Source organism: Vanellus vanellus, assembly GCF_965231255.1.
Source record: "Vanellus vanellus genome assembly, chromosome: Z".
NCBI lineage: Eukaryota > Metazoa > Chordata > Aves > Charadriiformes > Charadriidae > Vanellus > Vanellus vanellus.
The window spans coordinates 42,025,177-42,169,355 of NC_138908.1; the positions used below are offsets into that span (position 1 = coordinate 42,025,177).

The following is a 144,179-nucleotide window of genomic DNA, read 5'->3' on the forward strand; positions in this document are numbered from 1 at the left end:
CAGTTTTCACAAATGGAGGCAGACACTGGAACCTGTGACAGGATCCCAGTCCACCACTACCTCCAGAAACCAACTCCATTAGCAAAGGGCAGCTATCATTCCACACCAAACACCCAAACAGCTTTTCCAATAGAAACAGACTTTCTTTATCCCCACCAGCATAAAACTGGTCTCTTCACATCTACACCAAGGCTACTTTGAGGTGACACCATTCATGACCATTCCTTAAGCTAAAGCTGGGAAATCTTCAGGATCATCAGGATTTGGAGCAACAAGCTGCACCTATAAAGTAAGAAAAGAAGCTTTATAAAGATGAATGTATTTTGAAAGCATCTGACAGCTATGTATATGTATTTTACCCTGAAAAGGGTTCATTCTTCTATTAAAGTTAAATGCTTTGTATCCATCCCTATCACAGAAGTCCTAAGCATTTATCTCAGAAGTTGTAACTACTATAACTTCTTCAATGTGAACATATTTATAATGCTGATCTACTGCCTGGGAAGGACCAGAAGATCACAAGTTCTGCAGTACTGAAGTGAAGAAAGAAAAAGTAAAGCAATCTCACCCAAAATGCTGTCTGTTTTTAGAAGCAGCATTATTATCTTTTTACATTCTAAGGCTACTGCACATATTGGATTTTAGTTTTAAACTCTATGCTCTGTTATTACACAGAGCTTTTTTCATTCAGATGAAACTAATGCATCAGATCACTTCCATATCATTCTGTAACTTCCCAACCTTAAAGTATTTCACTCATACTAGACAGAAGTAAATCAAGACCTTCAGTTATTATGAAAAATAAAGATGTACCTTTTCAGTGTGCAAATGCTTTTTTTTTTTTAAAGAGAAAAAGTTCAGTGGAAGTTGGATTTTTTTGATGGTTATATTGAACTCTTTCCTAATTCTGTAGGATGCTGTATGATTCTGTCTTTATCTGTAGGATCTCAGATTTGCTGGCCTCACTCTCAGTAGTCAAAGTACTATTATTGTACTACCCTGATTTTTTTTGCAAGGGATGCAAGCCTTTACTCATTACTTCCCAATTTATACCAAAACTCACTGCAGAAACCAGTCTTCATTGCATCCTTTCCTCTAATTACCATTACAGCAACTATTAATCAGACCTTTTGAAGTTTAGCTGTTAAGAGTTGTGAGCCTGAACTGGTATTCAATTTTAAGTAATGTGATGTGGGCCAGGAACTCAAAATAACCAAGCCAACATACTAGGAGGCAGGAATTAGAAACAGTCTGCCACTACAGAAATCATTAATACCACACAGAAGGGGGCGGGACACAGACACACCAATAACTGAAAAAAAAATCTCAAAGCAAACAATAACAAAAACCACAGAAACCATTACCACTACTTCTGGTCGAGGTCCTGTCTCCTCAACTTGTTTGCCACGACCACGACCACCTCGTGCTCCTCTTGATCCACCACCAGGCCGAGGAAGGCTCCCAAAATTAATATCCAGCTGAGATGTTATGTCATTCACTGGTCTTCGACAGACATGAGAATCATCTTCAAATTCTTCTTTTTGCAACTAAAAAGAAGATCTGGTTAAAGCCTATAGGTTCCATGTACAACCTTCTCCCCTCCCCGATGCATACACACGCACTTCTATTTTAGACTAAGGAGCAGATAAATCAAGATGACATTCAGAATAGAAGACAGGCCTTAACTTGCACAAGGTTTTAACAGAGGCAAGGCAATTGTAGCTTCCCAGGTGGCTAGGATAGTTCTTTGTTGGCTCGGAAAGTCCTGGCGACAAAATCTTCTGTACCAGCTCCGTAACACCGAAGAGGTTTTTGGGAAATAGCATCTACGATGTTTTCTAAGGGACTAGAGAATCACGCTTAAGCTACTTACTCCAACAATTATCTTCAAGTAATGGTTAAAAGGCCATAGTAAAGCACAGCATCTGGCTACTAACCAATCTATTAGTCTATTTGTCTGCAGCTATGACGTAACTGTTGTTTTAACTCTGTGTATTCCTAGTAGCTAATGGATGTAAGACTATTTCCCACCATAATTTTAATGTGCACTGTAGTAATGATAACATATATGTAAACTCATCCCATATAGTGATGAATCACTTATTTTATTCAGTGTCTAATACAGAGCTTTGACTTGTCCATACTATAAAGTTCCTGTACCTCCTATTTTATGTTCATTTTGACAAGGTCCCTTGATACTGTCAGCGAAGAAACTTCATGGGCAAAAAGAACAGAAACTTGCATGCACTATTCACACACTTGTATACTCTCCTCAGAGCCTGTGGAAGATTTTCTCCCCACCCCTACCACCATCTCCCTCAGAGAAGGAAGAGGGGATAATGGCAACTGTGACCGCCAAAAGCCATGCTATAAAGGGCACTTCAAGTATTAGTGTCTGTCCCTGAAAAGGCTCAATAACCTAAAGTGATTGAGGCTTAAAAAGCTGGAAGTTTTGATGTTAATAACTAGGCAAAGGATAATATGCATATTCATACGTGCATGCAGACCTTAACGATCAAAATTCCATCATGCTATGCTACGCGTATATGCACGTACTTCTGTGACCCACAAAATCTGAAATGTAAGTAGGCAAGAATCTGTGAAAGAAAGAAGCCTCTGCTCTCTCCCAAATCATATCAATAACCCAGAAGTTCTCCCTGAAATGCCAATCCCAATAATATGGTGGAACAAAAGTTAGAGAAAAGGGGGAGGAAAAAGCACATTACTATAGAACAAGCTCTCCAGAGTTACTTCTAAGAAGCAGGACCCTAAAACTGGAAAAAAAAAAATTATATACTTCAAGTGCACAACGAAAGCTGGGATCCAGCACAGATGAGAAATAGGACACTTAGCATCCAGACTAACAGATGCTAAAATCCAAATTTAATATATACATGCAAGTGTATACTGGCAAGTAAGCTAGACAGGATTCAAAGTGAGGATAAGAAGCATTTAATAAACCAATTTTCTCTAGCAGCATTACCAGAGATCTAGATAGGTGGCAGCAGCAAGGACACAGGTTTTATATTACTAAGACTGAGCCATAATGTAGAACAACTTGATATTATATTATGTATTTGCATACAAAATAGGGGTGATGATCTGAGAGAAGAAAATGAACAGACCATAAATTTAAAGCAAGTTTTGGGACACATACGTGATTACAGTAACAAAGCTTAAAGACTGATTTCTAGTCTGTTCAGATTATACTAAAACTAGTAGAAAAAAGAATAGAGACAGTTTCCTAACCCTGGGCACAAAGCAGAGTTTACGGAATTCCTGAGGCAATGCTTACATCATCGCTATATTTTGACTTGTGAATCACCACTGCTTTGGAAGGAACAGTGGATTCTGGCTTCCGGATGTTGAATTCAGGCTTTGGTCGTTTCTGTTGCTGAAGATTTTTCCACTCATCTAACGTCATTTCTTGAACTACTTCTTCCATTGGCTCTCCTTCAGCAACTCTAAAGGTTTATAGTTGTAAAGTAAAAACCATTAGCTTGCAACACGCCAGGATGAACAAGAACACTAATCTCTAAAGTAAGGATACTAAACAAAACATTTGGAATGTTTCTCACCAAATTTCTACCCTCAATTTATCTTACTTCACGCAGCAACTTGATGTGCGAGTTTTACATTTATGTAAGTTGGAAAATATACTTAGGGCCTGTTGGAAATTAGTCATATGAACAAATGCTGTCTCCATGCTCCTGTAGTAAGTTCTGGTATTTATCCAGTCTCATTGTAAGCTCAAGCACTTCAGATTCCAGACAAAACCAGTCTGTCTTTTGATCTGGCATATATGCAAGCCTACTTTTTAATACTGAATCTACTCCTAGCAAATATAGCCAGAGTAAAAAGAAGCATACCAAGCAGTTTTAAGACACCCCAATTGCATTGACTCGTACTGCAGGATGACAATGAGATGGACTCATTCTTCAGTGCATCTTTCAGTTATCAAAAACACACAACGATTACACCACGGGATCTAGGTAGCTATTAACATTTGCTTTGTTAATTTTACAAGATGCTTCTTTGATTTTGTCAGACATAGTAGCACACAAGGAAAGAGTATCACCTGGCAAAACCAGATTAACCCTAGTCCATCTTTAATTTGTCACAAAGTGCAATAACGATGATATGTTCAAGGAAGACATATGGAGTATGTCAGAGTCTGCCTTGCATATTTTCGAACTGTAAAGAGAGAAGTCCAAGGCTTTATGTCTGTATTTGTAAGCCAAGATACATAAGACAAAACTAAAGATTCTCCTCCACTCATCACTGCTTAACTAATCTTCTCTCACTTTTCTGATGCTGACCAAGACTGACTTGCCCAGGACCAGCAGCTATTACAGTACACAACAGGTATATTTTTAATGATATTTGCAGAAAGCTGTTCCCTAATAAGCAGCATCACGTGCAGGGAGCACAACTCATTTCATCACCATATTAGTTTGTTGCAGAAACAAGTCAAATACCATGAACTAATAAAAAGGGGCTTTACTAAATTGGTTTAATTTCTTCCTAAGCCACTACCTCAGGACAGAATCAGTAAATTGCATATCTGAACTTCAGGAAGTCTTTCGTTCTCCTCTCCCAGTAAGTTTTCACCACATTAGGGAGACACTGTTTCAGTCCTTGGCAAGAGCTACAGAAGGATACAGAACTGGTTGCAATAAGTACTTGAGAAGTAGCTATTAATCTCTCAATTTGCAAAAGAAAAACAAGCATTTGAGTGGAGCTTTAAGGCCAGCTGTGTGCAGTTATCTGCAGTGTAATAGAGCAATAATCCTTTCAGATCTAAATTCCTATGATCATAAGACAACACAAGGACATTTTACTACACAGCAACTTGACCTCTCAAAAAAGCTTTGAAAAGTACATGTCTATCAAAAACAACTACTTGCCAGTTCTAAAGGAAATACTGGTGGATTTACACTGCAAACATTCGTTTTTTCAACTCCAATCTACGATTTCATTTTTACTCCAAAGGATGGTTTCAGCTGCTAGGTTATTAGCAGTACAAGTTTGTTTTAGGATGCCAAGTCTCCCAAGGGGAAACACCTCCCATTAGTGAAGCACAGCAACAGGAACCTACATATCACATTTTGGACAGAGACCCGATTGTAGCAGGTTGTTCTGGGCACCAAGCCTGCATGGAAGTGCATTCTGTGCATTACTTTCTACTTTCTAACCTTACACATTTTTAATAACTGCTTGGTGTGCATTTTCATTAATCAAGTTAATAAGCTCCTTGGCACACAACAATCGTGCTCACAAAACACTGCCAGGCACCTAGCAATGCGAGTACATACCAAAACACCAAATGGGAGCCTTCGGTAACAGTTCCTACTGTTTCAGTGTTTTCAATGGATGACCATAACTCTCTAGTTACACCTTGTTTACTATGCATGCCTTGCACGCAGGAACTGCTCTACATGAAGCCATTAATATGCAGAAGAAATGCAAATGGAAAAGAATGGCATTCAGCTCAGTTCTTTGACTGATTAGTTTCATATCATTAAAAATAATGATAGTGGGGTTTTTTCAGATCAGTTTTTGCATTATTCAGCTGCGTATTAAACATCACTTACAGGAGCATTACCACCAGTTAGAGCAAAGTTCAAAGTTAAACACAGTAAGAGCAAGTGACAACTGTACAAGTTAACTATAGAAGAAAAAACACTGAACCAAATACTTATGAAGATTTGGCCTGGTCTATGGATAGCTTTATGTCACTAAAAAAAAAACCAACCAACCAACCAAGAAAACAAATAAGAAAGGTAAATAGCTCAGCCAATTTGAAGACAAATATTGAAGTCTTCCTATTAAATGACCAGAAGAATACATAGCTCCACCAAAAAAAGAAGAAAGTCCTGGATGAAAAAATGGAAGAAAATCCCACAGAATAAATACTAACTCTGCAAATACCTTTGATAGGAATTGACTATGTGTCTTACTGATTAAAAAGAAAAATCTATTCATTTGAATTGCCAGTCAACAGAAGTGTATTACATTGTTTAGGCTGTGAAGACAAGTTCAACAGAAAGCAGCCATCAGGAAAGCTTATACTGCTCTACTATTTATATATTTGATACTTACTACTTGCAGCAAATACCCACAACTATTAGCACACAGTTTGGGATGCTATAAACAGAGGTAGATGTTGTTGATACACTCAAGAAAATTTGAAGATATGGAAGGAAACAAATCGATTTACATTACAGAAGTATTAAAGAAACTCCTGTCCTGCAATACTTCGCAAATTGAAGCTCAAGTACAGCAATGTGGAAGGCGAGACCCCATAAAATACAGAAGGCCATAAGAAGTCTTTCCAGAGTTCCACTGAAATTATTAGCTAGTACCACACCAAGAAGCTATACAGTATCTCGACGCAGACAGATTATTCCCAATTTACAGGAATACTTTTTTTTTTTTCTTTCTTTCTTTTAAACAGAAACAGTTACAACAGGAAAGAGAATGAGAGAAGAAACAAATCAAAGTTTTTCATGTCTTTTTCAATACAAGCACAAAACTGCAATAAAGCAGTAGAAAAGAAATGGATTCCTTGGAGTCGCTGCATTTAAAAGTCAAAATGAGAACAATCCTAGCAGTAGTTTAGAGCAAACACACACCCCTACATCCTCAATATCGAGGCTGTAACGAAAGCAGAAGGCAGCCTAGCTAGGATCTTTTGCTGGTGTTATACTACCTGACAGAAGATAGCAACTCTGGAGAGCAGGGGCAACCAAAGCATACGAGACCTTAAAATACATCCTGAAGCCTGAAAACCATACCCCACCAGCTTCTAAATATTAAAAGAACAACAAAAATAATTCCATTTGTCAAGGTGCATGCCATACAACCATCCCTAATTACCTAGGCACAATTCGACAATGTCTCCTCTTCTATACAGAGTCACCAAGCTGACACTGCCCCCAAAGGTAAGTGCAATGGGGTATACGTAATTTGTATTTTGTATATGGATATGTGAGTCTTCAGGACAATATTTACCACACTGGAAAGAGTACACAATGCAGAATTCTGTACTTGTAGGTTACTTTCATTTTTGAATTTTATGGATTTCAGTGGACTACTCCTAAATGAAGAAAAACAAATGGAGAGGAGTAAAATCTCCAGAAAGTCTTACAGTCTGACTGAACACCTAGTGATCTCTGAGAAAGGGAAGAGAATTAAAGACAACTGGCAGATTCTGTCAGACACCTTTGCCTTTACGTACACTTCTCATGCCTTACGCTCTACAAGGAACCAGTGTCGGGACACATCTACAAAGAGCTTGAATTAGAGGAGAAACAAATACAAATCTGAAACAAGTAAGGGTACCAGTATTTGACAAAAAAAAAGCTGAATAACAGTTCTCATATTTAGCTAATACAGTGCATTTTTGACATTTTATCTACACTACCCATCTGACTTAACTTAGTCTAGAAACAGTTTTCTGAAAATCCATAGTCATTCAATTTCAGAAACAGATTTCCCCATGTATTAACACCTCTAACTATATACTAAAAGCTAGTTTAAAATTAAAAGAATCAAAGCTATATGAACTCAACTTCTTCCAGGGTTATACAGCCTGAACATATAAAACAGGTTTTGTAGTCTAGTCAGCTTCATAACTAAGAAATGAACCAAGGCCACTAATAACTGGAGCTACACCATTCAGTAAAAAAGGCTTCGTAGGAAGTTAATTTCTCTTCATAGCAGAAGAAAAGGCTGACCCATATTGCACTGACCCTCTTTTACTCACTAGGAGATATTCACCACATGCTATTTGATTATCCTTTAAAGTCTCTTACTTGGGACAAGATTGTCCAGTTACTTTTTCTTAAGCCAGTGTTTATTTGCTGTGAAGTAAATTCTCACTGACAGCGACAAGAATGAAAGCCAGAAGATGAGGGGCAGATTTTTCTCTTAATTTCCCTACTTCTAAGGCTCACTGCAAGACCATTTCCAGCAAGTTTTTCAAGTTCTACAGAGGCCCTTCATGAATAGAGGACAACAGCATGGTACTAGTCATTGATGAATACTGACTTAGAGAATTTTATCTTAGCGTATTTTAGTTGTGTTTGTATGATTGCATAGGCACCTTGAATACCTTTTTGTCATAGAGAACTTCACAATGCAGGTTAGTTTTTACAAATAAGCCAAGTTAAAAAGATAACAGACAATACATAGGTCCTCCTTAAATTATCACCAAATCTTAGGATCATAACCATTACTGGGCAATTAAATGCAATCTACAGCTGTATAAACCAAGCTGTAGCCAGAATTAGGGATGCACTTTCTTGACTAACAAATATAGACAAAGCTTTTCTGTTTTTAAACATGTACACTAACAAAACTTCACAGTTCACATTTCAAGTGTGCCTCCCAATACAAGTGTATAACTGACAGTCAATTGTGTTCTTTTCATGTAGAATGAAAATATTTCAGTCAGACTATACTTGTTCAGAGGGTCTCCTTCAGAAGCCCCTGGCTGCTCAGCTGTTTCTGCAGTCTCTTCCATAGGAGTAGTCTGTTCCATCCCACTAAAACAGTAAACAAAAAAACCACAAAGTCTTCATTAGTCACATTGGAAAAAAAAAAAAAACACTTGCAGATCAATGCATTACTTTTTTCCAGAATTCCTTGGGAAGTGAAAAAATAGAGGAGAAAAACTCTAGGATCTTAAGGAGAAAGTAGATCTACTAAGTGGCTAGCTGAGTGACTAACAAAATGAGAAGTATTAGGAAAAATCCAACTTCCTTGTACTTTTAATTAAAAAAAAAAAGCATGCATGAAGACAAAATAATTTATTTTGGAATATTAGTATCAATACTTGACTACAGTACATCACTGATGTTTGGGTCTGCCTTTTTGTTTTTTTTACTATTAAAATGGTAAAATTCATATTCTAAGTTTGTACTTTCTGTAACACAGACATTAGTTCACTGTCAAATGGGAACATCAGTATACTTAATTTCATTCCACTGGTAGGCATACATATTTAAAATTAACACCTTCTGCCTTTGATGCATCATTGAGCACAATTCAAGCACAGACATACTTTTAGAATTGTTTAGAAAACTCCAATTTAATGTCACTTCCACCACATGCACCACATCCCAAGAAAGCATTGACATCTCATGTTTATATCGTAAGTTCTGATGCTACTGAACTAAAAAAAAAAAAAAATATATATAATTGGGGAGATAAATATAAGGGATCTTAAATTTCTTGTACTTTATGAAGTTCACACAACTTTCCCCGACATTCTGCAGAAGCTAGTTTTGTGCTATCAGCTCAGAACTATGTTAACCTAGCTGATCCTATGTTTTGAAATGTCAGAGTACTTAACCAATCTTTTACTTTTAGTATGAAATAATATAGAAGAGATAGAAGCCAGTACAGCCTTTCAGAAGAAGCTGGAATATCAAGACCCAAAATTATTACCCATCAAGGCTGTATTTTGCAACCATTTAGCCAGATTGCCTGAATCCACAATTAAAGTTTTAAAAATAAAATTTTCTCTCTAAGACAATTTTGTGAATGAATGTGTATGTGGCCAAAGATTTTTGCTGTAAGTTCAAAGCACTGCCTTTTCTCTGTCCTTTATCAGCCTTCAATTAAAGACTTCTAAATGCATATGAGAACAAAAGCTACCAGAAGAGAGTAGCATATTGCTAGGTCCAAAGAATGGACAAAAGTTGACATTTCCAGTGAACTTTTTGCAAATCTGAACAGAAACTAGTAAGAGAAAGACAGAATTGAATTGAAAAATCCCAATTTTTTTTTAATCTAACTTACCATTAGCAAGATGTCACATTCTGTTACTGATCCTCCTGTGCACCTCAAAATGTATTTCAGTGGTAGAGTGAGAGCTAAATATTACCTCTAGAACCACACTGAAGTGCATTACAACTTTGCAATTTATACATAAAACTTGAGAAAAAGAGAATGGACTTTAAGATCACTAACAGAGTTTGAATCTTTTAATCGGCATTTTGTACCAATGCCATTAAATACCAGAGTTTCACTTACATGACTATTGAGAAAATTCATAGCTTCTACTAGTTAAAAGCCAACTTGGCCCCAGGCAGATTTTGGCAGTCCTAAATGAAGAAACACCACTATGCCTTTGCTACAATTTAATCTCACCAACATGAAGGAGATGAGTTCAGAAAACTGTAAAACTACGTTTATCACAACAATTAATAGAAAGCAAAGCTTATAAATCTCAAAATGGACATGAAACTGATGAATAGAAAATTATGATCTAAGGTGGGCCACGAAAAATGATGATCTACGGTGGCCATGAGTCTATGTTGTACCTTGTATCATCTTTATTTAGTCCCCAGTTGTGAGCTCCACCACCACCCTTTTTTGTTATCTGCTTTCATCCCTCCAGGGACAGAAACATTGTTATGTGAATTCAAGAGCATTTTTTTTCATTATTTCATTTTCATTCACTGCTGACTATTGTTTACTTGTACACCAAGTAAGAAGCAGCAAACAGAACACTTACATTTTATCATTCCCACTTTGTCTTTCAAATTCCCGTTTTCCACTTTGGTCAAAGCCATTGAAACTTCTGTTGATTCCACCACCTCTTCCTCTGCCTCGCATTCCACCTCTTCCTCCGCCACGACCTCTTACTGGCTTTGCACAGTCTAGTCTTTCAATTGGTCTAAAAAGAAAACTTCTAGTCAGATTTTTGTTCCTACAGAACAGTTAAAAAGGACTGAAAAAATCATATGGTTGTATTTGTGCAGCTGTGAGACATCAGAATGGAGAGCTACTGTACAATTTTTAGAGTGCATCTTTACACAGCACACAGTACAGTTGTATTAGTTTTGTCATTACAATGGACATAAACCGAACTCGGGGGAATTATTACAGATAAAAGGAATTGAAAGTTCAGCTGTTTATTGATAACACTGAAAACATCAGAGAAGTTAAGTAAAACACTATAAAACTGTCAAATCTTCAGCAACTTTATCAGAAAATAGCTCCACTGTCTAAACCCAGATTTATATGCAACTGCTAAAAATTTCAGGGAACTCGTTAAATACTAACTATCCTGATGTAAAGTAAGAACAGCCGTGCTCTCAAGCATTAAAGATTTAGGTGGAATTTTCTAGTGCTTATAAAGAAAGCAAAATTGATATACATCCACTGTCCATGCAGTAAATAGTACGACAAAGGTTTCTTCTTGGTTTGAACAGTAACCTGCACCACATGTTCTACAAAGCTTGGTGTGTGAGCTCAGAAATGAACATTTACGTTGCAGACTAGGGGCTATATTTTCAGATCTCTGCACTTTTCAGTTTTGCCTTATATTTCTAACATTCAACAAAACGGCTCCAAATCAATCTGTGAGGAAGCTGATTGATTGACTTCAATTAGCCAGCCAATGTTCATGCCAGCTTCATGACAGCTTCATGCCAGCTCTGACACATGTGAACTACATTGTCTTGCAACAAATCTACACACTAACAATGCAACCATGCCTTCAAGTCACATCTGGCTACCAGATCTTTTTTTAAAGTTAAGTCTTTCCCTTTCCACCCATGTGCAGACCCTCCGTGAGACACCTTACCTCTCCCAGTACGATACATACCTTTCCACTGTGAATTCTGCTTGTCCTCTTACTTCGTAGGAACGATGTTCCCTGAAAGATGGTCTCCACTCAGTTTTGTCTTGTTTCACCTCTGTTCCTCTGTTATTGAATCCTTGCTGTTCTCCCCGCTTAGGTGCTCGCTTCTGGCCTATACACACACATATAGATTACTAACAGTTTAATAACTGACTTGCAGTCACCAACCTACTGACTGAAATTAGTTGATCACACCTTGCAGTCTTCTGCTTTACCCTTTCCAATACCAAGCCCACCAAAATATTAAAAGCACTTACAGTTAATGTTGCCAGATATTGTCTGTTCCAAAGACATCTACTTACTTTCCCTTCTGTATTGATGAACCTTCCTTCAGGCGCTCAAACATTTCCAGAAGATACAGGGAAAAGAAAAATCTCACTTTGCTCACGCTAAGTCACAGAAATGGAGAACAAAAACTGTTTCTCTCATGTTCTCTCAAAAACCTTGCTAATGTGCTAAAGGACAAGGCAGAGAAGCTTCAATGGAAGACATAAATTGCAAGATGGCTGCAGGAGCAGTGGAGGTGGGGGAAAGAGGAGGACCGTTAGAGACGGGTGTTAGTGGTTGACCATGAGACAACACACCTCCTGCCAGACGAGCTGACTTTAGAAGTCTGAGCCTGCACCTCTACTTGAAGCTCACAGCTATGGCACCCAACAATCAGAAGAGGGTCACCTCCTTCTGTTACTGTTCTGTGGAAGAGAGGACCATTCACCAACACTACAAGTCACTGCGATTAAGTAGCAGAAACCCAAGCAGTAAGTACAAAGGCTCCAACACCACTAACTGATTCTAGAACGTCAACATATTCCAAGACAAAACATACTTAAGCTTTTGGGGGTTTTGTTCAGCCATTGTTGGGGTTAAGGAGGAGCAGGTTGGGCAGGGTGAATGCAGAGAAATTGTGTATTATAAGAGAAAATAAACTGAGGTTATCCATTCAACCCATATACATCTAGCATAAGATTAAAATTCATTACGTGCTTCCTTCCTCATGTTCCCAAATTCTGTGCTCTATTTAGGACAAAGCTCTCCAGAAGCAAGCAAGCCTTTTGTCTGCTAGACCCCTATACTTACACTATTGGCTGAAAAAGGTGTTGATTTAAGTCAATCAAGCAAGGAACTATAGAAACACTGCTCTCAGATCAAGGAAACTGAGCTACTCTTTCCACGAGAAGCACCTGTGTAATGCTGAGCAAGTTACTAAACTTCGGTTAGATAAGTGACAGTCCTGGCTGCCACGTTCCTCTTGCTAGCACATAAAGAGAAAAAAAGCTTATTCTATGTCACAGTATTAAGAAACAAATTAATTCATAGGTCCACAGAAATGCCCATATAAGAAGATCTCTGATCAAAGCTTAGGCAGCAAGCATGAAGTCTGTAACATCTTTAAAAAGAAAACTTCAAAGAACTATCCACTCATTGAATAAAGTAGAAGAATGGTAAATAAAGCTTTTTGTATGCAGTAAGGACAGTTGTATCTGTACACAGAAGATAGTTTTATTTTTGCTGCAGAACCAACCCTAACTTTGGTTTTCTTTAAACTACAAAACACTTGACGTAATATAATTCCAGTAATTGTTTCTTCTCAAGATTTGGAGTTGCTCGATCCTTAGAGCTGCAAGTGTATTTGCATCCCAAAAATTACAATGTAATCTATGGATAAAGGATAAGTTTTGAAATCAGTTTCCAAGTAACCTTTTCAAACCAGGATTCTTTAATAAAAAGGAAAGTGCATGCTGTTGGGAAACATGTCTGCTCTCTGCACATCTCAGCTACACCACCAACTATACAAGTGTTAATTCCAAATTGGAATCTCGCTGTGGAAAAAGTGACTACTCAGTTCTGACCTAATTTTTACTTATTTTGTTTGGATCTGAATGCACAACTGCAATACAAGAGTGCATTTTTATTTTTGAGCCTCTCACTGGCTATCAGAAACATCAGTTATTCTAAACAGAGTAACTTGGCAAGAATGCAGAAGTCAGAGACCTTGCATACTTTGTATTAACTTCAATTTCAAATTTAGATTCAAAGAGCTCCTCCGAACTAGTAAAGAAATATGAAAAAATATGAAGATGCAAAAGTAATTTTAAAAAGATGGTCTCTGGTTCTGTTACCTCGTACCACTTAAAAGTACTTCAAAACATCTCTTCTTGCCAGATATGCCAGTGTATTACATGTCACTAGCATTGACCATGCTAGACAAAGCAGTCAGCTCTACTGATTTCAGTGCAAGGTTATTTCACTCTGAATCTAACAGGTGGCTATAATTACTGCAGATGGATTTTAAATACTAGAAAGATTACTTGTGGCACTTATCACCTGTACAAAAACATTTTTAGCTGGTTTGACAGACATGCAGTAGTGGATTAGAACAGTATGCAGCAACTACATCTCTCCAATAAGCAGAGGCACCCTCGGGGCAGGAGCTTGTGACTGCTTGTGAATCAGTTCAAATACCAGCACAATTTTCAGCGCTGCATATAAGGGAAAACTAAACCAGAGCTTGGCATCAGTGATAACAGAAGTTATCCAGTTTTAATCCTTTGCCATGTGTGTCCCATTGGAGTCTTTCTTATATAAGGAGCTGAAGGGCCACCTACACTTTGGGGAAAAAAATCCCCAAACAAACAAAACGTGAGAAATCTTGCATAGTGCTGCCATTAACAGCTTTCACTTAAAAATAACTGGGCTACGCTTTGAATACTCATTAACTACTTCTTCAAGTACACTCCATTTTTGTCTGCTTGTTTGCATATGCAGGTCTTCTTCACAACCACAAAAAGACCTCTGGAGTTCTGTGGAACTCTACCTGAGGTCTAATAAACATTGTGCTGAAAACTGAAGATCGCCCTTTCCCATTTGTCAAGTTTAGCCTGTCTTTAAGGTGGTATTCCTGTATCTTACATCTGTAATTTGTATTCAGCTGAAGGTGTTGCCCACTGTTCCCCACTTCACCACTGCTTGCACAGGAGGTTACTGCAGCAGCTCAGTCTGTCAGATGAGTTACCTGTCCCTTTACTTTCTAAACCGAGGAATCAGAAAAGAAACCTGATGCTTAAACTGTTTCAACAGATCCAGTTTTTTTTTTCCAGAAGCAGCAGCTGAGCTATTAGTAGAGAGAAAGACACCTGTAAATATTAAAATTACTGGGTACTAGAACTAGACATTGCTAAAGAAAAAAGGCCAGTTTTACAAGCTGTTTTAAAACTCTAAATCATACAGAGCTAACGTGCCTAGGATGTTTCCACTTTCCCCATAATACTACTTTACTAGCAGTATTAGTTTTGCTTATACTGCAGCATTTAGACAGGAATACTTTCTAAAAAAGTGTTTTTAATAAGTACGTATCACAGAACTCGCAACTGGGAAAGCAGAAATTGTATTTTTAAGACCTGCATTGCCTGGTTTCCCAGATAGTGGATCTCTATGTATTAACAGACAGATCTAAAAAAACACAGCAAAATCTAGCTGCCTTTACTGTGCTGCTGTCTCCCTCTCACCAAGTTTTCTCATCTGTATCATTTGTCCTTAAACAAGTGGGACTTTTGTTTGGGGAGAAATAATTTTTTAGGTTTTGTGGGCTTTTCACCAGCCCCCACGGAGACAGCATGCTCTCAACTTTTTTTTAATTTTTAGTTTTAAGAGAAAAAAAAGGGATTTTGTGCAGCAAACCTTGACTGGTCTAAAAGACAAATACGACAAGAAGCCCACCTTGCAACTGCTATCAGTGATTACAAGTTAGAGCAGAAATTTTGCTCAACTTCTCTCCTTTCCTTATGTAAGGAGCATGGCAGGTGATGGTGGCAGCTGACATGCAATTCACAGGCTGAGGGAGGTTACTGCTGCAAAGAGCATCAAAACCTTTTATTCTGACCTAAAAATCCATCTGACAACACTGCATCATAGTGTTTTATGATTTTTTTTTTTTTTTTTTTTTTTTTTTTTTTACAAGCCTGAGACCAAATCGTCCCACCAAAATAGGTGACACTCAAACCTAGTGAGACAATTCCATCAATACTCCATTTCCACAAATGCAACCTGGGATGAAGAAGTGCCAAACAAAGAGTTATTTGTATTTTGCTCAAGTAGCACACACGGGAGCAGAACAAAGGCAACGTGAGCGTAGTTTTCATTCAGTTAGGATGAACATTAGAGCAACCATAGTAGCCAGATGAAAGACTTGTATATCTTATACCATGTATTTGAAGAAAGAAAAAAGCAATGACAAAATACTTTCCATCTGGCAATCTACCCTTAGAGGTTTTCTGAATCAAAGACTATGAGCACTGATTTAGGGAGGACAGATCCACAGATGGGCTGCCATGTTTCTATGCAAACTGCTGTCTGAATAGGTACATGCTTTGATATATCAACCTTACCCTACCGCAAGAAGTGTCACAGGTCACTTATAGTCTCTGTAGAAAAAGCATTCTTTCTCCTTATTTCACAAAATTTGTCTGAAATTATATCCCTTTATTTCTGTAAAATAAGAAACAATAAATATTCTTTGCCTTCTCCAAGTCTCACCTGCAGTTCTATATACACTGCTTTTGTATCCTCAGACACCTTCTCTCAAAACAAAAACCTTAAATTTCTCCCATTACATAAATCATTCTGTAAGTTTCCTCATGCATGTCACTCTAGTGTGCTGCTTCTAGTTTTAACATCTTTGAGATGACCAACAGCGCAGACACACTTTAAGACGTAGGAAGGTGAGATTCCTTCAAAAGCATAACAACTCCATTTCTATTTTCCTTGCTACTGCTACCTCAGTAATTCCCAACACTGTTTCTCTCCTAGATGGCAACTCGAAATAGACCTGCTGTTCTACTCTTCCCAGTGACTCCAGGCTCTCTTTACTAAACTACAATAGTCTGAATTAGAAAAATTTTTCACTTTGCAGAATAGCTTGCAATGCTGCTCCCCACCTTGATCCATCTTCTCCCATACGTATTACTTTACACTTACTGATAGTGAATTTCCTCTGTGATTTTCTAGCTCATTTACAGTATGCAATTTGTCTCATTGCCCTGCAACTCTTCTTCTACTGGGCTAAATAACCCTGTAACAGCATACTTCAGTTATTTATCTCTTTCACAGGTCTTTTAGCACAGACATGCCACCCACATACATACACACAAAATAGAAATTTTAAACTGTGCTTAAATTTTTTCTTTTCAGACAAGTTTCAACTGCCTTGTAGATGTTAAAACAAAGCCAACAGCAGCACAATCACTGGTCCTAAATTCAAATCTCTCTTTCCACTTATTCCAAGAGGCCCTTCTTTCCTCTGCTTTCAGCTTAACAGCTCATTTTTAAATTAAAAAAAAAAAAAAAAAAGTGAGCCTCAAGAAACAATTTAATGAGGAGTTCAGAGGAGATGAAGTAAGCACAAAAACCTAACAGGAATAACGCTCCGGTTGGTCTGGAATGAGGGCAAGTGGAAAAATTGTGCTATAATTCAAGGATCTCTGTCATTAATGATGGCTGCATGCAAAGACACTACTTCATTACCGCCTTAGTAACACAGTAACACCTATACATGGACAACTGACCTTTCTTTACAATAAAGCTGCATAACTGGAAATAGTAAAAGACAGTTCACACTCTCAGGGACTTATTTTGTTATATTTCAGAGTATAGGAGATTTAAGACTGCACAATTTTACTTCCTCCCCTTTCCATGTGTGTGTCCATATGATTTTAATTCCAAACTTGAAGCAATTAGTTTTGTGAACCAAACCATAGCTAATTACATGACTTGCAGAATAATACCACAGTATCCCAAAATACAAAAAAAGGCTTCAGCTGCTGCATGCAACACACCAAAGACAGACACATGGACTTAGACTCTATTCTATGGGATTTTGTTTTCATGTGTGCCAGTACTCAATTACAGAATTGCCTACTGCAGCTTTCCTCTGGACAATCCTTATGACTATGTAGCTGAAAGAATGATATCGGAATAAATTATTTTTAAATAAGAAAACTGCAGTCAGTATAACATAAAATTTCCCAGAAACATGCTGTGCCATATTAACTTAAAAACATAGCTAGAAACTCAAACACGTAGTATTCGGGAGCTACATCTAAATGTTACACGAGTCATCAAATGTACATGAAAGAAGAAAAACTTTTAGAGGTATTAGCAACAAAGGTTTAGAGATTTCAACAGAACAGAGCTTATTACTGCATGATCAACAAATTTAATTTGCCTGGACCAGTAAAGAATGCAAGCTCTGCAACTGGGCCTTTTGAACAAAGAGCTGGCAAATGCAGTTTGGCCACTGTGCTAAGAATGAACTGAGTTAACATTAAGTGGTGCAATTATAAGAGCTGCAATACCTACAAACAGCCTTTACCCAAATCCTCAGCAGACAGGCTAAAAATCACAAAACACCACAATCAGTAAAAAAGAGAAAAATTACACCATTAAGGTCAAAAGTGTAGGTTTTGGTAGGCTATGAAACAGGAATCAATTTTCTTCTTAAAGATTAAAAAACAGTCACCTTACAGTTGTGTCAATTCATAATAAATAGTTTGGATCCTAAAGGTCAAAGTACTGGATTATCTGGCAAAGTCCTGTTACAAGGTTTGTTTCAAATTGAAAACATCTCCAGAAATTAAGTAAAAACTCCTCTGGAAAGACAGTGAAGAACTAAATTAAAAAAAAAAAAAGTCAAATTGCAGAACTTTGTGAGTAAGCCTTCAAATCTAAAATCAAAACATAACACTGAAAGAAGTCTCTCAAACTACTGTAAAACTTTTTACATATCGCAAGATCAAAGACAAGGCACGCTTCAACTCTTTCTAAACATAAAGACTATTTTGTTCAGATTTAATATGCTCAAGAAATAATACAACAATAAAACAAAAATTGTGAATTGTTTAACTAGGCTTTTTGTAACCCAAATAAGCAAAAAACCCCAGTAATTAGATACAACAGTCCAAACGGGAGCAGAGGGAAGGGGGTCCAAAGGAGGCCCATGAAGGTGATCAAAGGGCTGGAGAGCCTGCACTATGAGGAAAGCCTGAAGAAGACAGGTGTCTTCTCCCTGGAGAAGGCTCGGCAGGGGCTACATCACAGTATTCCAGTACTTGAAAGGCAGCTACAAAGAGGATGGAGGCTCTCTCTTCACAAGGACCCACATGAAGAAGACATGGGGCAACAGGTACAAGTTACATGAGAAAAGGTTTCATCTCAGTATGAGAAAGAAATTGATAACGATCATTGACTGGAACAACCTCCCCGGGGATGTGATGGAGTCCCTGTCACTGGAGGTGTTCAAGATGTGATTGGACAGGGTGCTAGATGATCTCTTCTATGGTGCATTTCCCAGGAAAGGTTGGACCAGACAAACCTTTGAGGTTCCTTCCAACCTGGGCTGTTCTCTGATGATTCTATATGAACACTAATACAATACAGACTGAATGTTGTTGTTTCAATCATAATACTAGCATCCGATTCAGCTGTTCAGATGGGTCTAGATGCTTTTTTATGGTGTTTAACTCCTAATCAGTGAAATGAAATTAGAGGGAGTTATGCCTGAAATATGAAAAAAAAAAAAAAAAAAAAAATCACTATGAAAGACTGGAAACAAAAATCTTGTAAGTTTGGATTATTTTGGTGTTTTCCTTTTTTTCTTTAAATACAAGTTTAGTCATTAGTGTCACAATTGAGTAATTTTAATCAATATTATTCACTTCCCCACACAGAAGTACACTCTTCCAGCAATGCATCCATCGTTAGAAGCTTTACGCCAAATTCAGCTGGTACAAGGACCTTCCCAAACAGTTACTCATTCTCAACCGTTAAGCTCATAGTCCCCTGAATCTTTTACTGTATCCAGAAGTTTTCTGGTCGAATCCACCACCTCCTTGAGCTTCTCCGTTTGGTCTCAACTGGAGTCATCAGGCATTGGAATGCATTACCCAGGGCAGTGGTTGAGTCCCCATCCCTGGAGGTATTTAATGGTCGTGTAGATATAGTGCTTAGGGACATGGTTTAGTGGTGGGCTCGTCAGTGTTAGGTTGATGATTGGACTAGATGATCTTACAGGTCTTTTCCAATCTAGGAGATTCTGTGAATCCTGTATTACAAATCAACTTTGTACGGCCTGAATAAAAAGTTGCCCCACTCTTAAAAAAAAAAAAAAAAAGCGCACACACAAAACAAACAACAACTAGATTTCTTCCCCCAACCCACCACTTGCTTTATATTTGTCAGCTATGCCATCACGGTATTTGACCTAAGTCAGAGGGTGATCTCTGTCCTTCAGAGCAGGCTTGCTAAGACAGCACATCCAAAGGAGGAGCACACAGACAGGACCAAGTCTCAACTCTCTGCCCTGGTTTAGCAGCCTGATTACTAGGCATTTACAGTCCTTACTTCACAACAAGTCTGAGACATAAATATGCTGCGCACACAAAACCCAGGATAGCCACTTTCTTTAAAGAACAAAGCGCAGCATTTTTTGGAGCAAATAACTCTTAAGATACATGTTCATTCACTTTCACAAAGGCTACTAGAAGCCAGTAGCCTTTTCTCCATTTTAAAGTAGCAGGAAATTAAAGCAAGGTGCACATGCCTGATGTCTCTATATGAGAAACTGGGTTTCTTAATATCGAGGTAGTAGACAATAATCAAAGACACTCCACAGGGTCACTACATACTACCACAGAATTACACTCAGAACCTGTATGCTTAAGATACCTATAGACAAGTAGGAGGTAAAGGATGCTCTTCATACTTCCACACTCCTGGTAGGTTACTGATAACCACCAGTTCTTGTTCAAGAACTTTTCCATCAAAACTTGAGATTCTGCTGTTCACTGAACAGGCTCCTTTGCCTTCTTTTGATAACCGCAGCAAAGTATCCTTTAAATAAAACAAGCCTGTTACAAGCATTGGTCTTATAGGCAGAGACCTCTGACAAAGTCACATAACAACCACAGAGGAATCTCGAAAGATGAGTTTCACACAACAGTCCAAAGAAACAGTGACAATTTATTAAGATCATCCTCTACAGAGATGCTTATTAACTAGTGCATATTTGGCATTGAAAGATTCCCTGCTCCACAGGGTCAAATAATTGCTGTGGAAGCAGTGTAAGGCTGTAAGTCTAAGCAATAGAATTGGCAGCACTGGCAGCAACTTGATGGAGCAATAATCCTAATTCAAAGCCACACCTTCTTCTAGGTTATTAAAGCACACAGTTTGGTTGCTGTGAATTTAACAGGAGCTTTTAGTACAGGAAGAAACTAAAACCTTAAGGATAGTTAAAGTGTTAAGCTTCATTGCTCACTACAGCAGAATGGAAATTTACAACAACTCAAGAGGGTAAACCCAGAATCTTCTGTGCAGAGATTCTCAGTGTTTGGAAACAGTCAGCCAGCTCTCAGATACTTCAGATACTGAATCCCGCATTCTGAAGCTCAACACCAGGTAAGTTAATAACACGCACACTAACAAAAATACCTCCAAACGCAAGGAGCTGTAGCCCAGCAAAGCCTTCGGCCGCAAAGGGGACTGTGCCAGGCGTTCCCATGTAAAAGCCGACTGGCTCCCTATTCCCCCAAGCACCATTTCGCATGAGAACCTCGCAGCAGACAAACAGCCCAGGCCATTTCTGAACACCGTGCTGAAGAGTTCACCCAGGAAGTAAGTTTTATTCAAAGTTTTGGGCATCGATGGAAGCTTAAGGCCAACGAAGTACAGTTCCCCTGACAGGTTATAACCCTGGAGAAGGTGAAGTGCCAGAAAGCTCACGTGAACCGAGAAAACAAGCCTGGAAGCATCAAACACTGAAGGGGAACAGCCAGGGTGACAAGCCACGAAACGCATCCACAGGGATGCTAAACCGGCACGACAGCTACAGATGCTGCAGCGGAAGAGCCGCTGCTCTTCTATTCACCTCTCAGGACTACTTCTGCAGTTTTCACCCGCACGCCCACAGGCCCATTCCCCTTCGGAACCCTCCCGCAGGCCGGGAGAGCTCCGCCAGGCCACCCGGCGAGGCTGCCCGCGTACGGCCACCCGCGGTAGGGCTCCGCTTGTCGCTTGTGTCTCCGAGGGGACTTTCGGGCACGCCTTCACAAGGGCACAAACGCCACACACCGGGTCTCCTCAGCCCTGCCCTCGCCCCGCCACCGGCCGCCACGCCACGGCTGCCAAGGGGCAGGGCAACGGCGCAGCCAGCGTCGAGCCACGCCGCGCTGCCCGCACCGGCACCGCCCGCCGGGACCTCACTCCTCAGGAACACCGGCCGCCGGCCCCGCGCCGCCCGCTGAGGCGCCGCCGCTCTCCCGTCTCGCCCCGCTGAGGCGGCGGCGCCGCCGGCGTACCGCGCTGCGGCGGGCTCCCGGGCGCCGGGGGACTGCCGGGCTGCTTGCGCTCCTTCTGGGACTCCCTCTTGCCGCAGCCCGCCCTCCCGCCGGGACCGGCTCTCCTGCCGGACGCCGCCGCCGCCGCCCTGTCGTGCTTCTTGCGCTGCTGCTGGTGGCGCTCGGCCTCGCGCAGGATGTCGAAGGGGTCCGACTCGTCGTCCAGGAGCTGGTAGAAGCGGTTGGCGACGGTGCAACCGAAGCTCTCCTGCATGACGGCAGCCACTGGCCTGCCCACCGTCTCCTTCATCATCGCCCCGCACGGAACTCTCCCGGCCCCGCGCTCTCAGCGTGACGGCCGCTGTCACTGGACTGAACCAACGCGCCCGTGGGAGAACGACAGGGCACTACCGCCGCGCCAACCCCGGCTCGGCACTACCCCGGCCGCCGCACCATTACCGGTGCCCCGCCTTTCGCCGAGCGGCGGCAGCCAATGAAGCTTGGCAGCTGTCCGCAGCCCCGCGGCCGCTACCTATCAACGCCGCCGGACCCACCCACCGCCAACAGGCGCGACCAATACAAAATAATGACAGGTGCGAGCAACCAATCCCAGCTTTATGCTCCGCCCCGCCTCTGACGGGCGGCCACTGCCAATTAGCGTGCAGCGCCAGCACAGTCAATAATGGCCCGCTGACCAATGCGGTGTGCTGCTCGGGGCGTTCGGCCTGATTAATTATTCATGAGCTTATGCATTATTCAAGAGCCGCTCCCGCCGGCCGCGGGGACGGGTGGCGGCACTGCGTGCGCCCAGCGGTTCTATTTGTACGTGTTAAAGGAGTTCCTTCGGCCCGCGTTCCCCCGTAGCAGAGTCTCAGGCAATAATCCAAAAAAAAAAAAAAAAAATTGTTTGGAGTGGTACAGCAGCGAGGACAGCCCGGGCTGGTGCTTCCGGAGAGGAGCCCGGAACCAAGAAATGCCTGGGCAATGACACCCGTTACCATCTGTCCGTCCCCTCACGCGTTCTTCGCGTCCGACGGTGATTTGTGGTCTGGGAGAGTCTCATTCGCAGCTGGATTCTCGCTCTGTCTCCGGGGGGTGCTGTTAACTGCGGCTCACCTTCTGGCGCTGCGCCTCCGCACGCGGATTCCGTACCTCCCGGTTTGTACCCGTCTCAGGCTCTTCTTTTATGTAACGAAGCCGAAGTTCAAAACAAGTTCCGCTTATGTAGGTGAGAGCTTGCAGCTCACCGCCTAAGGCTTCACAGGTTCAGCTACTGACTCTGAGCGAGTGCTATATAAGCAGTACACCAATGCGGCCTAGCACTAAATGATTAATTGACTAATTTATTTTAAACTGAACCACTAATATTCCATATTTCTTTACAGTATGCATGTCTGGGTAGACTATTTAGGAAGAGTTTATACTCTGATGTCGTCACATAACTGTGTCACCATGGGTCTTTTAATATAATCCACGTCCACCAACGAGTGACTTTAGTGAAAGACAGAGCACACTGGACTGGGAGCTCCAAGGGCAACTCCGATTTAGGTGGCCAGCACACTTGCATAAACTATCCTGGTATTCCCACAAAGTTTCTGAATTGCCCCTTTCTGCTTAAGACTATGGTGGTGTTCACTACATCAGCAGATCTCCACCAGCACTTGCAGTAACACTTCCAACAGCGTACAAATGCAGCACTACAGCGAGACGTGCAGGTTTCACAGGTTAACCTGGAGAGCTGCTCTGTCCAGCAAAACCAGTGAACGGAGCTCCTCAGCTGTCATGAAGCCTTCATCACATGAGACTCTGTGTGCAGCCACCCCTGTGACTGTAGGAGCCATGTGGGTCACAGTCCAGAGCGAGCTGCAAGTACTTTTACTACCTCTGAAGTTTATAAATATGACCAGCAGTGCAAACACTCCTGGAGACTCACAGGGGACCTGCAACTGTGCAGACAAAATGTCCCTATCACCTATGCAGCACAAACACCTGCTGTAAAAATCTCAGCCCTTCAGACACAATCACCGAAAGAATGGCAACTGCAGCGGTGATTTCTGTGATAAGGCTATGTTTTCATCCTGATCCCCAAAGGGAAACTAACATTTTATTCCACAACTTCACTGTACATCCCACCTTGCTTTGAAATTTATCTTATTCTCAGTACAGAACTTTGAAAGTAACTCAGACTCCCTGCTATGCTTCAAAAAGCGGGATTAGAGGCAGTGCTGGCAGCATAGCAACCATCTCCTCCCTCCATCTCAGAGCGCAGATGGGTCTAGGCACAACAGCATAAAACAAAATGTGGTGCATCCTCTACACGTTACTCCAAGCCCTGAACATAATCAGTGCATCTCCCCTAGCTTTCACGTAGACCCACTTATGCAAGGCATGCTTGCTACAGAATAAAACTAATTTAATTAGACTGCACCCTTTCTAGCTTCATCCATGTTCAAGAGATCACAAACAGTTTTGCATGAATGGAAATAATGACAGCAACTAAGTTAGGGCAATTATCTGCTCACAAACAGTTTTACAAAATCCTGGTAGTCAAGTCGGATCTCTTAGGCTCTGACATGCTTCAAATAGAAGCAGGAAATTCTAACTCAGCAAAGAGAATGTATTAACATTATTTCTGCACAGCTCTTACATTGTAAAAAATAGCTAGCCATAATTAAAAACAAAATAAAAATTTCTGAAGATATTTCCATGAATATGATACAGTAATAAAATACCATATAAGAAATGTTTGTCTAGATCAACTGTGCTTGCCTCTGAATAGTTGCTTTATTTTGTAGAAAGTTGAAACTACATGTATTTCCAGTGAAAAGAAGGAATTGGAAAGCTACTTTGTCCTGTTCTGTTCTGGCGAAACACATTAACACCACCACACTACTGCAACACGTCAGCAGAAGAACCACCAAATCTTTTGCAGGCCTTTGTAGAGCCTTTTGGTATCAATGGCAGCATTCACACTAGATTTCCTCAACAAAGACTGTATCCAGGAAGCTTTTTAGAAATTTTTGAAACTTAATTTAATTTAAAACATTCTACAAGCTTGAGTCAAAGCCTCCTGAAGTTATGCTGTGTATGAAAGACAGCAGACAAAAGGGAGTCATTATTGACTGTAGAGACAATGCGCTTGCAGCTGCAATAGGTATCTTGAAGGTCATAGTATCTTTGGACATGGATGAACGTGGTGAATTCAGAAATATTTCAACAGTAAGATTAGAGATTTGGTGTTTTGTGGAATCTGGCTCTGTTTTCATGGATTCAAAAGAGACAAAATAAAAAAAATAGTATAACTTCCTAGAGGCATTCCACCATGATCGCCAAAACTAGCACTAGTTATATCTTGTCTTTGCATAATTCTGTTTTCTAAAATGAATGCAAAGCTTTACAGAAAGTTCTTGGTTTTCTAATTCTCTGAATTATCAATCAAAATAAAATTTCTCTAATAAAAATAAAATTTCTCGGTGCCTGGGAGGGTCATGGAGCAGATCATCCTCAGTGCCATCACACGGCACATGCAAGAGAACAGGGTGATCAGGCCCAGTCAGCATGGCTTTGTGAAAGGCAGGTCATGCCTGTCAAACCTGATCTCCTTCTATGACAAGGTGACCCACTTGGTGGACGAGGGAAAAGCTGTGGATGTTATCTACCTGGATTTTTGCAAGGCTTTTGACACCGTTTCCCATAGCATTCTCCTGGAGAAACTGGCTGTTCATGGCCTGGACAGGTATACTCTTCGTTGGGTAAAAAACTGGCTGGATGGCCGTGTCCAGAGAGTGGTGGTAAATGGAGTTAAATCCAGTTGGTGTCCAGTCACGAGTGGTGTCCCCCAGGGATCGGTGCTGGGGCCCGTTCTCTTTAATATCTTTATCAACGATCTGGATGAGGGGATCGAATGCACCCTCAGTAAGTTCGCAGACGACACTAAACTAGGGGGGCGTGTTGATCTGCTTGAGGGTAGATTGGCTCTGCAGAGGGATCTGGACAGGCTGGACAGATGGGCTGAGGCCAATGGTATGAGGTTCAACAAGGCCAAGTGTCGGGTCCTGCACTTGGGTCACAACAACCCCATGCAGCACTACAGACTGGGGGCGGAGTGGCTCGAAAGCTGCCTGGCAGAAAAGGACCTGGGGGTGTTGGTGGACAGCCGGCTGAGCATGAGCCAGCAGTGGGCCCAGGCAGCCAAGAAGGCCAACACCATCCTGGCCTGCATCAGGAATAGTGTGGTGAGCCGGACTAGGGAGGTAATCATCCCCCTGTACTCGGCACTGGTGAGGCCTCACCTCGAGTACTGTGTTCAGTTTTGGGCCCCTCACTACAAGAATCACAGAATCACAGAATCACAGAATTATCAGAGTTGGAAGGGACCTCTAGAGATCATCTAGTCCAACTCTCCTGCTAAAGCAGGATTGCCTAGAGCACATTACTCAGGACTGCATCCAGGCGGGTCTTGAAAATCTCCAGGGAAGGGGACTCCACAACCTCCCTGGGCAGCCTGTTCCAGTGCTCTGTCACCCTCACCGTAAAGAACTGTTTCCGTGTATTTGAACGGAACTTCCTGTGTTCTAACTTGTGCCCATTGCCCCTCGTCCTGTCACTTGGAACCAATGAAAAGAGCCTGGCTCCATCCTTCTTCAACCCACCCTTTAGATACTTGTATGCCATAATAAGGTCTCCCCTCAGCCTTCTCTTCTCCAGGCTAAAGAGTCCCAGCTCTCTCAGCCTTTCCTCATAAGGGAGGTGCTCCAAGCCCTTAATCATCTTAGTTGCCCTTCGCTGGACTCGCTCCAGCAGTTCCCTGTCCCTCTTGAACTGGGGAGCCCAAAACTGGACACAGTATTCCAGTTGTGGCCTCACCAGTGCCGAGTAGAGGGGGAGAATGACCTCCCTCGACCTACTGGCCACACTCTTCCCTATGCAGCCCAGGATTCCATTGGCCTTTTTGGCAACAAGGGCACATTGCTGGGCCATGGATAATTTACTGTCTACCACAACCCCCAGATCCTTCTCCTCCAAGCTATCTCCCAGCAGGTCAGCCCCTAACCTGTACTGGTGCCTAGCATTCTTCCTCCCCAGGTGCAGGACCTTGCACTTGGTTTTGTTGAACCTCATTAGGTTCTTCTCTGCCCAGCTCTCCAGCCTGTCCAGGTCACGCTGGATGGCAGCACAGCCCTCTGGGGTGTCAGCCACCCCACCCAGTTTGGTATCATCAGCAAACTTGCTGAGGATACACTCTGTCCCCTCATCCAGGTCATTAATGAATATATTAAACAAAATAGGACCAAGTATTGACCCCTGGGGGACACCACTGGTTACAGGCCTCCAACTAGACTCTGTGCCGCTGATCACAACCCTCTGAGTCCAAGAAGGACATTGAGGTGTTGGAACGTGTCCAGAGAAGGGCTACAAAGCTGGTGAAGGGTCTGGAGGACAAACCTTATAAGGAACGACTGAGGGATCTGGGGTTGTTTAGCCTGGAGAAGAGGAGGCTGAGGGGAGACCTTATCACCCTCTACAACTACCTGAAAGGAGGTTTTAGAGAGACGGGAGCTGACCTCTTCTCCCTGGCGACAAGTGATAGGACAAGAGGAAATGGGTTCAAGTTATGTCAGGGCAGGTTTAGATTGGATATTAGGAAGCATTTTTTCACTGAAAGGGTTATTAAACATTGGAATAAGCTGCCCAGAGAGGTGGTGGATTCACCATCCCTGGAGGTGTTTAAGAAAAGGGTAGATGAGGTGCTTAGGGACATGGTTTAGGAGTGGTGGTGTTTTTATCAGGGTAGGTTAATGGTTGGACTTGATGATCTTAAAGGTCCCTTCCAACCTCACTGATTCTATGATTCTATGATTCTATGATTCTATGATTCTATAATACAGATTTCAAACCCCAAAGTGATTAAGTGTCCTGCATGGTAGATTAAAGTAATGTAATTTCTTAATTTGCAGCTTTTCACTATGTGCAATCAGTGTGAGATTGTCGAGTTACGTACTTAGACAAACAAGGCATGGACAAAAAAAGCCTGAATTTTACTGTTGACATGAAAACAAATGTTCTGCCTGGATTTTTACACTGAATAAGTAACAGTGATGGATTTGGTGTGGCCTGAATCTCACGTTTGCAGTGCTGAGCACAGGTGCCTAACCTTTCTGACACCAGACTACTCATTTCAGTCACGATAAGGTCTGCCTGCCAAAGTTGCTCCTCCATCCAGGTTCTCTCTGCAAGTGGATTTTTCACATGTGCAGAATGGCCACCCTACACAAGCTTCCCAAGCAGGTATAGATATGGAATATCACATCTTTACCAACAGACACCTTGCTTTTTTTTTTTTTTTCTTTTAATGGCAAAGGTACCTAATTACAGGAGAGAGGGAATTGCAAATGGAGGTTGATGTTCCTCTGACCTTTACAGCTAAGCATTGATATCACCAGCAAGGGGCATCCTGTCCTTGACCTTTCCTACAGCCACTCCCTCATCCTCGGACATGTATCTCATTTTCTAGTGCCTAAAGCTGCTGTCCCTGGAGTAGAGACACCCCGAAACCACCACAGGGTTCAAGATCCCATTCTGGGGCAGGGCACCTGAACAGGTAGAGGGGCTAACACTGTGTCACGTAGTGGATCTAGCCATCACATACATTTTCCAGCAATGTAATTCTACTGAACTCAATTGACTACATGAAGTCTTAAGCTGAGCAGTAAAGAGCTACGTCACTGAAGATGGACCTGCTTCTGGTAACTATTATTCTTCCATCACCTTCATAGGAAGAGATGGGAATTTATCTTTGTTATGGGCACGCTCGCCTCATTCTGTTTCGTTCCCTCTGGAACATTCAGTATTTGGCCTCAAGTGGACTATAAATATAAGCAATTTTATTGGCTTGATATATCTATTTGATACAAAGCGAAACGTGTGAAATGTAATAATAAACACTTTGATAAAGGATATTATAACTATTGTTATTATATAAATCCATATTACAACATACAATAAAGTTACTTGCAGTGTGGTTAAGTATTTGCTATTATCTACCTAAAGGCCATCACTGTCTCAAACTTTTCTGGTTTGAACTTTGGAATATTACTAGAAATGGTTGAACCACGCTTCAGAGAGACAAAGTACCTTCTTTCCTCTTCTTTTATCATGTATTTGTGTTCTGTTTCAGTTTGAGAAATGTAGGATTTACCCACCTCAGAGAGTTTGTTGTTCTACTTTTCATTTCTGAAAGTTTATTATCGTCCAACTCCTGAATTGTGATGTCCTTGAGTCGAACTAGCTGGATAGAACATGGGTACTTTTTCCTTGTTTTCTATTGAATTCGTGCTCCCTATCCTTTCACTATTTCTGTATTATGCTGTGTAATAAAAGGTATGCTTTGTTGTAGTAATAAGTAGGATTTGATCAGATTATAGGTTGTATAATATTTCACTGTCTTGGTCATTTACCTCTCAGAACTTTTTTCTTTCTAGATTAACACTAAAATATTAATGCTTTTATACATGATACATTAAACTAGTAGCATAGCATCAAAATACGATTAAAAGCAAACATATATTGTTAAGATACTATAGCTCAATTACTTCAGAACTGTTTTTACATAATGTAACATGAAGTATCAGTTTAATATGTATGACCGTACGTACTGAAAAGCAGTGTGTTTTAAGCCCCTTAAGGCTGTGCATGTTTCCTCTTCCAGTAGCAGGATCTGGATAGACAGATCACTTCTTTCTTTTTGATCATTGTTATTACTACATGAAACACTATTGTTTACTACATGTAACACTATTTAGTCAAAATATCAGAAGTGGCATCAGCTCACCTCTTCCTTCTCTCATGCTGCCTCCCCTTAACAAAGATCTATTATTTGGCACTAGAAAAATTTACCAGGCCCGTGTAAAGTCAATCTGCTGCCAGGCCCTTGAATGTCATTACAAAATTTAACGTGTGCACTGAGGTGGCATAGGGTAAGCATGAAGGTATCCAGTCACTCTCAATGCATTGCATTGTTCACAATATCTACAATTTTATGTACCAAATCTTAACATTAATTCTGTCAGTCACTGGAGTTCCTCAGCAGCTACATGCACTACTTGAACATCCATTGTGTAGTTTTGGAAAGTTACGAAGGTTATTCACAGTTTGGTTTTGGGATGCAATTATTTTAGCACAAGTCATTTTTTTTCTCCAATTAAGACTCTTAACATTTCTTTCTCTATTACCGCTTCTCTACAACATTGTTCTCTTCCAGAACTTTCTTCCATGGGTTATTTTTAAGGGCTGAAGCTTCTTAAGTGGGTCTGATCTAAGCATCTCGAAACCTGTTTGCTCATTTTGGAAACAAAAGTTACAGGCTGACCTCGCATAGTAGTGGTAGGACTTTGACACATAAACACCGACTTTGAGAAGCTGAGTTATCATTTTTTATGAACAAGAATTTTCCTAAGCAAAATTTAGGGTTTTTTTAGTTAGTTCAAAAGGATAGTTGTGACAAACTGAACTGTAATTCATAATGAAAGGGCTGCTTATCTCTGGGTGGAAACTGAATACTGCAGTCCAGTACTACAGTCTCTACGTTGGAAGAACTGGTAGGAGTTTCCCCTTTTCCAGAGGGGTGTTAGTAGTCATACACTGCAAATTTCCTGTCCCCTGCACTTTCCTGTCAGCAGTGATGGTTGCAAACACTCTTACAAGGCAGCAGCCTACAGCATACAAACTGCAGTGAAAAAAGCAGAACAGGGAAAAAACCCTTCACTGTTTTTACAGCTTTATGGTTTCTCTGTGCTCTTGGTATTTGTCTCAAAATTTAGCTATTAATGTAAGAAAAGCAAGTTACTTATTTCACAACCTGTAACTAATCAGTAAAACTCACTGTGATGGTAAGAAACTGAGGCAAAAGTGGCATGTTAATGTAACGCTACTAGTTAGCTTCAGCACAAAAGGCCCATCCCAAGTGCCAAGAAATGCGCTCCTGCTTTAAAAAACACAGAAAACCAGAAAAGAAAATTAAGTACTGCTGTATCTGGTAAAGCTAAAGCCTTTTTAGTTCTAAAGGATTCAGTAGATGAGGCAGAGCAGCTCTGTGCAGGTGTACAAACTGAACGTATGACCCACTTCATGTTTTTACCAGCCAAAGCCAGATCAAGGTATGCCACTATATTTCCAAATCGTTCCTTGCTGCCAGCAAATCTTTCACCGATCGGCCGCGTACCTCGCACACAGGTGAGCTAAGGCCGACGCAAACCCCCCGTTTCCCGCGGCCGCGGCAGCCCCGCAGCCCGGCGGGCCCGCAGCCTCCCTGCCTACGGCAGTTCGTGCCAAGAGGCCGCGGAACGAGGCACCGTGTCTCACTGTCACGGGGCGTCGGCCGGGAACCTGGGCGTCAAGATACCCCTTCGGTATCACAGACACCATATTCGCCTGTGCCGTTTGGCACATCCCCTACCCGCTTCTGGCCCGACGCTCTACGGCAATTGGGCGGCGATGCCGGCTGGGCAGCCTTGGCCGGACAGCCCTGAGGCAGCGGGACGGACGGACGCCCGCCGGGCCGGGCCGGGCCGGCTATAACTCCTGCGGGGTAGGGGCTGGGGGCAGCGCGCAGCCCCGGCCCCGCGCCGCTAACCACCGCGGGGGCCCGGGGGTGGGAAGGGGGGTGCTGAGGGAAAGCGGCGTCCCCCCACGCGCCTCCTCCGCAACCGCCTCAACGGCCGCGCCGCCGCCTCCACAGCGTCCCCGCGGCGGCGCCTAACGGGGGAGCCCGCCCTGCCCTGCCCTGCCCTGCCCGACGGGCTGAGCAGCGACAGGGGGAAAGAGGGTGAGGGCTTCCCCCGCTGCAGGAAACCGAAGCCGCCGCTGCCAGGTCCCGCCGCCGCGGCGGGCAGCGCTGCCCCGCCAGGCGACGCCTTTAAACCGCGCGCATGACGCGCGGCACCTCGAGCCGAACGCCGCGGCGGCGATTGGCCCAGGCGGCCCCACCACAGCCAGCGCGCGTTGAGCCTGCCCGGGGGAGAGTGGGGGGGCAGGCAAGCCCCGCCTCCTCCCCCCCACCCCTCCTGCGGCGGGCCAATCAGCGCCTCCTCCGAAGCGGCGCGCCGCGGCGGGGCGGGGCGGCCCTCGAGCCCGCTCAGTTTCGAATTCTGCCGGTGAGTTGGGCGGCTGTCCAATAGGGTGGCAGAAGCGAAGCCGCGTCCCGCTCGGACCCCGCCCCTGAGGGGGCGTGGCCCGCCTAGCGGTTGGTCGGCGGGAACTGCCGCTCCGTGACGCTAGCGCCGGATTGGGTGATTGGTTACGCCCAGGCGCGAAATGTAACGCGGGAAAATCTGGGGCTTGGCCCGAGTTGTGGGCGCGGAGGGGTCGCGGCGGTGGCGGCTTCTCCTCGGGCATCGCCGGGACCGGGACTGCCAGCGGGGCCGGCGCCGCTTCGGAAAGGTGCGGGGAGGCGGCGGCTGCATCACCCTGGCCGTTGCTATGGCTGGGGGCCGCCGCTGACTTTGCGGATCCGCTCGGGGGTGGCCGCGGAGGGAGGGAGGCAGGCACCGAGACCCTGCCGGCAGCCGCCGTCCCCGGCGATGAGCGACTGAGGCGGGACCGGGCGGCGAAAGGTGGCGGCGGCCGCGGGACCTCTGTGCTGCTCCACAGCCCCATCCCGGCAGGCAGGCTCGGACAGCGGGGCTGAGCCGCCGCAGGGCAGCCCGGCGCCCTCACCCCCGTTTCCACGCCGGTGCCCGCGAGGACTCGGCGATGGCGGAGCGGCTGCCGCCGGGCCTCCCGGTGATTTTTTGCCAGGACTCGCCGAAGCGCATCCTGGTTTCTGTTATCAAAACCACCCCGATCAAGCCCCGCGAGGAGCCGGCGGCCGCCCTGCCCGTACCCACCAGCCCTGGCTTCAGCGACTTCATGGTCTACCCATGGCGCTGGGGCGAGAACGCCCACAACGTGACCCTCAGCCCCGGCGGCACCGCCACCCTCTCGGCCCTCCCGCCGCTCTGCGCGGGAACGGGCAGAACCCCCGCCGGGGACGAGGAGGAGGCGGGGAGCCCGGGCGGCGGCGGGCACCGGCACCTGAAGGTGAGTGCGGCGGGTCGGGGCTGGGCGAGGCGGACGGCGGAGTTAAAGCGGGGGGAATCCAGCGCCGCGCGCCCCTCCCCCGCCTCCGCCCGGAGATTTAACGTGAAGTCATTTCCGGCAGCGGGGCGCGCGCGCCCCCCGGCGCTGTCCGGGGCGGGGGGCGGCGGAAGGCGGGCGCAGGGAGGCGGCGTCAGGCGGAGGGGCTCCGGCGGGGCTCCTGCTCTCCCTCCCTCCCTCCCTCCCTCCCTTCCTTTAAAATTAAAAAAACAAACAAACAAAAAAAACCCCAAACAAAAAAAAAACACCCAAAGCCGGAAAAAAAGGCTGTCTTCTGTTTTGTCAGTTCCTCCCCGTTTCCCGGGGCGCACGTCAGGGTGCTGTGGGTGGCTGGCGTTTGCCCACCTGCACCTGCCGGCCGTAGCCCGGTGGCTGGGCACCCTCCGGTTTGGTTGGTGGCCAAACCGCCGAGGCTGTGGTCACGGCAACCGTCCTCGGTCCCACCCCTGACTTCGAAGTCACCTGGGGGAAAAGTTTTGGCTAAACCGCAGAGGTGGGAACGCGGGGAATTTCAGTTGGGTGATTATTTCAACGCAGGATAGGCTGCGGCGTGGCCGGCCGAGAGCAGACACCGTCCCTGACCTCATCAATGAGGGAGTGCACTCCTCCAGCAGCATCCGTTGCAATATCTGCTGCAGGGTCTTTCCGCGAGAGAAATCGCTGCAGGCCCACAAACGAACTCACACCGGTGAGTAGAGGGGAGGTGAGACTTGCTGGCGGCAGCTGTTTCAGAACCAGCGGGGAGGGAATTAAAAAGAAACCAGCAACAACAACAAAAACCCAACAAAACAAACAAACAAAAAAAACCCCAACAAACTCCACCTGTTAATATTCTATTGTAGCTGTTAAATTAACCATACTTGTCTTAAAAGGCTTCTAGTGCAATCGAAGTCTTTGTAACCGTGTTTGTCACGGGGATGTGTAACAGCAACTTGGGCTACAATAGTATAGGCAAATTGTATAAATATTTTATCTGCTGCAGTCACTGGCTTACTGTGCAAGAGGGAGAACTGTACTTGAGCCCGGTGCTCTGTACGTGGTAGCACTTTTTATTCTACATGCCTCTTCTCTGTGATTTTTTTTCTTTCTTGCTGGTGTATTTTTTCACACAGCAATTGAAGTTTAGCTGGACAAGGAGACGTGGCTGGTAACTTGAGCTGCGTAACGTGCTAGAAGTGTAGCTTAAATGTTGAGAAAAGAGTTCAAATGCTTAAAATCACCATCCAGTTGTCTCTCCCACCACCTAGAATTCATTTTCTGGCGTGGTCACACTCGTTGACTGAACTGTATGTAGACAGCAACTCACAATTAAGTTAACATGTAGGATCAACTCACTCAATACCCAGCTCATCTTGAAATTAACAGGAGATCGTGGATTTTTTTTAAACCAAGCAAATACATGTTTGTTTGTTTGGTTTTTTTCCTTCATATTCCAACAGGACTCTCTATTGGCAATAAAGTGTGAACTAAAGTAGCTCACAATACCAGCACAACCACCAATACTTCCTCCCCCCCCATCCCCCCCCAAACCAAGCAAACAAAATCCCAGAAAAACCTTGGCTCCCATGGTCTCTTTTACTGACTCAAGTCACTAAGACTAACCTAGATGCTAATATTAAACAGCAGTTTCCTTGTGCTCTTTGGTCAGAGGATGTGTTCGTTCCACCTGGTTGTATTAGGTGTTGAACTCTTATGAACTGCTGAACTGAACAGAGCTTACTGTGGTGTTACTCCTCCAACATAGTAGGCCAGTATCACCCTTGCTTTGTCGTCCCTCCTGAGGAGCAGAGGCATGGCATGCCTTTGCATAGCTGCACACAGTCAGATCCTCCCGAGGGAGGAGACACCTGCCATCTCTGTTCTTCTCATTGCAGTTTGCATGGGCAAATCATCCGTGATGACTGCCCTAAGAAAACTTCCTTGGCTTGAGTCTGGAATAAGTTTCTCTTGCGACCTCCATTTATCCATTGCAACTTTTCTCAAATAGTTTTCCCTAATGAGATATTTCTACAACTTGTATGTTACTGTACTGTTGACCTCAGTTGTTTTACCCTAGTTCAGGCTATGTTATAGATAAATTTATGTGGTTACAACTTGAATTACATTACTTGTCCCTTTGCTCATTTCACTTCATATATTTCTTGGTCTGTGGGTGCACAGTTTCATGAGATAAAGCTTATGTAGTGCTGTGCAAGAGGCTTAAATCAGAAAATATGACAAGAAAAAAAATATAATTTTGGGTGTCCCCTGTGTCCACCCCCCACCCCACCCCCCCGAAAATGTATTCAGTAGTGTTGAGCATGCACTTCAAAGTAAAGGTCTGTTTGGGGTAAAGGTGGATCTCTGCTATTTCGTAGACCAGGACTTTTTTAAAGTGCTTAAAAGGAGAGCTTGCTTGTCTCAACCCAGGGACCACCACTGGATACTATGATTCTTCTTTTATATTCAGCTTTCTTAAATCTGTTCTGTTATTATTTTTAAGGTGAAAGGCCTTATTTGTGTGACTACCCAGACTGCGGGAAAGCCTTTGTTCAGAGCGGGCAGCTCAAAACTCACCAGCGTCTCCACACAGGGGAGAAACCTTTTGTCTGCTCAGAGGACGGTAAGCCATCACAGAACAATTTGCAGCTTTCAGAAAAAGGGTCAGTCTAGTACTGGAAATATATCCACATCCACATGGCAAAGATCCATAAAAGCTTCGGATTTTAATTTGGGAGGAGCTTCTAGGGAAGGGAGGAGCCACACAGAACCTGCAAAATCGTGCAAACATGTATCTAAGGATTGTATACGTTGTTACCTAAGCAGGTTATCAGTAATTCTGTCAGTTGATCCTAATGTATAAAATGATGGGGTGTGTTACGAAGCTTGCAAGTGCAGTTCATCGTTTTCAACCAAATGCAGGGTTTTGTGCATGAGGAAGGTTGGATTCAGCGGCACCTTCATCCCGCAGACGTTGTGCTTACTTGTTGGTTGGCTGCTGTCCGTAACGTCTTCTTCATTGTCACTTTGTGTTTTTTTTAAGGCTGCTTAAGCAGATTCACACATGCAAACCGTCATTGCCCAAAACATCCATACGCCCGACTGAAGAGGGAAGAGCTCACAGACATGCTGAGTACGAAGCAGACAGCTGACAATAAAGCTGTGGCTGAGTGGCTGGCAAAGTAAGTTCCCTCGTGGTATCATCTTTCTCTAAATACTGAGTGTGTTTGAGAAGTGGGTGAGTGGGTGGTCTGAGAAAGCATTTTATTCTTAGGGGCAAAAAACCCCTAGCTGTTCCTCAGCCCAGCCTTGCCTTTCCTTAAAGAAGTGGAAACTCCTGGTCAAGACAAAGTTCCTCATGAGACTTTATCGTTTTGGGTTTGTTTTTTTTTTTTTTTTTCTTTTTTTCTTATCCCCGCCTCTGCTTAAATGCTTCTCTTTGCTTGATCAACACCTGCTAATACCTTGTTAGGCAGTGCTACAGTCTTGCTGAATTTGCGTCTGTGTGAGGGACAATGATTGTGTATGCCTAGGAAGAAATGCCTGCTGGGAACACCATGCAGAGAAGAAATCTGTCACAGATGTTCACTTAAAATACTGAATAAAGGAGGTTTCTGACAGCTTAAATACTACCATGTAAGGGCTGCAAGATAAAGCCAAATGCAGCGCTTAGTTGGACGCAAGCTAGTACTTGGGAGGTTTTTGCCAGCTTTGAATTGTTGGTGTGCAAGTCAATTGCATATATTTTAAAAGCATTCCCCACGTTTGATTTTGTAGATACTGGGAGACCAGAGAACAGCGTGCTCCTGCTGTGAAAACTAAAACAATTGAGAAAACAGACCAGGAGCAGCAGGACCCAATGGAGTATCTTCAGTCTGATGAAGAGGATGGTGAAGAGAAAAACAGCGCTCATTCAGCTGCTCGCCGCAGCCGCCTCCAGGAACAGCGTGAACGCATGCATGGCGCACTGGCTCTCATTGAGCTTGCAAACCTACATGTGGCACCGCTTCGACAGTAGATTGGAGCAGAGTCTGCCTGTAGAAAATGTACTTCCTGGTGGTACTTAACCAGTTAGATCCTGGGCATAAGCTAAGCACCTTATTTGCTTATCGTAGGCTGCTATTCTGTAGAATTTATGAAGAATGTTGTTGCCCCATAACTTGGGGTAAGAGAATTGCACTTTTTGTAAGGTTAAAGACAGATGTAAAGTTTCTAAGTATTTTGTAAATATGGGACTGCATAATGCAGGGTTGACAAATTTATGTGATGTGGGAAGCTAGATTTTGCAAGGTTAACTCATTTATTTGAAGCAGTTTTCACAGGAAGCACTTTCTGAACGAAGTGTTCAACATTAGCAGAATGGTACATGTGGCCAAAGAAGGCTGACAAAAAGAAAAGTATTTATCTGACTATTTAAGCAAATTTATATTAAGTGGTAGGTCTGAAGATATTGTTAAGCAGCAATGAAACTGTCTTTTTCCTAATGTCAGTATATCTTTACCTAGTATCACTGAGGCAGAAGGCAAAACTTAGTTGTCACAACTTGTAGAGGGGAAGAAACTGCTTCATGCAGGAAACTGTAAGATCGTTCAGGATCTTCACTGTGACTGCTCGAGGTATGAGGCTTGACTTTGCTGTTTTGTTTTCTGATTTGATTTCAGCAGAATCTCTTAGTAGCACTTGTTATTCCTAACATGTGATGTTAGGAACTTTTGCACATTGTTGGATTTATCTGAAAATGATTAGTCTTGCAAAGTCTAGACAAAGGTAAACAATTGATAATATTTTTTTTTCCAGATATTTTTGGACCCTGTAGTGATTTGGCACTTGATTTTGTTAATAAAGGGGGTATTTACAGGGTGGTGTGGATTTGTAGTAAACTATTCTAGATCTCCTATTAGCAAACACTAAGTTTTAAAGTATTGCTTTTATATGATTATTAGCAAATAGAAGCCTCCGTACTTTCTGTGCATAAAGCCACCTTATTGCTTTACTTCAGGATAACACGCCAATTTTGTGTTCACTAACAGTAGCACAGCTATCAATTAAACACTGCAGAAAAGTATTCATTATACAACTAGGAAATAGGCTTCCAAAGATAGTTACAAGTGTGCTGAGTGTGATTTCATGTATTTCCCAAATAAACGAAGTTACAGAATGCTGCCTAGTACTCAGATGATGATATAAAATGTTTAGCAGGATGTCTTGTCACTTCGTGAATGTTGTATACTTTCAAATAGCATTGTCTCATGGTGATCTTTTTCCGTATTTTGTTTTGAAGGCAACCAGAGATTCCTAATATGCTAACGAGACTTTGGTTTCAGATTGGATTTTTGGTTGTGTGGTTTACTTTTTTTTTTTTTTTTTTTTTTTTTTTTCATTAAGCTACTGCATTAGGGGATATTAATAGGTTGTATTTACTGACCTGCTTGCTTTAACTCCTTCCTCTCATTGAAGGTCAGGAAATTCAGATGAGAAGGGAAGCCACTTTCCCTCTTGCTTAAAGAAGAAGAAATAATTTTATCAATCACTTGATACAGACTGACCAGATGCGTACAGCTGTTCCAGAAAAGTAACGTAATTTTACACCAGAAACTGCAAGTGTTGGATTCTGTTCTCTGATCATTGATAACATGTTGTGGTTTTTTTTAAGTCACGTATTGATGCACTTAAGTAGAGTAATCGAATAGTTAAAAAAAAAAAAAAGACTTTCATTGAATGTAAATAACTTTGCACCAGTGATACGGTTTAACTTTGGCTTTCAGTTCCTAAACTTAGCTGACATCAGGCTCGTTTGTTTCTAAGTCTTTGAGGCTTAAAAATATGAAGCACTGTAGTCATTCTAGGCTTCTCAGCCTATGTAAAACTGGTAATTTGTGTGTGTAAGTTTGGAGTTTGTCAAGTAAATTACATGCTTTTGACTTCAGTTGGCTGCATGCAAATAGTCTGATCCCAAAACAAGCCCTGAGCGTGTATCTGTTGTACTTTTGAGTCATAAATCACAGTTGCTCCTGAGTAGTATTTCACAAGGGCACAAGACTCTGTAATCACCAGCCAGTTGCAGGCTGGAGTCACAATCCTTCATTAGCATTGATTCCCCCTCCCCCCATTTTTTTTTTTTTTTCCCAGTCAGCTGTAATGCTTTGGGCAAGTCACAGAATATTTCTTCAAGTATGACAAATACACTGAATTGTACTTGCCTGTAGACAAAATTCAGACAGCTGAAGCAGTTTTATGTCATGGCAAATTTTGGGTAAAATACCAAGTAAAATACTGAGGTGTGGAAGACTGGTTTTGTTTTACTAAGCAGTGATTACATACAAGAGATCTTGAAGTGTTCAGTGCTTTGAAAGATTAAGTTGTAGTTTGGCATGACTTAACAGCTGAAGAGTGGATACGCTGTCATTTTAATAGATGCTTTGAATAAAAACTTGGTTTAATTCTCAAGTTTACTGTGTGCTGTTTGGCAATTAATATTTGGGCTCTTCCTGGCTTCCATAATCCCATCAGCCTGCCTTGTGGCAGAGCATGCAGGTGTTTATTCTCCCCATCTGTTGAAATTTGACACAAGTTAACCACTCAAGGTGAATTTTTGTAAAGGTAGTTTCTTTTTTTTTTTTTTTTTTTTTTTTTTTTTTTTTAACAGTTTGACAGACTTGCGAGAGCTCCTTTGAAGCCAAGTCCAGCCCCGGTGTGCTGTGGGGAGGAGGCCCGGGCCTGCGGCGGCCATGCTGCGCCGGGGCGGGCTGCAGGCCGGGGCCGACCGCCCGCCAGCCCTCGGGTGGTTTCAACCTCTCCTTCCCCTGAGGGCGAGCGCTCCGCCATGCCCAACTCCCTTCCCGTGAGACGTTTAAAAACAACGCAGGCCGGTGCCGGACGGCGGCAGAGGGGAGGAGGCTGAGCCTCGGCAGCGGCCCTGCTTGCCGTGGCCATCCCCGCGCTGGACTTTTCCCCTTTCGGCCGGGCCCCGAAGAGCGGCGGTGGGCCGGCGCTGCCGGGCATCCCCCGGCTGCGGCCGGTGGGAGCCAAGCCAGGCCAGGCGGCAGCGCTCCCGCAACGGCGAGGAGCCCCGGCGCGGCTACGGGACCCCGCCGGCGGGAGCCCCGGCCCCCGGATCCGCTCCGCGCCCCGCCCCGCCGCCGTCGGTCGGGGCAGGGCTGGGCCGAGGAAGAGAGGAGGGGCGGCGGCGGCCCGGCCGGCCGCGCTCCTGCAGCCCGTGGTGGGACCCTGCCCACCGCCGTCGCTCCTCGCCGCCATGAGGGCCGGGCAGGCCGCGGGGGAGGCGGCGAGCGCCGCCGCGCCCTCAGCGCTGCCCAGGGTGCTCTCAGCCCTCTTCTACGGGACGTGCTCCTTCCTCATCGTGCTGGTCAACAAGGCCCTGCTCAGCGCCTACAGGTGAGGGACGGCGGTACAGGCCGCGGCGGAGCCTGTCTCGGCCCGGCCTCCCCGCGGGCTGGCGGCGGTGCCGCTCTTCTCCCGGCGAGAGCAGGTAGCGCCTGGCTCCCGAGGCCGGGCCGGGCCGCACCGCCCCGTCCTGCCGGGGAAAACGTTTTCATTACCCTTAGCGTAACCCAGGGGCGTTCGTGCAGCTCGGGGGTCCCAGGGCAGTCAGTCGGTTTGGCGCAGCGGCACAGGCACCGGAGATGTCGGGGAGCGTGCCGAGGCTGGGGTGGGTTTCTCCCGTTCCAGCTGCCGTTTATGGCCGGTGTGGTACCGCTGCTGCAGCACCGCCCGACGGCAGCGCCTTCGGCAGGCGGGTTTTTGAAGCGTGTCAGTCTTTCCCCTCGAAGGCCTTTGGTTATTGCCAGCGCCGAGGCTGGCGTTCAACTGGTGGCAGCAGCCCAGACCCTTCAGGGTAACAGCCTTTCCCCGACCTTGTACCTGCCGAACAATCTCGTTACCTTTCTGCGAGCACTCTGCTTTTCAGAGGTAGCCACAAACAGAACGCGGACCTCAGAAGATCTCTTAACGGTAAAAACACTGAAAAACTGCGTCCCTGAGGTGGTGGGGCATCCCATACAGCATCGTCGTCCTGTAGCTGTGATCTTCTCACTCTTAGTATTCTGTACCTAAAAGGTTTGCTCTGGCTTTGCTGTGTTTTAGCTCATTATGAACTAAAAACAGAAAAGGAAAAAAAACAACAAAAAAAGGAAAAAAGTTAAAAGCAAAACTTGCTGTTATTTTCTTACATTCAGTGCTGTTTGAACACATAACAGCTGTATGTAACATCTCCCAGAAATGATACATGAGACAAGTTGAGCTTTTGTTTTAGGGTGGTTTATATTGTACAATCTGCAGCTCCCTGTAAGCCCCTGGCATACGTCTAGCACATCCATGAAAGATAATCAAGAATAGTGCGCCCATCAGTAAGCCTAAATTTTGTATAAAGAGTTTACAGCATTGCTGGGAATATTTAGGGCTCTGCAAATCAAAAATGTCTGGAGAAGTCTGTGTAGTGCAGATCAGTGAAGTCTCCATATTTATAAGGTGTAGCTGTAAGTACAAACCAAAACGCAGTTTAGATGCCACATGATTATAAAATGAAGTCCTGTTTCTTCTGCTCTTTTTTTTTTTTTCTTTTTTTTTTTTTCCCCTCCCCTAATACCTGTGTTTGGCAGAATCTGTTTTACTACTGGCTGCTTCTAATCCTCTGTCTATGTTATGAATCCAGTGTCCTTATGGCCTTCCTGCTGTTGTTCAGAGTGTTTCTTTTGCTGATACTATGTTGACGTCCCAGTGATGCCCATTTGAGGTGTACATTTCACAGCAGACCAAGTAGCAGTTCCAGGTGGCTTCTGTGATAAATAACCACAGCCTTAAGGAGCCTTTATAAAAGGAAAATTACAAAGCTTGTTTAGAACATGGACCTGCCTTAGACATTTGTTCCTGCAGATGTGCACAGAGAATGAAATGGGTGTTATTTAGACTCCCTGGATGCAGGTTTGCATGTGACCATCCCTGACAGTGCAGTCCAGCAAAATGCTGCAAGACTCCTGGACGCAAGAGGAGCTGTCATGTTGAGGGAGCTCCTTGACACTTAAAGCTTTTCAGCAGAGAGGCTCCAGATGCTGCTGCTTCTGGCCATCCATTGTAAATAACTTCTTTGCTTGTACTTCATTATGCATACAGAGAATTAGCAGTTACTGCCACATCTTTATTGTTTTCAACCTGATGTAGTTTTAGGGGGAAAAATGGAGGTGCTCAGGCTCTTAATGTGTCCTGCTAAAGTTTCTGCTTTCTTAATGTTCAAGTATCCATGCTTTCAGCTAAAGCTAACTGAAGGGGTGTGGTAGGAATATAGCTGTTTTTGCAGACAATAGATGTTTCTACACATTTACCTGGGTACTTTCTTTTCACGAAAAAATATGAGTAGAGAGTTTGGGCTGGGATGATAAGCTTCTAAGTAAGGGCAAGTGCAAGAGATTTAACTTACTATACCATCTCAGGATGTGTACTGTATATGTGAGGCCACTCAAAAAATTATGCATTGTTAGAGTTCTCCAAGTGTGTTACGTTCACTTACAAATATGCCCCAAACAATTAGCAATTTAGAATTGATCAGCTGTGCATATGCTATATTATTTGGATGCAACTTATGTTTTGCTGTAGAAATAAAATATTAGGACTCCAATAAGCATAGCAATTCCTGAGCTCTTCTGAAAGACAGGCCAGTCATCCACATGTCCAGTTGTTGGCTTTGGTACTAAATTAAACTTTTTGTTTATTTTCCTTCTTTATTTTTTTCTTTCCTCAGTATTAAATATCTGTTTATGCTTTTCAGCTTCCCGTCACCAATGTTTCTTGGAATTGGACAGGTATGTTCACAAGTAAAGCATACTAAATATACTCATTATTTTGTAAGTTAAACTAATGTTGCCATAGAGGTATATTTTAGCAGGGGAAAATCTCTGTTACACTGCACTGCTTGTCTTCTGGATTAGATACACAGTAAGGAGGAGTGATTTGTTTTAGTGAAATCAAGGAAGTTTCAGCTAAAGTCAAAATACTGCTTGGGAAGAGTCATTCAAAGAACTGGAATTGCTATTTATTTCCCTTTGTAGAGTTCAGTACGTGGTCCATAAAGAAGAACGTGTGACTCTGCAAGGGGATGGCTGGGAAAGATGGAGCCTTGAAGCAAAGGTTGTTTAGCTGAATACATTTAAAAGAGAGGATTTGCTTTCTGCGAAGTTTACAGGCTAAGAGTTAGTGAGGAGGAGGTGAAAACAGTGTATTGCAAGTCTGACATCTCTGCTGTTTGGTGCTGAAGAGTAAAATGTCTTGTAAAAACTTGGCTGTGTGAGAGGGGTAAAGAGTTTCACACATCCAGGTTGCTCAAGGAACCACACATTATGTTTCAGTGGAAGCCAAAGACTAGAAAATGTGGCAATAATTCATGTTAAGGGCACTGATATGGCTTTATTTCTTTGCAGAACCTAAGACTCAGTGACATTTCATTTTTTTGTTGACTGATCCTTCCAAGATATCCCTGAACATTTTGTAAAGTGTATATAATATGGTGTAATGCTTTAGTCTGCAGAACACGACTCCACCTCATCCTCTAGATAGTCAATTATTGTATTTTTGTTTAAGGACAATTTTAACTTTTTTTTTTTCCCCTCCCTGGGGCCAGTAATAACTTTTACGGCATGTGGTTGCTCAGATATTCTTCTTCTTTCTGTCCTTACCTTTATTATTTTGTCATCATGTTGTCAATGCACAATCCCCCTCTCACATTGCAAAAAAAGCTGTAGGAGTGATTCCACAGACTAAACAATGCTCTGAGTGGAAAGAGCATGATTATTCTGGGATCGTGTCCTGTTTTATTTTCTCAGCTCCTTCTCAGCATGCATTAGCAGCAACAGGGTGCTGCTAATTTTCTCAAGCTCATAAAGCATATGTCTATATTGTTCTTTTAAATAAATAGCTGGCGAAATTGCTAAGAATGAAGTTATTCCAGTTTATTATTTGTGTGCTGTGTTATTCTTTGAAAGAAATAAGTGATACCTATCATTTGTCAAATGCGTATAAAGATTTTGTCTTTGAAGCAGTTCTTTCATTCATACGTTACAATTTTGCTCTTAAAAGTCTTTTGACTTTTTGTTTTTTCTTTTTGTTTAGATGGCAGCCACTATACTTATATTGTATGTGTCAAAACTAAATAAGATTGTTCACTTCCCCGATTTTGACAAAAGTATACCTGTGAAGGTAAGGATTACATAGGTCCTGATACTAATAAGAAAATGTTACCTCTTATAGCGTCATTCTTTCTTATGGACATAAGGTACAAAAGAAGAACAGAAAAAAATTTGCATTTGTTTGTCAAATGTGATTATTTGTATTTTTGTTTCATTTGATACTGGATTTGATCATTTTAATTTCACTGCAATATTCTGGCCTTTTGTTTGCAGAGAAATCTGATGCCATTTTGTTAGGCAGTACATGGGAAAGGGTGCTGTGCCTTCATACAGCTGGATGAACTCTTTCAGATTCCTCAAGTATTTTTCTGGATGTACATAGGTCCCTGGGGGATCAATGGGAGATCTGTGTTTAAGAAAGAATTTTGATCACTGCATGAAGGGAGAAAGGCTGCTTGGAAATTTGAATGGGGCTTGTGATAAAACAATAGTCAAAGAATATGTGATAGACCTAAAACCCAACCAACAGTTGACTCCAAAGGTAAGATTTATATTCCATAGGAGGAGCTACAATAATCCTCGCTAAAAACACCATAGGTGGGGGCTAGCTGCATCGTTCACACCTTTAAGTGTGTATGTCTAAAGAGGCAGGACAGAGAAAACATGAGAGGATCTTTTATTACTTCAGATTGGGAACTGCAATGATCCTTGTAGATTTTTGCATCCATCTGCAATGTTGCTTGACCTTTATTTTGATGTGTAAGCCTGTATATTTATGTCTTGTTGCAAGGTATTGGTCAGTGTTTGCTCAGAGATACAGAGAGTTAGCTCCCAGCTCTGCTGCAGGGCTCAGATATCATAGCTTTTCTGGTCAACATCTACACTGTAGAATCTTGTCTTACTGTCAGTGTGAGGTTTACTATAAACATCTCACAGCCATTGGTGAATGCTGTTTATTCTTAATGCATGTTAAATTCATTAGCATTTCTGCATGTAAAAATCTTGTGAGAATATGGATAGCATTGACTGTAAAATGGACAATACTTATTTTTTTCCAAAATACGAAAGAAAGTTTCCCAGTGAGTAGTTTTGAGTTCCCCGTATAAACAACTTGTTGAGACCTCGAGAAGTTTCTTCCCTCCACCTTCTCCAGTCCCACTGCTCTCCCTCTCTGCTGTTGTCTTCGCTTTAACATCAGTACAAAGGCATTGAAAAAATACAGCACCCATTTTCTTTATCCTAATAATATTTGTCCTTTGGAAGACTTTCCTGGGTATGATGGGAGCAGTCAGTACTGCAGCATCCAGTACTTGTTTGTAGTGCTGGATTTGACTGTCACAGTGGATCAGCTGGATTACTCATTGTTGATTTTTTTACATTTTAAAGCACCCTTTGACTGACTCTTTATCCTTTTGACAACTTTTGTTTTCGTTGACACTAAGATTATCATCGCTTTTCACTTCTGGACTGGTTTATGTCCTCAGTGCTTTCAGCTAGAGTTTTAAAGTGGTGAAGTGCTTATTTCATGACAAAGCTTTGGAATTCTTGACCCTTTTTAAGTAAATGATCTGTGGTGGTGTGCTGGATGTTGTAATTTTGTCTTTACAATGTACAAAGTCCAGAGGAAAGAGAATGTAATGTCAGCCCTAATGTCATCCTAAGAATTAAATAAAATAAATTTTTCTAAATAAAAATATGTAGAAGAGATAGTGCATTACAAAATTTTTGCAAACTTAATGTTGACAGGCAGAATATTTGTTGTTACTTACACTCCTGTTTATAGTCCTGTTTACTTTTACTGTTACTTTCACTTAAAAGTTGACTTCTACTGCAATTTTCTCCTATATCCTCTTTGCTGTAAAAGAAATGCAGAATTTTTAATGTAGATAAAATGCAGCCCACTCCTCTGTATGCTTTTCCAGCACACAATGCTTTGAGAGAACACAGCCTCCAACACACACAGTCTCCTAAAAGCAGGTATAGGCACAGCAACAACAGCTGTTACACGTGTTAGGGAGGATCTGTTTTGTCTTTCTGCCATTTCAGCTCCACTTGACTGATAGTAAATAGAATTAGATATACCCATCACCTTTGTACCTACTGATTACTTTGATTGGTTTTAATCTTCTGCAACTTTTCTGTAGTGGGGAAATTAACAGCTTTGAGCTGAGACTGAATATTGTGTAGGGATCCATGACTTCTTGTACATTTTCTTAAGGCTCTGAAGTTCTGTTATTGTTCCTCTTTATTGTGTTAGGGCCCACATGTTTCTGTGTAAGTCAGTCTCATTATGCTAGAAACAGAAAAAGGTAAAGTTTAATTTACCCCTAAATACTTACCTTTCCTTTCTAGTATCTCACATAGCATAATTTGTTGAGTGGATATAAAACGGTGTATCTTCCAGGCATACTAATGCATGTGGAGTACCACCTAGAGAAGCACACCATACTTACAGTTTATTTGTTCTTTTATTCCACCTGTTCTCTTGCTTATTTAGCTACTGTTACTAATGTGACTTTATACCTAAAATTTAAATGTTAGAACGGGTATTAATCTGAGGATTATAGTAATGAAGATAAAACTGAGTAACATTTACTCTAAACGAAGTCTGAGTCCCTTTAGAGGCAGATTCTGACTTTTCTAATGAAATCAGTGAATCTGTGGTCATGAATGGTCTCATGAAGGAGAGCTGCAAATCAGTTCGCAGCACAGTGACTTCTTTTTTTTCCTTGAAAAAACCCTTTTCCTTGCTAAAAGATGCTAAAAGTGCATCTGATACTAGAGGTATCAAATTCTATCAAGTAAAGTTTCTCAGCAGTGCTTCAAAACATAATAATCTGAGTTGTGCTTTTAATTTTGTCACAGTTGTTTCCTCTGCCTCTGATTTATGTTGGAAACCACATAAGTGGATTATCAAGTACCAGCAAACTCAGGTACAGTAAATGGAAGTTATAAGTAAACTCTTTGGATTTTACCCTTTTCTTCTGTGGGGGTAAAAAATAATCACTAAAGAAGAGCATTATGTAGGGACCTAAATGCATATGACGTCTGTCTGTCTAAACCCCTGATACTATTATGAAATTCTTACCCAAACATTTGATCTGTTTACAAGTTGTATGCTTCTTTTAAAGAGGGCTTAGCTGGGCCTGTACTGACAGAAGGTCACAATGCTCCTCTGTGACAATGAAAGTGCTTTCACTTTCCCCTCACACCCAAGCATCCAGCTTTTCCTGTGTGTCCTAACCAGAGAGTTTGAAAGCTGTAAGAAAGATGTTTTTGAGGGAAGAAAAATAAGGGAAAGATTTATACCATGACATTGGTGCAGGTTATTTAGGAATCACCAAGAGTTAGAAAAACTGCTGCATAGTGGGATGATGGTGGTGGCATAGCCCTGCTGAGCACCAAGAGGAGGTTGTGAGGAGATTGCTGTAGGGCTCACAGGCTTCTTTCTGTATGGCCCTAAGCACAGGTCCATGAGAATTACTTCCATACCAGTGCTAAAAAGGTGTAAGTTACGTAGAGCAGCTGCTGTAATAGATTGAATGACCAATTTTCTGTGGAAGAGGAGTGCAGAAGCATGATGGCTTCACAGGGATACAACACTACCATTGCGGTGGTTTCTTGTATGTTGTAACAGGCTCTCGAGGATTTAGTAGTAAGCTAAACCAAAACGAAGAATTTTTTTGAGGCCGAAGCTGGAGAGAACATGTTTTACTTTTAATTTGTTTATGTTTCTTCTTATTTATAGAATTAACTTTCTCTGACTAACAACATTAGATGCTGGATTCTACAACTCTGTTGTATGCATTCAAAAGTTGTTCAACTGAAGGGACTGTTCAGGCCGACTTCTGGCAGTACTGTCGCCTAGTAGCACTTCAGCCAATGTGAACATGAAAGTAGTTTCAATTCTATAAAAGTTTGATTCATGGGTTCTTCTTTCCCATTTCCCTAACTGTAATTTTAAAATGAAAAGTTTAGTAGGTTGTTTTAAATGTAAGTGCACCATCTCCTCCTCTTGTGGCTGACATACCCCTTTTAGATTTACTATTCATAACTAATTTGTATAACAGAAAGTAAGAATGGCTGCAGTGTTTCTACTATTAACATTTTGTTACATTGCATTTTGTTACATTATGTGACATTTGTTTACATTATGGATTTTTCCACCTTGTTTGGGCTGTCTGTAAGGTGTAATTGATCCTATGCATAACTTCAAAATGCCTTGTTTGAAGTTATTAAACTCTGTTAAGACTTGTATCATTTATTAATGCAGTTGCTAATAGTTATCTTAAACAGAGGATTAATTGATCCATATGGCCATGCTGTCAGATGCAAGTGTTTTCTCAAATTAATCAAAAAGGTTTCCAACTGCTTTACTTTGTGTAGAACAATATGTTGTTCGAAAGTAGCTGTTTGTTTGGTAGTTGCACCTTTCATATTTCTTGTACTTTCTCTGATTTTTTTTTCTTGTAGATTTATTTTACTTTTTTGAAAGTACAGCTTGTTTACTAATCATGTTTGCTTTGTATTTTATTTCTCTTATGTGTTTTCAGAGACAGGTTTATTGAGTGTCCTCTAAGTTTACAATAGAAATAATTTTTACTTACCCCACCCATGATTTCTACAGAAAGAATTATTTCTTAGGGGCTATGCCAGGTAGAAGATAGCTTTTATATTCCATTTCACTGATGCAGAGGGACCTTTTAAAAGGTAGCCAGTCGCATTGTTTTACAAACTGACAAATCTGGTTATTTTTCAATGATTTGATTATCTAATCTACATCTAGTGTCAGACTGACATTTTTTTAATGTGCTAAGGTGCTGGGAATTTGTTTTGGTTGCTTATTGCTGGACTAATGGTTTCATCCTCTGGTTAGTAAAATTAGATAAGAATTAGAACATTAAAATGCTGTTAATCTGACCCTATGCTTGGATTTTTATTTTTTTTGACAGTTTGCCGATGTTTACAGTGCTCAGGAAGTTTACCATTCCACTTACTTTACTGCTGGAAATCATCATACTTGGGTGATCCTTTTTTTTTTTTTTTCATTTAAGATACCTTTATTTTAGATCATATCAAATGGGTTACTTGTGGTGTCTCATCAGAATATTGAATGAGTGGTTTTCACTGACAAATAGAGGAAAGCAAAGAAGTGGTTTTAAGTAGCTTTTTTTGAAGACAGATATATGCATTTTAGTGAATACAGGGAAAAAAAATTCAGCTTGCTCTCATTTACACACCTCATTCTCTTGATGGTTGCACAGGAATCAGGTAAGGAGAGCACAACTCAGACACTTTTGGCGGTTATGGTTTGTGTCTCATCTTGGAGGCCCCTAAGCTGCAAACTGCTTCAAACAGACAGATTCTTATGTCTCAAAACAGTGATGATAGTATGGCAGTCTGCTTATGTAAAGTAGCTTCCTGGGTCAAGTCTAAAAACTTACCAGTTTAACGAAGGACAATGGTATCTACCAATGTGCTGTTAGATCAGAAAACTCCTTAATTATAGATAGCTCCATTGTTCTTAATGAGAAATGAAGAAGTGTATGCTATTGCAGCTTGTACTGACTTGGAAGAACATGAATATAAATACATCATACTTTTTCACTGTCATAGTTCTATCCAGATGGCTTGTGCTTGGTTAAGGTGAGGTCAAAATGGGAAAAACAGCTTGCTGAAGCTGAACCCAGGCAACATGAGAGTGATGGTCAGGGGAAAAGCTTTTCAAAAAGCTTCCAAGTAGACTGTCCTCTTCTTTTGGCTGAAGCAGCAGTTGATCAATGTGATTCATATTTTGAGGATGCTCCAGGATTCTTTTCTAGTTTTAAGTTCTCACAGGGAAAGCAGAACTTGCTGTCTTCCCTTGTTGGCTGGAGGACTCCCACAAACAAGTGAGGAAAATGTGAGTCAGTGAGGTTGTCATCAGTTCTCAGCTGGACTACAGCAATGTTATGTATGAATGCAAGCAACGTCCTAACCTAAGGGAAGCGTAAGAGCAGGACGCTGTATTCGTACAGACTGCCACAGTGTATTTCTTCAGGGCTGAAAATGAAAGGACTTTAGATAGTCTATGCTGGTTTACCTCAGGATTTGAAAAGCAGTCAAGGGTTGTTACTGTTGAGAGTCATTATGATCAAAGCCTAATATATCTAGAGACTGCATACAGCTTTGTTGTTGGGACAGTGATCCACAGTTATGCTCCTTTGACACACAGGTTTTCTCCAAGAGCATTGTACATTTTGTTTTGATGGATCTTTTCTGCCAAGCCAGTTCAGAGCTGGGGACTGACCTGAGAGAATGACTAGGGGAATGTCTGTAAGGCACATTGCAGTATGATGCAAAAATAAGTACTCAAGACATTTCTAAATAAATACAGGTGTAAGAAGCGGAATAGTTTTATGGTATGCTTTTCCTTACTTTGTGACAGTGCTGATGTAGATATAGTGAAGAATATTATAAGCTTCTGTGCTTTCCCCTACAAGTACAAGGTTTCAGTTTGACTTCAAAATAAGTATCTATTTGAAGAATAACCCGGATAGTGGGCTGTACAGGATCTTTCCCAAGAAAGGTGAGATGAAAAACTACATCAGAGATGTGTAATGATTTTCATTTATTGGATTACTGGAGGACACTAAAATACGTCCATCATGAATACCAATACACAGTAAATTACAGTTTGTTCCAGCACTGTCACTTTAAACCTTTAATCTTTACTTTTAAAGTTATCTAGTAGCAGATTGCTTACAATGCTTTTTCAATCTCTGTTCTCGGGGCCAAGGTCTGGTAGCGTGGCACATGGTCAATCACATTGCTTCTGTAAGGTTATCAAGACTGTGCCCTCCTGTTAAATGTTCTGTCATTACTAATTGCTTTGAAACTTTTCAGGCAGAAAGCCGTTTAATCTCCTGTTCAAATAATGAAAATGTGAACTGTCTAATTTTTGTCTACAGGAAACGACACCCACTGAGTATTATAGTCAGCGTATTTGCCATCATTCTTGGGGCTTTCATAGCAGCTGGGTAAGGTTTTCATTTGTTATACGAAGTCATGTTATGAGAGAAAGGACCACAGGAGGATTTGTTAAGTGCCAAGTAAACCCAAATTGAGATCAGTTGCTCTGGATTAAGTTGGTTTGGACAATCTCTCTACTGACATCATTGGGAGGTGCAGGAATACAAAGGGAAAAATTTAACTCCAGCTGGAAATATTTGTGTGCTTCTTCTCCTCCAGCCCCCCGCCCAGGTTTTCCATGTTTGCAGGATCATAAATGAAGCAAGCTAAAGCTGTGTGAGAAATGCTGCTTTTATTTCATAGTATCAGTGTATTTTAATAATCTTAGAAAAAATGTATTGTTGTCCTGGATATAAAGACTGATTTTTTAGTTGTCAAATATTGTTTTGAGCTAGGCAATGTCTGTTTTCTTTAATCATTTGAACAAGTTCAAATGTGAGATTAAGTTCACAAAGCACTCATATTCTAGTCTCCTCTGTTTTCTTTCTGTTTGAATATTCCTTTACTTAACTGGAAATGTAATGTTATTTTTTGTTTCTTGGCTTTGCTATGCACAAAGGTAAATAATTTCCATGTGATATGACTTGGATAGAACCATGTCCTATTAAATGAATTACCCTGTATCCATGAGGTAACTAGTCAAAACAGAAAAAATGACAATATGTCTGGTCTGACTGTAAAAAACAAGTAGTCAGACTTTATTCCCCAGCTACTTTTTGTGTTAAAAGAAATAGATAAGTATACTCAGTAATAATTGGACAGGTTGTCAGGCTTGAGGCAGATGGAATTTTTCACAGAATGAAAACTGAACATTTCCTGCCGCTTCCGCACTGAGTACTGTGAACTTTCTGATGACTCATTTGTGATGGTCCTGTGACTGGAGAAATGTAAAGTACTTTGATTTACAAAGAAGGCTTAAAGCAAAATCTGTGACTTGCTGAAGTTCTCAGGATTTGCATTTCCTCATTTATGGTATTTTTCTAGGCAATGCAATGCATTGTATACTCTTTGCTTATTTACAATGTAATATTTCTTTCCCAGGTCTGATCTGTCTTTTAATCTGGAGGGCTACACGTTTGTATTGCTAAATGATATCTTCACAGCAGCAAATGGAGTTTACACAAAGCAGAAAATTGATCCAAAGGTAACTGGTTAAACTGGCTAAACTGGTAACTGGTAAAGGTTAACATTATTACAGTATGGTAACAGTGGGTTACTTATTATATGACTTTATGAATATACAGTTATGAACTAATAAATAGTTTAATTTGCTTTCATAATTCAGATGACATATATGGATCCTTAATACAGAACAGCCTAGGAGAAACTTATTATTAGTATCTCAGGCCAGGCTTAGATAAACAGTGTATTTTATTTTCTCCTAAGGCTTTTAGGCAGAGTTTGTAGTGGCTTTAAAACATTGCTTTTGGCTAGAAAAATAAAATAAATCTAAACCAAAAGCAAATTGTTTACCTGTAAACTTGATATGTATATCTAAGGAAGATGACTTTTTGACTAGAAACACACTTTAAGAGAGGTTTATGTAAAATAAACTTGTGAGTAGGAACATACCCACAAAAACTGATATCTTTTTTGGCTATCTCAAAGCAAGTCTACACCAAATGCGGATATGCCAAAGAATTAGGTGACACCATTATACGTTATACTTTACATAAACATTGAGCAGGCTGCTCTCCAATACAGTTCCATAAAAACATACCAAGCCATAGCAAAGAGCAGTCTTGGAGTCTCTATCCTCTTGGATAGAGGTTTTGTCACTGCTTTGTGGTTCAGTCTGTACAGTGGAAATACATATCTTTTAATAATCTTAGGAGTCACATCGGATTCAGACTCTATTTTTCTTTATGAGCAGCACTTAACGGCCTCACAGTTTTCTGCAAAATACAGTATTTCATTTAAAGCAAGAGGTAAGCTGGAGAGATTTGCTAAGTAGCATGGCTGAATCTGGAGGAAGGGAAGGCTGCTTTTTCATTCCCTTAGTCTTCTACCTGTGTGTCAAGCAAGTTAACCAACAGGATATATGGCATCCCTCGAGTTGCTTTAAGTGAGATCAGTTACCAGTGATTAGAGATGCTCCATCTAGGAGTCAGACTTCATTAATTTTCCTGTTATGCTGTCCCCTGGGATCCACCCTGCCATATGCTTTCGTGGTTGATTTGCAGTAGATGGAATGGGTAATCCCTTGGCCAGGCAGAGTCTTAATGTGGAGTCTGACACAAAGCAGTTCTGGACCAGTGCCTTGGGAAGTTTCTGACTAGCTGGTGTTGTATAGAAACTGTTCAAGGTGTAGCTGAGCGTACAAAGTGACTGAAGTGGAAACTCAGCCTAGTACTAAGGACTAAATCCAACAATCACAAGCTTGTATTTTGAATTGAAATATACTATGTTTTGTCTGCTCATTGACAATAATGTCAGAAGGATTGCTGGAACTATATTTAGTATTTTACTCCCAAATGGCTTGTAATTCTAAACAGCATGTTTCATTTTTCACAGGAGTTGGGAAAATATGGTGTCCTTTTCTATAATGCTTGTTTCATGGTGGTTCCAACAGTTATTATTAGCTTTTCTACTGGAGACTTTCAGCAGGTAAGGAGCAATATTGCATATATCAGACTGGTAACGGTGTTGTGTTCAGTTTCTTCAGTTGGGGGGTGGGTGGGGTTTTTTGTTTGTTTATTTTTAAAGAGGTAGTCCAGTCTCCGTGTTAGTGACTAGTATTGGAAATACATGGCTTGGACTTGCCCGTCACAGGTAAGAACTTGTAATTATGCATTCTAAGGAGAAGCTAAGTTTGTGCGATAGCCTTTATATGAATCTTTGTTTAAGAACTAATGTATGACTGGGGACTCTCAGCTAGAGCAATTGGTTGGCAATCCAGCTGCACTGTGTGATTTGCCACATGCTCTAAAATGAGATTGCAAATACTGAAAAGACTATTTCCAGTCCTCTTCTCATTCTAATGCATAGAATAGATTCCTGTTTAGTCTCAGTCTAGTTTAGTAACCTACGTTATACATTCTCATAGAACGACAGCATGACTCTGTAGATAATCATAATACGGTATAATACCATAGGCAGTATGTCCAGGAGGCTTGTGTTTTTCTGGCTCCCTCACAGACTTGCTGAGTTGCCTTTTTCTTACCAGCAAGAGGAGTCTAGACACTCGTATTCCTTTTTGGAAATGTTTGAGATTTGCCACTGAAAATTGTTACAGAGCACTTGGGGGTGTCATAAATCATTCCAGTGTCCTTTGTTGAATGTTGTTGTGCCTTGGACTTACACGATTTTGTCATTGTGTTCTTAAAAGCCTGCTTTAAATGGAAAAAATGCAATGTCCTGAAAATGATGGATTTATATCTGCTCTGATTGTGAAATCTCTTCCTGTGACGTCAGTTCAGCATGACCACCTGCCAGTTTAGGAAAATGCAGCTGATGCCCTTCTTGGCAGATGTAATGGGGGCCAAGTTTGTATGGCTGTAAGGTTTCAACTGCTTTCCCAGCAGACAGAGAGAACTGGACCAGGAAGTTTACTTCGTTGCTAGGTTTATCCTGTGGGAAAGATAAAGAATGTGTTGTGCCCACATGTTGATTTGACGCAAAAAATTTAATGCTCAATTACCTGAAAAGAATAAATGAATATCAGAGAAATGCATAGGGCCCTATTGTGCATATGCATTGGCTCGGTCATTTAATATTAAAAGTCCCATTAAATGGTGTGGATAACTGGTGTCAATGTGATGCACAGGAATTGAATCACAGAAAAAAGACAGAAAATGGAAAAATACTTATGAAAAGTCAACAAATTATTGTAGATAACAACTATATTTAGCAGATTTTCAGGCCAAAGGAGCCGGCTTGCTTTTACCCTAGCAGAGCTTTTTTGCCTTGATCCATCACAGACAATACATAGCATGTATCTTTTGCCAGTCACAATATCGGTACCATGTCTATGTGACAGGAAGATTGCTTCTGCTTCTCTAGCTAGTTCTGGAACAGTAGCTACCACATCTTGTAGAGACTGCAGTTTGTGAGTGTCCCAGCTATTCACTTCTCCTTCATCAGCTGGCTAACTAAGAGGACAGGAAAGCATGATGTAATGAAAGAGAAAGGAAGCCCCAGAATGTGTCTCTGTAATAATTTGCAGTTTGTTGGTGCATGCCAAAACAATCCTAGCAGGGCAGAGCTGCCCAAGATCCATCTAATCTATTACCTCATGTGGCAGAGGCTCAGCTAGCCACAGCTCAACATGGACTAACACCCTTTATCCCGTTTCTCAGGGATGTCTTTGGCCTTTGCTGAATTTTGTGCTGATACAGGTGACTTTAAAACTAACCATATTAAAATGAGGCATACCCTTGAGTTACTAGAGATGGAGAAGAATCTGTGACATGTTTCTTAGTGATTGTTGTGTGGCACTGTGTGTTTGTTTGCTGCACATCACTAAGAAGCAGGCTTCAAAGTGATGATTTAGCCTTTCCATTGACCTTCATTGATGAGAGACCTTAGTAATGCTTATATAATCTACTTTTGAGCTCAAAAATGCAGGCTCAGACCTTGAAAGCTGTTCATGAATGAATCTGTGGTATGAAGTAGATTTCAAGGACAGTATTTACTTATTTGCTTTTTCTATCTGTCACATATCAATGCTATTTATTATATAATATTAATCACAGTATTGGTATCTCTATCAATTCTCTGTATTGTATTTATATTCATTGCTCCCAGTGTGCAGTTTTATATCAATACTGCTATACGTGTTACAAGAATGTGTCTAGGTGTCATGGGTGTTGTCAACTTGTCCCTGAAGTTAAATTCATTAGACTGTTTCCAGTAGTAATATAAATGTTTAATAATTACAACATGACTCAAATATATTTTGTGATTTTGCACATTTTCATATTAATTACATTTTATATGTGTTAACAGTTGATTATATCGCACATAATCCTCACTCTCTTTTTTTTTTTTTTAATAGGCAACACATTTCCAGCACTGGACAAATTTTTTATTTGTCTTTCAATTTATTCTTTCCTGCTTCTTGGGGTAAGGTCACAGGGCAATCAAGTAAGACGTTTTAATAACAATGTTTCAAATTGCAGATCTCAAATGTAAGGCTTAGTAATAAGTTATGTTAAAACTCAAAGAAAATATATTTCTCCCCAGGCTTCTGTCTTGTCTTTTAATTATTTCTAATAGTGTAACTGTTTCAGTACTACCTGTGTTGTTGACCTCACAGTACAGTGGTCAACAACATGACATTTAGCTTTTTACTTTCTGTACTCCGGATCTCTCTGCTGGCCATCTCTTCTGGTTATCTAACTTCTTTGCAGTTAATAGAATGTAAGCCCTTTAATATAGGAACTGTTTCAGTGCATTTGATCTTTAAAGTACCTGGAAAAATGTGGGGGGCTCAAAAGTAATGAAACAATGCTTTGTTCCTCTCAGAACAACAGAGTCAAAGCAAGAATAAAAAAGTGAGTTGGATCCTGTTCTGCTCTTTCACATGTTACCAACCTAGGGATCAAACTAACTTCAAATACTGACGTTAAGAAGCACAGAAAATAGGGATGACTCCACTAGAGCTCAAGCAGCACACTTTAATGTGTCTTTTGAGTACTCTGTATACGCACATTAACTTAAAATACAGATCCACAGAATCTTTTTTTAGGGTTTGGAACAGGTGGGATTGAAGATCTGCGCAAAATACTGATCCAGAAAATGTTGAATGTTTCAGTGTTGCTAAACTTCTGAGCTTTCTGGAAGGAATTTGTAAAATTTTCTCCTTTGCTTTATTTAGGTTTCTCTTGATGTATTCTACTGTCCTATGCAGTCATTACAATTCTGCGCTTACAACGACAGTAGTTGGTGCCATCAAGGTGAGTTATGGAGAAGAGGGAGATGAGAATGCTCAAATAGACAGGGAAAAGCATTGACTCAGCAGTGATCCTGATTATACTTGGAGCTGGAAACTTGAAATGAGGGCTAATACTGAGACACTGCTTGTGCCATACATTTTGGAGATCCACACAACAAAGTGACCTTGTTTTCTTCCATTGAAGCTTAGGTATACTTTAGAAAGCAATGTGAGTATTGATTTATTTTTATTTTTCCTAATGAGAAACTTGAACTACTTGAATTAAAAGATGTACATTTAACCATATTTCATCAGGTACTGTCACCTGCTTCTGTTCAAGTTACTGTGAGTTAGTCAAGGTAGCCTGATGCAAATCCATTGCAAACTGATACAGACTAACCCACTTTCGGCTGAACTAGTTTCCATTGCTGCTAATAAATAGGGCGTTCATAGATACAGAATAATGGCTAAGCTCTAGTAGGGAGTTCATTGCTTTATGGTTAACTGCTTCTGTCTCTGTGAGAACTTGTGTTCTAGCTGAATGGACGCTTTCATTTGGATTGGTAAAAATTCTGGTCAATTTGATCAACACCAAAACATGCCTGTCTTAAGAACCAAACTTGGTGTCCTTACAGTCTGTTTTCTCGAACTCAGTTTAATTTAAAACCAGTGGAACTTCCTTTGTGTTGATAAGGCCAGCATGTCTGAAGTGGGAAGTTCACTGAGTGCAAAAGCACCTTTTTGTAGGCCAGTTTGGAGAGAAGCACGGAGCTGTAAGCTGGTAGAGTTTTAGCAAAAGATAAGACTTATGCAGTTGTGGATCAAACAACTATCAGAATCCAAATTAGCTGGGGCACAGGTATAAGAGTCCTCAGGGTGCTCCCTTTCATGGGTGACTGAGGAAAACAATACCTCCAGCATGGCAGAATCAGCAAAAGGAGATGGTACTTCTCTTTCTACAGTTTTTTTTTTTGAAAGCTGGCAAGATTAATCTAGTAGTTATCATTCTGTAGTGCTGAAAGTGTTCTTTTAAATTTTATATGTCTGCATTGAACCATTAAGACAGAGCAACACTGTTTCTATTTTCTGAGCAATAATCAGTCTTTGAGACATTTTGAACAGCTTTAAAGTTGAGAAGCACTTTCTGATGTCGTAGTCCCCAGTAGAAATTGGTAGAAATGATGTCATTGTCCAGGCTAACTGCTAAAACATTTGAAACCAACAAAGTGTTGGTAAAATGATCACACAGTTCTATAGCTTTCCTTCTGTCTATAGGGGACAATTTTCACAAAACTTGACGGGGGCGGGGTGAGAGGTAGACTCTTTAACTGTAAACTGTGCCTGCCTTGAACTTGAGCCAAGTGCTTTCAATGCCCATTTAGTTGGCAAAGTAAGGAGGTTACTCTTTTAAAGCAATAGTAAAGAGTTTTTATTGTAACTTTAAAGCATAATTATTATACTTGAGAATCCAAAACCTGCTTTTAAGAAATTGGATTTGAAATAAACCTTCCAAAGATTAAAACGAAGTACGTTTTCAGAAGGTGGCCATAGCTCCATTTTGCCTAGCACCAAGCAGCTAATTTTCTTCTTTTTTCTTTTTTCTTTTTTGTTCCCCAGAAAGTCACTCCCCATGCATTGCATGCATTTGGAAAAGAGTGATTTTTTTATTCTCTTTTACTATTACATTATCTGTAACGCTGACATGCTGTGAGACTAATTTAAACACTTATTTTAGAGTGGCCAGCGACAGTGTATAGCTATTTCCTTAGACAAGTAAATTAATTGATATCATTTATATTCTTGGAGATGAAAACTGACTTCGATAAATGCATAGCTTTTGTTTCCTTTCAGAATATATCCATTGCTTACATCGGAATGTTGATTGGTGGAGATTACATATTCTCCATGTTAAACTTTATAGGGCTAAATATTTGGTGAGTGGAACTTTTTATTTGTTAAAGCTGAAGATTTCTCAGTGAGATAGAGTTTCATGTTGTGTTTGATTTGGCCCACCTGGGTGATGCAGTTTTGAAACTACTGGCCTGAGGACACACTGCCTCAGGATGTAAAGTTCATTACAATTAGTTATGTCTTTTCATGTCTGTTTTCAGATATTGAATGTTACTATGGTAATATCTTAACTATGGAAACATGCCTGCAGTTTTACTATGTGAAGTTGAGTTCATTCTTTTTTCATGAGCAGCAGTTCTGAGCTGTGAGGCTTCTAAGTAAAAGCCAAGTGGTGCGGGAAGTGAGAACACTGATTGAATGAATTGTGCCCATTGAATATGAGTTATGACTTATGAGTTGTTACTTTTTTGTGTTTGGATGAACTATTACATCTTTTTGTATGACTCTGCTGAAGCAACGGGTAATTGATCTTTGTCTGCTTGGGGCTCATTTCTCAGATGGCTTACATAGCTCTGAGGCACTCCTAATTTCTGCTAGCCGGCATTCTTTAATCATTTTGAAGTAAAGGCACATACCTATAAAATGGTATATACAACATAGGTATCTCTGACATATCTGTTCATTCTCTTTTTCTTTAGTATGGCAGGAGGACTGAGATACTCATTTTTAACCTTAAGAGGAAGCAGCAAGCCTGCACAACCTGGGGATGAAGAGAGCACACTTCCTGAGTCAAAGAGTTAGCCAAAAGGCCTGCCTTGAAAGAGACCGAAGATAGAAGTTTCTTAGCATTGCTGAGAGCTTAAATAAGTCTATGCTGGAATATATTTGGAAGGAGAAAAAAAATCTACCTCAATTGCCACAGATGTGCACACAACTCATCGGTTCAGAAATATTCTTGCACACCATGTTTTTTACATGTGAACAAGTTTATTTTACACCAGGAGCTAATTTATAGGAAGGAATGCCATAAGCAAATCTCAAGTTGTAAATTTCTTCATTTAATTATACTTTGGTGCTGTTTGTTCTGTTTCAGTGTCAGACAGTACTCTCTGAGGCAAAAGATCACGAGGCTTGATTCGTCATTGCCTTATGCCATATACTATCTTTGATATCAGTGAAGAGATGAAAGATGCTAGTGATTCAGAATGATTTCACGTATGCATTTGCTCTTGTGTAAGTGACTGCAGAATATATGGGGAAAAGAAGAGATACACCCCAAGACTGTTCCCTATGTATGTGTTGACTGAAGAACTCAGGATATGGCTTAGTGTGTGAGGTATGCATTGTGTAGACATTGTCTCTCAATCTTTTCCTCATCCTGAACAACATCATGGTGTTCTGCTGCAATTGTCACTATTGCTGTAAGTGAACCGTCATAACTTTGCTGGAGGATCAAGGACAGAAAGAGATTGAGAGAAGATTTTTTTTATTTAAAAGTATTTTTTTGTGTGTGAGCCAGTAACAAACAGGTAATTAGGAGAAATAACAAAGGTAAATATTTTTGTTTAGGTACATTCGTCTTTTTATATCATGGTTCCCTCCTCTGATTTTTTGTCTGTAAGTACCTTTTAATGCTGCAGAGAACTGATCCTAGTATATGCAAACAACAAGAGAGGAGACTGATTGATACATGGAAGGCTGATTTGTGTTTAAACAAGGAGAAAGGATCAGTGTCTTGTTGTGTCTTGCAGTGAAAGCTTATCTGGTAGTAGTTTGTGCTTAAAATTCAGAATAAGGAATCATAACAAGCTCAAGAGTTTGCAGCAGTGGGCAAGGCTGGTCCAGTGGTTAAAAAAAAAAAAGTCTGGAATCTGATCGTTTGGGTTATCATCTGGGACAATAATGGCACTGCTCTGTATCTTTCTTTCCTTCTCTGCAAATACAGTTGGTAATGCTCACCTGTCTCTGAGGATATAGTATTAATCTTTGAAAACACTGTAGAATCATTGCAGCAGTGTAGGGCAGCAGAATAACTACTCTCATTGAAGATTTCAACTCCCTGCAAGCATGAGCCAAGACTTTTTAAAAAAATCAGATCAAGATTTTAGAAGACCATGACATGGAAACAGAGTGATCTAATGACTTGGTTTTTTCCCTACTTGAATTAAAATACAGCTAAATCTGTAGAGCATTACTTTGTGTGTAACATGTGAATGACAAGAATGGATTAGATCTAAGAAACATGTGAGTAGCTCCCACCAGAAGCTTCATGGAATGACCGGGCTGCCGTCTGCCTGCGTGGAATTGAATGGCAGGAAGATGAGAGACTGCAGATAGTAGAAATGGAATTTCAGGGCACAGTCAAAGTGGAAACAGAAGTCTGGGCTATCCAGTTTCTCACAGCTGGCTAAGAGATGTAACTTTCATTTTCTACCCATTGAAAAGCTGGGAAGAGGAGGGGTTGCTGAAAATATTTGAGAGAGAGCTTCTGTTTTTAAAGATTTCCTTTGCCCTTAAAAAGCCTTTGATATTTTTGAGTGTATTCTTTTATAGGACTCCTGTTTCTCCAGATCATCGCTACCTCCAGAATGCTAATTATTGAACCTCATCTCTCTGTGGTGGGACAAGGCATTGGAAGGTTTTCATTTATTATGAAAAGATTGTGAGAGCCGTTTGATTGCAATACAAATGGACACATAATGGCACCTGCTAAATAAGATCTAGTTCCCACAAGGGAACGGCTACTGTATGCATTTAAATCATTAATATTTTGCTGTACCTTTTATAAATAAAGAGATACAGATTATAGTTTTAACAAGTTTTTGGGTTTTTTTGCGTGGATGGACACATAAATTGCTTTTAAGCACACATGGATAGCACGAATATTTGCTTTCTGTATGATCAACTGCTATACTGTACTTGAAGTAGTTTCATTAGTTCATTCTATACTGTAGTGGAAGTGATTTTATTTAATTCATTGTTCATTAGATGTTTTTGAAGTCCTTCAGACTTAGGCTTCTCATATAAAATACAGACCTGACTCCTAAAGTCTCTATATTACTCAGAATAATTTAAAATATACATTTAGGAATAAGCAAAAGTAGGTATTGTCTAGAAGAACTTGCAGGTGCTTGCAAGTCACTAGCTAGTCACTACTTTCTTCTGTAGCTGTGTAGATAATACTGATTCCAGTAAATTTGCTGGTTGACACACTGGGAATATGGGCTTAACCAGGCACAACTCTTACCTTAGAATTTAGGCAACTATAAAATGGCTGTTTGATTCAGAACCTCAATAACTGTATCTTTCAGTTAATGAAGTAGTAATTTAAAACTGATTTCTCTTAGGATAGATCTGTAGGTAGTCCTAACCTTACTTTCCTTCAGATCTCATATTAGCTTAATGAAATACTAAAACAGTTGTAAAACTAGATGACTTATTTGCTGTGTGAAGCTTTGTTTTCTTTCAGAAAAAATGGTAAAAATTGTTAGAGAAAACATTGGTCTTCAGAATGCATATGTGAAAGGATTGTTAAGTAGGCTAGTTTTGAGAGATACTGGATTGACTTTTGAAAGTCACATTCCCTCACAGAAGTGTCATGTGGTTACGTGCTGCTAGGTACAGCTACTTGTTTTTCAGAAGTCAGTCCAATATTTTTAAAACTTTTTAAGTTCTACATGTGGCAAGGTGTAGTCACAAGGGAACATACAAAGAAACTTAAAACCAGTAACTGTATTGGAAAGAAATATTGTACTGTATGTTGATCTGTTCATACTCTTAATTTTGTAGAGATTGCTTAGCAGAGGGCTAGCTGTAATGGGATGAGATTAAGAGTAAAAAAGTACAGTGGTCACCCAAAGGAGCTTCCTATTCATGCACTGTGCAAGGGTCTTGCAATAATTCTTGTGAGAGTGAGAGATGCAGTACCTCAAGAAAAAACTTAGACTGGGCTAGGTGAACAATTCTTCACATTCATAAGAATGTATTATTTTTCCTTTCAGTATCTTGGCCTGATTTACAAATATTAGGCCCATGAAGTACTGTAAGTCTATCTAAGACTCATTACCAGCCTCCAGAAAAGAAACAGAGCAGAACTAGAAATGCAAAAGGAAGAAGTGGCAGTTACAGAAGTTTGCATTTTGACTACGTCATCAAATAGAAGTGTTTTTGTTTCTTTTCATTTTTCGAGATATTCTGCATTGTTGTTGCATATGAAGAATACAGTGCAACTTGTTCAAATTTAAAGTATTCCTTGAATAGTGAGTGATTCTTTGGGGAATGTGTGACTGTATGTAAATATTTTTTGAAATTTAATATTCAGACCTTTGTTGATCTGATTGACCTTGTTTATGGAGTAAAACAACAGGTGGTATGGAAAAAGTAAGTATACTGAAATTTTAAAAGAGGTTATGTGTGAGGAAGCTGGGTTGTTAAGCTGAGATGGTAATGATTTTTACATACTCTTGTTACGGATACAGTTAGTGTTACATTCCTTATGGTTCAGACGTCATCTGTACTCTGTAATATGTCTGTATACTGTGGTTTTCTAGCTGAAGGTGTCAGTAATGTGACAGTATTGCTGCTCTTCAGTGGGAGATTTCTGGGTGCCAGGTTTAGGTTAAATTTTAACTATGATTCATGTTAAATGGGGAAGAATATCATTAAAATACATAGACAAATTTTACTTTATCCTAAGTGCACGTGTAAGCATCAGTGTTCCTCTTCTCCAGTTTAAACTGATCTTTAAGAAATGGATGGTGTTTCAAATTGTCACTATGAAGAAGAGCGAAGCTTGTTTCTGTGCCTTACCTCAGAAATTCCATGTTAACTTTTAAAAATTTTTAATCACTTGAAGTCTGAATTTCATTTATTTCACTTTTATCTTGCAGTGAGATACTGTTCTTGTAAGCATTTTTACCCCTTAAGGTTTTGATACGGGTCCTCAACTTTAATACTAGTTCAAACGTTCAGAAAAGCTGAAAATCCTATTCCCTTGTTAATAGATTGCTGCTCTTCTTTATGCCAGAATTGCACCATTTGTAAAATGGGTGTGATGACATTAACCTCTTTTCAGAAGACTCTTTGAAAAGTTGTGTAATATTGCTTTCTCTGAATAGAAATAATTAGGTGACTTTAGTAACCTTTCATTATTTTGTCTTCGAATTTGTAGATAAATCTATTTTTCTGGCCTCCACACAAGTTCAGTGTGAACTTGCCCTGGAAGTCTCTGGGCTAGAGTTTAACTCCTCGGCGCTGTAAGAAGTAGTGCTGATGTGTGTTATCCCCAAGGTTTGGAATATTCTTATCCAGGATTTTGATTTAGACCCATCTTCAGTCTGTATGAATCCTAAACAATGACAATAATTTTTTTTCTTTTCTCTCTGTTCTTGAGTAGTTTCCGGAAAAGGAGTGCAACCTTTCCTCTAAAGCAAGCACTGGGAATCATTGTTTGGTTTGGATTTTTTCAGTAGTTTACAAATCTGGGTGTAATGTGGAGATGTTATTCTAATCTAAACCCTGGACATTCCTTGGAAAAAGAAAATCACGTGATTTGATTAGACTTCTCACTTCTCTGCCAGTGCTCAGAGACTAGCAGCGTGCTGGAAAGAGGCATTTCCCGGGGAGAGAGCAACTGATTCAAACTAGCTCACTGCCTTCGCTCGCCATGGAAGCGTTCCAGCATCAGCTACTCACTTTTATTGGGGGTCTGATCTGTTTCTGTGCTCTGGTAAAATGCATCAGATTTATGAAATATGTTTTCCCACATATCTGGAGTGCTTTGCCTCAGACTTTTTTTCGGTCGCTGGGAGAATGGGCAGGTAAAGGAAACTTCTTCACCTTCTTCTTCTTGTAGCTGAGTAGTGGATTGTTACATAGCTAATTGGGAGTGGGTTTCCTTGCATTTCCTTACCCTGTCCCTTCAGAACAAAACACGGTTTCCACTAGGTATGGTTTATTTAATTTCTTTTTGTTTTCTTCTAGTAACTTGGGTCTTATAAGCCTGAAGGGTTTGTGTATTTGGGGAAAATAGCAAAATAGTCAAACTGGTAACAGCTCACACACCTGGTGTGTAGATGTGAATTCTCTCCCCATTCCTCTCTCTCATGTTTTTTCTATGCTGCAAATGTTTTAGTTTTAATAGCATTGTCTATATCCTCAGTTTCCTGATATGTGAAGCAACGAGTTTATATCTAGCATATGGTCTCCACTTTTGAAAGCAACTTTTCTTTGTTCGTGATGATGTTGCTCCAGTGTGTTTTTTCCAAACTGGTGACCTATCCTTAGTGGTATCATTAACCAGCCAAATCTAGCCTAAAAACTTCAAAGGCTGCAACTTGGCAGTACTTTTAAAAAGATATTATGCATTCTCATAAAATAACAGAAAGGTTTAATAAACGCCTTCCTACTGATCACTGATGTTTTTCTTAAACTTCTTAATCAGTATGAAACAAGAATGAGCAGCTACTGCAGTTTCTATGTTCCTGGGCTACAGATGTCATTGGTGGTGGCATCTTGTTCAGAAGGGACCCAAACAGCGTCCTTCTGTCCCTCTGTCCCTTTCCCTCACATTAGAGACTTGATGTGACTGGATTGAATATGTGTTTAATAAGCACGTCTCACAGTGGATTAATAAGAAATTAGATCCATCCCTGTAAAAAAGACCTGCCTGAATACAAGCTGCTTCTGATGCAATACGTAGGTCTTGTTTTGATTTAAGTGAGGCAGGGACCTCCATTCTGTGCAAGAAGTGAGGAGCAGCCTGTGGAACTTTCTGTGTAAATCTTTGTTTCCACTGAAGGTCAGGAGACTTGTTTCCTTCAGTGAACCTTTTATGCTCTCTCCTTATTATAAACATGAAATCTTAGGGAGCCCAGTAAAATTCATGAGGCTTGCATGATTTGCTGTATCATGTGGCACGTGAGATCCTGAAATTCATGAAAATTAAAGGTGGCAGGTGGAAGCTTGTTTCCCAATAGACTCTTGCTTTTCACCTGCAAGTCTGCAAGAAAGCTAAGGATCCACTGCAACTTCACTTTTCTCTGTGAAATAAGAGAGTAACCGCTCTTCTGTTGCCAGAGAACTTAACCATTCAAAATCACCTTGGTTCCCCAGTGCCTCTTGCAATTTAGAAGTCCTCGATTCACATTATTTTCAATATTGACTAATTTTTCACTTTGCCCTAAAAACTTACCAGGTTTAGCTTGGAATTGCTTTAGTGCTTTCCTCCTTAATTTATTTCTTCTTTATTTCTAAGGTAATAACGATTTTCCTTCTATAGTTCCTCTTTGGTGTTTGTTTGTGTAACATTTAAAGTTCATTGTGCTTTACGAATGCCGAAGCTTGTTTACTTTCCCAGCAACACTAAATCCAAAGGCAAACTGCGTATGACAGCTCTGAAGGAAGAACGTTTTATAGATGGTGGTAAGTTTGCTGTGATGTTTCCTTACAGACAGATTTCTTGTGTGAGAAAGTGTTACATCAGCTTTGGTCACTCACTTACTCCTTATCTCCCACCATTCGGCCACCAGCATATAGGTGAAAAACTTGCAAAGCAGAACTTGTGAAAATATGTATATGGAAGAAAATTCTACCACCTCTCAGGCAATTGACTTGTTGCTGAGACGATTGTTGCTTCAGTGATTGAGTTGTTGCTTGTTGTTGACCCCATTGAAAACTAGAATAATAACTACCTGCTGCATCAAACAGGTTATTGTGGGGAGGGATTTGCTTTGAAGAGAAAGTGCAAAATTAAGTAACAAAAAGATGAAAAGGTCACAAGGAAATACATTTTTAACAGATTGATTCTGTCCTTCAGCAGAAGCATTTAGGTTACAATGTTCAAGAGACACAAATGATGAAGATTAAAGAATTCAAGAAAGAACGAGCGAAAGCAAAGCTCTAAATGCAATCCTTATTCTTTTTTTTTTGCTTTCTCCAGTAGTCACAGGAGCGGGAGATGGGCTTGGAAAAGCGTATTCCTTTGAGGTAAGATAAATTACTTACCCTTAAGTTTATTTTAACAAAATGTCACTTGCTACCCCTTTGTTGGTCTCTGCAAGTTAATAAAATTATTCTAGGATTCAAAGCCACTGTGTCAAACATGGTGCTAATCCTTCTCCCCTGTATGTGCAGAATAACATTAATCAAGTTCTGAAAGGAAACTGGTGCTGCATTTCAGAGGAAGGTCATTCATGCCTCAATGGTCTTGTCATACCAAGGAAATAAAATGAGTTATCCAAAAGATTTCACATTGTCTGTTCAGGGTAGGAACTGTCCTAAATTGTCCTTTTTTCCCCAGTTTCTCAGTTAATTTACTTTGTGACTTTTGGTGGGATGTCCAGCGTTAGCATACAAAGTGTGATTTTTCTAGCCTTTACACTTGCAAACACATTTTGAAAGACGACTCTGAAACAACAAATGAAGGAGAAATCTGTATAAATTAGTTAAAAACTACAGCTTATGGAAATCATAAGGAAACCTAATGGTTTAATTAAGAATCGCTAGCTCTAGGAGGCTGCAGGAGGAGAGAGGAGCTCTGTGCTGTCCCTGCAGTTGCTGCTGTGCAGTCACTACAGCCATCCCTTTGTATTCACCTGTGCTAATCAACACTGAAGGCAGGGTGGCCTTGTACTGTCTTGTACCAGCCTTGCTATTAGGGGCAGTGACTGAACGGTAGATTTTGTCACTGGCGTCTTCGTTCAAAACTGAGTCCCTTTCTAGAAGCTAAAGAGCAATGAAACACAAGTTGTCTTCAGAGCTGAGGTGACCAGGTGGAAGTTAGCAGCACGTAATATGCAAGAGTCGAGCTGCGATGCCTTCTGCTCATAAATTAGAAAATATATCTCAGAGGAAAGGAAAATGAGTTGGCTTTTGAATTAATTTACGGGGTTTTTAAGCTAGTCTTTTTAAGTGTGTGCATTGGTTAACCACTTACCTCATGATTTTCATTAGTGGGAATGGCAGTACAGTAACTACTTTTGAAAGTGTATTGAATGTAGGAAGCACAAAGACAAATACCAGGTATTGTAGTTTAACATTTGGCATAGTTGTGGTAAAGATGACAAGCTCTTCTGTGGTAGAGAAGGGAAAACGTTGCCTCTGTCTGCTCACTGAGTTGCTGTAGTGATGAGCAAACGGGAAGGATCTGATGAATACACGGGTCAGGGGGGAAGAGGATGGGATTGAAACAGGGAGAGGAGCCGTCAGAAATGCTTAAACATTTATTTAACACCATGTTTGTGGGTGTAGTCATCTGTACCCGCAGCTTGCTGAACTAACTTTGTGTGTGAGCACCTGGTGATACTTCATCCATGTGGAGGCTGCAGGAACCTGTGAATGTCTAAATCAGAGCCTCTGTCATTGTTCTGCTTCTTTTGTGCTATGTAGGTTATGCAAGAGTAAATCCCATTTAAAAGGCCAGCTGTAGCATGTGAATGGCTGCTTTATACTATGAGAAAAAATAAAACAACTACCGTGCCTTTTTTTAAAAAAACTTGGCTGGAACTGGCTAGATTTTGTGGAACATTTGTTCATTATTTTTGGCTTTTGTGGGGTGACTGAGAGCCATCTTTATCCATGCTGAGACATACCTTCCTCCCCAGGTGGTCCCTTTGATTGAAGCTGTGCTCAGCTACTGCTCTGTGGGGCAGATCCCAAGCCCACACCACATGAGCTCATAGCTTGGCACATCATCTTGCTGGCTGAGGTCGAACACACACTTGTGTGTGGCTTGTGGATAAATAAATCTGACCCTGCTGTTTTAATATCTGTGTGCCTTTGGAGTTTCTGGCTCAGCACCGCTGTCTTGCTGGTCTGATGTCAGGGTACAAAATTCTCTGATGTTCTTCTGGCCTAGGTTCCTCTGGTGTTACGGGCTGGTGTGAAGGCAAGCCTTGTTTGATGGTCACCATTTCTGTTCTTCTAGAGTTTGAGCTCTGACACCAAGTGCTGAATTTCTTTCTGACATCCTGAGCTCACACATGGGTTGATAATGAGTCACAGCTGATGTAAGGGCTCCACACTTGGTAGTATATGGTACAGGAGACTAAGGAGAGCAGTTCTTGTGTTTTGGAAGGTTGAGTGTGATGTGACTTTCTCTGTTCGGTGTTTTATGTGGAAATCTCAGTAGGTGGTTCGTTGGGTGACACCCAGCAGACTGAGGTCCCCTCAAAGATTACAATATTTACTGCTTCAGTACCCTTGTTTCCAAGGTTTATGGCTAGGTACAGGTCTCTTCAAAGTCTCTTAAGGTCAAGAGGTGGCTGGGGCTGTGTGAAGAGCCTGGCAGCTGTGAGGTCTCACAACACTACTTTGTTCATGCTGGGACACAGATTTTTCAGAGCAAATCATTGTCTCTTTAGTTTCCTGAGCTTGTATTGAGAGGCAAGCACACAGAGAACTTGAGCTTATCCTCTTCTGCATAAGTGTCCAGGCTTCCATGAAGGGTCTGTTTGTATTTCTAGCGCATCAAAGTGATTTTGAAGGACTGGCCTTCCTGAGCATAAAGACCCTGTCCTTTTAACAGACTGCTCTGATGTCAGAGTACTGGGATTTTGGATCTAATTCACTCTACTTATTTCAAAAGCCAGCTTTCTTTTAGATTTGGACCATTAGTTCTTGGGCTGATGGGATTTAGACTTACCAGACTTGTAACAAGGAACACAAACAGGTCAACTGTGAGTGTGCTGCTAGGCTGTCACATCTCTACTCAGTCGTTAGCGTTTCGGGTACTGGTGCGGTCTTGTTTGTTCTGTTTTTCTGGTGTAGTAACTACAGAAATGTGTTAGTATCCGTTACTGACTTAGCACCTCAAAAGTACTGGGTTTGTGGAGGAGGCCGTGCCATACTCTGAGATGTACAGTTCAGCCTCTGCATACTTCTTATCTGATGTCAGAGCAGAAGCAGGATGTTGGTGACTCACATGGTCACCATTTTTATTATTGTTAATAGTTCATAACTCTCTTACAAGTCAGTGCAGTGCTTATGTTTAATCGATGTTTTAGCAGATCATTTTCAGACAGGCACTGCGTTCATGTGTTAATACAACAGTTTCTCAAATCTTAAACCTTTGTTTCATTTCCTGAAATTGTGCGTAGTATTACCAGCAGTATAATACAAGATAAATATGATCTGAGGTTTCCTGCTTCAGTTGCAAACGTATTCTGATTTCTCCACTTGGTCTTGGATTTATTTCTGGAAATACTGCTATTCTACTTGCATTGCACAGGTGAAAAGCTAGCAGAAAGATTGCAGAATCCTTCTGTCTTGTTGTCTCAGTCCTGGTCTGCTGGACCAAGAAGAGAATCATAGAGACCCTACAGGTCTGAAGCCCAAGCGAGGAGAGGAAAGGGGTGAAGCACTGAGGCCATATCAGCACAGTCCTGGAGAAGAATCTCTTCTGTAATATGTAGAAATTTACAGTAGGCAGCTACAGATTCCATAAAGCATTATGAGGGATTTTAAATTATTACATCTAATGGTCCGTGTGGAGTATAACCAATTTGTCAGGGTAACAGTAGTAATTACATGCATGGTTTGAATCTAAACCTGTGTCTTGCCGTCCATGAAGCTTTATTGTTTAAAAATTCACCTCAGGCTGAGCTGCAAAAACACACTAGAAAATGCATGGTGACTTTATACTAATTTAATGTAGGTTTAAACTTTTTAACCATGAGTTTGTGAGATTCCAGAGTGCTTATCCTGCTTGACCTTTCTTCATTATTAGCCCCATTTCTAAATGCTAAGCTGTCATAATTCGTTATGGCTGGAGCTGCTAATAATTTTACATTTTGGCAGACTGATGTTTAGGAGCAGTTTAGTCCTTTGCCACTGGGAGTCAGGATTTCCTAATGCAAGCAGGTTCACGTTACACAGTGCTGGGAACCAGTCCTTATTCTGAACTGTGAGGGGGAAATACCATCCTCTAACATCAAAGCCTTTGTATGTTCCGAAAATGCCTTGTGCTAGAGACGTCTGCACTAAAAGTTACCTTTATTTGAAAGGTGGTAGTTAACCTTTCCTGTGGACGGCCAGGAAATTATTTTCTAAGTACAGTTCTTGTTTGCTTGAGAGTGCATTTGGATCTCATGGTAGTTTCAGTGTCCTATGAAACCTGTTTCTGAAAACGGTTTGCCTTTTTTATGTGGGTGAGGAAGCAAAAAAGAGTATTCAGGTGTGTAGCCTCTTTTGCCTTGAGAAATGGCTTCCGCAGCCTTATACTTCTGCTTAGTCCGGTATACAGCAGCAAGGAAGAGTCCTCCCACCTGACAGTTAACAATTTTATAAGATGGGCACAAACATGTGCTTTTAGCTGAAACACAGTGCGATGCTAGCAACAGGAATAGCTTTTTACTTAAGATTAGGAGGGATTTTTCTCTTCTAAAAAGTTATAATGAACCCCATCCAACACCCCCAAATGGCAGAAAGGAGCAAGCGACTGTGGAAAGGGAAACCATGTCTCTGATTGGAAACGGCTTGAGTCAAGCTCATTGTGGACAAAGGGAAACCTGCCAGTACGTAGGCAATTAGAGTTCTCATCCTGAAAACTTCAAATGGAGCCCTTAAAACAAGCTTTCCAAACTCCTGAGCATCTAAGTCTGCACAGGTCTCTTTGGAGCACTGGTCAATTATGTTAGAGGGTCTCCAAAAGCACGGAATTGTGAGCAAGGTCTTTGTGCTGAAAATGCAAATGGTTGTGGCTGATGCATGTAATAGATGGTCTGCCCCTTGTACTCTCAATGTAGCAAAATTTTGGACAAAGGTCTCTTATTCCTTAAAATTCTCTGCATTGTTTCACAAGAGCCCAACAGGCCGAACTCTTTCCCTCAAATAAGTTTAAGGAGAAAGCGTTGCAGAGAGTCAGCTATGGAAATGAATGAGTCTTCAGTGTGTGGCCTTTGCGGGTTAGTTTCTTCTTCTAAGCAAACCTGGTACTTTCAGATGACATTAGCTTTATCTTTTGTGCTGACTAATTTAGCTCTCTTTCTCCTTGCTCTCAAGAGCATTTTTCTAGTTTCAGCTTTATCTTTCCTTTCTTTATGCATACAAATCCATTCAGCTTCCACTTGTTAATAACTTAGTTTCAAAAGCCAGGGCTATGTTTCTCTCTCAGGCTTTGCCTAAAACTCTCTAACTGGTGGGAATGGGAGGCCTCGGGAAAACAGGAGAAAACCATTCTTTATTTGTTCTGCATTTGTTCTGCACATGGTAATACCAAACTGACTACAATCAGACTGCTGTGTTTAATAGTGTTTGCAGCTATAAACTTCAGCTATTGCCAACATCTTTGTGGATGTAAATTTGTGTGACTGTATTTTGAGGTTTTATGCATGGACTTCACCTTTTTTCCTTGGTTTCTTTTTTTTTTTAGTTTGCATCTAATGAAAAAAACAGTTAAAATTTATCCATCTGACCTGCATCAGATTTTATTTCTACTAAAAAAAAAAAAAGAATAAACTCCAAATCCTTTCAAAGTCTTTACCCTTCAATTCAATATGCTTAATCTGCTTCCTCAGGATAAAAAAATGTGAGGGTGGAAGGGGGTGTTGTAAAATGACTAGGAAGTCATCAACATATTTGGCCTCCCAAATCCAAATAGAAATAAAAATGTGTTTCTGGGAAATGTCATGTTGCTTTCACTCCCTGCAGACTTTCATTCATTTGAAATTGGCTCAGATTATTTATTTTTGTTCATATTATTGGAGTTTGATTGTTGTCCAGTATATTTTTCTTGTAAGGGTCCAAGATTTTACAGTGGAGGAGATGATTTGGAAGACTGTTAGACGACTGATTATTGTTTCGCCTGGTTTTAATATCTGTTGTTTACCCATTAGGCAGATGACAGGTGAAGGAAACCAATTTAAAATGTCCATGATTGCTTTTATTGCAAAACTGGAAAAAAATTAAAGATTCTTGTCACCTTTCTGTTTCCTAACAATTTTTATATTCCTCTCTTGTAGCTGGCAAAACGCGGATTAAATATAGTTATGATAAGCAGAACTCTTGAAAAACTGCAGAGGGTAGCCTCTGAAGTTGGTAAGTGTTTGTCTCAAACTTATCTTCCCGTTTAGCAGGCTGCCTTTACAGGGATCTGGAGGTCTCTTCTCTTGGTACAGTACCTAGTATAGTAGGGCCCCAGATATTGCTACCGAGATAGCACCAGGTATACAACAATACTACAAATAATTTTTGGTATTACTGTGTAGCTTGAGCCCTTCTAGTCATGTATCACTTCAAAAATATATGCTGTCATTCAAACAGCACAATGGGTTTGATAAAAAACCGAATGTGCGTTGTTTACTGATTTCATCTGCCCTTAAAATCTGTAAACAGAAGCAAAGGAGATGTAATACTAGAGTTGTTGGAGGGATCTTATTGGGAAAATAAGGTTACCTTTAGGCTTGTTCTTGGAACATAGCAAAGGAAGAGTAAAAATAAAGTTAAGGTACCTGGTTTGGTTTTGGTTCATTTTTTTGTTTGTTTGTTTGTTTGTTTTTTTAAAGTTTTCAAGTTATGTTTGGCTTTCGACACAGCAGTTAAATAGTGTGTCTTTAGAATTAATGTTCCCTTTCTTTCCTACAAAGGAAATTAGCCAGGTGTCCTGGGGAATGGCTTGTTTAAATACGTTAAGACTGACAGTTAGGATTTCTTTAGGAGTCAAATTTATATCCTCCATTACCTTTAAAGATTGCTGCAGTCAAGGTTGTTCTTCCCACTGTCTCTTTTGCCATACATGGCTTCTACCCACCAGATTCCTTGATTCACAGGTTCTTGTGTTAAGCATGTATGACTCCAAGACTACACCTCTTGCCTGTGAGCAGGCTTAGCAGCAGAGTACCAGGTCCAGGATACTGACCTGCAGAGAGAGCAGTGCATCTCTCGGGGACGTGGCAGGCTTGAACTGGGTGAAAAAGTCTGTAACTTCTGAACCCACAGCCATCAAAATCAAGGATTGGGCCTTGAAACTTTCTGTCCAATTTACCTGTCTATTTTTCCTGGGATAGCCTTGTTTTCCCTTGTGAAGCAAAGGGTATCAGAGGAGGAAAGCACAAACTCCCTGAATAGTCTCTATAAGCAGTCATATCCATGAGACCAATGTGTCTATGGCCTACACTAGCCTCTCTTAAGTAAACAGCCATAAAAAAGTAATTTCTGCGGGAATTAGGTCAGCTCTGGTGTCATTGTTGCATTTCTTTGCAGCTAAATGTTAGAGAATTACAATAATAGAAACCTGACGGAAAAAAGGTTAAAGTGCTTTTATAGTTTCTCAGCATTGTAAATTATAATCAGAAGCAAAGAATGAAAACAAAAAGTTTCCCGAGACCAACATAGCCAAGTAAAGAAAAAAAGTGGTGGAGGGTTAGAAAGGTGATATACTGTAAACTCCTCTGCACTGTGATTTATTATAACGCCGTCCACTGGCCACCTTCCTAACTTGAGGCCACACTGTGCTGAACTGTGTAGCAGCATGTCATGAAGGACTTGCCATGCTCTGAAAGGTACTGCGGAGATAGCCTGCCCTGCAAACGCTGCTACGCCTTGCGCAAAAGTGACCCGCGACTTTTCGCACGTGAGGAAACTCCACCAACGGCAGCAGCGTTATTCATGCAATCCAAGGTGCGGGGAGGTGGGTGGTGTGACCTCCCAGGAGCTCAGGCTACGCTGATCAGGTTTCCGTGCTATGTTCAGCCGGGTTGTGGGCATAAAGAGTCATCCCCAAAGCTTGCTGAAATTGGTGGCAAATCCCAGTGAGACCTTTCCATTGTTTTCAGTGGGTTTTGGCCAAAGCCCAGAGTGACTCATCTGCTATTTATTTTGTCAGGTTGGAAATGAGTACATAACAACAAGTAGATGGCACAAACAAAAGGAAAGAGAGGAAGATATAGTGATGAAAAGCATAGGGTATCTGACCCGGAGGCCACTAAAATCAGCAGGGAGCTCTGGGTGAGGCCTTATGTTAAAGTGTTGGAAATGTTCCACTGATTCCAATTTTCAGACTCAGGCTTTACTGTAATTGAGCTAAGCAGTATTGGGAAGGAAGAAAAGTTAAACTTACTCTGATGTTATGCAAGTAAATAAACAACGGAAACCAAAAATTAAGCAGAAACTTAACCAGAGTGATTGCACTGTTTTCTAAATTTTCTAACTCTCACTGACTTTTTCTTTCTAAACTGCTTAAATAAGCAGTATCTCGCTCCAAGCGGCTATCGTTACCCTGAACTAACATGTAAGGAGATTAAGGCAGAGAGAGAAATAAAAAAAAAAAAAAGTTTGTTTTAGGCTATGTAAATTCGTTGCAGGACTGGACGCATTACTCTTGTTTCCTTTTTCATAACCGCTACACTGAGGTGGTTTTTTTGTTTTTTTTTTTTTTGCAATCAGTCGGACACTGCAATTAAAAGACTTGCCTTCCTTTTCAAAGTGATGGTATTATTTGCCTAAACATACTGTCACATTCAGTTTGGATACAGAATAATATAAACTAAAAGAGTCTAAACTGTGGGTAATTTCAGAGATCTCAGTGTTTGGCTTTCCAAGTCCTGTGGGCCACAGGTGTGCCTGAGAACAGCTGTGGGAGCTGGCGCAGGCAGAAATCCACAGTAAGAAATATGTTTCTCTAAAGAAGCACTGGAATTGAAAACCAGATTTCCATCCACTGAGACTGGAAAGCTCTTTTAGAGTGAGATAAAAGATAACAACATAAGTCTTGTGGAGGACATACAGAGAGGACCATTACACCAGGTATACTGCTTATTTAATACATTTAGTACTGTGGTTGTGAAACTTCAGCCAACCCATAAAACCTGAAGATTAGAAACGATGGCATGCTATTAACCGCACTCCTTTTTCATTTCTTCTGCCTACATTTCCTAAGCAAGCTGTACAGGCAGAGCTGGGTCCTGATTCAAAAGTCATGCCTTAGGATCTATTTACATGGCCAGAGTCTGTACTGTTTGGCTGTTAATGCCAAACAAACAAAAAAAGCCACTTCTGTAAAACATAAAAATTATTCACAATGAGAGTGGTTGGGGTTTGTTTTTTGTTTTTTGGTTTTTTATATGGGGGTGTTGTTTTTGGTTTAAGTTTCTTTTGTGTTTTTTTCTTTGTTGTTGTTTTTTTTTTTTTTTCCCAAGAAGAAAAAAATCTGTATTTAAGGAAAGATAAGGTGTGTGTGATTCTCAGAAAGCAGCAGAAAATACAGCTGTACCAGCTTAGACTAGCTGAGCACGCGGTTAATGAATTTGGGTTTGGTGATGCAGGAAGTAGTTAATCCACCTTTCCCTCCTGAAATTATGCCTGTTAGCACAGGATCAAGCAATGAATAAAGAAAATCACCCCACGTGGTCGAGAACCACATGTGCCCTGCTCCCACTAAGACCTGTGGAGGTACCGATTCGTGTAGCTGTCCCCCCTGCTACCGGTTCAGTTTCCGGTCTGCTGTGCCGTGTCCTCTGCCGCTCGTCCCTCCTGCTCCCACAGCTAAGCAGGTAACAAGCTGAGATCACTGACGAGCATAAAAGAACTCACTTGGCACAGCCTTCCTTTATCCTCAAAGGCTGTTAAAAAAGCCTGTTGTGTCTTGCTGGTCCCTTGAAGTAAAGCATTATTGCTCAGGACTGTTTTCCCAATATGCGCTACTGCGTAACAGAGCACTTCAGGGTCTTGACCGATGTTCTGAGTGCTCTGGTAATGAGTTTTTTTGTTCACTGAGTTTGTGTTCTCTGGTACCTTCTATTGTCTTTTGCAGTTCTGCTTTTACACTGTTTTCCCGCTATTTCTGAAACTAAGTTATCTTACATTTCTGAAACTGAGTTATCTTATGTTTCTGAGGAGACACATTTCTCCAAAAGACTTTAGAAATGCAGCCAGAACCTGTGCTTTATAACCTAACAAAAATTTTTATATTTCTCCCCAGTCTTAAATTTTTTTTAAACCTCTTTCTGTTGCTAAAATAACTTCTAATTTTGCTCTCCTCTCTGCAAATTTCCACGGAATATGAATGCCATCTTAGCCTGAGTGCTTCTCTCCTCATATTCAAATTTTGCCGTAGTACTTCAAAAGGGTCTCCTCTTTCTAGAAACATCAGTTCTCCTGTCACTCAGGCATTCATTTTGCTACCTCTGGTTTTCAGAAGATCTTCAAAACTCTCTAAACAGGAAAGGAGGGTTTCTGGCACAGGGCATGTCCTAACCAACGTCATGCTTCATCCTGATTTATTCTCCTCTTGGTGAATTTGAAAAGGCAGCACATTATCCTCTCTGAGAAGTGGGATTCCCCAGTGATCTGAGGTCAGAAGGAGTTAGATGTATCTTCCGTAATGATACATTTTATAACACATGGGATTAAACAACTCAGTTCAAGTTTTTAATTTTCCTTAAACTGGTTTTCTCTCCATTTTTGAAAAAGACAATAACCTGTCCTGATGTTTGAAAAGCTAGGCTTTTTGCTTCTGGCCTACTTGGGACTTTTAAAAAGAGTTGGAATGGCTTGTGTCTTCAAAGACTGTCATAAATCTTTGTCACAGAGAGGGAGAGACATAAGAAACATTGGAAGTTATTTTTTGGCTCTCTCCTTTGCAGAATTGTTATCATTTTCTGAAGAGCTATTCCTGCATAATTCATTTATCAGCATGATGGTTTTATTGTTTTTTAATATATTGTTTTATTCTTAAATGAGACGGAGGAAAGCCATCTGGAGCGCTTGTTTGTTGGCTGAGAGTGCTGGTTGCAGCAGTACAGTTCTGTACGGACAAGGGGATACAGAGAAAGTCCAAATGGTTTGTTTGATCCTCATTTTTATATTGCTCTAGTTTTGGCTGCCCTTCTCATTGCCCACAAGAAAGATGGCCACAACATCACTACACTTTTTAAGACCATCTCGTTTTGTTTATAGAGCTCTTCAATCAGAAGGTCACTGTAGGTGTCTGCTCCAGCTGTTGCTCTGTTCTTTCCCTTCGCTGCATTTACACTCACAATGTCCTTTTCTTTATAGCTGTACCATTCCCCCAGCCGGGGACCACTGGGGGGTCATTTGCCACTAGAGTTGCTTTTATAGGTTGAAGGTTCAAAGGCTGTTTCGTCCCTTTTATACACATAACAGCAGCTTGGAAAGAGGGCAAGAAAAAGGGCACTCCTTCCTCCTTTCTTCTGTCACGGAGACAGATGTCCTCTAAAATTGCACATGAGACGCAGCCCACATTTCAGATCTGGAGTCAGAGCATCTGCTGTTTCCTCGGACGGCTTGTGTTACGCGGGTCGCGTAAAGTGGTCGAGACTTGCAGGGCCAAGGAGGGAACAACCCAGAGGGAACAACATCCTCTCACCCTCCAACGCAAGCCCGTTTTTGTTGCAACCTGCCCTGCTGGACCCAAAGCCAGCTTTCCGCCAGCCTTGCTCTCCCGCGGGAGCTGGTGCGAGGCCTCTTCCTAAATTCTGAACATACCCAAGGGACGAAGCAAGATTTCTGGGTAAAAAAAACAGCGAGCCTGATTCCTATTCACGGCCGTGCTCCCTGTCACCTGTATGATAAAATCAGGCTCCAAGCAAGCGGAGGCAGTTTCACAAACAGGGTGAAAAGCAGACTTTCTGCCATCCGCGTGCACCTGAACGCTCGCCACTTGCAGCGAGTCTGCAATCTGATCGTCTACCGACGTTTCCAAGGTTGCTTGTCACTTTTTCGGCAAACTTTGTCTGGATTTCAGTTACCCATAAAACTTGAAAGCAGGTTTAGTAGCAAGAATTTACAACGTGAACATCTAGTTAGAAGAGACCTTACTGGGCCCCTTTAAAGGTGAACCTTGCCTTTAAAGTGAGTAAATAAGAGCCTCTACCTCTTTTCCTCATGAAACGTCATTTAAAATATGAACAGTAATAAATCAACTGCTGAGAAAAAATGGTAATGTACAGCTGGGCTCTACTCCTGCATAGCAATGACACTGGAAAAATCATACACATTTCCCTTTCCCTTCTGTGTATATTGACCTTGTAAAATTTAAGCTATACCCTCCCTTAAATGCCTTCTAGTCCTGCAAAATCCCGGGCAAGGTTCAGTCAATGGGAGTGCAAATGTCAAAAAAAGAGAGGGATCGTTTGAAAACAAGGCAGAAAATATTGCGTCACATCCAGCCCTGTTTTCCCCTCCTCCTACATGAAAAGATAAGTCCTGCTTGTTAAAATGTTCATTTTATACATTAAAACACTTTAAAACAATTCTGCAAAACTGTACTTATGTAGAGGATCTGGCACCCACATTCAGTTGTCTAAGGTATGCTGACAGTGTTCATTTATAAATGTTATGATAACCTGTGTTGTTTATTTCTGGGGTATTTTTTTTTTTTACTGAAGCAATAAATGGTGTTTAGATTTTGTGAGGGAAATTTCAGGGCACAAGCGCGTCCTATATTTGCTAGCCCATGTCCTCGAGAACAACTGAGAAAAGTGAGTGTGTTTTACTTGTGTTTTGATCTTAAAGTGAGAAACTTGAAACTATTGCTTACTGTACAGCAGACATTACTAAATGAGACATCCAATTGTTTCATTACTTAATTACAGCTTTCTCTCTCTCTGGGTAGGTGCAAAGGGGCTTTCTATTTTTTTTTTCTTCTTAATTACAGAGCAGGCCACAGGTCAAAAGGTGAAGGTTATACAAGCTGATTTCACCAAAAATTCAGTGTACGAGAACATAGAAAAAAATCTACAAGGTTTGGATATTGGTGTTCTGGGTGAGTCACTGAGATCTGTTAATTGAAGAGCATTTTATGGCAACAGTGTATTAAACAGGGAATTGTATAAATGATGTGTCATAACAACTTGTTATAACACTTAAAATCAAGCACACAGCTGCCTAATGCATTTGAGCATTAGTTATGGTGAAGAAGTTTTAGAAGTGAATTAGGATTCTCCGAAGGCTTCCTGTTTCTCTGTACAGTGGCTTCTTTACTGTGAAACCTCTTCTGCCACTTTATAAGCAGCATACAGCTTGTGAGGTGACTTCTTCCCTGTTTGGCCTCAAGGAATTAATTTTCATTATTGGTTGTTTTACGGCTGTGTGCAATTCTTATATTCAATCTGAAATGAGCCTGTGGCTAACACTAATCGGTACGATCCACACAACAACAATGAAAACGTGTTTTGGGGAGAAGTTTTGGGTTTTGTTTTTTGGTGTTTTTTTTTCTTTTTTTTCTTTTAAGAAAGTCATGCTTTTAATAGTGAAACAAATGAAACAACAACAACAAAACACAAACAAACAAACAAACCCCCAAACTGTAGCAACAGACTGTTTTTGTGTTCCCTGAAGTCAGTACTGATCAGTACCGATGACTTCAGTGAGAACAAGACTCAATGCATTTCTCTTCACATAGAGCTCAAAAGCTTCTGAGTCTCAAGGAGAAGCCATTTGTTTAACTAGCTGAACTATGCACTTTGTCTAGATTTGTTTCTTATCATTATGTTTCCTTTGATTAGTTAACAATGTTGGAATGCTTCATAATCCTCTTCCATGCCGTTTCCTTAATGGACCAGACATAGATGAGGTAGGATTACTCTGTGGGTTTCTACTTCCAATATAACAATGAGGAACCGTAATTCCGCTTAACAAAGGACAGATCCTGCCCCTGCTGCAATCAGAACGCGTTTCACTGTTCAGTTGAGTGGGAAAAGAACTGTGCCTGAAGGAGCATATTTTGATTTGTTTTTAATGCTCAGAAGAGCTTGCAAGACAAAAAGAATGGTAGATTTCAGCTAACCTGCAGCAAGTACTCAGCAACAGAGGGGAGAGCACAGCGGGCCTGGTTGTAGCAGGGATCAGCAGCCCCTCTGGATCACTGCTCACACATAGTGGAATGGGGTCCAGCCTGGTCACAGCCACCGCTGAAGCATTGAGTTCTTGTTAGTATTATTAAAACTGACTTTCTTTGGGACACCATTGATTATGTATGATAAAAAAATGAAAAAATAAACCTAATTTAAACGCAGTTTATTTGGGGGAGGGGGCTTGGGGGATTAATTTACACATGTAGAATAGTTTGACAGGATTAAGGACATGATCAATTTTTTCATTACCTTGTTGTTATTTGCCTCTATAGTATTAGCCATGAAAAAAGCCCTAGAGTTTCCAAACGTACTTCTTGCCAGCAGCTGTCTCAGGATCCGTTCAGTCTGTATATCATCACCTCCTGCAAACCAGAGATCCCCAGGCAGGCTGTTTCCCTCAGAGCTGCAGCCACATGACGGCGCCGCTGCTGCTGCTACGACTTGAGTTTGCTTGCTGGTCTTGGGAGGATATCTCTACATGGCAGTGCTTTCGCTGCACGGAGAGCCTACCTCTGTCACCGAGAGCCGCTTGCTCTCAGCCTGGCAACTCTGTAATTTGTTGTCTATTTGCATGCAGGTTGGTGCCATCGCTGCCTGCACCTTCTGGGTTTTGCCACGCGCAACGTCGCGGCTGGGCAAAATGCAGTTTCAAAGGTCTGCAAAGCAGATTTGAAGGCCGTGTTTAAAATAAAAAGAATCTGGGCTCACCTGCCTTTGAGTATCCCACATCACAGGCGCAGTCATAGAATCATAGGACAGTTATGGATGGAAAAGACCTTTGAGTCCAACCATTATCTAACTCTGCCAGGCCCTCTTCTAAACCATGTCCCTGAGCACCATATCTAGATGGTTTTTAAATACATCCAAGGATGGCCACTCAACCACTTCCCTGGGCAGCCTACTGCAGTCTTTGATAACCCTTTCTGTTTAGAAGTTTTTCCTAATATCCAAGTTAAACCTCCCGGCACAACTTGAGGCCATTTCCTCTTGTCCTATCATCTGTAACTCGTGAGAAGAGACCAACTCCCACCTCACTGCAACCTCCTTTCAGATAGTTGTAGAGAGCAATAAGGTCTCCCCTCAGCTTCCTTCTCTTCAGACTAAACAATCCCAAGTCCATCAGCTGCTCCTTATAATACATATTCTCAAGACGCTTCACCAGCTTTGTTGCCCTTCTCTGGACCCTCTCCAGCACCTCAACGTCCTTCTTATACTGCAGCGCCCAAAACTGAACACAGTACTCACGGTGTGGCCTCACCGGTGCTGAGTACAGTGGGACAATCACTTCCCTAGTCTTGCTGGCTACACTACTCCTGATGTGGGCCAGGATGCTGTTGGCCTTCTTGGCCACCTGGGCACACTGCCGGCTCATGTTCAGCTGGCTGTCAGTCAATACCAATCAGTGACAGTCGGTGGCGAGCAAAGCAGCTCTAAAAGCAACTGCCTTGCTAGAAAGCTTTTCAGTTGGAATTGCTAGCTCTGTTAACCTAGATAAGCTACACAGTCTCTGAAGTTAAGGATGGACTTACTGTTTTCTTTCTTCCTGCAGAACCTCATCAACTGCAATGTTATTTCTGTTACAAAGGTATGTGACACACTCACACCTATGTTACATCTGTAATTATTTAATTGGAAAAAGGCTAGTTCTGCACAAGACCAACTAGCTTTCCTGTGTATTTTCATTTAATTAATCCACAGATAGTAATTTTCAGCAGGAATGTCGGCATGATTTTAAGGACCCCCTCTGTTTCTACCGCCTATGAAATATTTTGATCAGAGCTGACTGGAAACATTTTAACATGGTTGCTTGGTTGAGACACATCCTCACACTGCAGCTGAAATGTTTTGCAAGACCACGATGGTTTTGGCAGACAGGGAGATTTGTTTCAGAATCAAAATCTTCAGGACAGGAAGATCTGCAGTTTGACTTTTTGCACTGTACGTGCATTTTTGACACAATTCTGTTCTGTAAAAATATTTTTTTATCAGTGCAGGACAGAAACTTAAGGAGTTGACTCCCAGTTCTGTACTGTTACCTCTCGGTGTTAATTTCAGTGGGCTACTCCCCTTACAAGAACAATTAGTGTTTCATGCTTTCCACCTCTGATTAAGGTTTGTATTGCTCTGCTGCTTGCAAGCAGCATGTTAGCGTGAACAAGAGCGGAACAAGAGCTTTGTAGTTCATCGCAATCTTGGCTAACGTCTTTCCAAACATGACATGAAAATTATCAACAGATGTTCATCTGTCTTTGGCTAGCCAAATTTACGTCCCAAATTTGTACTTCTGCTTAATGACTTCAAATAATAGATCATGTAATATCAGTCAATTGAAACAAATTCTTCCATGAAGTATTTTGGTGAACTGTCTGCTCCTATGTTTTATTCTATTTATACATCAAAAGCAGAGAAACATCTGAATGCTGTATGTAGATGCCTCACAAAAAATAGGCAAGCATTTTGTACCCTCTCAGTCTGGATAGAAAAGGGTTCTCCCTTTACCATTTCTCACCTTACACATACCTTGGAATCAAATTCTTCTGCTCCACCAAGGCCTGGGGATTCCTTTCACCCACTGCTGCAACCATGTCCGTTTCAGTCTTTCAGGAACATTCACCTTCCTCCAAAACACAAAGAAAAAGTCACGCTCCTGACCAGCATTCCTCGTGGTTAGGTCCAAATCATATTTAAACCTGTTTGGGTTTCCCCTGCGTGCCCTGCCACCTCCCTGCCTTGATTCCAGCTAGGATCCTGCTCACTGCTCCTTGCAGTGGGATGCTTGAACTCCAGGTATTCCTGGCTCCCACAGATGCCAGTGGGACTTGCAGCACTGCAAAACCAAGACCTTTTCCCGTATTGTGCACTTTACTTGGAAATTCACCTTCAACTGATGTGACCCACCCGCATTGTCATCCTTGCCGAAAACAAAGCTTGTGAACCCCACTCTACTCCTACTATCCCGTTGTGCACAATGGCACTACTGAAAAAATAACAAGGACTGAATTAAGCTGCATCTTTCTTTTGCACTACTTTTCATCACTAGCCTTCAATAGTTAAGTCACACTCTTGTCCTGAGAAGATTCATACGTTATGTGTGTCTCTATAAAGAGTCAATAGTATGAGTATGAATTCCATAGGGATTTAGGCTTATTATCAATAATACTCTTCAAACAAAAAAAAAAAAAAACAAAAAAACAAAAAAACAAACCACCAAACAGAAACAGATTTCTTGCCTAAAAATTGAATTAATTGCACTTCAAAAATCATAAATGTGATTAAATCTATTGTTAAAATAAGAAGGGACAATTAAGTAATTAGAATCAAAATTATTCTAGAGCTCTCTTTGGTAGCAGAAAAGAAGATTTCTTTTCTTGATTTTCTGCTATTTCTAATCCAGGTAGAGGCAGAACTGAAAATGCAAAAACACTGTGAAGTTGGCTTTCTTCTCACAGTTATGATTCTGTATTGAAGAATGATGAAATTTAGATACTGTTGGAAAGCTTTGCATAAGCAAAAGATTTTCACTACTTAGAAGACTAACCTTTGGAATTTTTTGGCAATTCAATGATTTGCAAGCCTTTAGGATTTCTAAAATGTTTTCCCAAACTTTGAATGAGCCGCATTGTAGCTCATTGAACTGTATGTGTATGGCAGGGGCTTGAGCAAGTGGAAATATTGTGAATAAAACAAGATCAGTTGAAAAACGCAATCAGAAAGAGGGAGAGTGGATATAGTTTAACATATTTGTCTTACAGATGACAAAAATAATTTTGAAGCAAATGGAACCAAGGTAAAAATATTTTTTTCTAAAACTTTCAATAGGATTTAGCTTCTACCTCCAATTTATTCAGTGGCAGCTATGCTTTTTCATGATTAATTTCTGTACTTTACAGTAAGTCAGTCAGTAAGATTTTCTTACGTGGTTGTTAGTGCTGTATGACTGAATGATAGAAACTGCCACAAATTGTCAGCCAACTGTGGAACAAGACAGAAAATATAAAATACAGGTCTGTGTGCAGTAAAAGCATGCAGGTGTTGCCGAAATAAAATGGCATGTGATGGGTTCAATTTGGCAAGAAACGGCATTTGAATATATCATGATATTCTTCTAAGAGTGGTAGCTGTACTTGGAATAATAGTTTTCAAGCTCTGGAAATACCTGTACTACATCATAGAGGTTAATTTAGCCATGCAATTAAGGATCCCTTTTCTTCTTTTAATACAATGTGTATTTTACATGCGGGGGTCCTTAAACCAGAAGTTAAGGTCTTCAGAGGGAGTTTCTAGAAAACATTGTTAACTACTGCATTTTAGAGGACGGTGCCTGCTTTTTGTTTTGGCAACAAAATAAGCTCTTACTGCTTAATTGTTTTGGTTTGTTGTTGTTTTGTTTTGTTTTGTTTTTTTTTTCCTGGTTGCTGCTGGGTTAATTGTTTTTAGTGATTTGTAAAGGGAGTTGTGAATAGGGAAGCTAAAACAACAGATGCATGGAGCAGGAAAAAGAATGTGCTGGCTTAACGAGCAAAGGGGACCTACCAATTACTTAGGAGCATAAAATCCTCTGATGGGAGTTTTTGCTCTGATAGATGTACAATAGCATGTACAATGTTCCCATGGTTCTGATTGCAATAAGCATTTAAATTTCACTTATGACATTATTTCTAGCTGGTTTAGACTTAATTACACCTAACTAAACCATAAAAATTGGGTCTTTTGAAAGTGTAGTCTACAGTATAATAGGGGAGCTGTGCCTTCTTGGGGAAAAAAGCTGCAGGTTTTTACTAGAATACTGTCAAATGTAAACTGAATGTAACTGTTTAAATTAATTTTCAGACAAAAAGGTCTTATTCTGAATCTGTCCTCTGGTCTGGGTACTTTCCCTTGTCCATTGTACACAATGTACTCAGCTTCTAAGGTAAGTCATTCACATTGCTTTACAAAGAAATCCCCATCAAGTGTTTACCACAGCGTTTGTATCAGCAGTATAGGGCCAGGTTTCAGGACATAAATCAGTGTTGCTCCACTGAAATAATGAAGCGATGTAAATGAGCACTGCCTGAGAACTAGGAATTAGTGAAGCTATGTAAATGAAATCAGCTGAAGGTGTGTCTGTTCATTGGAACATTTTTGCCTTTGATTAAATCGTATTATACCAGTACTCACTACCTGTTCTTGTTCTGGGAAGTGATGATTTTTACCAGGCTGGCTTAGCTAGTTTGCTCAAAACTGCAGATGCAGGAAAGTGCTAGATTTTGCTTATGGAACCTAGAATAGAATTCCTGGTAGGTGGGTGGTGAGTTGCCTGACTTCATAGATTTCACTTTGAAATTTTTCTCTGAATTTAAACCCCAGAGCTCGTAAAAATGAGGAGTCAAAGATTTTTATTGAAATTCCAAAAGCAACTTGCTCAGCTCAGGTTTGGTCCAAATTAAAAATTCTAACAATATTTGCTTGAACATAGCTAAAGTTCAGCTGGGTAAGAAAAAACTAGTTATTCTTGGTAAGAAATTCTGGTTTTCCATTTCCTTTTTCTCTTTTTAAGAGAAGTTTCTCATTCCTCAAAACTTGAACTACATTCAAACCAGACATTTTTAGTTCTTTAAAAAAGTTTAGTTAGCATTATTTCAGAGTGATATGGTACATTCGTTGTATTATTTTGATTTTTTTCATTCTTGGCTATCTTTTACCTTTGTCTCATTATAAATGGACTTTCTTTGCAATGCCCTGAAAGGATCTTGTCATCACGTTGAAGTTTCATGCAATATCACAACACTATTAGTGTTTAAATTGTAAGACCTGACATATGATGGCTTTGAAACACTGTCATTTTTTCTCCTTAGTAGAACTTTTATATTTCTAATTACAGAGGAGTGATACAATGTTGTCAAGTTTCTGAGTATTTCTCAAAGATCTAACTCCTAAAACCAGTCTTAAAAGAAACTCAATTTTTACACAATGAAGTAGGTATATGCGTATTCTTCATGGTGTAAAAACTTAGAAACTTTAAGAAAAACTTAGAACCCTAAAGACTGAAGCTACAGCCACCCCCACCCCCTCCACCTCCCCCCCCCCCATCATTCCCAAATACATGACTTTGAAAATCATACTAGTAGGCTCTGCTAATAAGTATACACTGAAGGCATGAGTTGTATTTCGCTCCTCTTCTTGTTGCAAGAGAAACAGCAGTGTAAGCCTTGAACTGGGAGGATAGGTGTCAGCAAGAGATGAGAGCCACATGAAACAATAGCTAGAATAAATGGGACTCGGGCATTTAAATCTCTGCAATTCCATACATGTGACAGAGCTTTCAGTCCAGTCTGCAGGAGTATTTGTTTCATGTCTGGTTTGGGCTAATGCCAGGGTCCCTCTTTTCTTGTGCAGATAAACAGTCGACCTTGCATTGCTCATGTGCACCAGCAGAAAATGTGTCTTGAGAAGTTCATTTCTATGTTTTTCACCACTGCACTGTGACTTAAGTTGTATGATGCTTGGCCATTTTTATTAAGGACCTGTTCGCACATATTTGTGAGCATATGTGAAAGTACTTAGTTTCCTATGCTAATGTTATTTTCTTTTATTTTATTCCAGGCTTTTATAAGCACTTTCTCCAAAGCACTACGAGCAGAGTATAAGGCAAAGGGAATTATCATACAGGTGATGCTATATCTTGCCATATTTGCCTTTATTTTAACAAATTCTTCAAGAATATCTGAGATGCCTAAATCTGCATAGTGTAACCGTCCTTCGTGGAGTGCTGGGTGACCCTGTTAAAGCTTTCTCTCTTCCCTTTATGCAGCTATAGGCTTTTTTCCTTATTGCACCATAGTACCATTTCTTATTCCACATAGTCCTTTAATCCATTGCAAATATCTGTTACAATTTTTCAGATGATATAGTATTCTGCAGAAAGTATGGCCTTGTCTAAATGTTAGATGACATTACACTGTTATTATTATTGCCAGGAGGATGATCCGAGGGCTGGAGCACCTCCCCTATGAGGAGAGGCTGAAAGAGTTGGGGCTGTTCAGCCTGGAGAAGAGAAGGCTCTGGGGTGATCTTATTGCCGCCTTCCAGTACCTAAAGGGTGCCTGCAGGAGAGCTGAGGAAGGACTTTTTACTAGGGCGTGTAGTGATGGGACAAGGGGGAATGGCTTTAAACTGGAAGAGGGTAGGTTCAGATTAAACATTAGGAAGAAATTTTTCACTTTGAGGGTGGTAAGACACTGGAACAGGTTGCCCAGAGAGGTTGTTGAGTCCCCGTCCCTGGAGGTGTTCAAGGCCAGGCCTGGACATGGCCTTGGGCAACCTGGTCTAGTGGGAGGTGTCCCTGTCTATGGCAGGGGGCTTGGAACTTGATGATCTTCAAGGTCCTTTCCAACCTAAACCATTCTGTGACTCTATGAGTCTATGATTATGATTTCTTCTTTTAGGTGGTGGCTCCTTACGGTGTTTCTACTCCAATGACAATGTACCAAAAACCCGGACTTATTACAAAGACAGCAGAAGAGTTTGTTAGTGAATCACTGGATTATGTCACCTTTGGAGATGAAATCTTTGGATGTTTGGCCCATGAAATGCTGGTAATTGAATTTGATAGTGTGTAGATGGGTCCCAAAGGTTGAACCAGGGCTCTCTGGGCTCAGCAGTTTCTTTTGACTGATCTCAGAGACGTTAAGGTTGGGCACCGAATGACAAACAGTGAATAGGTTATTCAGGCTAATATGGCACCAGTAAACTATGAACGGAGGAATACACAAGTAAAGCACAGTGGGGTCAGCACAGTGTGGCTTTCTCCACTTTTGTGTCTTGAGCTGAGCTCAGTTTCATATCTAGTTAGCCTTTATCCTTTCTCCAGTTGCCTGTTTTCATGGCCCTGTTAGGAATATTCTTGAGACCCCTACTCCTTTACAGAAATTGGCCAGCAGACTCAAAAGTTATTAGTGTAGAAGGGAAAGGACATAAAACCAGACAGTGCGATCACATAAACATCATTTCCTTAGGATACCAGCCTAACAGAATAGAACAAATATTTATACATAACAGCTGTTAACAATGAGCATTTAATGAAAGTGTAGGGATGAGAACAGATTTGCTGAAAACTGAGTGGAATGAACATTTCCCTCTAAAAGAAACTTACTTACTGAAAGTATAAAGTAAAATCTTTTGCATTTACTGCTTTCTACCACCTTTCTGAACGCTCAGTTGGTTTCCAAGAAGTTCTTATAACCCTTTGCTTTTGTGGTTTTTTTTGCTTGATTATTCTGAAGGCGTGTGTCCTGCAGTTTGTCCCATTATGGGTATTCCACAGCGACAGACTTCAAGAAGCAGTCCTGCATGCATTTACCAATTATCTGAAGAAGAGGTGGAGAAACCCCTAACAGTAATTTTTTTCAGAAGATGTACAACGGGAAACCCCAGCAGGATGCATTCCACTGTTTATCTCTGCGTATGAATGTGGAAGGAATCAAATCAGTTTGTGCCATAGCTCCTTCCAAATCACTTATCCTGTGATAAGTGATTCAATCCAATGAATCTATTAAACAAATTAATTCCTATCCCTTTCCAAAGACCATAAAATTTGCTAGAGCTGTTCCAGTGACTTCTGTGGGCCTTAGATAGGTTGTAAGAAATTTATGTTACTATTTTAACATAAGCTTCAAATATTTACGCTTATTGATCTTCATGAATAAACCAATGTATTTTGATGCTTTCAGTGAGTGTTTTGTGTCTTTGATTTCTTCTGAAAAGTCAAGGAAATTTGCAAGAAGAAAAAAATTAGGCTTTCAGGGTGTAAAGTACACACTGAACCTTTGGAAGTCTGCAACCGTAAAAACTATGTTTCTGTCCAGAGCCTGTGAATGACTTCATCCTCTGCAGTATCTGATATGGGCTGGAAGAGGCAGGAGCATAGGCAAAAGTTAAGCAGTAATTCCGCATTCGTGGATGAATCCAGAAGGCAAACCTTTTGATTGTAGATACCTACGAAGATAATACGGGGTGCTATTGAAAAGTGCTTCAAGGAGAATGCAATTGTGAGGCACAGTAGACATGGATTCGCAAAGGGAAAGTCCTGTTTAACTAATCTGATATCCTTCTATGATAAGATCACCCATGTAGTTGATGAAGGAAATGTTGTGGATGTAGTTTTTCTCCATTTTAGTAAGGCTTTTGGTACTGTCCCTCACAACATCCTTCTGGACAAGTTGTCCAACTGTGAGATGAGCAGGTACATGGTACATTGGGTGAAGAAATGGCTGAAGGGCAGGGCCCCAAGGGCTGTTGTGAATGGGGCTACATCTGGCTGGCAACTGGTCACCAACAGTGTTCCTTAGGGCTCAATTCTAGGGCCAGTTCTGTTCAACGTGTTTATCAATAATCTGGATGCAGGACTTGAATGCACCATTAGCAGGTTTGCTGATGATACCAAACTGGGATGTGCTGTTGATTTTCTTGAAGGACAGGAGGCCTTGCAGAGGGATTTAGGTGGATAGGAACATTGGGCAATCAGGAATGGCACGCGATTTAATGTGTCTAAATTCCAGGTTCATCACCTGGGATGGAGGAATGCCAGTCGCCAGTATAAACTGGGAGAGAAATGACTGAAGAACAGCCCTGCAGAAAGGGATCTGGGGGTGCTGGTTGACAGAAGGCTCAATATGAGTCAGCAGTGTGCCCTGGCAGCCAAGATGGCAAACATCATCTTGGGGTGCATCACACACAGCATAACCAGCCGATCAAAAGAGGGGATTATCCCACTGTATTTAGCCTTGGTGCAGCCTCACCTTGAGTACTGCATGCCATTCTGGGCCCCACAACTTTAAAAGGATGTAAAGGTCCTTTTAAAGGTGGAAGGGCTGGAAGGCATGTCCTGTGAGGAGCAGCTAAGGACTCTGGGTTTGTCTAGCTTGGAGAGAAGGAGGCTGAGGGGTGACCTCAGCTTCCTGAGGAGGGGACGTGGACAGGGAGGTGCTGATCTCTTCTCCCTGGTACCCAGTAGTAGGACACATGGCAATTGTTCAAAACTGCTCCAGAAGAGGTTTATACTGGACATTAGGAAAGTGGTCAAACACTGGAACAGGCTTCCCAGAGAGGTGGTCGATGCCCCATGCCTGTCAGTGCCTTAAAAAGAGGCATTTGGACAACGCGCTTCATAATGCACTTTAACTTTTGAACAGCCCTGAAGTGATCAGGTGGATGAGCAAGATGATTTTTGTAGGTCCCTTCCAACTTTTCTATTTTCTATTCTAGCCTAGCCTAATCTATTTATTCAGATGTACTTTGTTTGTTAAAAATCAGGAGTTTTAATGCATCCTCTCATTTAGCAGGTTTATTTTACTTGTGCATTCCAAAAAGTTTTTTTTTGTAAAGCTGCCTTAAGGTAGCAAAGACCTCATTAATGAAAGTATGTTGGTGGGTTTTAGCCAAATGTGAGGAAGAGTCTCTGTAATCTTTTCCACACAGGATAGAGAGGAATCACAAAATGTGTCTTACTGGCTCCAGAGATTCCTGTCAGCTGCATTCAAGCTAGTGACATATACAGGCAACACCACATAGATTTATAATACAGCACCACAGGGTCCCAGGTTTCTGCACTTACCTCCTATACTTGTTGCTGTAGTTCTCAAAAAGAACAACTAAGGATTGCGCTGAGATCTCTGAGCTGAAATAATGAAACCTGTGGTACGTAAAATGATATGTATCTTTCCCACAGTAAAATCAGATTTGATCCAGGTCTGCAAACAGTCATAAAATGTCATCTTATTCACATGGGTTCTCAGGTCCTTCCATTGAATTCAGTGAAGCTGGTGACACACTTACAGTCTTTCATGTCAGAATTGGGAGTGGAAAAGTAGGTCACTTAGAGATCAGTATTGCTAAAGCCCAGCATTAAAAAAGGCTTGTCTCATACCTAAAATGGTGACAGTTTACTGTACTGTAAGTATTTTAGATTTCTGTTTTGGATTTTTTTTAACCTTTAAAATTCACATTTTCAATTCTTGTTCTGTGCTCCCCTCCTCCGCTTCTTCCCCCCCCCCCCCCCCGACAACAACCCACAAATATTTATTTTATATTTATATATATTTAAGAGGACAAGCTCCAGTTCATACATAATGGCATGATTGTAGAATTTGGTGCTTTCAGAAAAATACAAACATGGATCTTGACATAATTATGTAAGGGTCAACATTATCATTTCTCGACTGATTTTAAATTAGTCTTTTGACTGTACTGAAAACTGTATCCTGTCTTTGCATAAAAAGAATACCTGAGCCGTACTCCTGAAGGACAGTAGAAAAAGTGTTGAGATGTGGGATCGCTGCAGTGTTGCAGCAGCCATGTGCACATTGGAGGTCATCCCTGTGTGGAACCCTCCTCCAGAATTCCCCTGAGACAAAACAGCTGCAATTATGTCTGCAGAGTTTATTAAATATCACCTCCGACCCCCAGAAGAAATTTTGCCTACTAGTTTTAACGGTCTGTAAGTGGAAGTTTTAACTTCCACTTTGTGTGTGTGGAAGTGTATATTTCAAAATAGGTCTGCTAGTTTTTAAGCAAGAAGCGAGGGAGACATCTCTTTTTGGTGTTCTTAATCATCATCAGAAATAAAAGCAGTAGATAAAGTTTTTTTTTAAATCAATTCTGTGGTTCAGGAGGAAAAGTATCACTGATTCTTAGAGTATGAAATCAGTTCAGTATTTTCAAAGTGTTTTCTAATTAATTTTTCAGGTTTTGCCTCATCATCAGACAATGACATTCTGTTCTTTGGAACAGGAAGCCATTTCTTTCTATGACTGTAGAAATTTTTTTTAAAATTCCATCATATCTCACAGTCTTTTTAATTAAATAGCTTCTATATTTCTCTATGGCCTCTTATATTTCATGCCTTAATATAAAATAATTCTTCAAATAAAACTACTACTGAATATTGCCACCCAATATAAAAAACATCTGGAAGTGAACTTGAGACATCTGTGCTGGACATTACAGCGTTGTTGGTTTGAAAAGCAAGGAATAGGAATGGTTTGTTCATCACTCCATAAGGACTGTGTTTTCAAGTGATTAAACTGTATTCTTCTAAGTGTGATATTTGTGCAGCTGCACAGCAAATAAGTATGGAATATAATATATGATAAATACGTGGGCCAAAAGCTGAAGTCCCTGAGGGAAATGCTCATTCAACAGGAGGCCTGAGTGTGGTATGCAGAGTTTGTGTTTGCCATTGGTATAAGTGCTCATTTCTCCATGGATGACTATTTTCAATCAGTATGTTCTCAGACACAGCATGAAATGCAGTGCAACGTCTCCTTCCCTTGCTTCTCCACTCCAAACAAATACCAAGGCCTTGCCCACAGGCAGCTCTTTGCATGTTTGGTTCACATGTGTGAGTAGTCCCAGCAGGGTGAAACAACCCCTACAGAGCAGTAACTGCTCTTGCTCTGCTCGAGTCAGTGGGGGTCACGTAGGGGGTTCAGTGGCAGCAGCAGCAAAGCCTGAGGACTCCCTTGCCTGCAGCTTTTCATGATACCACATAATATCGCTACACGTTCCCTTGTTTTCTCTCCGATTTTCACATGAGTTGCCTAACTCAGGTTAGAGAACACCCTTTCACCCTCCCTGCAATTACAAAAGATCTCTATGTTTGCCACTGGAGACAAATACCAGCTTATCTGACATACAGGGGCGCCAGTAACACAGAAGTAACATTGGCACAGGCAGAGGTTAGCGAGCAATGGAGATTTGGTTTCCAAGGTTTACAAGTCCTGTAATCTATGACAAGTGACATTTCCATACTTCTTGTCTCACATTTGTTTAGGGTTGTGCATGCCTCATGAGTCTTGCAGGCTGTTACTGAAGTTGAGCAATCAGCTCAGCACAGATTTGTTTCTCTTGAGGAACAGGAGGATCTTGTTACTCACTGCTCTTGCATGGTCACTCCATTAAAGTAGCCATATTTTGACCTTTTTGTTCATTATTTGCACAATATTAGGCTGGGATATTGCTGACTTACAATCTTCAGGGCGCTCTCCCTGTTGGTGTGTTAACATAAGGCTGCAGAGAGAGGTTTCTCCTCCTTTGGCCCTTCAGAGAAGCCAGTGGGTGGATCAGCCATCCCTGTGTAAGCCTGGAGGAGAAGTGATTGTGCCTTCCCCTTCATTTTGTAGGCCATGCATCTCCTCTGAGTGCCAAACAAACAGTTTGAAAGTTGTATCATCTGCTCTTGCTGTTAAACTTGGACTTGGTTGGTGGGGAAACAGAAACAGAGGGGGAGGATGGCCGTTTTTCCCAGCACTCCCTGCCAGGGTAGAAGGTGGAGAAGCAGGCCAGCAGGTTGGGCCTTCTGCTTCCCCCAACACTCATCGCATGGGATTTCCTATTTTGTGATAAAACATTGCTAATAACAATTAAAAAGCCTGCACACTGGAAAAGTGGCTCTCTGCAGACTTTGTGGAAGGACTCAGCATTACCTCTGTTTTACAGAGCAGGAAGGAGAGATGTGGAGACACAAAGTACCTCACCCAAGCCACGGCAAGGAAGGAGGATCACCTCTGGACAAACAGCGTCCACCTCTTCTCAGCCCCAGCTACACTCCTGGTCCACCAGGGAGCCCCAGGTCTGGGAAAGTTGAATATAACCAAATTAATTAACCAAAATAATGAATAACCACCTAGAGCCAAACCTTGCTGTGCTTATGTTCTTATATCCCGACTCCAGCTGGGAGGCTGAGCAAAAATGCCCTCTGGGCCCTAAATGCAGGGTTACACCTCCATTCCCCAGGGTCATAGAATCACAGAGTGGTTTGGGTTGGAAGGGACCTTGAAAGATCACATAGTCCAACCCCCTGCCGTGGACCAGGACATCTTTCACTAGATCAGGTTGCTCAAAGGCCCATCCAAACTGGCCTTGAACACTTCCAAGGATGGGGCATCCATCTCGTGACAGCAGAGTAGGGGGGGACAAACCCCTCCCTGAAACTGCTGGCCACACTTCTTTTGTGCAGGCCAGGACATGGTTGGTTTTCTGGCCTGCAAGCATGCATTGCTGGATCATACGTAATTTTTTCACCTACTGATACCCTCAAGTCCTTCTCTGCAGGATTGTTCTTAATCCATCCATCCCCCAGTCTGTATCTATATAGGGAATTGCCCTGACCCAGGTGCAGGACCTTGCACTTGGCCTTGTTGAACGTAGTGAGATTCACATTGTCCTGACCCTCAAGCCTGTCAGAGTGCCTCTGAATGGCATCCATTCCCTCAAGCATGTCAACTGTAGCACTCAGCTTGGAGTCACTCACGAATTAGCTGTGGGTGCATTCAATCCCACTGTCTGTGCCGTTGATGAAGACATTGAAGAGTACTGGTTCCAAGTAACAAGACACCTCAATATTTTGTGGTTCCTTCAGCTGGAAGAAAAGCTCCATTTAGGAGACCTGTGCTTCTTGAGGCCGCTTCAGCAACTGCCTGCCCACTGTATGCAAATTTTCTCCCCAGCTGGGGCCGTGCCATGGAAAAAACCCCAAAACATGCCTGCAGACCCCCTTGCCAATAGGGGCAGGCAGCAGGGAAGGCCACCATGACTTCCAGTTCCCCTCAGCTCTGATGCCTTTGTGGCAAGAGACTCTTGGCTATGGCCACCTTCCCCACAGACCATGTGTCAGGGAGGTTGAGGAGCTGCTGTTTTGTTTGGGGACCTGAGACAATCACCCAACTGATGGTAGTGCAAAAGTGTTAAGTGAAGGGCATGAGATGACAGGCCCTTCAGGAGTGTGTTGTACCCACAATTCTTCAGAAAAAAGGCTTATCTGGGGACTTTTCTGCAGGGAACTAAACCTCCACTATTTTTCTGAGTGATCAGTGAGCAGAAGGAAGCTAGAAAGAAAAGCACTGGACCTATGGAAAGAATCAAATTGGGCCTGAAAGCATGTCATAGCACACAAAGCAACACATTTTAACGATCTAATTTTCTTTCTTTCGTATGCTTGCGCTGACTACATCCTCCTGTTTAGCACCTGTGTGTATGCATGTGTGTGGTCACCCAGGTGAGATGCCAAAGTGTGGCTTGGGTTCCCTTGAAGTTGGTGTTCAATAAGGGCTCCAGTTTGCAGAAAAACAGCTTTTTGAACTTCAGGTTCCTTTAAGTATCCCAGTGCAAACATTCACTAAGGGTTTTGAATGCGTAGGCCAGTACAGAGTTGTGGGTTGGGTGTTTTTTACCTTTGGCTTTTTTGTTCCCCCCCCCCCTTTTTTTTTTTTTCTCCCAAAGTCACTGGTGTTGAGTTGAAAGGTTCCAAGCTAAAACGATTTACAGTTGTGGGATGCAAACAGCAAATTTTTGACTCACACAGGTTTCAGTTACTGAACTGGTCCCGTGTTCAGGTAAAAGAGACAATTACTAAAGAAAAAAAATTAGTCATTCTGCAACACTATTAGATTAAGGAAAATGGGAACTATGCGGTGCAAGATTGTTTTTAACAATATGATGTACTCAATCAGTGGATTACATCAGTAACTGAGTCAAAGCCTTGCTTTTGCAAAGATTGGAGCTCCAAATCTGTCTAGACAAGCAATTTACAACAGGGGGGGGAAAAGTCTAAACCATTGAATCCTAATGTTGTAAACAGTCTGTTATCAAGCCTGGTAATACAGACAAGGCCCTACTGTTCTCCAGGACCACCCACATGAGAAAGAATTTGATATGGCAGCTTGCCTGAAAATTTTATTTGCGATATACTGGTATGTAGTAACAGCATGAAGGAGCTGTAGGAGTGAGGAGTGCTTTGCTGAGGGAGCAGCTGATGGGCTTGGCCTTGGAGTCACTGTGGTATGCCCTTCAGAAAATGTTAGTCCTCCTAAAACACAACAGAAAGACAGAGAGGCTGCAAATGGTCCCTTGGCTGTTCTGTTGTGTCCACTCATCTTCCCATTGTAATGGCATTTCAAAAATAATGAATTAATCATAATGAATAATGAATTAATCATAATTAATCAATTAATCAATTAAATCAATTTAATTAATCAATTAAAGGGTCAGATGCCTTTTGTTCTTTTTTTTTCCCTTTTTCTTCTTTTTTTTCTTTTTAAAGAGCTTTCTTGATTAAGAGCGTACTTGCAGACCCTGCACAAGCCATGGTAACATATGTGTTGGCACATTTGGGTTGCTGGGGATGAAGGAAGAGTTCAACATTACAACTAAGAGTTTTCCAAAGTGAGGCACACTATCAGCAGAAGCATGGCAGACATCTGGTACAAGCTGCCCCTTGACACCCCCCTGCATCTCCTGGGACAGCCATGAGACAATAAGAGCTTTCTAACCCACATTTTCGGCCTTGAATATTAAAGCTAGGCACCTAGATCCATGCTTATGCGCTTAGGTCCCCATTTTAGAACAGTGTGTGTGAGATTTACATTCAAATTGCTGGCCAGCTTCCTCAGCAATTTGAGAAAGCAGAGTACTAACAAAGTACACTTCTGACCAAAGTCTTCTATGCTGATTTTGGTGTATTTTAACCTTTCAGAAATGTTTAAAACAAGAGTAACTGAAATGTTTATATAAAGCATGTTTCGAACTACAACTATCTAAACTTCTCCTGATGTTTCAAATCTAAGTGAATCTGGGCATTTGTCATGAAACACTGTAGCAAATGGACCAAAAAAGAAACAACCTGTGAAACGGTTGGGCCTCTCCAAAATGTGGGGTGGTTTTTTTTTTTTTTTTTTTTGGTTGCCAAGAAAGCAAGCTGAATGAAAAAAGAATCTAGCTAGCGTTACTGGCTACTTGCGCAGTAAAGAAAAGCATAGGAAAGGCAGCCGACCCAAGAGGGCTATTACATTCCTCTCTCCCCTTCTCCTCCCTCCACCACTCTGCGAACTTCAGAGCTGAATGCTACAGAGAGACGGAGCAGGGAGCAAGGTCAAACACAGCTTTACACGCTGAAGTCCCAATCTGATAGCTTTGCTAGCGCAAGGGGAGAGTGTAAAATCTACTGGAGGTAGACCTACTGCAGTTTGTACCTCCCTGAAGTATCGAGGCAACCAGGATTGTTACTCCCTGTGAACACATTAAAAATCTACTGGGCTTTCCCACGGAACCTTTTGGAAATGTCAAGGATGGCAAAATTATGAGTGGCTGAATAATGATGATGCTTGCTACTGTCTGACATGATAACGGCAGGCCTGTTTCAGTACAAAGAGAGCCTTTGCTGAAATGCTGTGACACAGAAGGAGACATCCTCCCAATGCAAGACCTCGCTACATTGAGAGCACAGTGGGAGTTTGTGCTGGGGAAATGTCTTCAGTGAACAACTCCATGAAAATTAAATAAATGGACTTCAAAGTTCTCCTCACTGTCTTTGAACAGGCAGGTGACGTAGAATATACAGTATAAGTAACTAGTGGAAAGAAATAACTGTAAAATCATACTCATGTGAAAATACTTGGCAAAGGAAAGGAAGAAGTGAGAGGCAGTTTTTCTTTGACATGGACTCAGGGGCAGGGGGAAGGGGAGAGAGAGGGATGACTCAGGTGCCTGACCTGCAGCAATAGGAGGAAAGTGATCCAGGCTGAGGACTGGTGCTGACACAGGCTCAGTATGCGGTCAGGGGTGACCATTATGGTCTCCGGGGCAAAATGTCCCCCCACCGAGACAAGAGACTCCATCCCACATCAGAAGTGAAGCCACTTTCTTGGAAGGCTTAGTAACACAATTGTAGGGATGGCTGGTTAATACTGTTATATAATGACTTAGAATATCTTAGCACCTCAAGCACTGGAAAATTTAATACTTGCCTTGAAGAATGTACAGCCTAAAATAACTTCCTGAAGAAAAAAGATGCAGCATATAGTAGTATTATAGGTGCTTGAATTGTCCTGAGCAGGCTAGGCCAACTTCTACAAGTGTGCTTCAGAAAGTACTGATCTATCAGCAGGGAAAGCAAGGCGGAAGAAAGATTTCCAGTGACCTCAGTGGGCTTTGGCTTGATCCCTAGTGGGACAAAATGGCTCTTGGTAGAAAAACAAGTATCTTCTGCTGAGTCTGGATATTGCATTTCAAGTAAAAAGTGTGGTGTTCTAATTCAGTTTACTTAGTTACTCAGTCCTAATAGGCCATTTAAGGTAGCACAGATTTCTCGCAGGGGTGTGGCAGACAGCATTGATCAGATCAATTGATACTCCTTACTGAATATTAAACTGCTTTTTAATATTCAGTATCAGATCCCAAATGCTGATGTCAGCCAGGAGCACCCATCCACTTTTTGGGAAGGAGGTGTAGGTTGGCCTCATCCCTGGGCAAACCCGGGCACTCCAGGGATGCGTGCTGCAGGGGAGCCCGCAGGGTGGAATAGGTGAGGGCTGCGGCGGTGCCTGCGTGCCTCCCTTCTTCTTGTGTCCCGCAGAAACACAGAAATGGTGCCTGGCGGCCGAAACCGACTCGCGGGAAGCAGTAAATGAAGAGGTGGTCTCGCCACTAAGGGGTGCTACGGGAGCGTGTGGCTGAAAACACGCGCGGCAGCCGAACGCCGCTTTGTGCGTGGGAAATACCCCCGGCTACCGAAACTGGGGCTGTTCAGAAGCACACCGAACCGCACAAAAAGCAGAACAAGCCGGGGCTGGGCGAACAGGTTAGGTCTTTAGGTTTTATGTACGCTGCTGTGTTAGCAATTAAGCTTAAAAATCACGGGGAGCCGTGCAGCTCTCTGAGCGCACACTACCGCCGGGGGGCACTGTGACCTCAAAATAAAACCCTGCGGGATTTCCCTATTATTTTATCCCCTTATTTTGCTGCTTCTAATGACGTTGTAAGCTTCGTACATTCATCAACTTCTCTCTCCAAGTGTATATATAGTCTTTTTTTTTTTTTTTTTTCAGAAGGGGAAAATCGAAAACCAAGTCAAATGTTGATTCCAACAGTGTTTTTCTTGACCCAGAACACAGTGAAACCCAGGTAAAGACACCAGAGCTTGTGGTCTTTGTTCTGACCCCAGCCATAGGCAGACCACAGCATATTTCAGCTCCACGCTGAGCTGGAAATTCTGACAATCCAGCAGAAAGTCCTGGCTTTCATACACCTCTCAACAGCGTGCCGTCCACATTAATAACTTCCGAAAGAGCCAACCGGGCATGCTCACACCAAAAGCCCACTGATGTCAACACAATATTGAAGAAGGATCAACACTACAGGAGAACAGCCCATAGGGGAACACCTGGTTCTGGTTTATGTCTGCTCCGCTTGCAGACTTTGGTCTAAATCCCCTATGTTGTTCTGTTCCTATCCATGGGCTAACATATGGCTGGGAGTCGGATCATCTGACTGCTTTATGGTCTCTTATCTTTCACTGTGCTCCACACAAGCAAAAATACTTCTAGATCTTGCTCTGGGCAAGCAAACAATGGTATAAGTGACACTAGGTGAATAAAATATCTTTTTGTCTTTGAAGAACGTGAAAGAATGCTGTATACCTTCTCGATGATCAAAGGTGGTTATATTGCCCTTTTGGTTACAGATACAGATTTACTGTTGTATTCATCTAATATTTACAGCATGTAAGACCACTTTAACCTGTAACTCAATTTTCCTAGTTTGTCTGGCTTTGGTTTTATCTCTGCTTTGACCAGTAAGGTTTAGTGTCAAAGTGTAACTGAGTGTTTACTCTCACTTTTTATTCTAGTCTGGGTTTTCACCTGCATCTCCTTTCTAGTCCACTCCACCCCCTACTCTCCAGGTTATGTGTATCAACTGAGGAGCACTGGTGATTTAAAATAACAGTAAGCATTTCACTAGAAACAGAATGGAAAGCTCTCAGATGTGACCAGGCATTCTAACTCATGTGGGGGGGACAGTGACAGCAGGACCTGAATATGCACAGGAGAGTGGGAGAAAGAAAAGTAGGGAGAAGAAGAGGTCTAGAAAAGGAACTGAATGTAAGCATTAGCAGCTAGAGAGAGGTTGGAGTTCTCTGGGCAGACCGACAGCGCAAGTTGCTTGCAGGCTTTTTTGGGTGCTGTGAGGGGCCACAAAGGCCATGGAGCAAGGCTCCGTGCTGCCCGCAGCAGAACAGCCAAACAGTCATACACAGACTTCTCAGCAGCAATTTTTAAGCATGCTTAAACCCAAATGACCTTGAATTGAAGAGTCCAGGGCTGGCTTTCTAAAAATGTAAATGGAGATCTGAGTTCATGTGAGAGTGTAACTTGAGTCACTTTAAGTGGTCTGAGGGCATAGTATCTGTTTTAAACATATAAGTCCCGGGTTGCTAATATTTCAGTGTAAAGAATCCAAGTCAGTTTATCCAACTCAGATATCTCATCTCAGTGGTCCTCCAGGGTTTGCTGCAGCTTGGCCTATACCTATTTCTTTTCTTGTGTTTTCTTGATCTCAGGCACATGGGTAGATCATTCTGGGAAATGGCTTCTTGACTTCCTTTAGTTGTTTTGGTCCTTGGATGGGACCAACATCTGGGAAAATTAAAGCCCCTTTTAGATGAAGATAAATTAATGTATTCCCCCCCCTCAGCATGAGCCCAACTCTTTGTAACTTCAATCAAGGGCCTGTCTTTACCTAGTTTCTCTCTTCTGTCCTGTATTTTTCCAGCAGCAATATGTCTGGGTCACCTGGAAAGAAAGCCTCCTACTAAAGAAAGATTATGCATGATGGGAAGGCACCCTGTGGAGAAGGGAATCTGGAGACAGGAGTTGGCTTGGGAGAGGGATGAGACACTTACAGGAGAAGAAGTGGATCTGGTTTCTAAAGAGGCTTGGAGAGATGCCTGGAAGATGTGACACAAATGCCTAATGCCCAAGGACAAGCATATGGAGTTTCTGTAGAAGGCAACCTGAAGAAGCAGCAATGGGCAAGATCATTTGTTTCTGGCTCCTGTGATTTAAGAACAATCAAAATCTACAAACATATCAGTTATTACTGTCTGTCCCATTGATTCTCCGCAAGGCTGCAGGCTTGAGTAGTTTCTCTGGCAGCTCACTCCTGGCCACTCTTATTCCTAAGGGTCCTGAAACTCCTCCCTGTCACATGGCTTGAAGTATGTGCCCATCAGTGGCCAAAACCCAGGCCCGGCCCATTTCTTCTTTCTCCTTCTCTGAGGTTTTGGTGTATGTCGCAAACATGACTTCAATCACACAATGGGAAAGAGTTAGAGGTTATGTGTCCCTTGCTGCTCTCTGCAATGAGCCGTCTGGACTGCCCCCCTCAGCAGGTCCTCCCATGGCACAACAACTGTTGCTATTCTGCGTTTTTGAGAACGAGTGCTCTGAAGTGCAATCTACTGAAATGCACTGTTTGGGTCTATGGCTGTGATAGCATTAGGGCAATTTCATGTTTAATTTTGTCTCCTAATTTTGACAGTTTACAGTAACTCCACATTGGTTCTAAACTTATTTCTTCCTGTCACTCTTCTGGGTCTGTTTTCCTGCAAGACAATGTAGTAGGCCCTCAGTTTTAATTAAAACTTGAATTTTTTTGGTAAGGAAGTTCTCCAGACTGTAGTGCCTAATAGCTTCGAAAGATGTTTTATGTATATCACACTTAACCACTTGCACCCAAATACAATATGTGAGTTGCTCAGAATGGGTAAACAAAGTGCATTCTGCTTTACTTCCAGAACAGCAACAATTTTGAAAAGGAGGATGTTTATTGATGTATTCTGTACAAAAAAACAGCAGAAGCTCTTGGTGTCTGACACAAATGTTCACAGAACAGTGTCTAACTATTCTCACATGCTGATTTTATAGATCCAGGCTTTAAAAGGCAGCTTTCTTCCCCCAAAGCTCCACCCACATCATAAATCAATAAATAGATCAATAAATAAAGTGACAAAATGTCTCTGCTGCTGATACACAGTAGATGCCAGTTTCTCTTCCTGTTCTGTTTGGCAGATCCCCATGAATGGCACAGACTGGGTGGCCCGTACGTTGATAATCACCTTGATTTCCAGAGCTGCCTCTGTTATTAAGCTGTGTCATTGATCCCATCTGGATTACAGAAACCCATCTTACTGATGAAATCACAGAGGATTTTAGTAAAAGTTGAATAATATTCTTTCAATATTGAATAACTGTGTGTGGACCTGGCAGCGCTTGCAACACAGGCATATGGCAAGCACATGAACAACATGTTGTACTCTGAATCTATTGTTTTAGTTTGTTTCCAGCAGTTTCAGTCCAGACAAATCCATTGCTAATAAATGACTTGTGATGGTTTGTTGGGAGAGAAAGATGTTATAGCAGAGGAACATCCTCCCCTCCTCCCCACCCCGCCTGTCTTTTGGGATAATATTAAAGCAGTTTTAAATAAATGTTGTACATAAACAACTTTTTTTTTAAGTGTAAGCAAGTCTGGCAGAAAGAAAGAAAACTGCGTAGTGTAATAAGAATGAGGCAAAGTTTTTCAGGAGATATAATGTCCTTTATTAGATTGACTGTTATACTTGAAAAAAACAGGCTATCTTACAGGCACACATGCCCTTCTTCATGTCTTAATCTAATAAAAGATATTGCCTGTCCCAACAAACCTTGACTGTTTTTATCCTTGTATCATCACAGCTACATCAACACAACTGTTAGTATAATGAATTCATGTGCCTGTGGACAACAGGCACAGATACTAATTTGCTTTTGGTGTTGCTTTCGGTATTTGTAAAGATGCACTCTCAGCCATCTCTTACTTTGTTTTTATATATCCTGCAATGTTACAGGCTTCACAGTGAAAATTAAAATCAATGTATTTTAGATTTTTTTGTTAATTTTTAGACTTTTGTCTCCACTGTAGATGCAGACCTTTGTTTAATGTCAGCAACAGGTTTCCTTCTCTTAGATGCTTCTTCATGACTCCATAGAGACAGCCTCTAGCTCTCTCAGGTGCCATGTAGTTCTTGCAGTGGTCATAGTCTTAATGCCATTTAAATGTGAAGTAATTTGCCATCTGTTCTCTGAAAGAAGGGCCACCCAGCACTTTCTGATATAGTGAGGGTGCTCACAAACACAGCAAGAAAGTGATAACTACTTGTTCAGTGCATTTTCACACCCCTGAGTCACTTCAGACATCCAGCTGGTGCATCCATGCCTGTGCTGAAGGAGGCTGACTCCTGCTTTAAAGCTGGTCCAGCGCATGGATTTGGCCTTGTCTTTTTTCGCCATCAACCACCTTCTTATGAAACCGCCATTTCTGTCATGGGACGTGTCTTTGCTCCCCGAGGAAATGAGCAGGTACAGCCTCCCACAGGATCTGAGGCACTGCCCTCCCGGCCTGGGCACCCTTGCCTGCCTCCCCGCTGCACCCAGGGCTGGCACCCAGCCAGAGCACCCCTCCTCCTCTTCCTCACAAGGCTACTCTTGGCCTTTGGTGCTCAAGAACCACGCTGCTGACCCCAGCCTTGAGCAATGTAAGGCTGGGCCCTGTAACTCGATGTAAGATGACAGGCCAGCCCCTCTGGGGACGAGGTGTTCCCCATAGCTCATTCACTGATCAAGCTATGGTGGACGAGCCTGGTCAGAGAGAGACACACAGCCTGTGTACGCAAAATTGGAACTCAGCTTATTTCACCCTCAGGAACTATGTTGTGGTGGTATAATTCAGGAGGGAGGCAGAATTCCTCCAGGCGCTGGTACACCAGGGGTAAGCTGTTTTCACCCAGCGGGGATGATGGTCCTGATGGGTGCTGCAGCACCACCTGTAGCCTTGATGTAGGTAGGGAAAGCTACACCTCAGCTTGGGGGTCAGGGTAACACCTGTCTACGCCCAAGCACTCTCAGGGCCATGTCAGTCCTTTTCCATTTCTGAATATACACATGAGCACACGTGTTGCTGGGGGAGTAGACCTTTTAGCATTCACAGGAATAAAGTATGTGTGAAACATATGTCATATCTCCCCCCCACACACACACATATGCATGACGTGAATGCTATGAGACTGTCAGGTCATTTATAATGCTGTTTGGTTTTTATTACCAAGCAGACACAAAATTATTCGTGTACACATCTTGCATATTCATGAATTATTTTCAGCTGTTATAAAGTAATAAATTTTCTCATACACCTGGCCATAATGCTGTTGCAATTCTTATATAACCCATTTGCCTTTCTCCCATCATTTCCTTTAAAAGTGTAGTATTGATCCATAATGTTTCGGAAGCGTGACAATTACTTTACTCTGATAGGAGAAAGCAAAGAGGTGTTGCTGGGTAAAATACTTGTTAATGAAATGTGTTGAGCTCAGAAATAACAATATTAGAGAAATGGTTGGGCCGCTAATCTTTGGAATTCAGCTCTTTGCTGCTTGCTGCTGCTGTAATCATACCTTTGATTTGATTTGATAGTAAACTGCAGGGACCATCTTTTATATTTGTGGCACCATTCACATCCCTGGCACTCTGCAAGTCGTAAAACTCATACCCACTCTTAAAGGCTGTCACAGCACAGCCTGTATGAGGGGAGAAAGTGTCTTAAAGTTCTGACAAGAATAAAGACAGAAGTGACCCAAACAAGGCCACTTCCCCTTATGTACAGAAGGGAGATAACACTACGGCAGCCCCCTGCTGTCTTGCTTGAATTGCACAGCACTTGTGCTGCTGTCTCCCAAGGAAGAGCCTCTTCCCTTCCAGACCACACGTCGAGCACAGTAACCACGGCAGCACTTATCAAATCCAGAGTTCAAACCGACTCGAGGTGCAGCTGCAGATTTGGTGCAAGTGTACAGGGAAGCTGCTGTAGCTGCCACTACTCCCCGCGCAAATGTATTAGGGAACCTCCTCTCATAGCAGGGAATTACGGGTGGGTTTCTCTGAGATTTCCACTCTGCTGGTCGACCCCAGAGCTTCAAATGCCAGAGAAAAGAAACAAGTTCTTGGGGTTTTCAAATATTTTCCATGGTGCCACTCTAAATATATGTGTGATTTGCAAGGAAAAAAAAAAAAAAAAGAGAGAGACAGTGGACCTGCCGTTTTGCTGTGCAGTGGAGACAAGATTCTGCATGGTACTTTACCAGGGAAATGACAGACAAATGCCATTTGTCCCCGAGGTGTGTTTCTAGCTGCCCTCCCCCCCACAGCTGGCTGCGTGGTGCACTGACATCAATTTGTAGTTGTGGGAGTTCAATACCACATAGGGAGCAATTGTTGCCTTTCAAGATGCAGCTTTTTTCTTTTGAGACCATTAAGCTTTCCTATCAAGTCCAAACACTGGGAAAAATGGAGAGAATAAATCCTACAACGATGCAATTTACAAAGCGTGAAGCTTTAGGATATTAAGATACATTGAAAAGGGTCTTCACTTTGTTAGGCTTACTCATGTCCTCTGCTTTGACCTTGGCTTATGCTAATTAACATGAAGTTTCCTTGAGTCAGGGGAAAAAAAGTGGAGTGAAACATAAAGGACACGTGATCAGGAAAATATCTCTGGTATTGGGGAAGAAGGACACCTCTAAGAAAAGCAGGTGCCATTGGAACATAGTATTTCAGAATATTTTTATGCTTGCAGAAGCACGAAAGTCTTTTGACCTCCATTCAGATATGTTTTGAAAGTATAATAAAAAGTTTCACTTCAGTTTCTGGTCATATGGTGCCATAGAACAGCATTTTAGAAATGCCGTTTAAAATCTAATGTGAGATGAAACATAATTCTTCAGGTTTATGAGCATGGGTTGTAAAGATCATGAATGATAGTCTGGCAGAAAGGTCCTGGCAAGGGGGATTACATTGGATTTTAGTAAGACTTCAGAATGTAATGAGGGTACTTTTGATGTCTACATATTCTGGTATCTGCTTCTCCTTCCATGTACTTCAGGGTTAATGCTGCAGCATTAGAACTGCTGAATGAGCGCTACTATGCACATGATACTGTGCTGTTTTTATTGCTGGATTGCCCCCTGGGAACAAGCCACTGAAGAAAGCCCTGCCACAGAGTACAACCTCCTCGCAGCAATGGGATGAGTCAAGAGAACGCACACATGCACCCAGAGTATATTTCACAGTGTGTTTTGGTAGCCCAAGTCTTCTCACCTTTTTGCATTTGGTGAAAGACCCTGTACCTCTGGACTGTTGAATGCTATGCAGGACCAGCCCCCAGGTGACACGGTAATGAAAACATTACTTGCCCCTTCTGCCCCCCTGGCTGGAAAACCTCAAGCCTTTCTTGCTGGCAAATGTCCTGGCCAACAGAGAGGTGATTCCTGATAATGTAACTGTTAGCCAGAGGAGACACCCTGGTCACCACCAGCAGCTCCTCTAATAAACATCACAACTATAATAACAATTATGCTGGAAATTCTTCTTCCTCTTTTTAGGTGGGTGGGATTGATTCACAATGAGGGGCTTGCACTCCTAGACCCAGGCCATGCCTTTTGCTTTTTCCAGTAGGTGAAAGATGAGAAAGCTTCTTAGAACAGAGCTTAATCTGTGGAGAAATGGGGAACTCAGCTCACCCACTTCATAAAGAAACCTCGAAGGAAACTTTCCTTGTTAAAATTCCTCTTGTTAAAGAGCTGTGAAGTCATAAAATTTTACCGAACAATGGTTTTCCATACAAAAAGGCTCTTCAGTCAATAGTTCCTCTCTAAGCTGTTCCAAATCACCCTGGCTTCAATAAGCTCAGATCCTCAAACAATCAGTGCAGGAAACAGTGTGACTTCTATAGGTTTAGCAGCTGTTCAACGTGCTCTGTTGTGGGTCTGTCTATCTGTGTGCAATTTTGTCATGTTTTTCACAGACTTCCATTATTGTTTCTATCAGACAAGACACAGAAGAGATCAATTTTTAAAACCGCTTAGGTGGGGAGACATTGCCTATATAGTTGGTTGTTTTTTTTTTTTTTTCATTGGGATGTAGACAGGAGTCCCACTTATTAAGGTTGTAAAAGGTTTTGCTGTAGGGTGGCAATTTAAAAGAGGACTGTCTAAGCTTCCTGAAGCAGACAAGTGGTTTGCAGCCCTACATGGAGATTAATGTCAGTATTACTTATTTATCTAATAAACAACATGGTGAAATAAAAAAAAAAAAGATTTTATATAGAAACTGAAGCTCTTGTGCTTATTTCAACAGAAAAGAAAGAGTATAAATACTTAAAGTCTCAATCCTGTTTTCCTGTATCTGAGGGTCAGTAAAGTAGAAATACAGTGGAGATAAAATGTAGTTCCATTTCATACAGTCTAAGCTCATCAGTTGCCTTGCATTCTCAAATTGAAAGGGCATGTGCGTGCGATGGACTGGGTACTACACGTTCCTGTTGTCTCTTGCTGAGAGTGCAATCAGAGGTTCACCAGCATGCGGCTGTGCACAGGTTCATTGCTACTGCTGTGCTCTGGCAGGATGTGTTCCTGAGAACAACTTTCAGATTTCACTAAAAAACTACATATTCCTGTAGTGCACCTGTAGGGTCAGTTGGGTTTTCAATCACAGGCAAACAGGGGAGTTGGAAAAGGACAAGGTGTTTTGTTTAACCCCAAAAATGCAGAGTTTCATGCAGAGTTTTCTAAACAAAATGACACTTCAAATTGCCAAAGCAAATGTCTTGAATTCTGATTTAGGATGTCTGAAAGGATTCTCGCTTTTCTCTGTATGGCTAAAACGACTCAATGAGTTCATTGTGAATTCCAGCTTACTTGTTACAAAAAATAACCTCACTGAAAATGTGGTCCATCTCCTCTCTCTAACTGCAGGTATTTCTAGATATATTTAGATTTAATAGATTTTAAGGCCATGGGAGACTGTTATTATAATTTACTTGACCTTCTATGTAACTGAGGCAATATAATTCCCTGGAAAAATTCCTATATCACTTGCAATACTGTGGTCTCCCATTTGGAGAATTTTCACATGTGTAGTAATTGCTCTGAGAATTTTAGTGAAGCTAATGATGACCAGTCACTGCCAAAACTGCAATCCAGAATGGCAAAATCAATATGTGTGGCAGGTCTTTTGGGGCAAAAAACAGCTGCTTTCTCTTCTGGCACATAACTGGGCTGGATGGACTGTGTCTCTGATCACAAGAGCCTGAATTTGATAATATCGTAAATCCATGATAGTGAAGTTGGTAATACAGCACTGTGGTAATCTCAGATGGTTCAGAGTTAGTGTAACCAAATTGCAGATTACCCAGATGTCAGACATATCCTTCAGTTCTAAAACTCACGGGGTATTTGAATTTATTTGAGATCATCAATCTTGTATTATCCCAGAGCTACTCGGACAATTGGAATTTATCTGCATTCCACACAGATTTTTGAAGACTTTTCACCACACTAAAATCTTCAGAATAAGAGCTGAGAGGTCGTTTTACAATCATATACTCACATGCTTGCGTGACAATTTGTGTATTAATATGATGTTGCTTCATTTTGTTCTAAATACTTTAGGATTAAAGAATTAAGGGTATTCTTACTACATGGGAGAGCTGTTCATCATCTATGTCTGTATCTCCTCTACTGGTTTTAAGTCAGATTTTCCACTCTAGCTCCAAAACAAGTCATCTGGTTTAGATACTTCGGGCTGCACGCTATCTCACAAATTCAGAGAAGCACAGTAGTCAAAACACTGTCTACAGAAGTCCCCTGGTAGACCTGCACCAAGAAGAACGCAGAGATATTTTGGAGACAACCTTTGTTCCCAAAACATACTTTCAATAAAGCTCTGTCACTCCTGGCTGGTGAGGGCAGAAGGCAATAATTTATTGAAATGCAAATTGATTTCAAGTGTAGGTTAGTCATCTCTTTCCTCCTTCAGGACAGGTGCTGATAAAGTCTTCATACTCATGGCACAACTGAAATGTGTGCCACTGGTGGTAGTAACTCAGGGGTTTTAGAGGACCGTGAACAAACAGGATTCCTACTGCTTCTCATGTGACCAGTTTGAAATGGACAAAATTTGCCAGTCAAAACGTGTGCCTAAAGGCAATTGTTCAGATTCAGTCATTACTCATCAGACAATATAAGTGTCTTCTCCCTTGGGTAGTGTGAAGTAGCAATGCCTGTTTAAAAACCTGGACTAGCGTCTCCTTCTCACTTCCCCAAGGACAATCTGATGCTCCGATTAAAATTATACCAGGGAATGACTGTGCTATGGTTTATTAATGAAACGTAGAAGCACATATTTACTGTAGTTCAAGCATCTGACCATTTAGGCTGTCTGCGTGGTGTGATGTTCAGGACCCAAAGCAAAATAACAATGTTTATAGGTGCCTTTTTTTTTTTAAGAGAGAGTTTAGCAGTAGCTCGGTGCTTCAGTGATGCTCAGCATCCATCCACAGCAAACAGCAACTGAGGAAACACAAATTGGAGTAGCAGCACAGAACTCAAAATGCTCTATATAGCAGAGGTTTAATCTCTGAGTACATGGGGCTCTACACTACGCACAGGGAGGGAGGCAGGGTTACATTTCTCAGGCAGACACTTCCGTTCTGCATATGATCAGTGTGGAGACCACTGAATAGGGAAGTTGATTGATGGTAAAACCAGGCACCAGTTGTCAACCCTAGGTTAGGTAACAATCTAGGAAATAGTGTTCAGATTGTGCGTGCTGATAAATCTCAGTTTTGACAAAAGAGGTAAACTATCTTTATGGTCCACATTGGAATGTAAGGATGCTGTTTATTTAGAGACCTTTTCTGGAAGAGCCAGGTGCAAGAAATAGTAGACTTCTGCTTTTTGATCATTTTCATTCAGCCAATATACTTCTGTAAATGTGTGGTTAATCTGGGTGTGTATGTAGGCATTTGTATACCTTTTAAATTTATAGTGGGCTTGTCCATACAGGCGTCAGCGTAGCCGTGTCTTCTTTATGCCACGGTTCCCTGTGGAGAAGGGAGTCCTCACAGCATCCGGGGAGGATTCATATGGATTCATCTCCTTCTGCTTGATATAGTGAAACTGTAGAATTGAACTGCTGTCAGACAGACAGCAATATCTATGAAGTAGATGGGTATGCCTGTATGATTTCATGGCCTGGGCAGGGTGCAGAGAATCAACTCTGTCTGTCCCTAGTTATGGAGTGCGGCTTTTCCATTCATTCAAATATTTCAACTTATTCCATTTGAAGTTGTGGCTCTCACACGTAAAGAAATGGGTGCACAACCACAGGTGCACATACATGGACAGAAATCTGGCCTTCCTTGCCGCAAAATGCACTGTTCTCTGCAGTTTAGGATACCCCGGTTAAACTGTGAGAATTACATGAATAATCCATGAAACTCGCTGCAGATGTACGAAGTATTTACTAGCTTGCTGCAGTGTTTTGTGGGAAAAACAAGGAGAGAAGTGCCCTTCTCAAACAATGCTAGTGAGCTGTGCTCTGAAGCCACTTTCAGAACTTGCTTTCACTGACCCCCTAAAACCGTGGAGCTCGTTCTGTTCTAGTAGATTTCAAGAATGCCCAAGAATGTGCACTTTAAGAATGAGCTTTAGTTTGCCTACGTCTCACAAGAATAAGGAACAGAAGGGGATGTCTGCACATGGTTTTGTATAATGCCAAGTCTGACCAGGCAAGGGTGGATTAGTAGACTGTGTCTAATGTAGTAAAGTGCAGATCCAGAAACCTATCTAGGTGCCCTGTGGGCAGAGGACAGCTAACTGCTGTTGTTGATCTCAACCTAAGAGTTGAGGATGGAAGGAGCATGGTGTTAGCAAGCAGTCATAAACATTTTGGGAAAGAGCATGCACCACAGGAAGGTATTTTAGTTAAAAGAGAATAGTGAAAAATAATCATGTTTATGTGATCCGCTGTCTGAGACTTATATGTTTAAGTTTATTTAGATAATTGAGTTTCAGATGCAGCTGAATATTCACTGCCACTTTCTTTAATCAGTGAAGAGAAAAGGGAAGTTCTGGGGCATGGCTTCTCTCAACTCATGGCACGCGCCTGCACAGGTCACAAAAATTCCTCCTCGTTGTCTGCTGATGAAGTCCAGTCTAATAGTTCACCTCATCTAATGTCTAGATTCAGCAGTATTAAATGAGAAGTACTCATTACACAGAATCACAGAATCACACAATGGTCAGGGTTGGAAGGGAACTCTGGAGATCATCTAGTCCACCCCCCCCCTGCCCGAGCAGGGTCACCTACAGCAGGTTGCACAGGATGGTGTCCAGGTAGGATTTGAATGTCTCCAGTGTGGAGACTCCACAACCTCTCTGGGCAGCCATTAATTAGATAAAAAATGCTGATGTCTAATTTTTAGGCACCTGAACTTGGTGAAATTAATTTCATTCCCTGTGACTGAGGAAATGAGTCTTCCAAATGCTGTTGAAACTGAATTGCAGTTGGTACTTCATTACCAGTACCCGAGTAGTTAAAACCCCCTCTAACAGAGCCACTGAGTTGGTGTTTAGAAGACCCAGGGCTAAACTTATTGATTCTCTGGTGCATCAGGCTTGTGACAGAACCCAGAGGAAAAGTCTTGGTCTTTCACAAGCTTTTGCATGCTCAGCATTCAGGAGAATATTTTGGACTGGGTATGGAGGAGCTCATGCCATCCATCAGGCATCCTTAATGACAAGCCACCTTCATAAATATAGCATCTGGGGCACCTCTGCTGGTCACAACTGGCAGAAGGAGAAAATGAAGTAGGAAAGTCCAAAGCCGTTTAGGGCTTTTTAGGTCAAAGTCAACACCTTCACTTCAATCTGGAAAAGCAGCAGGCGAGCAGCAGAGATCACAGAGCACTGGTGTCACACATTGCCATGCTGAGGAGCTGTCAGCAGAAATCCAGCTCAAGGCTTGCTAGAAAAACAACAGACAGCAAAAGGTTTGTTTTCCTTCATTTCAGCTGAGTTCTGAGGTTACCAGCCTTTACAGAATGACAACGACAATGTACATTTTTATAGTCCAGCAGAGTTCAGAGACCTGGTAAGAAAGCAAAGCAGTGCTTGGTCAGCTCCACGCAGGCACAACAGTTCAAGGGTTCGTGTTTATTCCCCTCTCAGCTGAGCTGTTTTCCCAAGAACATCTTTGTTACTTTTTGCCATAAAACAAAAGGTCAGGTTTGATGTTGCTCCTAGAAATGTTCTTGTTGTTCTGTTTGTTTATATAACCCCCTTCTCCCTCCATCTGATGGAGAATGAGTTCTGCTGTTTAATGCCAGCTGCATGCAGGATGGTGAGAAGAATGACAGCCCCCAAAAGGGGGCCAGGGGAGGGGGACACAGAGGGGTGAAGGAAATAAAGGGAAAATAAGCAGAGTTTTGCCTCTGGCCATTTGTAAACAGCTTGTGAGATCCTCACATCACACACATTGCTGGGTAGCCTGTGACGTTTCTGAACACACAAGCTGTCATTTCCTCAGAAGGAGTCAGCACCACTAAACCCTTTCAGGCAACGTGGGTGGGCGCTTTAGAAGACATACTGTCTCATCCCATTCAGGAACTGCCCTCTGTCACTGCTCTCCTGGCATGCTGGATGTTTGTTGTTTAAGTAAATAAACTGGCCGGTGTCTCAGGCTAGCTGTGAATGCTGTGTCCTCCCACCACCACCCTTTCCCGGCCACTCCAGGGAACAGGAGAAAAAAAAAAAAAAGAAAAAAAAAGAAAAAGAAAACAGCCAAAAGCAACAACAAGATGAAAAAGTTCACAGAGAGCTCTGATGCCACCCACTAAGCCCCAACCTACAAATAATCAGTGACCAAATGGTGTCATTAGAGGCCCCAACATCCTGTCAGCACTCGGCCTTCCGATGGGAAGTCCATGGTGGAGGTGATTTCGAAACCATCTTTCCTGTCTCTTTCAGAAAGAAGATTCTCGGAAATAGCCATCACAGGATACTTTGGTTTTCCTTGTTTCTTCCAAATGAACCTTTCACATTCCAAGTCAGTGGTCAGCTTCACCAAAACTGAAGGAGTATTGTTTGAAGCCCTGTTGTCAGACTGCATCCTTTCTAGGCTAGGGGATGCATTTGGTGTAGAAGGGAGATGTAAAATCATGAATCTGCACCTGTTTTGTCAAGGGTTCACAAGCAAGATTGCAAACCAGTTTAATTTGTGTTTTACTGTGTCCCCACTGCCTCTTTTTCCTATCTCAATGTTAAGCTACATCAGAGAAAACAGATGTCAGCTACAACAGAGATTCTCTCTAGAGTTAATAGGAACTTTTCATATTGGCTGGCACAACATATCATTTTTCATATATTTCTGTTGGTAAATCCATGGGCAATCACATCACCCAAATGTAGACACCTCATTAACTAAACCAGCTGGTTCAGACATCATCAGTGAGAAAATATCTGGGCAAATCAGAATAATTCCAACAACTCCTCTTTGAAAACACCATCTGCATGGTCTTCTCTCTCTGTCCCTCTCCTCCCTTCCCCCTTTCAACTGCCTATAGCCTGGGAAAGCTAGCTGGATCTACAAAATGCTAGTGATTTAATAAATTAAATTACTTATTTGAACATTAGTTCCATTAGCCTATTGGCTACCTGGGAACAGATTTTCTCACCGAAACTCTGCTTCTGGAGAAATCCCTTGTCTATTCACTGTGTAAAGTTAATTACAGGAAAAATACTGTAAGGTGACATATCACAAGGGTTTGGTCTATTCGTTCTGCTTCCCTCCCAAAACTTGTTCACCTGCTTTGGGGGTGAATTGATGAATCTCAACCACAATAGCAGGTAAGGCACAGATGAACTCTGTCACCAGATGCATCCTGCAGATGCAGGATGGCTAAATTGAATGTTTTTGTAGCGTGCCTAGCAGAACTGGCTTCCAGAAGTACTTAATTCAGTGAAGAAGTCATAAATCATGAGTTAGCCACAGTGAGCTGTGGTGATGGTTCATTGATTCCCCTAGTCTCTCAAGACAGTTGTTCATAAACTATATGAAAAAGACACTTCTCACAGTTATCAGCACCTTTCAATTAGGCAAGCAGGGCAACAAGGCTAAGCCCACAGGCTGGGAGGGCTCAGCCCCTGGAATTTGTCAAGAGAGGCAGTGGTGAGCACAAACAGGTTACTGGAAATCTCCTCTCTGAACCCAGGCCCATGCAAATCACACTGTCTCTCATCATACCCCTTGTATCTCCTGTTCCTGAAAGGACCGAGATTCAAAACTTAGTGGCAGATTCTTAGATTTGTTCCTCCTGAATTTACCAGTGTTTTCCACCATATGACCTCCATCAGTTTGCACCTGAAACTCATAAAAAAAGAAAAAAAAAGAAACCCAAACCCTGAAAGCCCAACCCGTAGGAGTAACACCCATTTCTACCCTTCAATTCAACTTCTTTACTTTCCCACTATCCTCAACAGGATGTCTAGTCACTACAGAGGTGTTTTTCACTTCTACAAATAAGCTTTATAAAAGCAAATCAGTTTAATAACACATTTAGGACACGCTGTGGATAAGCACAGAAAGTGACAACACAGTCACAAGTTCTTGCTTGACAGCAGCATCTTTAGTGGTTCCTGGGGGGCTGCTTTGAACTTCTCAAGATCCTATCTGTATATTTCATTATGAAACCAAAACACATCCTGCATTTGCCAAAGATTCTAGCAAATTTTAGGAAAGCTTTGAAATCACAGGAGAGAAAGATCTGTTGCTCTCAGGAAGAAATGGAGTGGTTTAATGAGATCACATTTCTCCTTCCCCCTTCCCTTCAAATCAGGCAAAGTTTAATATTTCAGTTGCATTCACTTTGACGGAAACAAAAAATCAAAGCAAAAAGTGATAAAAAAAGAGAAGTTTTCATTTAATACAGAACTTTAAAACTCTAATAAAAGGCACAAAGAAAACCTTGGCTCTCGGATTCCCTCATACAGAAAAAATCCTCAGGTGGTAAGTTAAGCCACTACTGGCATAATTAAAGCAGTGTAAATAAGTGAAAGCATACCAAATAATATGGCCCAAAGCACTTTAAAGCCTTCTAGACTCATACTGGCTATGGGAGTCAGGCTACCACAGCTGAGATTACAAATAACTGGATTCAACATCCCTCGCGATGCAATTGGCAGCAAGTTGGTTTAGTTTCAAGGCAGCCACTATCCTTCCTTTTAATAAATCATCCATATATGTCATGAACCAAACTATGAAGGCTCAGTGTCTTCAGCAAGAGACCACATGTACATAGATGTGGCAGTAAAAGGTTGAGCAAAATGTCATTTCAAATCAGGTATGTCACGTTTTGCAGCCAGGTTTTGTTCTGTATTTTGTACTAAGCTTCAGCTGTCAGTCTGCCTGGAAATGACAGGGCACAGCTGGTCATCCATTCACCCATTCCTCAGCCCCTTCAGTGTGGGGACACACTGCTGTTCCCAGTGGCCAGGTCCTGACTATGGAAATGGCAAGCGTTTCTCATCCCTGTCCTTGGCCAAGTTCCTGTCTTGATGGCACTGGGGACTTCCTCTCCTGATCAAGCGTGAAAACACCTCTTCCCTTCTTCACCTGATTTGAAGACTCAGCAAGAGGCAAAAGCCCTTGTCCATTCCCAGAGGCCAGATCCTGCACCATCTCCCAGCTCCTCCTGGCTTTAGGGTTCAGTCAGAGATATAGAGTGACCTAGATGGTCTGTAGGGTCTTGCTTTAGTGATGGGCAGGACAGCGGCTCTGGAACCAGCCTTTCTAGCCTGCTGTGTGAGCCCTGGCTTCGGCTGTGAACTCTTCAGAGCAGTGTAAGTCCCACAACTCACTACATAGCCCTCCTCACAGCCAAACCAGACACGAATGGTGTTATAAACCCAGCAGTGCTAGCCCTCTCATAGATGTTATCTTTCTCCCTACTTGAGCAAAGTTTTTCTTTTTCTTTATTATTTTTTCAGCAAGTGTAGTGCTTTTTTTATCAGGTCTAGCTGCGCTTTGGAGAATGACTTTAAAACGGAAATGTGCTTGTCGTGTGTCTCTGTCTTACAGATTGAAGTCAAATGTATTGTGTATATCCTTTGGCCTTGCAAGCACAGACTGGTAGCAGAGCACCAGGCAGAAAGCCTCTTCTGCGTGTGTATCACTGAACTAACTTGATGTAGGCTGACATAGAAACACAGAGGCTGTTCAATGTTGTGTTCACACAGACACTTTATGGGGCAGACCTGCGACTGAAGGCTGTAGTGATGATGTTGAATACTAATGAGATAACATGTCATTTAATCCCAGTTGAAATTTGGAGCTGTTATTCGTAGGAACCATGCATTTTAATTCAGCTAAACCCCAAGTTTTACTGACAATGTAACTGTCCTATTTTACTCCTTGTGCAATTTCTGGTGAAAAGGCAAAGCTGAAGTATGGTTACTATGAGAACTATAACAATATTCTGGACCTTGAATTGTCTTTTCATGATCTGCATCATGCACACAGAGAAGGCTGGAGTGTTAAGTGTGCTTAAAATGTCACATGCACACACAAAAGGAACCTCTCTCCTCTTTCCCTGCTATCCCTGAAACAAAGTTTTATAGAAAAACAAACCAGCACGGAAAGTATGCCTGTGAATCCGCTTCAATTTAATTAACACTACACTAGTTACAAATGCAAACAGGTTCCCAAGCACACAGTTTGGCTACCCCTCGCTCTGTGGATTCAAGTTTGACTCCTTGCTTTGTTCTAACAGAACAAAGAGAGCAAAGAACAATGTGACCCTGACCCTTCTTTACCCCTTCACACACAAATGATCCCTTTTAATATTCAGACGAGCTGTGACATGAAGAGGTCCCATGAGAACAAACACCTGCCATTCCTCTGGACAGCATTTTGACCAGACATTGCCTATCTAGTTTTTAAACAACTTTTACATTCCTGTGGCTGTTTTGTAAAGATGGCAACACTTGTGTTCTCAGGACACAGTCTGTATTTCAATGCAGAAACGCACAATGCAGAGTCCCTTCCCAGCATACCGCACAAATACTCTCCACCTGCAACCTCACAGCAATTTTCTTGCCTGCAGGATCAGCTAGACAGCCTCGGAGGCAGGGATAGTCTGTTATCCAGCTGTAAACTTTCCTTGAACATGTGTGCGTATAGCATTTGGACTGAGATAGGCACCCACAGGCTCTCCATGCATGTCTTTCTCTTCACAGTAAGTCCAGAGTCTGCAGGGGAGGAGGGTGTTAGGAAGATACAGGGACTGTCTGAACTGAAGGTGCCTTTTCATTCCTTTAATGTACATATATGCATTAATGGTAACACAAGGGGCATTGCTGGGGCTCACCCCGGTGAGAGCTGCAGCAGCGGTGCTGCAGACGCATGTGGGCAGCGCAGGGGGCTGATCCCCGTCTCCTCCGCACAAGCTGCAGCAGTCCGGCTTCTGTGCCTGCTCTGGCAGAGCTGGGAGCTGGGCTCTGATGACGCTGGGAGTTGGCATGTGGCTGATGGGATTAGTTGTCCGGTGATTAGAGGATACTCTTCCTCTCCCAAAGCTCTAGTCCTTCCCTGCCTAGTTGTGCAGCATAAAGGAGGTTTTTACTGGGTTCACTTCTGAAAAGCTCACTAATAAGCAGAGAAGCATGGTCAGACCCAAATATCTCACAGAATTGTCTTATTCCTGACTGACATTTGCCAAATACATTCTTCAAACCTTTAAGCGCTGGGAATTCCCAGCCAGTTCTGGACAATCCATGCCAGTACTTCACCAGCCCTAGCATTAGAAATGCTTTCTTAAATCAGGCATGAATCTCTCTTGCTAAGATTTGTACCAAGTTGTGTCCTATCTGTCATCGACACCGAGAGCAGATTATCTGGAAGAAAGATGCCACACTGGATGGAAGCCTTGCCCTGCTAAATGCTGCAGCACTGTGTCTGCTCTGTAACCGTTGCATTCAGCGATCACTGAAATCTTTTTTTGCCACTTTGGGGCTCAGAGTAAGAGTTGGGTTTATGTTCTGACTTCCTTCCAAAAAAGAAGCTGTGCTGCTGTATCTTTTACTGATAGAAGGCATGCAAACCAGGGTCAAAGACAAAGGGAAGAAAGGAAAGGCTAAGCCAGACCGCAGTGGGCTTTGAGCTTGATGTGGACTGAACAAGATGGTTTCCTCCACAGTTCTCATTCATCTGACGGAAAACAACCATCCAGGATGAGCAGGGCAAGTCAACAGAGGCGTGTGGACTGCTGTTTGCTCTGGAAAGCCACGGGAATTAGGCACTGACATATCACTGAGACTTGTCAGCCATTCTCAGCTCTGGATTTTGCCTAATAGTTGAAGGAACACTCCCAGTTTTTGCTGAGGAGCAGCAGTAAAAAAGCCAAACCAAAATACTTATGTCAAAATAGTTTTTGATGCCTCATGTTCTGTCAAAGGCTCAGGCTACAAGAAAGATAGGCCACCTCCTCAAACAAAATCGAGAGTCTAATTCCCACAGGAATGTCATGTCATTGAAATCAATGGGAGTTTGGTACTATGCACTTATGAGTAGCTGAGCACCAATTAATGCTCTTCCCAGCCACAGTCTGTGTGAAGGTTTTCACTTTGTTTTCCTACTTGAAACAATGAATTTTTGACATTTTTCCCATTGCCTTGGTTCCCAGCAAGAGATGCAGACTTTTCCAGGTTAGGTGATGTGACAACCAAACATTTATCACATTGCGTAAGCCGAGTCAGAGCTTTTCAAATAAACAAATGCATTTTCAGAATATTTAGACACAGCTCACTGCTTGCCCTCACATCAGAAATGAGCTCTCGCCCATGATCTAACACTGAAAAAAGTTGCTGTTCTGGTTTAAAGCAACAGCCTCATCATTTTTTTCCCACCGGGAATGAGCAAGTTCCTGGCACACCATGGACTGGCCGGGGCTCCATAGCGCCACGAGCTGTCCAGCCACGTCCGATTGTGGAGGTGATCAAACATCCACCCAAGTCCGGTGCCTGCGGCTGCATAGGAGACGCATGAGCAAGGCTGTTTGCTCAGGGGTGGAAGTGACTGCTTTTGACCAGCTCTCTCCCGTGCAGGCACACGGAGCCAAATATTTAGTCAAGTTTGACATGCATGTTGCATGTAGCGTACCTGTGTGTCTGCAGTGAGGGTGAGTGCCCCTCTGACAATGGGATTCTTGCAGAGAACTGTCACATTTACAAATCAAAATGTGATTTGTTGCTCCAATCAGGCTTTCACTAACAAACACATTCTCTGGAATGATTACTGCAAGTCATTACAAATGCACCACCAATTGTTTATACATTCAGAAGGAAGCAGTAGTTCTGCTTGTCTTTACTCTAGTTCTGTTTGCGCTTCATGTTTTCTGCTTCCAGAGGAATTGGAAACCACACAGAAGAATGCTTATGCTTCAACTAAGTCCCCTAAGCCTCAGCACAGCTATCAGTAACATTAAAGAGTTTTAAAGCTGTGCCTTATATTAATGTTTTTGTGTAATTCATAGGCACATATCAATGAGAGTTAACAGAACCTCTTTCTCCACTTGAGAGAACAGAGAGGTGAGAGGAGGAAAAATGGGTGTCACTGGTGGTTGTGTCTTCAAGAGCTGAGCTTCTGAGACTGAGAAGATTTGTGCATCTCCAGCTATGCAGAGATGTGCAAAACCACAAAGTGCAAAAAACGAGCTCCCTAGCCGGCTTCTGATGTGTTGCTTGACCACCAAATGTCATGAAGTGAAGTATGCAGCTAAAGTAGATGTGATGGAGGCTAAGTTAGAACTAGGAGTGTCTGGTTCTCATTCTTACTCATGCAAAAAAGATTTGGATTACGAATTTTGCTGAGCTTTGAACCAAGGTTGAGACCTGACAGTCTTCCTCTTTCTGAAGGGAGGTGGTGCTCTGAGCATTAAAAGGCAGTCATCAAGGAGCTTGGGACTGAAAAGACACCACAGATACTCCTGGCCTGTGTTTTCAGATGTCCCCTAAAATACGGCTGAGCGACATCTGATGTTCCCAGGGATAACAGATCCTGGGTGGCGGTAAGAGCAATATATACATTCCATCAGAAATCTAAAACATGTAAACAGACAGACAGAAATTGTCAGAGGGATGTGAGAAGTTTGTAAATTAACAACAAATGCAGGGAGAGGAAGTCCAGAACAAATACACTGATGTTTTTCACAACCATGGAGGAGTTTAATCCACTGGTTTAAAAAACATATGGTACACTAAACATTAGATGGGTAACAGGCGGAGAGATACTTGGCAGTGGCCCATGGAAATATAAACACAAGGCATTTGTTTCATTGTGTTTCTTTTTCTTTAAATATTTACTTGCTGTGTTTTTTCCAGTATACATTTTTTCATCCTATATGCATAACAAGCTACCTTTCCAAAAGCATACTTGGGAGGCATCACGCTCAGGGTCACTGGTTTGGGTCCAGTGGCTCTTTGTTGGGATTTAGCCCATTTCCTGAAGGAGAAATAGCTATACCTGACTTCCCTTCCCCACACCCAGTCCCCCATGCCTTACCACTGTGTTTGATGGCCTTTTTGGCAAAGAGTGTCAAGAATAAAGACTGAATTGGTTTGGAAAACAGCAGCTGCCTGCTCCTTCCCTTTTGAGTGGTATGGAGCATCTAGAAAGCATGTAGGCTTTAATTCCATGGCTGCATGGAGTGGGAAAGTAGATATGTCTCCTTTTCTCACTTCACTGTAATACTGTCCCTTAGGCCTTGGAGACATCTTGGGTGATGCTCTGCTCTGTGAAACTTCGTGGCATGGAAGGTGCCTTCAGTAACTTGTTGATTTCCAGTGTTGGCACATACTGTAATTTGTAAGTCCTGCTCTGTGGATTTTCATTGCCATGCAGCAAGACTGGATTAACATCTGCATGTTTGCAGGGACGTCATTCATGGTTCTGGATATGTCATGGGGTTTGAAGGCCAGGTTAGGGAACCATAAGAGGTGGCAATGCTACCGAGAAGATCAGGAATCCACACAAGGTCCTCCTGTGTAGTTCTTAGCCTTCATAGCTTCTCTCACCCCCTTGCTTTCCTGAAATGCTTCATGCTGGGAAGTGTTCACCACTTTGTTTCAGGACGGCCCCTAACTTTTGGCTCCACGCAGAAATCTCAAGCAGCCATAGACGCATTTGCTTTTAGGATGTTCTCACACTGAGAGGAGTCTCCATGAATCAGAATTAAGGCAAGAATAAATCAGAATTAAGGCAAGCATAAGTCAGAATTAAGGCAAGCATAAGTCAGAATTAAGGCAACACACAGAATTAAGGGCAGACAAGGAGAGATTATTTTGCTGTGCTTCCTGTGTGTTTTTGTGAATAGTATAGGGCTTCATTTTCTCTCTACCCTGAGAAAGTGCCCTGTGACTGCACTGATGTACTTGTGAGTACCCCAGCACAGAGACTCTGTCTATGGCCTTGGAGGGAGGTACTTCTGACAGACCAACAGAGCAGAAACGTTTGCGAGGGGAGGCTGAGAAGGCTTGTGGATGTGCCATTTTGGGACAAAATTTACCCGTTCTACAATCCTTGCATTTTCTTTGAGATTGATCTGTGCTAAAACCAGAAAAACAGTTGAATATCATGAGACATACCTGAGTCAGGCTTAGACCAGCCAGCTCTGATAGTGCTGACAGTGTAACACCACCAGAACTGTGTTCAGTGATGCTGAATCATTTCAGCAGAAAACTGCAGCTGCGCCAGAAAGGGAATAGGTCTTCGCCTGTGTTTCCATAGCCTTCCATGGAGCAATGTAAATATGCCCCTGCAAATTATGGACCTGCCTGCAAAAGCATCAAATTCAAGATCTGCTGTGAATGTCTGTGAACATAATGGACAATTTCATGACATTTCTAAAGACTCCTTAATGTAACAGAGGTAAATCGGGGACAAGAGTAGGTGTTGGGAATGGTGCAAAGAACATCCTTTTTTTTCTACCAAATGATTCCCTACATATCAGCAAATCTTCTTTGATTAGCACATTCTTCCACAGGGCTAGTTGACATTTTTCAGTGCAACAAAAGCATCCTTTGTATATGTTTTTTTTTTTTTTTTTACTTTTAGGGAGGTTCAAACAACACAACAAATGTAGATATTTCTCAGTTAGTTGAGCAATAAAACACTGCTTGTGCTGAGACTGGACAATAAGTAAATGACAAATAAACACAGGAGAAGTACATTTGTTAATATTTATTCCAGCGTTCTTCATCTATCTCACATCTTGCAGAGGGGAAAAAATTAGTTAAAAGAAAGGACTGCAGAACATATTTAACTCCACAGGGGGGGATTTCTTCTTCCCTGTTCCCCATTTCATCTGCATCTCATAAAAGTTGCAAGATAATCTAGTCCTTTCTTCTATTAAGTTTATGGGCAATTGCAGAAGGCATAGCAAAAGCGGTTTAGCTGATGGAAACCTAAACACTGTAATGTTCAGAGACAGACAGAAAAAGCAGGCGGAAAAGTTCCCCAGCAATACACATGAACACTCATTCATCAGCACTTCAATAACTCAGTCTTTTTTTTTCACTCATCCTCCTTTGGATCCTCTCTTGATTTGCGAAGCATATCTTCCATCACAAAAAATGTCTGTGCCAGGAAGAACAAAAAGGCATTGTAATACTTTGCTTTCAAAATTACATTTGAGATAATAAAATAGAAATTCTGACACTGAATAAATATTTAATACGAACAATGAAAAAGGAAAAGCAGGTATGTATCTATTATTTGTATGTAGCAATTATCTTCTCACCAGGATACCTATCATATTATAAACTTTAGGCATGCTGTAAGAATATGTTTCATTATAGCTTTAACTTCTGTGTCTACATTTTTACTAGTAAGATCCTCAAACCTCTCTAGATATTATAACTTACTATAACATGTTATTTTAATATGAAATATTTTAATATGAAATATTTTAATCTAATATTTTAATATTTTTTATATATCATAAGAAGCTTTGACTGAAATTGTCCAGATTAATTCTCCAAAGGTCTGTTCTTTCACTAGTAATAGATATGACAAATTTGACATGGGATCTGATCCTAGCACCATTTGTATGTGTGACATGCGTGTCTTCCAGTAAAACTGCAAGGGAAAATGGCTGGTTTAGGGCAATTTCAAACTTAGGCCTTCTCAAATACTTTTTCCTTGAGGTTCAGAGTTTTACCTAGTGGCAGCAGGAGGCAGCGTGCTGGCTCTGTTTCCACCATACCACTTGCCCATTGTATGCAGAGATGTGTGAAGATGAGGTCAGGCTTCCCAAAGACATGGGAAAGAGCCATGGAGCCATGAAAGAGACGTCACACGTTTGGGATCTTAGCAAGGTCTGGGCAAAACTGCTGTTTGATCCAGACATGTATTACAGCCTATTGTTTAATCAGAGACATGACAACCTGCCTGCTTTGTGCCAGCCCCTCCTGGTGAGGAGATGTGCCACTGTAATCTCTAGCTGGCAGGATCTGCCGCCACCCCAAATGGACAGACACCCCAACAGTGTGGTGGGGCACACTGAATGTGCAGAGGAACAAGCGACTCTCTCATCTCTCACAATTATGCCTTCAGAGCAGGGCCAAGGCATTCTGGTTGCTGATGTGGGTTGTTGGGCGACCACCCAAATTCACAGGCTGAAACACTCGTTCATAATAGATAAACCCCTTATTCTGTAGTTGTTGCTGGAGAAATATAAAGAAGTTTGGCATTTCAGTGTCTAGGCTCACTGTACTTTGCCATGCTGCTGAATGACAATTTTTTTCTTTCATTATACTGTGCTCACACAAATGACGCCAGATCAGTAACCTGGTAAGACACACACAGTGTTGGAGAAAAAAATTCAAATACAGGTTAAAACTTGGCTGTCACTTAGGAAGGACACTGAATAAATAATTCTAAAATCTCTCTTCTTAAAAAAGTGGGAACTCTACTTAGAACTTATTTTGAGCTACATGCTGAGTACATGTTAAAACACCTCTACAGGACTAATTGAATCATTATTTATACGTTTATGGAAGTTGGAACTGTAAATCCAAACCAAAACTCAGCTTTATTTTGTGTGCAAATGATGCAACTTTTAGCGTAAATTAAATGCTATTTTTTTTCTTTGATTGTTGCTGAGTTGTATTTGGACCATATGTAGGGAGCCTACTGCATCCTAAATATAAACCCTATAGAGAGTGAAAAGAAGAAGGATTGAAGAATGTGCCAATAGGCATGAGAAGACTAATCACTGTCAGAAGGACCAGGAATAACAGAAAAGTTTACGGAACCGGCTTCATCTACTTTTTCCCATAATAAATTGAGTCAGTCTCCCAGGCTGCCATCCACTTCTTCCATCTTCCTCCATGGGAAATTGTCTCTGGGAAAGGATTTTTCTTAAAGCAAGTCATAAAAGCCACCAAGAAAATAATTTCACTCTTAGGCACCATTCACAGGCAGTTGCTTTTCTGGGGGCTGCTCATACAGCATTTGTAGATGCTGTTTGCATGCTGGTGTTGCCAAACCATCTGCATTCTGATACGGGCAGAGATGTGAATGTCAAGCTAATTAGCCAAGGCTAATGTCTGGTTTCCTGTAGAGAGCTTTTGTGGAGTAATTACCTTCCTCGAGGTCAAACTGCTGTAATTACAGGTCTTTAACTAATCGAGATAAACAGCCTTTGAATTCTTGCAGTGAGTCAGCCAATCACTCTAATGGACTTTTATCTTAACCTACAACAATATAGCATATTATGACAGGTGATAGCAGTGCTTTTTTATTTTTGTGGGATTTAAACAATAACAGCTTTCACTGAAGCCATATAAATTATTTACATCTATTAAAGTCTCTGCCTAGGCTTAAGAGCAAAGTCATTGTCACATGCTTTTCAGGGCAGACATTCATATTGAAATAAACTAGAAAGTACATACTTTCAGAGAACTAGATGACACATCAATAAGAGCAAGACGAAACTATTTCCATCCTTTTTTTCTCACTTTTTGCCTGGTTTTATTCCTTTCTTTTAATAGTAACACTGAATTGTTCTTTGAAGCATAGTATTGAGGCCATTTTAAAATAACAAGCTTCCAAACAGCCTATTTCCCCTGCTTGTGCGTTTTCCTTCCTCTGTGCCCCCTTTGCTTCTCACACCTTTGATTGAGGCTCAGATATTTTGGGCTACTATGGGAATGTTGGCAGATGTTTCTCCACCTAACTTTATTATTTCTAAGGTTGATTCTCTGTAGGATTTCTTCTTTGGAAACTGTTATTTGACTTGCCCCCCTTCTGCCTCCACTTGGGAGAATAAAAACTCTAATATAACAATATAACATCCTCTTGTATGTGTCGTGTCGTCCCCCCCCCCAAAAAAAAAACCAAACCAAAAACAAAACAAAAAAAACCCACCAAAAAACCTAGAACAAACAAAAACCCCAAACCCCAAGAAACAACACCCTACTTCTAGTATACTGTGGGTCTGCCCTAAAGAAGAAAATGAAACCGAGTGTGTAAGGAAATTAATGGAGGCTTGACTCCTATCTTCTTCAGAAGGCTTCAGGTCACCTTTGTAATGCATAGCAAGTTTAGGTAACATATTTCCTTTATTTAAGTAATTGCTGTACTGCTACATTACCAGGAACACATGTAAGTTTAGTTTGGATTCCTGCCACAGATCAAAACCAATATTTGGGAACAACCTTCAGAGTAATCCAATCTATCAGACAACTGCTCAACAAGGAAAAAAAAATTATCCATAATGCTGCTACCACTTAATTGATTTTTTTTTTATCTAATCAATCAAATTTGTACATTTCTGGGGTTATTTTGGGGGATGGGTGTTTTGGGGTTGTTCTTTTTTTTTTTAAAATAAACTGTGAGTATACCATAATTAAAGCTTTACTGTAAATTGGCAAGTGCCTAAAATACAGCATGAGGAACTCTAGAATGGTAACTCAAGACCAGACCATATTCACTGTCAGAAAAGAATATGCCACACATAAGGAACTACTTTAGCAGAAACTTGGTAGTCATGTATGTAAAGTGGCAAGAAACAGCACTTCGGTTTTATTAATTTTACATACATGACACTCAGTGTGAATCTTCTCTTCTTGCTTTTTGCAAACCCTGTCTTGCACTGGGTCCACATGTAATTGTGCTGTGCTAACACTGTGCCGCCTCCCCGATGTAATGACACCAGTAAGGACTAGTAAGGGATAAACAAGCTCTTATTAATCAAGTACCTACACATAAACAACCTTTTTTCCAAACTCAGAACAAAAATCTAACTTTTCATCTCCATCCATGGCAGGGGGGTTGGAACTAGATGATCTTTAAGGTTCCTTCCAACCTAAACCATTCTACAATTCTATGATTATATATACATGTTTATATATATGTGCGTATATGTGTATTTTTTTCTTTCAACCTCTGCCACAGGAGAATCTGTTCATGAAGACTATGGAAAAGCTGCAGAGCCCAGTCCAGAGACCTCAAACAATACAAAAGTTACTATTTGTCATGCTGGCATCAAAGGCCTTCCCTACAAAAAGACTCAGTGAGGTCAAGTGGTATATGAAGCAATTCCAGAAGATGTCTTGGCAGTTCTAACGTATTTTGGGCGGGATTTTTTTTCCTGGCTAACTACAGTCAGATAAAGTCTACAATGTAGACATCTGCCTATGAGTGAGTCACTCGGGAGTCTTTTAATAGTTAGCAGCTATCAGGTCAATACACAGTGTGGAGTAGGGAATGATTTATGCCTTTCTAAAGTAGGTTCTGAAATAGTCCGGTATTTCCCACAGAGGTCTGATTTCTCTCCATTATCAATAAAAGAACCCTAGAGACAACACTGTAAACATACATGGGGGCGGGGGTAGTGGAAGAGAGTAATCCCCTCACTTTATCAGCCCTGCCCCTCCTGTATGGGCAACAGCGAAGCATCCTCTACAACCACTTCTCATAGCTCCACTGATACTGAGAACTTTTCTGCATTTACCCTTTGGCAGTACTTGTCCATTGCAGCTCTCTGGCAGAGCAGTGCAGCCTCACACTGGGGACATATTATATCCACATGACTTTGAAGCTCCCTAAAGTTGCCAGCACAGGCTCTGCGCCTTTCTAAATGCGCATTGTTCTACAGCAGCCATCCTGTTCCAGCCTTTCACAAGCTATATAATGTGGTGACTCCTCTGCTGTCTTTCCCCTTCCCACCCTGTATATGCTTTCAATCACTTACAATACATTCAAAACAAAAGTATTTGAGAAATTAAAACCAGAATGAAATCCTCAAGGCCAGGATTCAGAACCCAGTTGTAAACGAAACATCTAGTTGCCTTTATACCATTAAAGTGGTATAATGCTAAATAAGAGTTCTCGCTTAAAGGGTGATTCGTGTGCCAGGGCAGACTGGAGGCACGTGCACAATGATCCAATTTGAGTAGGCTGTAAAGTGCTAAAATGCTCCAGTCTTAGACACGTGCAGGAGTTTGGGGCCCTGCGACAAGTTAGTTGGGACTTTTAAAGAGGCAGGGAGCTGAGGCAGCTGGTGAAGCAGAGGAAACAATACTGCAGCATCCATGCTAATGAGAAATGGGCTTCATTATGAAGATCTGCCAAGAGCAAGATTTTTGCACATGACAAATCTGACTCATCCGTGGCAGAAAATTTCTCTTGTCCTTCAGTGACAGGGGATAAAGCACTGACCATGGTTAGTGCAATTGTAAAAGCAAAATTAATTCCAGCATTTTCCAGTGTAAAGACAAATTCCCAGAGTGTTTCGTCTGGAAGCAGCAGCAAAGCTCATACAGTGACTGAATACAGTCTTTGATTTCTACCCATCTGCCTGCTGGCAAAACCAAGCGCCCTGCCAAATGTATAAGACCCACAAATATCACAATGTTTGGGGTTTCTTCTTTTAAGCTGCCTATACCAATTCCAGAGAAAACCTACAAGTCTATTGTTCTCCAGAGAACCCTGGGAAAACACAGAAAAAGCTTATTTCCAAGTAGATCCATGAGCTGAGTGGGTAACTGTCCACTGACTTCATGTCATTAATACGAGGAGGGTAAGGTTTAATAGTTACAGCAAGACGTTAGCAGAAGGATGAACTGGAAATGATTCTTTACATCTGCTCTGACTTCCCCTAGGTGGCCGGGAACCTAACACCTCCTCTTTTTCTCACTTCACACTTTTCAGTCTCCCAAAGGTACAGGGAGACTTTTCCCACTTCTGGCAATTTCGGTGGAAAGAGTTGTATGTGCAAAGTGTTATTTAGGAAAGAAAAAAGATGGTGATTTGCATTCTGGAAGCAGAAGGAATTGTTTTTGTTTGACATTGAAACAGGGGTCCAGGCAGTGCATTTATAGGCTGATACACACTTTTAGTCATAGTTTACAGTAGAAGAAAACAATAGAAAAACATGTCTTTCTAATTTACGGACATCAAAATTGAGAGTTCAATTTAAAAAGTGTGCATAGTTATTTGACCTTTGCATTAGATAGTGTATTTGAAATTCTCAAATTGAGTCATATTTGCCTTTAGCTTTGCATTGTATCAACTATGAACATAAAGCTGCTTCTCTTCAAGTTTAGGGCTCTTTTAAAGTCATTTGAAGTTAGGGTTTTTTCTTCTCACTGAAAAGATTGCTGTATCACAAGCCTCTTCCGGATGATAAGCTAGTCCTTGAAGATGTTTTTGAGTAAACAGGATATTTTCCTGGATAAGAGACTAAAGTTTTACTTTGAATATACGGTTTGGCTTTGTTTTTGTTTTTGTGATTTTTTAAAGCCACAGAATAAAAACATACAGTCTCAGTTTTGGTTCTGAAGCATATATTTGTTGGCAGAAGTAGTAAATCATTGACTTAATGCTTGGTGCCTAGTGAACTGTAAACTTCTCAGAGTCATTCCTGAATATCCCTAAGCTCTGAGACAATTTGATTTGCTCAAAGGTAGTGAGTTGTGAAAATTGTACTTGTTATCTTCCTGGAGTCAGTACTTATTTGGGGAGCTAACACTTAATTTGTGTATAGTCACACCTGCCAGAATGACCCTCTGAAACTCACACCACCCCAGAACAGAGTGTGTTTGAAAGTTTTCCAGAGTTTGGCCAAGGACCCCATCAATCATAGGAATGACAGTGTGTTTGGATAAGAGAGCTGACGGGCTTGCTCGCCCTTTCTGGTGTTCCCTTCACTTCTCTCATCTTAAAGCAAAGTCCTTGAAAATGCACCAGCTGTTTTGGGGGAGCGGGACCTGAAAAGTGTTTTCCAACTGTTGTTTTGAGAATGGGCTAGAGATTTAAAAGGCACCGTCACTAACGAAACACATGGAACATAGCGCCGTTTCCCTCATAATCAAAGAAAAGGAAAAAAGGCCAGCTATTGAGAATGCTGAAATTAAAAACAAAAGCTGAAACAATAGCTTTGGGCAAATGTGGTGCTGTCACTGAACATCCTGCTTTGCAAGCAAAGCCACACGGAGCGGGAGAGTAACGAGAGGTCCCAAATCGGAGACAACGCTGAGCAAAAGGTGCTGCTCCGGCTGGGGTTGTCCTAGTCTGCCTCCAGCAGGCAGGCTGGAGAGAGGAGGGGGAGGAGAAGCAGCGTTGACATGGAGCGCCTTCCATAGCATTTTCACAGTAGCTTGCCATAGGGAAGTGGAAGCCAGCTTCCAAGAAGTATCTTGCTCTCTGGGTGGGCCAGCCCAGCACCACACATAACTTTATTGCGTAGGGCTGCAAAGTTCAAAGGAAGCTCTGGGAAAGGGGAACTGTGGCTCACAGTGCTGAGCCCAATCTGCTGCACCACACATGGCTAAAGTACACACTATCAGCAATCAAGGGAAGGACCTCCCTGAAGCACAAATGGCAGTGGGGGTACCCTTCTATAAATATCCTGAGAAATAGCAGAGTTTCCCTTTCCAGTTGCCTGAGTGACTCCACCTCCTTTGATAGCTTGCAAATGTTCCCTTGGTTTTAGTATTTACCACTGTCGCGTGTGCTGTAGATCAAAAACAAGTGCATGGGAAAAGGCAGCTAAGCACAATAGGCATGGGTTGAATTGCATGCAGTAGGAACTCTTTTGGGGTTGGGGTTGTGTCCCTTCCCTTTTTTCCATCCTTCTAATCCCTTTCCTGTTTCAGTTACATTCTGATTTCCTATACTCAGCCAGAGCAACCTAATGCCAACGACAGCTCTCAGCCCCGAGGAATTAAAACCATACCCACAAATTAGTAAAGGACAGTTTTGGCCTGGCCCTTTTTCTCCTACTGCAGACAGCAGGGAAGGAAAATACAGCAAAAGCCTCCAAGCCAACTCAATAGCACACGAATACCTCGTTGGCATTTGAGCGATCTCTGTAGGTCTGCATATTCTATTCTGAGGTCTGAGTTTAGATGACAATGACCACAGTCCATAGGAGAATTTGCCCTGCTACCTTTCCACTAGTCGTTACAAAATCTGGTTTAGGCTTCACAGAACACTGTGAACTCAAATCTATTTAAAATGATGCAAAGCACCAACAAAGCATGAAATATGAAACAGGTTTCCCTGAATACATGCTTGGGCTCCTTAGAAAAAGAAACAGCAAAAAGTTCCCCTGGGAAACTAGTGTCTTTGTTCCATAGTGTAAAGAGAGGTAGGAAAATTCAGTAAATTCAGTAACTATATTGCATCTACAGTATCAAATTTAAATCAGGCGGCTCATGTTAGAAATTAGAAAAAAAAGGAAAAAATCCCTTCTTGCTGTTCAATGTGCCTGGAAATGGTTCAGCTGATGGGTAGAACTTACAAATAGCTATAGGAACTGGTCTGTCATATGAGATATGGTATGAATATTGGCACTTCCTTACTGGTGTGACTACCCAAAATTTAACATGGATGAACCACTTCTAGAAGTAGTGTTCAGGTCTTATACAATCCTAAAAGTAGACATTTACCTGAACAGAAAAGGAAGTCACATAGTACCATTAGTGGCAGTAGTCTCCTGTGACATGGATTTAAAACAATTAAAAGCCCTGTGATGGCTATGAGAAATGGCTATTTTGGGAAATAGCTGGCTACTTCCTCCCATTCTAGATCAGATTTAGATGAAGGTACTGTAGACCATTGCAAGTCATGCAACCCATCCAGTTAATTTTAAAAAGTTTGAGGGATGGACTCAATTTGGAGTCACATTGCATTTATGCAGGGGAAAGAAGGGTAGAGGACACACCTTCATGGAAACTCCCGGAAAATGTAACAGAGACCTTTCTGCATTATCCTCTCTAGTAGGGGATTATGTCTTTATTACAGAATAGGAAGATTCATAGGTCTTATGAAATGATATTATCCCTTTCTGTGTAACTATATCACATTGCTACAGAGCCAAGGTCCTACCCAGCACAACAGATAGTTTCCATCAGGAGGGATTAGGTGGAAGACATGGGTGGCTTCTCAGATCAGAAACTCCTCCACGGGTTTTGATCACGTCTGAAATCTGAAAGGGTTTCTTCTTCTGCATGGGGTAAAAATGCATGTAGATTTTCTTGAAGATAGCTTTACTTCTGAAATTTTGGGGACAAGCAGTGGACAGTCACAAGGACAACTGTTAGCAAGTGAGATTTCCAGTATTAGAAACTTACAAGAACAGTCCTCTCATGCCTTTTGCCTGCCATGCACATGTGAAGTTCTGCAAGAGCAGAAAGGTGATTTCAGGCTGACCTTGAATCTACCCCTGAATCCAAGCTCCAATTTTGCCTAAAATATTGTCCTGAACCTACTCCGAGTCTGCCTATTCGGGCCCCATGTCTCCCACATGGTATGCATATGTGGTAGATTGTTAGGTAGAAGCAGTGATAAAAATAGACCTGCTAAATATCCCTTTCATTTGGTACATCCCACCGAACAATCACACGGACATATTAAAGTTATTACAGCAGATATTATATGCTTGCACAATAAATACTACTTACACAAAGTATAAGTTAAATTACTCTTTGAGCAAGCTTTCTAACAAAGTCAAAGCCTTTTCTCATGCCCACAAACTTCCTTTCATATTTAGCAGAAAAAAATAAATGTCAGATGCCAGAGATCTCTTCCCAGGAAAACAGTTCTCTTTGGCTCTGTTTTTACCCTCTAGCTACAATACTTAGATGCACATTTGCAAACTCTAGCCATTGCCATACTTTATCTATGCCAGAATTATTAATGCTAATACTTTAATTTAATCTGGGTTATACGGTTGCCAAAAAGTGATTTTTCAAATACACTCAGAATACAGATTTGATAATATGGATGCTAACTGCCCAAATACCTCTTCTACTTAGTTAGCATAAATTTCAGGCTAACATGTAAAATCATTACAGGACTTTTATTCCTCCATCCATATGATTCTCCTCATATCAGAGCACACTTTTATGTACGCATTTCACTCATATGTCCAAGGTACAAATTATTTTTCTCCCATTATATACATTAACACAACTTTCAGGCAGGCTTCTCAAAGCATAATCTGCTCCTATTTATATATTGAAAATATGTTTTGCTGAACAGAGCTGAAGTAGAGACAAAAAATATCTTTAAATACCCAGGACTGCTTAAAATTGTGCACCCTACTAGGCTTGTTGAACTTGGTGGGATAGTCTCAAAATCAGATGGTGTGTAAATGTTTGTTGGATAAGGAACTTACATTCATACTTAAAATAATGTGTCTCCAAAGCCTCCATGGCTTTGGTTGCATTTACACTTAAAAAATAACTTTGGTCAATGTTATTTCTGGTGTATTTCTACTTGACCCATGGCCTTGAAAGAAAGAGTGTAAAGGAAGTGAAATTCTATAATCATTTTCCCCTGCCTTTGTATCACCTCACTACTTAAAAAAGATAGAGTTGATAAAAATATTGAGACCTTCTACGGTTTCCTGCAGACATACTTTACAGGTTTGATCATGATGTATTTTTCAGGTACAGTTACTCTTTCTCTCAATGACTCTGATGTTATCTTCATCCTGTTGTGCACTCTTATTGCTGAGGGATGAAATATCAGTTGATCTCCTTGCAAGAATTACATGCTCTGTCCTTCCATGGAGTGAACCTGGTTATGACTTATACCTTGTGAATGACCTTCTAACATGGAAACAGCATGTGGGAAGAAAATGGAATTAAAAGCGTTATCTTCAATTAATGCTAATAAAAGAAAATAAATTAGATGTACCAACTGCTGCAGGCAACCCGCCTTAACTCTAACTTTACCATCTGGTAACGGCTTTTTTTTTTTTTTTTTTGAGGAAGTCATTGTAGTAGGAAAATCTAATTTTCCTTTGAACAAAAGTATAAATTTATAGAGAAGATGCTAACTGAGCCACAAAATCTAGATCAAGAAGAAGAAGAATCAAGCTGCATAAAACTTGTTTACTTGGTATTTGGGTGTAGGTGTTCTGTTATGATGGTGCTGCTCTGATCTCAGTATGGATTTCGCTGGCATGAGTGAAACTGGTTTGTATTCATTGGCCAGATGGGAAGAAAAGAAAAATATGAGCTGCACAGAGAACTTCCTATTTTAAAAAATATCTTCACATCTGCAATTTACGATATGTTTAGAAATTCAGAAAAAATTATCCTATTTCTATTTTACCCATGAAGGTCTTCTGTCTTTTTAAAAAATGTGTTATTTTCTTCATACTGTGCCCAGAGCACTTCAGAACAGCATTGAACACCCCGGTCAAAGAGCACTAGTGTTGGTATTTCACATGAATAGTACAGAAGAATGTAGAGGAGAACACAGATTTGATTTGAGGCAGGACACAGGAGTCATATGCAGAGTCTGGGTACCTCTGGGACAAATGCAGAGGGAAAAGCACAAGTTCATCATTTTTGCTATTTTGGGCTTAGGTCACTCCCTTTTGCCTGTATGCCACAACAGGCCACTCCGTCCTTTTTCAGCTCTCTGCTCCTGCTTTCTGTTTGTTCTCTTTGTTCACCGGATGGCAGTGCTTTAACACCATTTTTTTTAGGAAAATGCAGAAAAATATTTCTAAAAGGGAAGTGGTGGACAGTCCTTTGCTTCCCGTTGTCAAAAGAAGAAGTGCCTCTTTCTAGAGCACATCCAAGCACCAGGCGCAGCAAAGGAGCGACTCTTGGACATTGCCTGCTCCACAGTACCCTGGAGACAGCATAGGTGCTTTAGCAGTCTCTTATGACTCTAAAAAATCTGTATTTATTAATTAAAAAAAGGAATGGTGCCTTTTTATACCATTGGTCAGAGTAACAGCTCTTTCTGCCTCTCATGCAGTCACTTGGGATTGTTGGGAGAACTCAGGATGAAGAGCGCTAAATAAGCAGCAATTATTCTTGCTGTGATCATCATATAACTGCAGCCTCAGTAGCTGTTAATGTCTTCTGTGAAAGTCCTTTCCAGTAGGGTACTCATTTAAAATCTTTACTCTAGCTGCAGTCTTTTAAAATGCATATAGGTTTCTCCCTTGGCACGTCCAATTTAGTAAGGAACACTAACACACATGGTAACTACAAACTTGTGTTGATTTTTCTGTACATTTCAGCACCCAACTTGCCATAACAGAGCTTCCTATCTGTTCTGAGTCATCAAAAAGAAATCTCTTTTTGAAAACAAACAAAGCCAGCCTCAAGTATGTTCACATGAACTTGGTTTTACTTGTATCATCACTAGTCAGTGGTGGTGGTGGTGTTGGGGGGGGTGGGGTGGTGGTTGATGATGATGATGATTGTTGTTGTTGTTGTTGTTGTTGTTGTTATTATTATTATTATTATTATTATTATTATTATTTTCTGACAATGATGAGAAAGATTATTTTTGTGAGTACCATCAAGAGAATTGTTGCAGCCATAACCTCGTGGGCTGTACTTTTCTGAGACGTGGAAAACAAAGCAGCCTGAGATTGCTCAGCACTTAGTCCTTGATGAATTAATACTACATAGTTGTGCTTGGGAGCTGATTATCCACTTGGTTCTTTTCTTCCTTTCTACACAGCTTTAGGATAATTTCCTGCCAGAGGTCCTGATTTTCTTTCTGATAAGTCATAAGCTGCTATCCTGACTGCATGCTAAAATTAAATGCCTCTTTGCACTTGGGGCAAGAGCTGGGGATGTTCTCTCGGTCAAGTTACAGTTTGAAAAATTACATCCTACCTTCTTAAATTCCAGCCATACATTCAGCTGGATACAGTACTTATCACTTTCCAGCATAAAATGTAACAATGTGGGGTGCTTTTAAACAGCTGCTGCTCTCCACTCTCCCTCTCCTCCAGGTGGCTGCACTTCGCTGATGGGTAAAGTGATTTCTGTTTACAGAAAAAGCAGCTTTTATAGTTTGTAAATGGTTTTAGGATCCTTTGGGAGGAAAGGCATGGTGCAGGAATGTAAGCTGTTCTGATTCTTGTTAAGAGAGGGGGACAAAACCCCACAGGAGTTAGACCAAAACTAAACTCCTGTAAAAACCTCCAGGTGTGCAATATCTCAGACTAGAAACACTGGGCCAATAAAATGATCAGTTGTGGTTTTAACTGAAAATTTTAAAGAAAAAAAAAAAAAAAAAGGTTAGCAGTGAATAAATTAATATGGAATTTTTTTTTTTTTTGGGGGGGGAAGAGGCTAGTTGTTATATAAAAGTTCCCACCCTCAAAAGTGTATACAAAAGCAAGAAACTTATCTAAAGTGCTGACGACATGACCAGAAACATTCCCACTTCTCAGCCAGGAGCCGGTTTTCTGCAAGCTCACGCGGACTACACTACGCCACGTTGTCTTTGTAGGACCGAGGAGGGATCCATTAAATTGTGATCCACAGGGATTTGCTGAAGATGTTAATCAATGTCTGATTAACTATGCATGCAAACACAGACAGCCCCCATGGCTGCTGGCTTTGGGCTTTAAACTCGGCCCAGCACCACTGGTGAGCTTTAAATCCTGTCAGCAGCACTCTGAAGAGTCTCTCTGAGACATAGCCAAGACGCATGCAACATGTTGGGAATGTTACCAAGCGGGAACTAGACTCTCAGTACAGAATGTTTTCTTCAATTAAAAAAAAAAAAAAAAAGAAATAAAAAAAAAAGTGATCTGGGATTTGAATAAACTCGTTAGATTTTGATCTGCGAGCTGATGTCATTTTTTCCATGCTTTGCCTCAGAGAAACGGATTCCACAATTTAAATAAAAAGGTTCCATTTTCTTGGAAAAATATTGACATTGACAACATATCCCGGAGTCCTCCCATGTGCACCCCCGGCCTCCCCCTCAGCAGCTCCGTGGCCGGCGGGCCGGGCATGGACACAGCCAGAGCCTGCGGGGAGCCGGGGGACCAGGCGACCCCCCCTGTGCTGATGCCAAGAGGGGTGGCACAGCGTGGAGCCCCTTCCCTGCTGCCCTCAGGCGCAAGGCATCGATCACACCTTACACATCTTCAGCAGGTTCACGATGAAGAGATGTTCAGTGGATTGGGTTTAACAGGGGAACTTGCCGGTGAGGTCTCAAAAGGGTTTAAATTAGGGATATACAGCTACCAGCATATTTTCAAGACTGAATGCAGGAGACAGCCTGGCCCCAGCGGTGGTCGCCACTCGGTGATACAGTTCTCCTCAGCAACTCAAACTAGAGCTGCAAATGCAGAAAAGACAACTGAGGAGATCAATCCCACTCTAATGAGATGTTTTCACACGTTTGACTGAACCTGGCTTTGATGCAACACTTAGGCAGCTCAATGGCATCCTGGAGTAAGAGAACCTGAAAACGATCATTTGGTAGCAGTTCAGAGGCCAAGTGTGGCTAACAAGAAATTTGGCAAGTTTGCAAGGACATGTGCAATTGCACGGTTAGAAGAGAAAATGCTGTTCATCGGGCTGTATGATGTTTAGCAGTGTTTATTAACAGTACAAGATCACGGTAAGGATGAAAAAAGAGCTAATGGGATGAATTGTTTGACCTAGCCTTAGCAAAACTTCTAGCAGCCTGAGGACTTTTCTGTTTTGTCATGGCTCTCTGTGGCCATCAGGGTCCCATGCTGGCCAGGTAGAGCTGGAGTATGCCCTGGTGTTGAGGCAATATTGAGCTGTCCCCAAAAAGTACCTTGCCTCAGGAGGTGCAGGAAACAAGGAGGTGAAACCTTCATGTCTGCAAGGGATCTCCACACCAGCCAAGTCCCCAGGAAAGGTCTTGAAAAAGGCTGCTGATACCTGAGCATTAGCAGCAGTACCCTGACCTCATGCTGGACAGACGCTCTCAGACTTTGATTCAAAGCAAACCCAATGAGGAAAAAAAATTAAAAGGAAAAATTGGAAAGTGGTAGTTTGAGCAAAATTTGTTTTTTGCTCACTATTTTCACATGTCGGAATTGTAACAGTGCTGTTCCTTATGTCCTCTACAGAGATTGGGCCTGATGGTATGAGGAACCATGACCCTAAGAGGCAAAGCTAACCAGGACGAGGAACTAAGCCTAGGTGGCATTACTTGACAGGAGACTTCTTTTTCCTACAGATAATTCAGCTTCAGGTTGACAATTCACTGCTCCAAACTGCAAGTGTTAAAAGGTGCCAAAGCAGAAGAGAATAATGAGAGATTTCACACATGTGGAAGTACTGGTTCTGCCGGACTGGCTGAATGCTCAGAGCCCCTTGCAGCATTCCGGATTGCCCCTGGCACATGGGGCATCACTCAGAGGGGAACCTGCGTGCTGCATTGGGACAGGGACAGTGCAGGTTTGAGGCCAAAGGCAGGTGGCAAAAGGTCTGTACCGCTGCTGGTGGCCAAATGCCAGCCGGCTCGCAGCTTTGCCCCTCTCTGCCTGAAATGCTCATACGTCAAACAGGGGTAGCGAGTAATTCCCTACCACATCGAAGCCTTGCAAGCCTGAGTGAACAAGGTGGAAGAAAAACACTGCTGGTGTTATGAAATATCCCGTGCCTTCCCAGCCGGCGAGGGGTCACAGGGAGAAGCCGGGGGGCTGCAGCCCTGCCACCAGCCACCGCTCGGTGTGGTGGGGTGGAGTGGCCACCTCATCCTCCCGGCTTTGTGTGGTGGCTGCATCCCCCTCGGTTACGGCACTGTATAAACAACGAATAATAGTATTGGTAGGTTGGTTATAAATTAAGCAAACTGTATTAAAATTGATTTTGCATTGCGGGGAAAAACTAAATTATGAGGTGTTACAGTTGCAAACATTTTGTTTTATACGCTACTTCTAAGAAGAAAAATATTATGCCAAATGAAAAAGAGGTGTCGACCAATCGGATCTCCTGATGCCTGTCCCTTCCTCCCGTAGTAACAGTCCCGTCGTGCTGTTTTACAAGGCAGTAAGCCAGTCACCAAGTGGAGAAACTACCAGACTAAAGTTGTCCTGGTTCATGCCAGGGAAGGAACCAAATTACAGCCTTGTAAAACAGTGTGACAGTACTATTATTGTGCTGGTGCTACAAACTGCTTAAAATAGAGTTTTGAAAAAGTTTTTCAAAATATTCTCAGGGCCTGGTCAAGTGAGAGAGTCTGTGACGCTGAGCAGTGTAAAACAGAGCCAGATACCTCACAGTAACGTATGTCCGCTTGGGAAAGGCATCCATGAACCAGGACCTAGCATGACCCTGCACGCCGTTCCTTGCAGTGAGCTGGACCAGCATCAGGTTGGGGCTTGCCAACCTTTCTTGTGGGATTTTCAACCCTTTCTCATATTCTGACAGAACAGGAAACAGACATTTCATGAGAAAAATTTTTATCTCAATCTTAGAGGGATGAAACAGGGTGTCAAGATCAAGGACAGTTTAGCTAACCGATTTTGAGCACTGCTACAAAATGTCCCGCCTTGCCTTTTGTAGTCCTCCCAGGCCTCCCTACAGTATTAATACTGAAAGGAGACATTTTCCAGAAGTGCACTAAGATGTTAACATGATAAAAACATACATGAGCTCCTGAGCCCAGAGGTAAAGATGGTGGTTCGGTACAAACCCCAGGAGCGGTGTCTAAAACTAACTGGGTGGGTGAGTAGAGTGGTGGTAGCTCAGGGGACTTCTACTCAAAGCTCTTGGAGGCAAAATGAAATTTCAACCAACAAATGACTGCTTCCAGCAGAAAATATTGAATTTCCATTAAAAATAATAAAAATCTCTGACTGACAACCCAAAACATCTGGGTCAACAGGAAGTATTCTCATTTTGGAAATGCTGTCAATAGCATGAGGGCTGAAATGGGGCTGTCTCATGCCCCACAGGGCAGGGCCCCCCAGCCATGTTTTGTCTCCTATGATGCACTTCAGCCAGGGATTTTTAGTGCTCACATTGTGGCTCAGCAAGAAAGAAGGCTGGGATGCCGGAGGGAAAACCTGGCTTACAGAGGGAGCCCGTGCTCAGGTGAGAAATCCTTGCTAGCACTGGCAGGCCAGTGGAAGATATAAAATGTGAGCACAGCAACTCATCAGTTACTCAGGTAGAGACCTGCAAATGGCATCCAGGTGCCCCCCAAAATGCACTTCTCTGGAGCCTAGAGGCAGGGGATGGGACAGACTGGCATTGTTTAGGTTATAAGTTAGCACTAACTTATTTCCTTAACTTCTGAAAGATCTGTGTTGCAAAGGAACTAAAAAAAAAAAAAAAATTAAAAAATAAATCTCAGTCCTCCTCTGTGGAATCTACACTTGCAGCCATGACTTGTGCTCTTGTAGGCAAGCAAAACCAGACTGGGAGCAGGCTGGCACTGAAGCAGAGGGGAAGGCAGATTTAACTTGTCCAATATTTGTAAACACACCAGAGAGGAAATCTCATTGCCTTTAATTCCAGGCTCTGCTTGTTTGTTGCCTCCAGTAAATTAAATTTCCAGATAAAATTACCATTGGGCATATGTGAGATTTTTTTTAATGACATCATTACACAAGGAATATGGCAGAGCTTCAAATAAAATAAACAATACACAAGGAAACTTATTCATTTTAATAGCTTGAATGCATCCATGGATGATGATAGGGAAAGTAAAGCTCTGATGCTTAGGAGCTCGGCAATTCTGTTCAAAAGACAGCATAAACAAGGCGCACTCACATTGTCCAAAAATGGGTAAGAATGAACTAAGAAGCAGGATTTTGTTCAAGGCCTCAGTGTAATTATATATTTTACATCTCTTTCAACGCAACACTTTGTTTAAGCATGGGAACGCTCTAGCAGACTTATAACAATATTTCCATACTGTGCATTTATTGTAGCTACTCATTAAGTCAAATTGCTAGCACATGAAGTCATGTGGAAAAAAGAGGGATTTAAGACATAACATTTGCAGGATGCAAACATGAGAAGAGAAGACTTTTTCATCAACCTCTGGTTCACAGTCAAAGCAAAATTCCAACGACTGTGCAGAGGCGAGCTAAAGGGAGGGAGATTACTATCAATTTGAAAATGACTTTACATTCAATTTCTTTGCAAATTACAACTCTTACCAGGCTGGCTGCAGTGCACATATGTGTTGCTACTCATACGAAAAGAAAGAAAAGTGCATTAGGAAGCTAAGATTTAAAAGCTTAAAAAAAAAAAGAAAGCAAGCAAAACAAGCACTACTGCAACCAATCTTTTAATAATTACCAAAGCACTGTCATTCTCACTCTGACAATGATCCGTGTAGAGACTCCACATTAAAGTTTTCTGCAAAAAATTGTAAAACACAATGTAATTAAGCAAAGACAAACAGTTGAGGTGTGAAGGAATCTTTGGCGATGTCTTTTCCTTCAGAGGCCATATGTGTGCACACCACAAATATTACTTTCACCTCAGTTCGTTCCTCAGTTACGCTACATTCACACCGCCCTTCCGCGCTAATTTCTGAATCTTAATGTTGCCTTAGTCAGCGTCCATTGCACGCCGTCGTGTTTCACAAGTTAGCTAGACGTAGAGCCGCGAGCTGTACGGCTCAGTACCCACCTTCTCCTTCGCTGCTCTCACCTCCCTTCGCAGCTGAGTCGGCCCCCGCCAGGGGAGTGGGCACTGCGGGGGGAGGGGGGAAAGGCTGGCTTGAGCCCCTCAGGAAAGGGCCAGTTTATCTGCCATGAACACAGTGGCTTCTCCGAGGGGAAGGTATCCCCCAGGCCAACCAGAAGCCCGCCCTCCACAAACGCTCCTGCCAAGCTGGGGACCAACAGAAGGAGCTTCAGCCAGTCGAAGAGGAAAGGGGCTGGGGGGAAGTATCACTGGATTTGAGGAGGGGAGCCGAGCTATGGGAACTATATATTTATGCGTGTATATAGACGTATGTACATTTTGCAGAGGAAGTGAGTCTTGTGTAACTGATGGAGTTAAAATATTGGCAGCATAACCCTGCTGGGGAACAACAGCTGTAGCAACACCAAGAGAAACAACAGCAGCCACCCTCCTGCCTAGCACCTGGGGTGGTCAGTAGTCAGACGTTTCTCCTGTTCATCTCATTACAGCGTGACCAAAATATGTAGCTGTAAAAAGGCCCTTTCCACTCCCTGGTGCATATTATTTGTTATTCGGTACAGCAGAAGGGGGAGGCAACAACAGCTGCAGGAGCAATAGAGAAGTGTGAGGGTGAAACAGAGTTTCTGCGAGGTGAGTCCCCGTCTCTGGCAATACTATTTTGCCCCAAAATGGACAAATGCAGGAGTGAAAGAACTGTATACTGCAGGGGCAAACAGGGCTTAAGTAGAGAAAGGAGGCCATCTTACAACTTTAACAGTACTTAAAAAGAAACTGAAGACTCCCCACCATTCCCACATTCCTGCTGGGGTAGGACTAGAACTACTAAGGTCTCCAAGTCACACCAGCTGGAAACCTCAAATGAGGTGTACAAAAAGTAACAAGAAATAAAGAAGCACAAAAGTCTACCTGCCTTCCTCTGATCCAAGCAGCATCACACAAATTGTCACCTGCCTACTTCGGGCAACTCAGGGGGAAGTAGGCAGGCACACCCCAGATCCACTGACGTTTTCAGGTGGTCTTCAGTGCAGGAAGGGTACCTTGGTGTCCTGCCTTCCTCTGTTTCGGTATGCCTCTTCATCTTCTCTCCCTAGCCTGCCAAAATTCTTCTACTGTTTTAGCAAGAGTTTCACACTAAAAGGTCATAACATATCTCAAAAGTACAATCACGTTTTCCTTGCAAAGTAAAAAAACGAGCGCTCTCTTCCACTACATTATCAGTGGATTTACTGACTGAGAAAAGGGACGGGGATTATATGCTGATGGATGTGACAGGCTCAGGAGGCTCAGATTTTGATTGCGTAGTTCTCGTTAGCCTAGCACTGTCGGTCCTAGGCCTGGTCAGAGGCCCAAATGTTGTTCTGCATTTGTCTTTCTTTCCTCTACTTGTGCAAGGAAGGAGATTCCTTTACCTAAACTGACCTGGCAAGCACGCCTACTGCTGGGCACGCTTCTTTGCTGTTCCATTCTGAAACCAGCGCTGCTCCGGGTAACCTTCGCAAGCCACCTCCCCACACCGTGCTGCAGTTTCCCCACCTGTACAATGACTTCTTTGTGAACTGCCTCAGCGTCTACTGTATCACAGCTAGGTATTTATAATATTACAGTTGATTTGTTTTCAGATGGAATGACTCCATTTTAGACAGCATTTCTTCAAAGCATTGATGTATTTTTCTTTTTTATCCCTGGAACGTATAAGCACAGTGGATTGCAAATTTAAAAAATCCCAGAGAGAAATTTTATTAGCTGCTGAAATACATTAGTGTTCCTGGACTTTGAACTAGGAATAACGATAATAGCCCTTCTGAGAGTGGAATTTCTGACAGATTTTTTTCTGATGTTAGACTAAATTATCTTTGTATTGCTTTAGATTTAGTGGTACATAAATAGCTCTTTCTTAGTCTGCCTTGATGTGAGAGGATGGTAAATACGACTCCCTTTTTGATCTGAGTTACTTATTGCATGGTGATGGTTAGCCAGATGATGGCTGTTGTTGGGCAAGCTCAAGAAAGAATCCAAGCCTGTGAGCTTTCCTGTCATTTAAGAGGCCTAATTTTTTATGGTGGCTGTTATACCTGGAAGGCCTGTAAGGAGTCACGGAGAGGCACGGGGAGCTGCGGCTGGAGAAATCACTGGTGACTTTGCCTATGTATCTTGGTTCTGCCAGTGCTCCACATAAAGCTTTTGCGGAGAGCGCTCACTGTCTGTGGGTACCCAACCCTGGCGCTGTGCTACTGGCACTTACGGAAAGCAAAGTGACATAGGGTACTCGTTCACACACCTCTCTACACTGAATATCAAGGCATTGAATACCCTTTACTGCTGTTAACTTCGAAGCAAGCTCAGATGCTCTCGGCTGTGCTGAAGAAGCAGGGTTTTCATTGTGCAAGCTCCTTGCCCTATCTGAGGTGATATACATCACCCTGGTTAAATGCCTGTGTAGTCTGGAAAAAGACTGCCTGGCTCCGTAGGTACCTGGGATTGCAACCCTTTCATATGGCATTTTCACACAGAGGCTTACCCAAACCGCCATATTTAAAACCCAGATGCAATTGTTCTTGTGCTGGTGAGAGTGAGTTCTGTGTTGCACACACCACAGCCAAGAGCATAAATGACTTTTTATTGAATAAGCATTCAAGTGCTCATTTAAAATTCTTTCCCTCCCTTTCACGAGGGGTGAGAAGTTTCTCTTCTTAAGCTCAAATATTCAATATTTGCGTACAGCAAACACCAAAGGT

The 144,179-nt window shown here is 41.7% G+C and overlaps 4 protein-coding genes across 4 annotated transcripts; 3 read left to right on the top strand and 1 right to left on the bottom strand.

The window, feature by feature from the left end:
* Positions 1-225: 225 nt before the first annotated feature.
* Positions 226-22,297, bottom strand: HABP4 (hyaluronan binding protein 4; the record flags this gene model as incomplete). The annotated part of the gene is made up of 7 exons (XM_082497793.1): positions 226-282; positions 1,365-1,547; positions 3,296-3,464; positions 8,466-8,549; positions 10,526-10,720; positions 11,621-11,768; positions 22,006-22,297. The coding sequence occupies 7 exons, from the start codon at positions 22,295-22,297 to the stop codon at positions 226-228; spliced, it is 1,128 nt and encodes a 375-aa protein (XP_082353919.1).
* Positions 22,298-32,733: 10,436 nt separating this feature from the next.
* Positions 32,734-37,125, top strand: ZNF367 (zinc finger protein 367; the record flags this gene model as incomplete). The annotated part of the gene is made up of 5 exons (XM_082497837.1): positions 32,734-33,060; positions 33,655-33,805; positions 35,600-35,719; positions 36,140-36,278; positions 36,874-37,125. 5 exons carry the CDS (start codon positions 32,734-32,736, stop codon positions 37,112-37,114), a joined length of 978 nt encoding a protein of 325 aa, XP_082353963.1. The 3' UTR covers positions 37,115-37,125.
* A 3,176-nt stretch (positions 37,126-40,301) lies between these two features.
* On the top strand, positions 40,302-61,780 carry SLC35D2 (solute carrier family 35 member D2). The gene is made up of 12 exons (XM_082497016.1): positions 40,302-40,491; positions 42,878-42,911; positions 44,215-44,301; positions 47,097-47,164; positions 49,184-49,255; positions 51,182-51,250; positions 52,284-52,386; positions 53,757-53,849; positions 56,239-56,306; positions 57,061-57,139; positions 58,969-59,051; positions 59,667-61,780. The coding sequence occupies exons 1-12, from the start codon at positions 40,352-40,354 to the stop codon at positions 59,767-59,769; spliced, it is 999 nt and encodes a 332-aa protein (XP_082353142.1). The 5' UTR covers positions 40,302-40,351; the 3' UTR covers positions 59,770-61,780.
* A 2,853-nt stretch (positions 61,781-64,633) lies between these two features.
* HSD17B3 (hydroxysteroid 17-beta dehydrogenase 3) lies at positions 64,634-89,152 on the top strand (the record flags this gene model as incomplete). Its single annotated transcript, XM_082497184.1, has 11 exons — positions 64,634-64,787; positions 66,908-66,954; positions 72,927-73,002; positions 79,580-79,687; positions 80,430-80,497; positions 82,327-82,362; positions 84,530-84,564; positions 85,608-85,689; positions 87,363-87,428; positions 88,205-88,354; positions 89,042-89,152. The coding sequence occupies 11 exons, from the start codon at positions 64,634-64,636 to the stop codon at positions 89,150-89,152; spliced, it is 933 nt and encodes a 310-aa protein (XP_082353310.1).
* Between the last annotated feature and the right edge of the window lie 55,027 nt (positions 89,153-144,179).

Bases quoted from the DNA above. Each gene is read 5' to 3' on its own strand.
- SLC35D2 (XM_082497016.1), top strand. From the start codon at position 40,352: ATGAGGGCCGGGCAGGCCGCGGGGGAGGCGGCGAGCGCCGCCGCGCCC. The intron at 44,302-47,096 runs GTAAGGATTACA...ATTTTGTCACAG, and splicing joins ACAAAAGTATACCTGTGAAG to TTGTTTCCTCTGCCTCTGAT. The intron at 47,165-49,183 runs GTACAGTAAATG...TTTTTTTGACAG, and splicing joins TCAAGTACCAGCAAACTCAG to TTTGCCGATGTTTACAGTGC.